We start from the raw sequence: 125,173 nt of genomic DNA, 5'->3' as shown, positions 1-125,173 counted from the left end.
CCCCTAATGACACTCACCTCCCAACCCACTTCCATCCTACATTTAGTTTCCCTCTACAGCTTTCCATGGTCCACACGCACTATAGGACATGCTTGCCCCTGGGCCATGTCCCTAAATAAATGGTATGATGATGATTACGCATCTCTATAGACAACTTAACCCCAAGGGTTGGGGCATATCATAAAGGGGGAGGCCTACAAAGAGATGAGACCACCGCAAGAGATGAGGATCCTCATTCACCATAAGATATGAGAATATGAGTAGATGCAATATCGGGATTCATGCACAATGATGCAAAACAGCAAGGCACAGATTATGAGAGCCATGATGACCCGCACCCATAGTTGGGACCCTAGGGATCTAGCACTCCTATGCAACAAGATTATATGGTGCACCATAGCCCTATTGATTCCACACCTTGAGAGTCTTCTTCTACCACTAATCATCCATGCCATAGCGCATCTATAGGATGGATGATTAGTGGATTACAACCATATATAGGGTGATCACTATATTATGCAATAATATCTGAGCCCCCTCCTTGCATTTATGTTAGGGTGTTTGCAAAGGGCTTCCCAAACAAATGGAGCATGCACACTATTGTACCTATCCATAAATTTGGAGATCCTCTAGGTTCACGCAATTATAGGACTATCATGGTTCGCCACACATTGCCCAAGATCCATGGAGCAATGATGGAGGTAGAGCTAAGCACGTGCATAGACAGGGATTACGAGCTAAAAAACAAGCTAAATTCAAATAGGGGTTCTCTACATCAAATCACATCTTCACCATGCAAGGTATGATCGAGCAACCAAAAGCTAACAACTAACCAGTGTTATTTTGTGAACTTCCACAACGCCTTTGATATAGTCACTTGCGATGGATTACTACAAAGGCTACAAAGACTTGGATTTCATATCAAACATGAATTAAGGCATCTATGCACTATATGAGTGAGTGATAGGTCATTATATGAATTAAGGCAAAGCAAGGTTGTCCTCTTCCTCCTACATTATTTGGACATCAATGAGATAGAGGACCACATCACACAAGGTGGCAATGAAGGGGTCAACATAGCAAGTACATTAGTCTCTATTATAATGTATGTTGATGATATATCATCTTGGTCTTAAAGTCACGAGAGGGTATATAACGACATCTCCATGCTCTACATGGTTTCTTCATACAAACAAGAGTGATCATGAATCTTGGGAAAAGCAAAATCTTGATCCTTCACATATTATCTCTAGTATAAATGAGGTCAATTTTCAATTTATGAGCAGCACAAGACAAGTGGAGATGATTAATTCATGCATCTACTTGGGAGTTGCATTTACCACATTTATTGGGAGATTCACCATGTCACAAGCAATCAATAAGTGATTAACTGTGTTGGAGAGATTATGCCAGTAGGCACATGAAGTTGCTTGTTTACACATTGGTTACAAATTCCATGATGTATGGAGTACCTATTTGGACCCTTGGTTTGGCTAAGCTTAAGGATGTGGATGCATAGACTTCTAAGCATGGAGATGGATGAACCACAAATTATCATGCTATCATGGATGACCTATAGTAGCAAACCACCGGTACCACGTTAGATCATCAAACAACTATTTGCAACACCCCCCCCCCCATGATGATGGCCTTTTTTTCAAACTATTAGGTTCATACACACATTGCATCGTATGCATCCAAAAACATTGCATGGGAGAGCTTTCGAGGCTTCTAGACAACTAGCCTAGGTTGGACATGAAAGCTCATGGTGCACATAAGTGTAGTGGATCGTGCAATACGAGATCAACATGGACCACCTTCTCTTCTAGCATGACCAAACACTCACTCCATACATCTCTCCCACACTAAGAGGAACTTAGTGATGAGATAATATATCAACCACACACAAAACCCACATGGATTATAGCTCATAACCCCTCTCAATGAAGATGTCATACTACAAGGACCACTTTCTCATGACCATAGTAGATAGTTTCATTTAGAGACTTTGGTCCCTAGGCATATACATGCCACATAAGATGAGAGTAGCTAGCTTTCAAGTTAAGGTCTCTTCTCACCAACTCATTATTGAGATAAGAATAGTAGTTCACATTTCAAAGGAGATGGAGAGTAAGGAGCATTGCATATGTAACTACAGGGCCTATTAAACAATTTGATTGAGATACCCCATACTATTCAAAGAAGGCATCTCCCTTGGTCTAGTCATGGAGTGACCAATTCATGGGCTAGTATCAACATGACATTCAAAGGCTCCACCTATCATCACTCCAATTGAGCACCATGCAAAGGGGGGATCAAGTCATAGCTAGCTCACCTCTTCTAAGCAAAATGATTACACACACTATCTCACACAAAGGGGTGATACTATAGAGAGGAGAGATCAAAGCTACAAGTTGGTCAAGGGTGTAGAAACATTATTATACAAAGAGCTACACACTAGCTCACTAAGGATGTATAATCTTCTATACCCACCAATCTTTGCCGAATGGAATTAGGTTCGCACGGACCACCTTACTTGGTGGCATCATTAACATGTAGTAGCATATCATCCAACCCTTCAATCTTTACATTGGTGTACATTGGTATTGATTTGTAAATTGGTTTGCACACACTGTCACATATCTCACTAGCAGGATAGACTTCGTCTATCGAAATCTAGTAAATATTGCCTATCACACATTGCACATGGCTCTACCCCATGGGCCATTTTTTATTGCAATAGGCATTCCTCTCTCTCTCTCTCTCTCTCTCTCTCTCTCTCTCTCTCTCTCTCTCTCTCTCTCTCTCTCTCTCTCTCTCTCTCTCTCTCTCTCTCTCTCTAACTTGTAGAATTTTGAACTCATTTTAGGGTCCTTGAAACGGCGTCTCCAACATGAAGAATTGAGCTACAACTAGGGAAATCAAAAAAGCAAGTATACTACAAAATAATAAATATTAGCAATTTTGCGACTGATTCGAGTATCATGCACTAAGGCTTTGGCTGTTTCCTTTTGTTGCTTTGCCTCTATAAGTGCTTCAAATGTTCTATGGCCATTGTTTTCCTTCGCTTAGGGTCTACATACTCTCCTTTGTAGAATATGTTCTGACTTTTTGTCTCCACACATTAGATTATCTATTACTATCAACTAGAAAGGACATTTTGCTAGTGCAAGGTTTTCGAAATTGCTTTCTCCAATGCAAAGCCATGTAATTTTTTTATTGTTTCAATCCCTTTTTTCACACCATCTATTTAGAACAATGTCTACTACTAGTACATAGCTCCTGTGCAGACCCAAGTGATAAAAATAAAAACCCCACAAAACAATACGTTCACCTTTTACAAATTCTAATTCTTTCTCCCTCGCTTCAAATCTAATTTCAAGTGATTCAAAAGTCATATTGGGACTTGCGTTACTCAACATGCATTCGTGTTGTACTCCAAATTAAGCACCAACTGTTTCTATGCTTCTAGATATACATTTAACATTATTAATAGTGTTCCTGTGCTTCTAGATTGCCTTTTAACATTACTAATAGTGTGCGCTTCTTACTAGAAGGACATTTGAGACATTATTAATAGTGTTTCTATGCTTCTAGATGTAGCTTTTAACATTCTTAATAGTGTGCACATCATACCATAAGAACATTTAAGTATTATGCCTTCCACTAGCGTAAACTCTGTATGCATACTCCAAATAACCAAAACAAACCCCACAAAAGTAAAACTGATGAAGAAAAATCAGCTACATATGCCTAAAATGTCATTTAAAGGCCAAAATATATGGAGCATGTTGACATGACAACATTTGATTTCCTCCATACAATTCACATGATGGACAAGTCTAGGCAACAGAATTTTCCCATCCAAGGGGCTAAACCCTCGCCCAAGTGTAATTAAGGATGAGTACGCTCATTCAAAAAGATAAACCGCATCTAACAAGTTTCGAACTATGTTCCAACGATCACATAGCTCAAAGCTCTTACCACATAAACAAGCCCTCTTTCTTGGTATTTTAGTCTACGCCTTAGTGTAAAGAACAAATAGTTGTGAGACCGAGCAATCTTGGCATTGGAAAAGAAGATTACATCCGATGTGACGTATCTAATTTGGCTAGTCGAAGAATGCCCAATAATTAAAAACGTTTTTTTTAACTTGTGTAACTTGGTTAGTGTTTTTAAATATTATGCAACCTACTAGAGAAAACCCTTGTACATAAACTCTATAAGCACTTTCGTGATACCCTAGGAGCTTATTTCATGCTTTGGTTGCAAATACTGTCCTTACTAGAATGTTAATGGATAGCTTGGGATTGGTGACCGTTGACAAGGATGAAATCGTTGATGAATGCACTTCTACATTTAGTATTCGACGAGGAAATGATACTACAATTATCTTAAACAAGAAAGCTATAAAAACTTGAAATTCTAAGCATCATAATAACGAATCAGTGACACAATAGTAAGTGAATAAAATCAACTTTCCTAGAATCCACACTTCAACGACAAGCTAGGCATCCATTCAATAAGAGATAAGCACCAAAAGCCTTACTATTACAATGTCCAATGTGATAGAACATGTATCCAGAATCATATTAGACAGTAGAATATAAGATCAAATAGCTAAAAGAGTATTCTTAAGTTGAAATGTGCAATAAACAAAGGGTGGACTATATGTAGTATAGCTAAATGAGCCCACAACTTTCAATCAAAAGCCAATATAACTAAAAGAAAACGCAATATCTTTCAACCCATGGTTATTAAATATGACAGTGCATAAACTTTGACCAACTGAATCGAGCAAGAGAACCTACACATTAAAACAAGCTTTGAAAGAAGCTGTCATATAAAAAGCTCTCAAGCCATCTTACATTTTCAGAGATGAACAAATGATCAATCAATTGTGAGGGCCATCTAGGTAGTTGAGCAACTGATTTGGAACTGTATCTAACCTTCAGAAGGCATTATCAAGAGAGTATTCTCAAGACCAACCAATCATTCAGAAGAGCCCCTATATAATAATTCATATGTAAAACTGTACACTTGAGAGCTCCTCCAATTCATTTACCAAAAAATGAAGTCATAGCAACAAGTAGATCAATATCACCACAATAGAACCTCCCAACCACAATAATTGCCAATTTACTGCGTCTGTTATAACTTTGATAGCAATTAATCATAGTGCCGACAGCAGTTAATCACAGTGTTGTCATCATTATGTCAAAAGTAGCTCACATACACCTGGATCAACTTTAACCTGATGGACAAAGAATTCATAAGCCTACCTGCAAGAGGTCTGAAAAAGTAACATAAATGGCCTTTTGCACCTTTAGCTGGATGCCTCATGTTGGACATAAATTTTCCAAGAATTCCTAACTTAAGCAAATCAATAAATCTCAGTTCCATGCAACCCATCCTTAACTGTGTAGAAAATATCTTACATTAGCTTTGAAATGTCAAAGAGACCCATATTTCAAATATTAAACTCAACATGTGACACAAAAAAAAACAAGAAACTCTAGAAGCTAGAAGGGACCAAGAAACCTAACTTATACTTATCAATTTTAAGATACGCTCACTGAACTCTAATAAACATTGGTAAAGAGAAGTAAAAATAGGGTGTACCAACAATTCCATTTCTTGCAAATCATTCCAAAATTTCATGGCAGGTTGGGCCTTCCATCGCTGTACACAACCACTGCAAATGATCTATCTGTAGACAAGACAAACACCAAAATGGTTAAAAGAGTACAAAAGGATTTTCATCTTCAAAAAACACAACCATCTGAAGAACAGCAACGTGCAAATTAATCAGCCTTTGTAATCATAAAAACAAACTCAAAATGCAGAATGCTTGTGTTATACATACTGTTCTCTTATTTCATAGTTTTCAAATCTCCAAGGACAATTGACATTGTTTCTAGACCCCTGCAAGACCCCAAAAGAGCCAACTAAGATATGGCTCACACATAATTCGTTCCCACTGTGTAGCATAATTCAAATGTGTATATTGTCTTAATCAAACCACACCTACTTACACTGCCTTTCAAATCCACATATACCTGAGCATTGCCGACTATCAAAATCATCCACACTAGGAACATCCATGACAGGACTCTCACAATATACTTACATTGCAATCTGACAACAATGCTAAGCTCCGTCAAAATGGGACACACAACCACCAACTAAAACTTGATTATTCTCTCTCAATAGAAAGTATTAACTCTCAAAGACAACCTAAAACTTAACTATACTCTCTCATTATACCCTGTGTTACGAGGACGTGAAAATTTGATGCTTTGCTTATGTTTAATTGACATTTGATTAAAGGATTAATGAAATGTGCAATTAAAAGATGCACATGTGAGGTGCAAGCTACTTTTTTTAATAGTTGAAGGCCCAAGGACCCTGTGAAAAAGATAGGTGTCAAAGGCAAAAGTTATAACAAGTTACACTTGTTAGATTCTAAGTGAATTTTGGTGTCAGTTTACCCCTAGAACCATTAATTGGCCATTAAGTGACAGTGGTGACACTAGGGACTAGGCATTATTTAATGGATTAATGCTTGTCCAAGGGTCAATTAATGCATCAGAATTTGGGTTACAAATGGCCTAGCCAATTAATTTTCAAATAGGTAAGGTCAATTTTCTGTGCATCGATTAAGGATTGAATTAATTCTGAAAATTCATTAAATGTCTGAAAATTACTGAAAATGGATTACGAAAGCTGCAACTTGACAAAACTTTCCCATGCAAGTGAGAAAAAGGCTAAATAGGACTGAAGGGAGATAAAAATCTCGTTTTTTCATTTTGGAGCTGTTGGAAAGAGATGTTGGATTGTTGCTGCCAACTTTTGGGACCATTTTCCAACCATTGGAGACATTTTGGTGATGGAAATTGCAAATTATTAATCTTGGGAAGTTGAAAATTGCTGTTTATCTACTTTCTCTTGAAGATCAGAGTCTCTGATGCTCCTATTGTTGTTGGTGCATCCGTTTGCGACTGGTACAGCAGGGCAGTAGCTGATTTGGATCAATTCTTCGCAACACCTGAAGATCAGAGTCTCCGATGCTCCTATTGTTGGTACATTTGGAGCTGGTAAAGCATGACAGCAACTGATTTTGATCAGTTTTTCGCGACAAATCTTAGAATCTTCTTTCTCTACAGCATTCTCTTATCTTCTTCAGCCTATGCTCAACCATTCTTAGCAATTCTCAGCCATTTTTGGTGGGATGATCTGTAATTTCTATAATAAACCCTAATTTGCATCAGAAATTAGGGTTTAGCAGCAACCTTGGGATCCGTGCCAGAGATTGAAAGCTCAAGGGACTAAAATCAACAATTGATAATTAAAGATTATCAAGGAAATTCAAGAGCCAGCCCATCCCAGATTGATTTAGAGCAACATTTGGCCAGCCAAGGGTCAAATTGGAGAAGAAGTCATGGGTGAATCAAGGGGCAAATGACCCAAAATGCTTGTTGGTCATTTATAACAGCAAGAGCAATTGGTTAGCAGGAGGAGATTGAAGAATCTCGAGTTATACTCCTTTCAATTGAATGAAAGCTAAAGAAATACCGCAAGGGGCGCCAATTTTGGGGCCAATAGGATGTCTACTCTCCTAGAATGTTAAGGTAAAGTGTGTATTTCATTTTATGTGCAATTATTTATTGTTGTAATTAACTCTTAAATTAGGTTATCACCACCCATTCCAAGAAGGAAGGCTAGTTTCATGGTTCCATTGTCGGGATACATCAAATCTCTCGATTTGGTGGGCCCGAGGCACCTGATTGCAAGCCAAAGTTTTGTGCTAGTGTTGATCTTTGTGCTGAGCTGAGAAATTACAACAAGATGTCTTCATACAATGGGATGGAATCAATCAATAATGATGCCTCTCATGATGACATTCATATGGGGAAGAAGGAAATGCAATGCATGATCTTGGACAAGGCACGAATCATGGACAACATGTTGAAAATGTGACTGAAGGCCAAGATGTTGAATCCTCAATACAAAAAGAGGATGATGATCAAGGGAAAATGGTATTCGATGATACATTCAAGAATCGAATGAGAGCAGCAATCAATATCTTTGCTGAATTAGCAAAAGATCCTCAGTTTACTCGATTTTTCAACACTCTTATGAAGGACAACAAGGGCAAGAAGAGAAAATCCTCTTCTAGAACTTCGAGACAACAAGATGCACCGAAGAACAAGCCAAAATCTTCTCAAGATGCTCCTAAAGATGCTCATGGTGAAAAGTAGTTGGTGCCAATTGGGCAAGAAATGCAAATGCAAGTTCACAATGTAAATTCTAATCCTATGATTTTTGAACAGCAAGATTTGCATAAGAATTTAGGGCAGCCGGCTTACTTTGGTGGTAGCACAATTTTTCATGATATGGTAGGTGAGCGACCGAATGTGGGAATATATGACACACCTCCAACTAATTTTCAGCAACCAATGCATGGCTTGCATAACCCAATGTACTCAAGTATGGCTCATGGAATGTATAATCCAATGTATGGCAGCATCGATATGATACCTGGTGTGCAAAATCATGCATATAGACAAGCATCGATACCCCGTCGTGCTTTTGTGGCTCAAGGAATAAGTATTGGGCATGCAAATACTCTATTTAATGCTGGCTATCATGGAAATTGCCTCTACACTAGTAGATACATTATGCCTTTCATGTGAGCTTGTTGAGATCTTTTTATGGTGATGTGCCTAAGGATATATCTGTTGAAATTCACTCCAATGTAGAGGAGCTCAATAAGATATTGATATCTAAGAAAATTTTGACACATAAAGAGAAAAGGTCAAAGGTAAAGCTTCCATAAGCTATTGGATGAAGTTTCACAACTGTTCACCAATGGATGCTAAATGGATGGAAAAGGATGACTTGACAGACCATCCTCAGTTGTTGCAGCTTACCTTGATGCCTTTCCGTTAGAGCCGACTTTGGATCGGAGGCTCTTTCAAGTTCAGCAAGACACAAGTCCACAGTACCACCTGATACTCAAGGGGGGAGACAATACTTCCACCCCTCCAGGAATGGACTGCTCTCGTGTATAGTGGATCTCGAATGTATTGAACATGCATCCAAAGTACTATGTTGGCAATATGCTTGCCATGAGATCACTATTCAGTTTACTAGTCACTGTGATATGTATGCAAATAGGTACAATTTTCACTACAGCTCTAAAACTGTACATTTGCAACAAATTATAATCATGAGAGACTGATTACTGGAGCCCCAAGCGAAACACCAAGGAAAATGAAATTCTCTTGCAAGACAATCTATCTTGTAAAATCAACAAACTTGTATTTCATTCTCTTGATCATCAAAACAAAGAAAACAGCAAATCTTCATGCAACATCATAGTAGATATATCCCACTTGATGTCGAAAAACTTCTCAATGAATGCCAAATCTTCCCTGCATGATCATTTTCTCTGTTTCTGCTCTTCAATTTGTTCCCAAACAATTTGCCACCAAGATACAAGTTTCTACTGCTTCAACAAGAAGAGAAAATAGTCCACCACATAGAGCACGTATCATGATGGTGGCATGTTTCCGCCATTGTGGGATAAACTTCTTGTGAAATGTAACTTTGATAATGAGAATCTTCAACTCTTCAGTGAAAGAATGAACTTTGCAAACATCCATTGGAATTTTCTCTTCTTGACAATGCAATTTCCTTCATTTTCAATCTTTTCTAGTGCTTGTTGATTGCAAGTTTCCCCAGCTGCGCACTAAAAATATAGAGCCCCAAGAGGAACACCAAGGAAAATGAAATTCTCTTAAAAAAAATCTATCTTGTAACATCAAGTTTTTATTTCTTTTTTTTTATCATCAAAACAAAAAAATAGCAATTCTCGATACATCATAGTAAATTTCTTTCATGGATTTAATAAAATCAATCATAATCTTCAATCTTCATATAATCCATCAATAGAACAAAAAAAAACAAAAGAATACATCATCTTTGAATGAAAATCAATCACATATTATTCATCTTAATCTCTCTCTTAATCTCTCATATACAGTTATATTGTTTTGATAGAATTCACTATCTTTGGCTCTCTCTTTCTCTCTCTCTCTCTCTCTCTCTCTCAATAGTACATCATCTCCTCACTACAATACTCTCATAATAACTCTCAATAATCTTTCTTAGGTCGTGGATGCACCTCCCAAGAGATATGTCTGATATGAAGAGTCACTCGAGCCATTACAATGTCTTTTCACAGCTTACTACTGTCATTGTCACTTAGTCTTCTCTTTAGTCTTCAGCAACTGCTTCTTTCACTTGCTTTAGCTCTTTTAAACTTAAATTCATCATTTCCAAATGTTAGAAAACTTTACCAAAGTCACACACATTCTACAAAACATTTACATACGGTCTACAAAACAGTTACAATACAGTATTACAACAGCTACAATACAGTTACAGTACAGAGATAGCAAAGATAGAGTTGAGACAGAGGCTCTACAGAAGGTCTACAAAGGGTTACAGAAAATCATCACAACCTCATAACTCATACTCAAACCATTCCAAACTAACAAAAACTATTCAATAAGCTTCCAAAAGATCTCAATCTTTATCAATCATCAATCCATGCTTCATACAAAAGACAATCAAAACAAATAAGAAGCTATACAAAAGATATACAGAACTAATCAGAACCTCAGCATAACATCATAGAGTTTTATACCTCCATTGAGAATCATCATGAACTTCCAAAACATAATCAATATCATCCAAAATACTCTAAAACACTTCCATTATCAACCATACAATACTCTAAATCCATAAAAAATCAATCATTCAGTTCTCAAAAACAACAAAAATCAATTAAAAATTCAATCTCTTTCAACTCACAATTACAAAGTGCTGCTTTTTAGTGTATGATCATTAGTTTTAGTAGTATTCAGCTGGTTCTATGGACAGCAACATGTGTATTGAATGCCATTAACAATTCAACCATGGTTTCGACTCGGTTTATAGTTTATTATGGTTATGTAGTCAACATTGTTTGCGATACATCCGATGAGTTTCTAGCAACAATTCTGGACTATTGTTGAGCTTTATGCTATTTTATGCTAGCTAAAAATTTTCAACAAATGATGGGCATAAGAGATAGTTAGCCAACAGTGACCAATGTTGTGTTAACTATGATGCCTTGTGGAAATTCCAGTACATTATTGTTTACTTTGACACATTACAGTGCAATCGAGGATGATTGCAAGGATTTTAAAAAAATGGTCTGTCACGAGGATATGAAAATTTGATGCTTTGTTTATGTTTAATTGACATTCGATTAAAGAATTAATCAAATGTGCAATTAAAGATGCACATGTGAAATGCAAGCTATTTTTTTTAGAGTTGAATGTCCAAGGACCCTATGATAAAGATGGATGTCAAAGGTAAAAGTTATAATAAGCTACACTTATTAAATTCTAAATGAATTTTTATGCTAGTTTGTCCCTAGGATCATTAATTGGTCCTTAAGTGTTACTGGTGTCACTAAGGACTAAGCATTAATTAATGGATTAATGCTTATCCAAGGATCAATTAATACATGACACCACTTTGGGTTGCAAATGGCCTAACAAATTCATTTTTGGATGGACAATGTCAATTTTATTAGCATGGATTAAGAGCTGAATTAATTTTAAAAATTAATTCAAAAAATTAGTTAAATTACTAAAAATAAATTTAAAAAGCTATAACATGGCAAAACTTTTCCATGCAAGTGAAGGAAATGCTAAATATATGACTAATGAGAGAAAAATCTCGTTTTTTCATTTTGGAGCTGTTGAAAAGAGGTGTTGGACTGTTGCTACCAACTTTTGGGACCATTTTCTATCCATTGGAGACATTTTAGTGATGGAGATTGCATATTCTTGACCTTGGAAAGCTGACAATTGCTGCTTGTACACTTTCTCCTGAAGATTAAAGTCTCTCATACTCCTATTGTTGGTGCATCCGTTTGGGATTGGTATAACAGGGTAGGAGCTGTTTTTGATCAATTCTTCGCAACACCTGAAAATCACAATCTCTGATGCTCCTATTGTTGGTGTATCCGTTTCGAGCTGGTACAGTAGGACAGCAGCTGATTTTGATCAGTTCTTTGCGACAAATCTCAAAATTTTCTCTGTGCAACATTTTCTCATCTCCTTCAGCCTATATACAATCATTCTCAGCAATTCTCAGCCATTTGGAGGAGATTTCAACCATTTTTGGTAGACTGATCTGTAAGTTCTGCAGTAAACTCTAATTTACAGCAGAAATTATGATTTAGCAACCATCTTGAGATCCATGCAAGAGACTGAAATCTCAACAGCTGATAATTGAAGATTATCAAGAGAATTTATGAGCCAACCAATCCCAGATTGATTTGTGCAGCATTTACCCAACCAAGGATTAAATTAGAAAAGAAGTCATGGGTGAATCAAGGGACAAATGACCCAAAAGGCTTGTTGGTCATTTATGACAACAAGAGCAATTGGTTAGTAGGAGGAGATTGAAGAATCTTGAGTTGTACTCCTTCCAATTGAATGAAAGCTTAAGAAATACCGCAACGGACCCCAATTTTGAGACCAACAGTATGTCTACTGTCCAAGAATGTTGTAGTAAAGCGTGTATTTCATTTTATATGCATTTATTGTTGTAACTAATTAAATCAAATTATCACCACCCATTCCAAGAATAAAGGCTAGTTTCACCCTCTGAATATACTTGAAACTAAATTCCTTACTCCGATTATCCCTCAACTTGAAATAGTCTCTTTCACAATATCTTACGAATGGATCAATGAGAATATAGTCAATCTGAGATGATAAAATCACTAGAAAAAATATAGACTCACTAAATCACTCAAGGTGAGTTTCAACTTAAATCTATGACACTATCAACACCCAATTCACAATGAATAGACCCATGAAGGCTGGGCAAATCCAAAACCCCCCTAGTACCACGTATTGACACTCTTAGTTTTTTCTAATGATAAGTACTGAGACTCATACAAATCTGCAAATATCATATTCTAGCATATTCCCAAATGAAAGACATGATCCTTCCAATCAAAAGCACGCATGGTTTAAGTTAGATTCATCGCAAACAAAGCAAAACCAATAAATATGAAGGCATTTAGAACAACTCTACTCATGAGAACAGATCTCAATCAACCTCAAAGTTGAGGTTGATTGAGAACAAGACCAGTAAATATGAAGGCATTTCGGATAACTCTACTTATAAGAACAAAATCTCAATCAACCTCGGACGATGATAACCCAACACTATAGCTTATTTGTCATCTCCACATATTCGAGCAGCTCAACTACTCCAGAGGATGACAAACTCCAATGGGTCTCACTTAATTGTTTATATCACACTAGAATATACCTAAAGTGATCTCAAAAATTTCACATTTCCTATACGTAATTAATGAAAGCATTTCAAGCCTCTGACATTACTAATATTTAACAAGTAAAGATCATACCAGAATTAATCAGAGCTAGGTTACTCAACAATAATCTGACAAATTAGTGTGTCTACTAACAAGAGATAGAGAGATAAAACAAACAAATTAATAAACTATATAAAACTATAATATCTCCGCTCACCAAAGCTCATGAGCACATAGCTTTGCTCACTACTTTTCAACTTACTATTTACACAACTTTATCTCGAACATTAACCTCATACCTAAGTAGCAGATGACTCCAAATTCAAACAATTAAATTCACTCAAGTAAAGATCACCATAAAAGTTGTATCATATAAATTGAGATCATTGTAATGTTGTCATATTGATAAAAAATGTGAGCAATATCATTTAAACTCTGATATTTCAAATCCATCAAAATTCTAGATTTACCCAGAAATTAGAAGAACTAGACAAAATTACCGAGACTTGAAATGTAAGCAAAATTGATAAAATGTGCAAGTGTTGCATCACAGTTTCCACTTGTTGCAACAGATGAAATTTAGACATACACTAACTCATGACAAACATACACTTTTCAAAATCTCTGGACTTTTTCATAAGGACAAAAGACTAATAATGATCTAATTGATATGAATACTTCAGTTAAGGAAACTAAAGAGTATAACTTTTCACATTAAATTAAATCTCTCCCCAATTCGTATAGACATACACAAGAATTTAGGTGATGTCTATCACCAATGTACTGATCTCTAACATCACATGACAAACCTCTTATAATACAGTTGCCAAGAATAGAAAACAAAATAATAGTAAATAACACATAAGAGCTTTAAGTCAAAAACCATAAACATAACGACAACACTGTTAAAATGCTAGTTAGAAAAAAATCTCATACCTTGAAATTTTGCGAATAAACCTTATAGTAGACACCATCACCTGCAGTACTTGGATACAAAAAATATGAGAATTTTGACATGAACTTCAAAGATAGTACTTGATTTTTCAGATATATAAATACATGACAGCAAATATAATAACATAGAGATGACCAACTCTTTTTTTAAAAAACAAGGCAAAAAATAAATACTTATATTACAGATCCAAGATCTAACAAAAAAGAGAAAAAAATTACTATAATAAAACGATATCGAAAAATTTCAAAAGAAATAAAAAGTCCAAACAAACACGAGAACGGCAACAATAACCATCATCACATCCAATACACTAGAGTCTAAAAAAAATAATGATTTCACAACTTTTAGCTACTCGTAGAATAATAAAACATAGACTTTTTTTTTTAACAAAGAATTAAGAAGAAACAGATCAAGGTAAAAATTAGAGCCAAAATACAACAGAATTAGACAAGGAAAACTTCAAAAAGTATGGTTAACAGTATTTGAGTAGCTTAAACAATATCACATCTTATCTTCAAGTGTCACATGACCACAAGCTCCTACTCAAAATGATGGAACACATGCATAACCACAAACTGCTCTTAGCCATCAAGATGTGTTTGGAGAGAAGACAAGATTACATCTTTCTGTCTCCAAGAAATATCACATGACCACAAGCAACTACTTGACAAGGCAAAAGCATGTATAACCACGAATTGCTATTAAACGTAAAGATTTTCCTTTAACATCAATGATATAAAAGCAAATTGGATAGATTCTTAAGAAACCGTGTGAATAGCCTTATATATGGAATGTTGAGACTTCAAGAGAATTTACGAGTAAAACATCAACAGAAAGATACAAAGAAAATGAATGTTCAAGTAAAAATAGGAATGAATGAAGATAATTAACCTCTATAAAAAACCCAATGTCGTAAGAATACAATGTATCACTACCTCTCTAGAATAACTTTGAAAAGCTTTCGGATTGGATTCAAAAAAAAAGACATGAGTCAATCTATACAACAAGACATGCTTTCAAAAAAACTCCATCTACCAGTGTACGAGACCCCTCCCGTACTGTAATGCATACCATTGATTACATACATCAATAAGATTCTCAATCTTGCAAGAAAATAGGTTCTCCAATTTCATGTCAATCAAAACGAGATGGTCAAACGCAAACAATGTAGAGATTGAGCTGCAATTGCCGCTCCAAATGCCTGGTATTGGCCTATTCAATGAATATGATTTTTGTCGCAAATAGTTACTTCTTAGGCTTCTTTAAGCAGTCACCCTAGGCATAACTGCTCAGTCACCCTAGGCATAACTGCTCTTCAAACTCAAGGAGAGCAATGAATAGTTATGTTAAAATTGAGAATACACACCATCTTCTCAATTTATTCATTGATCCCAAAAAGTCAAATGTAACTACAAGAAAGAAATAAGAGTCGAAGTAGACACACGATCAAATGAAAAAAATGTGCAAATGAATACTAGAACTTCTATGCTATTGACAATTTTCAATCTGTGAAAAGACTAATAACTTAGTTACGCATGCTAAAACTTGTATCATTTTTTAAAAAATCACTAGAGTAGAACCTAAAGATATGATAGCAGTAAAGGAAAAACTAAGGAGATGGCTGGCTAAAAAACTCCAAGGATAACTGATGGAGTTCATAACTCTTTTCCTATAGTCATTGTTCGTTAAGAAGGGTGGCCAAATTTTAAATACATAGCTGGCACAATCAACTCTTATTCTTCATGTAGCAAGATCTGCAACATCTGTCAACTCCTTAATGTGCTAAGAACACAATGCCATTTCATAGTAACTACGAACCAAGTAGTTCTAATGAACACACCAATATTTAGGCTACTTGACTGCATTTAGCATATGTTTCCTAGATCTAGCAGATGGCCAAAAAATATAAAACCTAAGCAAATGGCTGAGCAACCAGCACATAAAACTGAAGAAAGAAGGGCAAGAAAAGTAGGGAAACATAACTAAAATAAATATTCTACCTTATTAAGAGATATAAATACTTGGCTGTACTAAAATGAATATTCTACCTTCTCACAAGAGCTGGCCAAAATATAAAACTTGGCTGGCACAAGCAGCTTCTTCCTGTTGCAAGTCCTAACATCTGTCAACCCTCTAAATCCACTAGGAACATGCAACACCAGATCAAAGTAAAGCAAACCAAGCAGTCTTAATGAGCATGCTCATGCTTACATGCTTACACTATGTTGACTGCAATCAACCTCTTTTTACTAGATTTAACTATGGTGTAGAAAATCTATTTCTGTAAACCAACATATTTTTATAGTTCCACTCACACATTCAGTAAGTACTAGCTTGACCTTAAGACCTCACATAATGCCAATGAGAAGATACGTGGTTTCCTATTAATGAGTGGACTAGTGGCTATTTATATGCTGGCCAGACTGTTTTGAATGAAATCATTGCCTACAATTTCCTGGTTTGCACCGAAGTTTTTAGTTTTTGGTAGTCTATCCAAAAGTTGTTAGCTATCCAAAATTTAGAAGCTACCAACACTGGATTTGCAACTGAAAACCATGCAGCCAACAAAGTGAAGTGTAAGAGTAACCTGTAGTTCACCTGGTAACACAGCCATATCCACATTCAAAATCCATAATACTGAGAACCTACCAGTTAAATATATGACACAGTACACTATCTAAAAACATCATGATTTGACAATACACTTCCTACATGACAAGCAATCAGGTAGAATGAAAAATAGGCTTCATGGGATCCAAAGTAGCCTAAGATGGGACTGCAGAGAGGCTACAATATGCAACCTACATTCACTACAATTACATTAAAATTGTGAAGAAGACAGTTTCTGCTCCATTCTTCAGAGATTGGAAAATCTATTTTTGTCAATAGAACAGCAATCAAACTAAGCAACCATGACTACAAGAACCTAACACAGCCCACTTGATGTACAGGTCACTGTGATGTGTCCAAGCTACAGAAGTCTGAACCAAGAGATCTTAGCCAACAAGTGACAGATCCAATAAAGAATGTAGGTAAAATCAGGAGAATAACATCACCATTCAATCAACCCAATCTAGTTTGAGAGCACAACTTGGCAGAATCCTAATTTCTCTGATAAAGTGTTTGTATATGATTTACTCATCTCAAGCCATCTATGACCAACCCCGTCATCATTGTTGGCACTACCTCGAAGCCTTAACATGAATGCCACCTCTTTGGCCTAAAAACTAGATCCTCCCCCTACTAATCACCAAACACTTCGTCAAATTCTTGTCACCTCAAGCTTTAACAAGAGTGAGAGAGAGAGCTCTTGGCATACAATAATGTCAAAGAGGAGGAGGGACTATTATCATTAATCTAAGGCTATAAAAACCACTCCTACAGGCCCAGCCACCAACAACAAAGCAATCTCCAAATGAATCCATCAGGATACCCATGTGAGTATGAAACACTTACAACTACAAAATGCAAGTGATATTGAGACAGCTGAAATTCTTTTCAAGAAACTCAGTAGCATGAGAATGTGCAACACTCCCCATGTCTCACTCTTTTAAGTAGCAATAGCACGACTTTGAAGCCAGAAAATACGATGTACCCCACATTTGTCAAACATCCAGTGATAAGGACTTCGGAACTATAGGGAAACTACTACAAGAAATTAGCAGCCCAAGTGCTCAATGGAAACAATAGCAATCTCATTAGTATTATAGTGTAATTAATGGAAGGTGCAGTCATTGATGACATTATTGAGAAAGTATGCTTAATAGCATTTAGATAATGTTTTGAAAGCGCATTGACTATATTTTCTGGTAGCATGAGACAATTGGGATTTTGTACCAGATGTTTGTTACTCCAATAAATTCACCAGAAAACTCTCACAAGGAAAGGCCATATTTGAAGGAACCGAAGAGGGAAATAGCCAACAACCTGTTGCCATTCTGAGCTAAGCCTGTCAACCCCAGGGCTTTCAGTACTTGTACGTGTTACCAGTTTTCCATCTAACTGACAGATTGGCTTTAATGCGTCCAAATGTGTGCTAAAACACAACACCTTGGTAGTACTAGAAGATGTGTCATAGATGCTGGTGCAGACCACAGAAATTTAGAGCAGATTAACTAGATCTCAAAACAATTCAGGAATTAGAAATTGCCATAAATCACGTGTTCTTGGCGAATTAGGTATAAGCATGAGCAAGCCAGCTATCCATTCTAAGTAAGCATCAGCAGCAGCGTCCACAATGAACATTTGCATCCTTTGCGTTGCCAGAGACATGGACATACAAATGGACCTTTGATACTGAAAGTTTTCCACAGGCAACCCCCAAAATACAGAGCTAAAAGCGGCCTCAATGCAGGGTAGGGTGCCTTCAACATCTGTATCGTGCACCTACATTCTTATACATTCACATATGTATCTTTTATGGTCAACAAGAAATGCTAGGAAAACATAAGTGTAAGGACAGGTATCCTTTCAATCACAGGATTCAGCATCTGTATAACACAATGTTCATTCTTATATGTACACATAGTTGTTTTTTGTGGTCAACAAGAACTGCCGGGAGAAGAAGTGTAAGGGCAAGCATCCATTCAATCACAGGAATACAAATTAGATGAGTCGTGAACCAAGTGGGAGTAGTTTATTTATATGAATATTTAAGAATATATAGCTAAAATAGACCGCATTTGGCTGAACAAGAATCTGGTATCTTCAAAATGTAACTTTCACCTCCACTCTAGACATCAAACAATCACATTTATAGAGCAGCTAATGTTAAGAGTCTTAAATCAAAAGTTCTGCAACATGGGCTTCAGTTCCTACAAAATTGTACTAACAGGGCCAAGCTCTGCCCAAGTGCTAGTTTTAAGCATACTGATGGCAGCTAATGCAAAATGGACAGCACCTCATCGCATTTGTGTGTGTTAGTCAGCCATTAAATTCTTTTAAGATTTACACTGGCTGAACTGGAGCAAAGATTAGCACCACTTAGCATCATCCACAAAGGGCATAAAGACTTGATCATCAACCTACCAGGTCTATTGGCTCTAGTGAAACCACTGTGATGGATGCTATCCCTAAGACAGAAACTTGAACTGTGTACAGCTTCTTCACAAGAAATAGAGACACCTAATGAATTCAACCCGTTATGAACATCAGATAATTGCAGCATATTAAATTTCAATCCCATCTGAGATGAAACTTAAGTTCACTTAAGGCCATGAAGGTGCTTTTGAGATTCTTTTAGACACATTAAGCTTAAGTTGCCTGCCACACAAGGCTCAATTAGTGCTTCTAAATATCATAGCACTAGCAATTAACAAACTAAAGCATTTCACAAATGAATGTCTCACATTCCAGAAGCGCCTATGAGAATAGACTTGTGCCCGCATTCTGAAATTTCTTGATGAGAATCAACTATTGCCACATTGCCCAAAAGTGGAAATAAGCTCACTTAATAGGAAATGTAGCTCAAGCTCAAAGTGAATCAATTCTGAAAGTTGCTGTTCAATAAAAGTAAACATTCGACAAAAACCTAGAGATCTAACATCATGAAGCGACTCATCCCAATACATGGCTATCAATCGAGTGGGATCTAAAGCCTGCTAGCCAGCACAAGCCTAATTTAGTAAATTCATTGACTCTTTCTGGCATGTCCCACAATAGTGATTCAGCAACTTGCAAAAAAGGCTAATCACATCACCAAAAAATTAGGGCAGGCAGCTGAAGCTTCAATGATAATAATAAAGGAAGACGTCTTATTCACTTTTCTGGGACATCTCATTACAATCGGTAGTTATTCCTCATCATCAACATGCTATCAGCAGGCAAACAGGTTGAAGTAGAGCTCTTTGAAACACTTTTCGATACCCTAGAGCTTGCCTTGCAAGCAAGGACATCAGGTTTAAGAATGTTTTTGAAGCAGCTCCAGGAGTGAGATTTCTGCAACTATTCAGTAGCTATAAGATGGGGGGTAGTATCTCCCAGCCTCTGCAGTTTAGCTGCTTACCCTGTAATCGAGAGGGAAGATGAGAGCAAAATTTTTCATACAAACACTATTATTGACTCTGGCATCCTGTCTTTGTTACCTTTCTGGGACTCTGTCAGACCTGGGACATCTCATTACAATCGGTAGTTATTCCTCATCATCAACATGCTATCAGCAGGCAAACAGGTTGAAGTAGAGCTCTTTGAAACACTTTTCGATACCCTAGAGCTTGCCTTGCAAGCAAGGACATCAGGTTTAAGAATGTTTTTGAAGCAGCTCCAGGAGTGAGATTTCTGCAACTATTCAGTAGCTATAAGATGGGGGATAGTATCTCCCAGCCTCTGCAGTTTAGCTGCTTACCCTGTAATCGAGAGGGAAGATAAGAGCAAAATTTTTCATACAAACACTATTATTGACTCTGGCATCCTGTCTTTGTTACCTTTCTGGGACTCTCTGTCAGACCTGTCCATACTCTCCCTCTCCCTATAGTGATTATATACAACACACCCGGAAATGGTAAGGAAATTGTCAAGTCTTTCTTCTGTCTCATAATAAGGAGAGAAAACTAGATTAAAATTGCATCTTGCCTACTCTCTCCTCAGTATAATCATTTGAAGGAGAACCCTCGAATGTGAGAAAACCCAATGGCCACTCAGCAATACTCAAGAGTAACCCAATGGCTACTCAGCCCTTGCTAATAAGTAGCCATTCGTCATAGCCCCCAAAACAAAGCATCATGTTACTCCATACCCAGACGCATGCTTGAGCCAGAACTTGGATATTAGGAGAAGAAGATCACCTCAAGAACCCTTGAAGGCTACATATGCTTGAACCAGCGCTTAGATTAAATCAATCATTAGTAGAAAAAACTCACTCCAACAACCCCTAACCACTGTCTTTACTGCCCATTATTAAAGACAAAGGAACAGTGTGAACCTTGCTAGAGAGCAAGGAACAGAACAAACAGGGGGTTTAAAATAGCCCTTTAGCTGCATACCACTGGCAACTTCCAACAGCGAATATTTTATCATGAGACAGAATGAGAAGCTGGGTCTAGATGGTTGTGTTCTTCAAGAGCTGTTTTTCTTCACAAATTCAAGTCCCAAACACTTCAGCCTCCAGAGGGCACCCAAAGTACATCAACTAAATGATACCCTACACAAGCCACAAAGAAGCCAAAGAAGGATAGCAAGTGAAGCTATCAATAACACAAAACAAGACTGCACGAGGAGCCTAACAAACCATATACCCCATTGGAACAGCCATATAGCAGTTGAGTTCTTCCAAGGTCTTGTTTACTTCATATATCAAGGCCAATATAGCCTCGCCTCAAAAGACTTCCCCATATCAAACACCAGCACAAAGAGTCAACTGCTACTACCAAAGGCAACCACAACACAATCCAAGAGGTAAGACGAACATCATCCAACTACATTCTACCCATACAAAACTAGAAATGGAATGGTGCATTATTGAACACCATTTCACAGTTCAATTTCAGCATTATAGCCTCCACACTCGTAGAATACCTTCCAAATTATATGATGATTGGTAACCCTCAATCCAAACTAGAAATAATCATTCAAAGGAATGATGGTCCTGGAGCCCTTGAGACAGCCCTGACCAAGGTAGTGAATCTTACCCACCCCTAGTCTACAGCACACCCCTAGTCTAGAGACTACTGAATACACTGGTAGTAATGAGTCATAAGCACCCCTAGTCTGCAGACTAATGAAGCACCTCTGAAAAGCTTATTTACACATGAACATCTCTATATGGGGCAAAAAGAAACACAGGCATTAAACATACAACCCAAAAATATAGTAACGATGGAGCTTTCGTGTACAGTAGAAAGTTTAACAAAAAAAGGTTTTTTGCAACAAGTTACAAGATGCCATGTCGTAGCAAGCATTTGAGCATATAATTCCTAGCAGTAGTGATACTACCTACCTATTCCTACTAGGCTAAGAACTGCATCCCTTTGCATGTACCTACTACACCTGATCAACTTGTCAGACTGATAATATAGACAGTTAAGAAAGTTCAACACTGATCCTTTTCATTATGCCTTCAGCAAAGATAGAATTCCAGCTTCACTTCATTCTCTAAAGTTCAATGCAGAAGCAAACTTTCACATGGCTTCCTGCATATCTTCAGCCACAAGCTTTCTGCATAATCATTTTTTGAAGGAAGTATCAGAAATTTCAGCTAAAGCACTTACACAGAAGAGCACATAAACGAGGCTTCAGCAGTGGTCCACACCTTGGTCTAACCATTTAGCGGCGTGATAGACCCCCGCGTTGCATATCATAAGCCCCCCAAGATGGTACAGCTCCAGCTCCAAATGCAGCATTATCTGTGGCGGCACCAATCTGCCAAACAAAACAAATAGATCAGACCCATAGTATTAATTTATATGAGCAAATCAAATGGCAATCCTTCAAGCCAAGTATGTGTAGTCACCTGGCTTATGCCATATCCATCTCCGTATGCCCCAACAGCACCATAGGCAGAATCTGTCCCATAGGCTGCTCCAAATGCACCAGCTGTAACCATAACCAGAAAACACCAGCTTAAATTGCAGACTCTAAAACACTGATGAGAGTAACGGAAGATGTAAAAGCCAGCCTACCTCGAGCCTTCTTCTCAGCATTTGTGAGCTCTGCTCGCAGCTTCTCCACCTCTCGAGCCATAGAGACAAGATTCTTCTCCATCGCACCCCTCTGCTCCAACAATTCAGTATTTGCTTTCTTTTCAAACTCAAAAGCAGTCCTGTTTGAGAAACAGTGAAATGTTAGCTGAAAGCACATGCAAGCATGACATCCAACCAATCCTTCACCAAACAGATCACCATGGATTGGAGATTTCAGAAATGCCAAAAGGCCGTTACAATGTTCACCTTGCACGCTGAATTTCTTGCCGCAGACCATCAACTTCAGCTTTCAGTGTCGGAACCTGTTTAGTATCTGTGCGAACCCTCAATATTTCTTGATTTAACTGTTGTACTTGAGCTGCAAGCTCCTGGCGACTACCTAAGAGCTTCTGAGCTTCAGCTTGTGCCCTTTGCAAGTCAACTTTGAGGGGTTCAAGAGCACGAAGCTCAGCTTCCATCTTTGCAGATTTCTCAGCTAAAGCTCTAAACTGTTGCTCCTTTTCGGCTTGAATTCCACTCAGCAATTGCTGCAGCCTTTGAACTTCTTGCTGAGCTGCTGCTAGCTCTTGTCTAAGAGCAACATGAGTGGCAGCCAACCTTTGATTCTCAGTCAGAAGCCTCTGGATCTCTGCATGCTGTGTTGCAAGTTTCTCTTCCACAAGGGCTGCTGATGGAGGCAGGACATCTAAACCAGGACCAATTGGCCGTACTCCAGGACCAAATGCTCCAGGACCAGCTCGCAGACCACCAGGCCCAGCAATGGGCCCCCGAGCAGGGAGCATGGGAGGAGCAAGGCGGCCCCTGCCTGCCATGAGTTACCACCTGCAGAAGCAAAAGCCTTTTCACATAAGAAACTAGACCACTTAAATGACCGTACACAAAGAATTCAGAGTGCTCAGAATCTGGAAAACAACTCCAAGCAATCAGATATTATGTTCAGTTAAGCACTACACAACTGGTCATAACTTTCAAACAAAAGCAATTTCGAAAACCTTGCACTAGCAAAAGGCCCTTTCTAGTTGACAGTGGTAGATAGCCTAATGTGTGGAGACAAAAAGTCAGAACATATTCTACAAAGGAGAGTATGCAGACCCTAAGCAAAGGAAAACAATGGCCATAGAACATTTAAAGCACTTATAGAGACAAAACTGTAGGGAAAGGATCTTCTTAGCTTTTGGTTGCTCAATCATACCTTGCATGGTGAAGATAGTGAATGTAGGTTGCATATTGTAGCCTCTCTGCAGTCCCATTTAGGCTACTTTGGATCCCATCAAGCCTATTTTTCATTCTACCTGACTGCTTGTCATGTAGGAAGCCATGTTGATAGATGACGGAGAGTCAGAAAACTCAAAACGATGAAAAGCACGAGCCCTTCTCCTCCCAACCACGCCTAGATAAGTGCTGGCCCTCTGCCTGGATCCCTTTGCCAGCTGTCAACTTCCTGAAGTCCTACTATTCTTGGACTCCCTTACTCTCTAGGCTCCCCTTAACCCCGTTCGGGCGCCCAAGAGCCCGGACGGTCATTCTCGTGCATGTTCCCCTAGATTTACCTTAATGTGACATTAAATGTCACTTTTAATGTCACATTCCATATTTATGACCTTAATGTGACATTAAATATCACTTTTAATGTCACATTTCCTTCCCCTTAAGAATCGGTTTCGTCCTCGAAAACGATACTTGGAAGGTCTAGCTGTAAATCGGGAAACCTTTTCTTTAAAGTACTTACTCGCTCCCATGTTGAGCTTTCTTCTGAACAATCTTTCCACTTAACCAAACATTCTTGATAAATAGTATTCCTCGTTCGCCTGTTACGAACATTTAATATTTTTTCTGGTTCATGTGGATTAGATTGGTCATAGAATAACTCCTCAATATCATCATTTAAGATTAGATTATCCAAATCACCCAGCTTCTTCCTTAATTTGCTTACATGAAAAACTGGATGTATTTTACTACCAGCAGGTAGTTGGAGCTTGTAAGCCAATTCTCCCACCCTTTTAAGTATTATGAAAGGACCACAATACCTTGGTGAAAGATTTGGACAATATCCCTTTTTCATAGTTTTAGTTTGTTCAGGCACCTTAAGATAGACCAATTCTCCTTCTTCAAAGGAGATGTCTCTTCGGTGAGGATCTGCATATGCTCTAGCTCTATTTTGAGCTTTTTTTAATATTTTCTTGAGCAAATTTTAACATACTATTCATATCCTCCAAAAAATCTTTAGCTACCTGAACCTTTTCCTTATGCAGTCCTACTGCAAAAGGAGCTCTGGGCTGAAACCCATACATTAACATAAATGGACCATATCCAGTGGAAAAGTGCTTGGCACTGTTATATGCAAACTCTGCTATCGGTAAATACTCTTCCCAATTAGTTTGCCTTTTACTTACATATGCCCTAAGCATATCTTCAAGAATTTGGTTAACCCTTTCAGTTTGCCCATCTGTTTGCGGATGATCCGCCGTACTCATGCTAAGTTTAGTATCCAATTTCTTAAATACCGCACGCCAAAAATGGCTATCAAATTTTCTATCCCGATCAAAAACTATATTTGCCAGAAGGCCATACAATCGGTATATGTTCTCTACGAACAATCTAGCCAATTCTGATGTTTTAACATCAGTTGAAGTTGGAATAAACCTAGCCATTTTGGTTAACCTATCCACAATCACCCACACAGAGTCGTGCCCCCTCTGTGTTCTAGGTAAAGCAACAATAAAGTCCATGGAGATACTCTCCCATTTCCCGGAAGGAATTTCTAATGGATGGAGAAGTCCTCCCATTTTTAATTTTTCAACTTTATTAACCTGGCATTTATTACATTTGACCACATAGTCAAGGACGTCCTTATTCATTCCAGGCCAATAGAACTGCCTTTTAATAAGACTATAAGTCTTATTAACTCCTGGATGTCCCGCACTAGGGGTATCACGACACTCAAAGAGTATCTGGCACCTTATTTCTATATCTTTCGGGACACATACCCTACCCTTGTAGAGTAAATAACCATTATCAATGGTAAAATTCTTCCACTTGAATCCAGTTTGAGCAACCCTTGATGCTCCATTTCCTTGTTGAACATCCTCAGATATTCCTTCCTCAGTAGAAGCACTTTCAGTTGGATCCCCATTTTTTATTGCTTCCCATATGTTGGAATATGCCGGATCAACCTGGCATTTCCCTTTTAAAGATTCAAGCAAGTTGGAAGTGAACTGAGTAAAACTCGATTCATTAATGATGGGCATTCTGGTGAGTGCATCAGCTACTATATTATACTTTCCTTTTCTATATCTGATCTCATAGTCGAACTCTTGGAGAAGTTCGGCCCATCTGGCTTTACGCCCGTGTAAATCCAGTTGATCATTAAGCCACTTAATGCTTTCATGATCCGATAAAATTAAAAGTTTGGCACCATACAAATAATGCCTCCATTTCTTCATTGCATGTATCATTGCATACAGCTCCCTCTCATAAACAGAGTAGTTTTGTTTTGCACGATCTAATTTCTTGCTTTCAAAAGCAACTGGTCGACCTTCTTGTAATAAGACCGCGCCTATTGCCTTATCACTGGCATCAGCTTCAACCACAAAAGATTTATTGGGATCCACTATTAATAGTACTGGAGCTATAGCAATAGCTACCTTAAGTTTTTGAAAACTTTCATTTTGATCTGTTCCCCAATTAAAACTTTTCTCTTTTCCTTTAAGTTGGTCTGTCATTGGAACAGCTATTTTGGCATAATCTCGAATGAATCTACGATAAAATCCAGATAAACCTAGGAAGATCTGCAGCTCTTCCAGGTTCCTTGGAGATAGCCATTCAATAATTGCCCGTACTTTTTCTGGATCCATGTTGATTCCCTCTTTCGAGATAAGATGCCCTAGATATTTGACCTCTTGTGCAAAGAATTCACATTTAGTTTTCTTCGCATAAAGAGAATGTGTCCTTAACAGTTGGAATACTAATTGTAAGTGTTCCAAATGTTCTTCTCTTGATATGCTAAAGATCAAGATATCATCCAGGAAGACTACTACAAAATGTCCTAGATAGGGCCATAAAACACTATTCATCAGCTTCATAAAGATAGCTAGTGCATTAGTGAGGCCAAAAGGCATCACCAAAAAATCATAATGCCCGTATCTAGTACGAAATGCCGTCTTGGAAACATCTTGTGTCTTAATTCTTATTTGGTGATAGCCTGATCTTAAATCTATCTTTGTGAAGAATTTTGCCCCTTGCAATTGATCAAAAAGATCTTCCATTCTGGGCATAGGAAATTTATTCTTCACCGTTATTTTATTAAGTGCTCTATAGTCAATACAAAGTCGCATAGAACCATCTTTTTTCTTTACCAATAAAATTGGTGAAGCCCAAGGTGAATTACTAGGTTGAATAAATCCTTTATCTAGGAAATCCTTAATTTGTCTTTCAACTTCTTGATGCTGTGTTTCACTTAACCTATACGGTGGTTTCGAAATTGGGTGTGTATCCTTATTTATATCAATTGGGCGATTTATTTCACCCCTATCAGGTGGAAGGCCACTTGGTAAATCAGAAGGAAACACATCTTTAAAATCATCTAACAAACTGTTCAATTCATTATTAATATTCAATTCACAAACATAAGAAAATTGTTGCTTAATATTACAGAAAGTAAAAGTATTCTGTACAGGAAGAGACCATAGCATATATACCTCACAAACTTCCTTCTTTATCAGCTTCTGAACTTCAGTAGAACACAGCAAAGGATTATCAGATACTTCATGTTCACCTTGAATGACAAAAGTCTTACCATCCCTTTCAAATTCCAGTGTATTATGGTGATAGCTACGTTTTAAGGATGGTTCCAATCCCCATAGCCACTCCCTCCCTAGAGCAATATCAGCTCTTTCCATGTTCATTATTTGGAAATCAAGCTTATCTTTATATCCTTGAATCTCGATTTCCAAATTGAATACCATTGTATCCCATATTTTATTGTCTTGGCCTTGCATCATACGAACAACATATTAATGCTCACTATTTTGTTGGGGAAGTTTCAATTTTTTGACAAGTGCATAATTTATAAAATTATGTGTGGCAGAGTCATCAATCATGACTCTAACCCGTTTTCCAGCTATCAATCCATGTACTCTAAGTAAATCATGTGGCCCAAAAGTAGGCTGCCACATAGAAGTTGACATACAACACTTATGTTGTACATCCATGTGCAAGACCTCTAAAGATTTATACTTTTCATGGCCCTTTAATTCTAAGGTCTGCACTACATGGATTTGTTTTTCTTTTCCCTTGCCCTTGTCCTTATCTTTTTCTTTATCTTCCCCCTTTTTCTTTTGAGGGCAATTCCAAGCCGCATGGTTAGGGGATAGGCAATTAAAACACAATTTTTCTTTTTTGGCCTTATCAAAGTCATCAGGACTTAACTTTGGCCTCATATATGGTTTCTTTTCAAAAGGTTGTTTTCTACCCTTTAAAAATTGCATTTTTCTTTTAAATTTGCCCACAAATTTTGAGATTTCCAATTCCTTAGACTTGGGCTTCGTATCAGTGAGACTAGTGAGTGTACCTGGACGCGTACTATCTTCATAAACTAATGCAAATTTAATTGCCTCTTCAAGCGTCTTAGGTAAACTCCGTTTTACTTCCTTTTTACAGGCTTTATCCAGTCCCCTAATGAATCCTCTTGTTTTTTGGAATTCATCAATTACTTCAAGTTTGAGGACTATCTCACGATATTCCTCCAGATATGTCAGCAGGGGTCTTCCCTTTTGTCTGACATAATCCCAATCTTCCCAATTTCGTTTCATTTCATTTTCAGGAAGAAATTCTTTTAAAAAGACGGATTCAAATTGAGCCCAAGTTTCAGGTATTTTATTCGCCTCCTTTAAAGTTCGCCACCACTTATATGCTTTAGGCCCCAAAGTTAAACTAGCCTCCAGTGCTTGGAGATGTGGTGGGGTATTTTTCAATTTATGTAAATCTTCCCATTTTTGGAGGAAATTAAAGATTGTGTCTTTATTCCTATCTTTTTCCTCCCCGTAAAATTGAGGTGGTTTCATATCCTTTAGAACTGGATTATCCCTCAATTTATGGTAAGTTTGGGGTTCCTTAGAATCTCGCATAGTCACATCTAAATCTTTCGATGAAGATGGGACATCCGAGGTTTCTTTTTTATTTTTATCTCTTTCCAACAATAAAGTTAACTGAGATTTTATTTCAGTAAGTGTTTGAGTTAAAATTTCCATTTGAACCCCCTGAGTTTGCACACGAGCAGTAAGATCGTCGAATTGCTCTCGCGTGGCAAAAAATTCTTCCCATTGTTCTTCTTGTATGTCTGGTTCATGGGGATCTACCATAGGTTGATCCCCGGAACTAGAACTTTCCATTACCATTTCTTTCCCTTTTTCTGCCATTAATACACTGGAATTGGAAAGCAAAAATAAGAAATTTGCATACAAGTAAAGTACTTCCCTGATTTTTAATGGCAGGCTGTGGTTGCTGGTTTGGAAAGAAATCCGAAGAGTAAGAAACAGATTGTATCTTCCCGGATTAGAACAGTGAAGTAATCATGCTGGAAATTTAATTTCCTGACTTCAGACGTATTTGACATTCTTCTGTCCCTCTCACACCAGTCGCAGTCATATTCGTCTCAGGAGCAGTCGCATTAACCCGTCAGCAGTAATCGTGACAGAATCACGTTTTTTTTTTTTATGACCCACGTCTGATGCTGGCGGCTCAACACCTGATCTGGTCTTCGCGACCCACGTTTTTTCTTTTTCTTTTTCTGCCCGTAACGTTGGATGTCACATTAATGTGACGTGGCGCTGCGCTTCTCTTTTGTTTTCCTTCACGGCCCGTTCAGACGGCCCGTCCCGTCGCGTTTTCACTACACCAGGTACTCACGCGATGTGACGTGGCACTTCCCCTCGTTTTTCTTCACGGCCCGTCCCCTGGTGCTCACGCAACGTTACAAAGACCGACGGCCTGACGGATTTCTGATAATAGGCGAACGATTAACGATCTGAAACATAGGCTCTGATACCAATGATAGATGACGGAGAGTCAGAAAACTCAAAACGATGAAAAGCACGAGCCCTTCTCCTCTCAACCACGCCTAGATAAGTGCTGGCCCTCTGTCTGAATCCCTTTGCCAGCCGTAATCTTCCTGAAGTCCTACTATTCCTGGACTCCCTTACTCTCTAGGCTCCCCTTAACCCCGTTCGGGCGCACAAGAGCCCGGACGGTCATTCTCGTGCATGTTCCCCTAGATTTACCTTAATGTGACATTAAATGTCACTTTTAATGTCACATTCCATATTTATGACCTTAATGTGACATTAAATATCACTTTTAATGTCACATTAATGTCACACATGTATTATCAAATCATGATGTTTTTAGATAGTGTACTGTGTCATATATTTAACTGGTAGTACCAGTCTAAGATTAAGCTTCTCAGTATTATGGATTTTGAATGTGGATATGGCTCTGTTAGCAGGTGAACTACAGGTTACTCTTACGCTTCACTCTGCTGGCTGCAAGGTTTTCAATTGCAAATCCAGTGCTATAGCTTAAAATTTAGGATAAACTAACTAATAAATTTTGGATAGACTACCAAAAACTATATACTTTGGTATAAACCAGGAAATGGTAGGCAATGATTTCATTCAAAACAGTCTGGCCAGCATATGAATAGCCTCCAGTCCACTCATTAACAGGAACCCATGTATCTTCTCATTGGCATTATGAGAGGTCTTAAGGTCAAGCTATTACTTACTGAATGTGTGGGTGGAACTATAAAAATATGTTGGTTTACAGAAATAGATTTTCCATACCATAGTTAAATCTAGTAAAAATAGGCTGATTACAGTCAACATAGTGTAAGCATGGGCATGCTCATTAAGACTGTCTGGTTTGCTTTACTTTGATCTGGTGTTGTTTGTCCCTAGTGCATTTAAAGGGTTCACAGACGTTAGGACTTGCAACAGGACGAAGCTGCTTGTGCCAGCCAAGTTTTATATTTTGGCCAGCTTTCGTGAGAAGGTAGAAATCTTGCTACATGAAGAATGAGAGCTGATTGTGCCAGCTATGTATTTAAAATTCGGCCACCCTTCTTAATGAATAATGACTTTAGAAAAAGAGTTGTGAACTCCACCAGTTATCCTTGGAGTTTTCTTGTCACCCTATTGTGACAGTGTTGTATCCACTCTTGATTGGTCAATGCGAGTTATGTTGTCGGTGGATTGAGTGTTGCAAGCAACCATTGATGGTAATGGTTGCTTTGATTTTTTAGAGCACATGGATGCGTCTGAGGTTTCACCACTACTAGGAGAGATGGCAATGGGTTCATTCATGGGTGGACTCGATGCTTTATTCCTCAGCTCTTTGACACTCTTGGTCTCAATCTTCTTGGGGTCTACACCACTTGCAACTGTTGTTCTTGTTTTCATTCTTTTCTCTTCTTTTTCTTAGGCAATCGAGGTGTATCCCTTGAAGACTCGGGACCTTGAACTAGGCCAGTCGTTGATGTGCTTGGTTGGGCCTCATCATTCTCTTTCTCTAGTGTGTCCTCATGGGACATAGTTTTGGCCTGCTAACCAGCCTCGCTAGGTTGTGAGGGTACAACCGCCTCTCTTTTCGGAGAGCCTAGCTCTTCCGCTAATTCCCCTCCATTTGGCTCCTCATCTGATTGCATTGGCAGGTGCTTTTGGTTGGGCATTTGCTCTAGACCCTTGTCCCTACCCATTGGAATATGCCTCCATTGCTTCTTATTAGTGCAGGTATTGTGTTTAGAGCTGTTTTTCCCTTGCTCAGAGGTTTGGGTGACTCTAATGTAGAACAGAGAGATATTCTAGGATTTTTATCAGGTAAGCTTGGACAGCCATCTCCTTAGTTTTTCCTTTACTGCTATCATATCTTCAGGTTCTACTCCTATGATTTCTTTAAAAATGGTGCAAGTTTTAGCATGTGTAACTTAGTTATTAATCTTTTCACAGATTGAAAATTGTCAATAGCATAGAAGTTCCAGTATTCATTTGCACATTCTTTTCATTTGATTGTGTTTGTCTACTTGGACTCTTGCTTCTTTCCTGTAGCTACATTTGACTTTTTGGGATCAATGAATAAATTGAGAAGATGGTGTATATTCTTAATTTTAACACAACTATTCACTGCTCTCCTTGAGTCTGAAGGACAGTTATGCCTAGGGTGACTGCTTAAATTAGCCTAAGAAGTAACTATTTGCGACAAAAATCATATTCATTGAATAGGCCAATACCAAACATTTGGAGCGGCAATTGCAGCTCAATCTCCACATTGTTTGTGGTTTTGCCTTGTTTGTGTTTGACCATCTCGTTTTGATTGACATGAAATTGGAGAACCTATTTTTCTTGCAAGATTGGGAATCTTATTGATGTATGTAATCAATGGTATGCATTACAGTATGGGAGGGGTCTCCTGCACAGGCAGATGGAGTTCTTTTGAAAACATGTCCTGCTGCATAGACTGGCTCATGCCTTTTCTTTTGAATCCAATCCCCAAGCTTTTCAAAGTTATTCTACAGAGAGGTAGCGATACATTGTATTCTTACGACATTGGGTTTGCTATAGAGATTAATAATCTCCATTCATTCCCGTTTTTGCTTGAGCATTCATTTGCTCTCTATCTTTCGTTTGATGTTTCACTCATAAATCCTCTTGAAGTCTCAACATTTTATATACAAGGCTATCCACACAATTCCTTAAGAATCTATCCAATTTGCTTCTATATCATCGATGTTAAAAGGAAAATCTTTACGTCTTATAGCAGTCTGTGGTTATATATGCACTTGCCTTGTCAAGTAGTTGCTTGTGGTCATGTGACACTTCTTGGAGACGGAAAGATGTGATCTTGCCTTATCTATCAAAACGTGTCTTGACGGCTAAGAGCGATTTGTGGTTATGCATGTGTTCCACCATTTTGAGTAGGAGCTTGAGGTCATGTGACACTTCTTCAAGACAAGATGTGATACTGTTTAAGCTACTCAAATAATTTTAATCATACTTCTGAAAGTTGAGAAATCATTACTCTTTCTACACTCCAGTGTATTTGATGTGATGATGGTTACTGTGGTCGTTGTCGTGTCTGTCTGGACTTTTTACTTCTTCTGGGATTTTCCAAAATCGTTTTGTTATAACATTTTTTTTCCTCTTTCTTGTCAAGTCTTGGATCTGCAATATAAGTATCTATTTTCTACCTTGCTCCTCCTTTTTGAGTTGGTCATCCCCATGCCACTATATTTGTTGTCATGTATCCATATGTCTAGAAAATCAAGTACCATCTCTAAAGTACATGTTGCTAAAGTTCTTCTCTTTTTTGCATCCAAAAACTGCAGGTGATGGTGACCACTCTAAGGTTTAGCCAAAAATTTCAAGATATGAGTTTTTCTTCTAACTGGTATTTTAACAATGTTGTCGTTATGTCTGGAGATTTTGACTTGAAGCTCTTATGTGTTATTTACCATTATTTTGTTTCCTATTCTTGGCAACTGTATCATAAGAGGTTTGTCATGTAACGTTAGAGATTAGTACACTGGTGATAGGCACCACCTAAATTCTTGTGTCTATCTATACGAATTGGAAAGAGATCTAATTTAATGTGAAAAGTTATACACTCTCTTAGTTTCCTGAACTGAAGTATTCATGTCAATTGGATCATTGCCAACCTTTTGCCCCTATGAAGAAGTCCAGAGATTTTGATAAGTGTCTGTTTGTCATGAGTTACTGCATGTCTAAAGTTCATCTGATGCAACAAATGAAAATTGTGAATTTCATCAATTTCACCCACATTCCAAGTCTCGGTAATTGTCTAGTTGTTCTTCTAGTTTCTGGGTAAATCTAGAATTCTGATGGATTTAAAACATCAGAGTTCAAATGATATTGCTCGGATCTTTAACCAATATGGCAACATTACGGTGACGGTGATCTCAACTTATATGATACAACTATCATGGCAATCTTTACATGAGTGAAACCAATTGTTTGGATCTGGAGTCATCAGCTACCTAGGTCTCAAGTTAATGCTCTCCATGTCTCTCCTTGCAATACAAGCATGTCTTAACAGCCCTTTATCCAAGATAAAGTTGTGTAAACAATAAGCTGAAAAGTAGTAAGCAAAGCTATATGCTCATGAGCTTTGGTGAGCTGAGACATCATAGTCCTATATAATTCATTCATTTGTATGTTTTGACTCTCTCTATCTCTTGTCAGCAAACACACTCATTTGTCAGAGTATTGCTGAGTAACCTAGCCCCGATTAGTTATGGTATGATCTACAATGGTTCTATATCAATAATGCCAGAGACTTGAAATACTTTTATTAATTACGGATGTGAAATGTGAAATTCTCAAGATTACTTTAGGTCTATTGTAGTGTGATGCAAACAGTCCAGTAAGGTCTATCGGAGGTTGTCATTCTCTAAAGTAATTGAGCTGCTCGATTATAATGTGGAGATGACAAAGAAGTTATAGTGTTGGGTTATTATCGTCTGACTCGGCTCTGAGACTGATTGAGATCTTATTCTCATGAGCAGAGTTGCCCTAAATGCCTTGATATTTACTGGTTTTGCTTTGTTAGCCATATATGTAACTTAGACCATGCGTGTTTTTTATTGGAACGATCAAGTCTTTTATTTGGGGATAGGCTAGAATATGGTATTTGCAAATTTGTCTGAGTCTCAGTATTTATCATTAGAGAAAACTGAGAGTGTCAAGTGGTACCAAGGAGGGTTTTGGATTTGCCTAACCTTCATGGGTCTATCCATTGTCAATTGGGTGTGTCTTTACTATTGCTTTAGGAGACTAGTGGAGCATGTGGTAATAGTGTCATAGATGTAAGTTGAAACTCACCTTGAATGATTTAATGGATCTACCTTTTTTCTAGTGATTTTATCATCTCAAGCTGACTATCATCCTCAAGGATCCATTGGTAAGATATTGTTAAATAATCACTTTCAAGCTGAGGGATAATCTGACTGAGCAATTTGGCTTTAAGTATATTAAGAAGATATAATGAGAGAGTATAGTCAAGTTTTAGGTTGTCTTTGAGAGTTAATACTTTCTATTGAGAGAGAATAGTCAAGTTTTAGTTAGTGGTTGGGTGCCCCAATTCGACGAAGCTTAGCATTATTGTCATATTGCCATGTCAATATACTGTGAGAGTCATGTCATGGATGCTACTAGTGTGGATGATTTTGATAGTTGGCAATGTCCATATATATGTGAATTTGAAAGGCAATCTAAGTATGTGTGGTTTGATCAAGACAATACAATCGTCTAAATTATGCTACATAATGAGAACGAATTATGTGTGAAGTCATATCTCAATTGGCTCTTTTGGGGCTTGGAAGGGTCCAGAAGCAATGTCAATTGTTCTTAGAGATTTAAAAACTGCGAAATAAAAGACCAGAATGCATGACACAAGCATTGTGCCTTTTAAGTTTGTTTTTTATGATTACGAAGGCTAATTAATTTGCACGTTGCTGATCTTCAGATGATTGTGTTTTTTTAAGATGAAAATCTTCTTGGACTCTTCCAACTATTTTGGTGCTTGTCTACAGATGAATCATTTGCAGTGGTTGTGTACAGAGATGAAAGGCCCAACTTGCCATGAAATTTTGAAATGATCTGCAACAAATGGAATTGTTGGTACACCCTACTTTTACTTCTCTTTACCAATGTTTATTATAGTTCAATGGGCGTATCTTCAAATTAATAAGTATGATTTAGGTTTCCTGGTCTCTTCTAGCTTCTAGAGTTTCTTGGTTCTTTTTGTGTCACATGTTAAGGATGGGCTGCATGAAACTGAGATTTATTGAATGGATTGCATGGAACTGAGATTTATTGACTTGCTATAGTTAGGAATTCTTGAAAAATTTATGTCTAACACGAGGCATCCAACTAAAGGTGCAAAAGGCCATTCATGTTACCTTTTCACGCCTCTTGTAAGTTGGCTTCTGAATACTTTGTCCATCAGGTTAAAATTGATCCAGATGCATGTGACCTACTTCAAACATAATGATGACAACACTGTGATTTAATTGCTCTCGGCACTGTGATTAACTATTGTCAAAGTTATAACAACCATAGTAAATTGGCAACTATTGTGGTTGGAAGGTGCTGTTGGTGACATTGATCAGCTTGTTGCTATGACTTCATTTTGTGGTAAATGAATTAGAGGAGCTATCAAGTGTACAGCTTTACATATAAATTATTACATAGGGGCTTTTCTGAATGATTGGTTGGTCTTGAGAATACTCTCTTGATATTGTCTTATTGGTAAATGAATTAGAGGAGCTATCAAGTGTACAGCTTTACATATAAATTATTACATAGAGGCTTTTCTGAATGATTGGTTGGTCTTGAGAATACTCTCTTGATATTGTCTTATTTGCGTTTAGAGGAAGCATGAAGGTTAGATACAATCCAAAATCAGTTGCTCAACGACCTAAATGCCCCTCACAATTGAGGGATCACTTATTCACCTCCGGAAATGTAATATGCCTTAAGAGCTTTTTATATCATAACTTCTTTCAAAGTTTGTTCTAATGTGTAGGTTCTCTTGCTCGATCCAGTTGGTCAAAGTTTATACATTGTCATATTCAATAACCATGGATTGAAAGATATTGCATTTTCTTTCAGTTACATTGCCTTTCATTGAAAGTCGTGGGCTTACTTAGCTGTACTACATACAGTCCACGTTTGTTCATTGCACTTTCCAACTTGAGAATACTCTTTTAGCTGTTTGATCTTGTAGTCTACCGTCTAATATGATTTTGGATACATGTTCTATCACATTGGACACTGTAGTAGTAAGGCTTTTGGTGCTCATCTCTTGTTGAATGGATGTCTAGCTTGTCGTTGGAATTTGGATTCTAGGAAAGTTGATTTTATTCCCTTACTATTGTGTCACTGACTAGTTATTGTGATGCTTAGAATTTCAAGTTTTTGCAAGTTTCTCGTTTAAGATAATTGTAGTATCATTCCCTTATTAAATACTAAATGTAGAAGTACATTCATTAACAATTTCATCCTTGTCAATGGTCAGCAATCCCAAGCTATCCATTAACATTCTAGTAAAGACAATACTTGCAACCAAAGCATGAAATAAGCTCCTAGCGTAGGATAAATGTGCTTGTAGAGTTTATGCACAAGGGTTTTCTCTAGTAGACTGCATAATATTTAAGAACACTAACCAAGTTACACAAGTTGAAAAAAAAGGGCTTTAATTGTTGGACATTCTTCGACTAGCCAAATTAGACACATCGCACCGAAAGTAATCCCTTGCACAATGTCAAGATTACTCGGCCTTAAAACTGTCTGCTATGTTCTTTAGACTAAGACGTAGACTAAAATATCAAGAATGAGGACTTGTCTGTATGGTAAGAGCTTTGAGCTATGCGATCATTGACACATAGTTCAAAACCTGTTGGATGCGGTTTACCTTTTTGAATGAGTGTGCTCATCCTTAATCACACTTGGGCGAGGGTTTATCCCATTAGATCACATCTTCACCATGCAAGATATGATCAAGTAACCAAAAGCTAAGAAGTGACCAGTAGTATTTTGTGAACTTTCATAAGGCCTTTGATATAGTCTCTTGAGACGAATTACTATAAAGGCTACAAAGACTTGGATTTCATATCAAACACGAATTCGGGTATCTATGCACTATATGAGAGAGTGATAGGTCATTATATGAATTAAGGCAAAGCAAGGTTGTTCTCTTTCTCCTACATTATTTGGACATCAATGAGATAAAGAACCACATCACACAAGGTAGCAATGAAGGGGTCAACATAGCAAGTACATTAGTCTCTATTATAATGTATGTTGATGATCATCTTGATCTTAGAGTCACGAGAGGGTCTATAACGACATCTCCATGCTCTACATGGTTTCTTTATACAAACAAGAGTATTTATGAATGTTGGGAAAACCAAGATCCTGATCCTTCACATATTATCCCTAGTACGAAGGATCATTTTCAATTTATCAACAAGACAAGACAAGTGGACATGATTGATTCATGCATCTACTTGGGAGTTGCATTTAGCACATTTGTTGGGAGATTCATCATGTCACAAGCAACCAAAGAGTGATTAACTATGTTGGAGAGACGATGCCATTAGGCACATGGAGTTGGTTGTTTGCACAGTGGTTACAAATTCGATGATGTATGGAGCACCTATTTGGACCCTTGGTCTGACTACGCTTAAGGATGTAGATGCATAGACTGCTAAGGATGGAGATGGATGAACCGCAAATTATCATGCTGTCATGGATGACCTATAGTAGCAAACCACCAGTACCACCTTAGATCATCAAACAACTATTTGCAACACCCCCCCATGATGATGGCCTTTTTTTCAAACCATTGATTTATACACACATTGTATGGTATACATCCAAAAACATTCCTTGGGAGAGCTTTCGAGGCTTCTAGACAACTCTAGACAACTAGCCTAGGTTAGACATGAGAGCTCATGGTACACATAAGTGTAGTGGATCATGAAATACGAGATCAACATGAACCACCTTCTCTTCCAAAATGAGAGCTCATGGTGCACATAAGTGTAGTGGATCATGAAATACGAGATCAACATGACCCACCTTCTCTTCCAACATGACTAAACACTCACTCCATACATCTCTCTCACACTAAGAGTAACTTAGTGATAAGATAAGATATCAACCACACATACAACCCACATGGATTATAGCTCATAACCCCTCTCAATGAAGATGTCATACTACAAGGACCACTTTCTCATAACCACAATAGATGGTTTCATTTAGAAACTTCCGTCCCTAGGAATATACATGCCACATAAGATGAGAGTAGCTTCCATCTCCAACAATCATGGAAAATTTGAGCTACAACTAGAAAAATCGAAAAAGCAACTATACTACAAAATAAGAAATGTTAGCATTTTTACGACATGATGATTGGAGTATCGTGCGCTAAGACTTTGGCTGTTTTTTTTTGTTGCTTTCTCTCTATAAGTGCTTCAAATGTTCTATGGCCATTGTTTTCCTTCGCTTAGGGTCTACATACTCTCCTTTGTAGAGTATGTTCTGACTTTTTGTCTCCACATATTAGGCTATCTACCACCATCAACTGAAAGGGCCTTTAGCTAATGCAAGGTTTTCGAAATTGCTTTCTCCAATGCAAAGCCATATAATTTTTGGATTCTTTAAAACTCTTTTTCCCAACCATCTATTTAAAACGATGTCTACTACTAGTGCATAGCTCGTGTGCAAACCCAAGTGATAAAAATAGAAACCCCACAAAACAATACGTCCATCTTTTACAAATTCTAGTTCTTTCTCCCTCACTTCAAATCTAATTTCAAGTGATTCAAAAGTCATATTGAGACTTGAGGTACTCGACATGCATTCGTGATGTACTCCAAATTAAGCACCAAGTGTTCTCGTGCTTCTAGATATACCTTTATCATTATTAATAGTGTTCCTGTGCTTCTAGATTGCCTTTTAACATTACTAATAGTGTGCACTTCTTACCAGAAGGACATTTGAGACATTATTAATAGTGTTCCTGTGCTTCTAGATGTGGCTTTTAACATTCTTAATAGTGTGCACTTCATACCATAAGAACATTTGAGTATTTTGCCTTCCACTAGCCTAAACTCTGTATGCATACTCCAAATAACCAAAACAAACCCCACAAAAGAAAAACTGATGAAGAAAAATCGGCTACACATGCCTGAAATGTCATTTAAAGGCCAAAATATATGGGGCATGCTGACATGGCAGCATTTGATTTCCTCCGTGCAATTCACATGATGGACAAGTCTAGGCGACAATTTTCCACCATCAAGGGGCTAAACCCTCGCCCAAGTGTGATTAAGGATGAGCACACTCATTCAAAAAGATAAACCGCATCTAATAGGTTTCGAACTATGTTCCAACGATCGCATAGCTCAAAACTCTTACCACAGAAACAAGCCCTCTTTCTTGGTATTTTAGTCTACGCCTTAGTGTGAAGAACATAGCAGACAGTTTTGAGACCGAGCAATCTTGACATTGGAAAAGAAGATTACGCCCAATGTGATGTATCTAATTTGGCTAGTCGAAGAATGCCCAATAATTAAAAACGTTTTTTTTCAACTTGTGTAACTTAGTTAGTGTTCTTAAATATTATGCAACCTGCTAGAGAAAACCCTTGTGCATAAACTCTACAAGCACATTCATGATACCCTAGCAGCTTATTTCATGCTTTGGTTGCAGATATTGTCCTTACTAGAATGTTAATGGATAGCTTGGAATTTGTGACCATTGACAAGGATGAAATTGTTAATGAATACACTTCTACATTTAGTATTTAAGGAGGGCACATACACCTGAATCAATTTTAACTTGATGGACAAAGCATTCAGAAGCCAATCTGCAAGAGGCATAGAAAAGTAACATGAATGGCCTTTTGCACCTTTAGCTAGATGCCTCGTGTTTGACATAAATTTTTCAAAAATTCTTAACTATAGCAAGTCAATAAATCTTAGTTCCATGCAACCCATCCAATAAATCTCAATTCCATGCAACCCATCCTTAACTGTGTAGAAAAGATCTTTCATCAGCTTTGAAATGCCAAAGAGACCCATATTTCAAATATTAAACTCAACATGTGACACAAAAAGAACCAAGAAACTCTGAAGCTAGAAGGGACCAAGGAACCTAACTCATACTTATCAATTTTAAGATACGCCCAGTGAACTCTAATAAACATTGGTAAAGAGAAGTAAAAATAGGGTATACTAGCAATTCCATTTGTTACAAATCATTCCAAATTTTCATGGCAATATGACAACAATGCTAAGCTCCGTCAAAGAAGACACAACCACCAACTAAAACTTGCCATTCTCTCTCAATAGAAAGTATTAACTCTCAAAGACAACCTAAAACTTGACTATACTCTCTCATTATACCCTCTCAATATACCTGAAACCAAGTTGCTCACTCAAATTATTCCTCAGCTTGAACTCAAACCACTAGAAAAAAGATAGACTCATTAAATCATTCAAGGTGAGTTTCAACTAATCTATGACACTATCAGTACCTACTCCAGGAGTCCCCCAAAGCACTAGTAAAGACACACCCAATTGACAATGAATAAACCCATGAAGACTAAGCAAATCGAAAACCCTCCATGGTATCACTTGGCACTCTCAGTTTTTTCTAATGATAAGTACTAAGACTCGAACAAATCTGCAAATATCATATTCCAATCTGTCTCAAAAAAGAAATACCTGATTCTTCCAACCAAAAACACGCATGGTCTAAGTTACATTCATGGCTAACAAAGCAAAACCAGTAAATACCAAGGCATTTAGGCAACTCTGCTCATGAGAACAAGAATATCTCAATCAGTCTCAGATCTGAGTCAGTCGATAATAACCCAACACTATAGCTTCTTTGTCATCTCCACATTATATTCGAGCAACTCAACTACTCTAGAGAATAATAACCTCCGATGGGCCTCACCGGACTGTTTGCATCACACTATAATAGACCTAAAGTAATCTCGAGAATTTCACATTTCACATACGTAACTAATGAAAGTATTTCAAGTCTCTGGCGTTACTGATATAAAACCATTGCAGATCATACCATAATTAGAGACTAGGTTACTCAACAATACTCTGACAAATGAGTGTGTCTTGCTGACAAGAGATAGAGAAAGACGAAACAAACAAATGAATGAACTACATAGGACTATGATGTCTTTGTTCACCAAAGCTCATGAGCACATAGCTTTGCTCACTACTTTTCAGCTTACTGTTTACATAAATTTATCTGAAATAAAGAGTTGTTAAGACATCCCTAAACTACAAGGAGAGACATGGAGAGCATTAACCTGATACCTAGGTAGCTGGTCACTCCAGATCCAAACAATTGATTTCACTCATGTAAAGATCGCCATGATAGTTGTATCATATAAGTTGAGATCACGATAATGTTGCCATATTAGTTAAAGATCTAAGCAATATCATTTAAACTCCCGTGTTTCAAATCCATCAAAATTCTAAATTTACCCAAAAATTAGAAAAACAACTAGACAATTACTGAGACTTAGAATGTGGGCGAAATTGATGAAATTTACAGGTGCTGCATCACAGTTTCCATTTGTTACAACAGATGAATTTTAGACATGCAATAACTCATAACAAACAGACATCTTTCAAAATCTTTGGACTTTTTCATAGGGACAAAAGGCTGGTAATGATCCAATTGATGTGAATACTTCAGTTCAAGAAACTAAGAGTATATAACTTTTCACATTAAATTAGATCTCTCATGAATTCGTATAGACAGACACAAGAATGTAGATGATACTTATCACAAATGTATTGATATCTAACGTCACATGACAAACCTTTTTCGACTAAACCTTAGAGTAGACACCATCACTTGCAATTCTTGGATGCAAAAAAGAGAACTTTAGCAGCATGTACTTCAGAGATAGTACTTGATTATCCAGACATATGGATACAAGACAGCAAATGTAGTGGCATAGGGATAACCAACTCAAAAAGAAAGAGCAAGGCGAAAAATAGATATTTATATTGCAGATCCAAGATCTGACAAAAAAGAGAAAAAAAAATGCTATAACAAAATGATATTAAAAAATCCTAGAAAAAGTAAAAAGTACAAGCAGACATGACGACGGCAACAGTAACCATTATCACATCAAATACAATGGAGTGTAAAAAACGTAATGATTTCATAACGTTTAGCTACTTACAGAATCATTAAGCGTAGATTTTTTTTTTTAATAGAAAATCCCAAAAAAAAAAAGATTAAGGTGAAAACTGGAGCTGAAAATACAACAAAATTAGACAAGGGGAGCTTGGAGAAGTATGATTAACAGTATTTGAGTAGCTTAAACAATATCACATCTTGTCTTGAAGTGTCACATGACCATAAGCTCCTACTCAAAATGATGGAACGCATACATAACCGCAAACCGCTCTTAGCCATCAAGATGCGTTTTGATAGATAAGACAGGATCACATCTTTTTATCTCCAAGAAGTGTCACATGACCACAAGCAACTACTTGACAAGACGAGAGCATGTATAAGCACAAACTGCTATTAAACATAAAGATTTCCCTTTAACATCAATGATATAGAAGCAAATTGAATAGATTCTCAAGAAACCGTGTGGATAACCTTGTATATAGAATGTTGAGACTTCAAGAGGGTTTATGAGTGAAACATCAAATGAAATATACAGAGCAACTGAATGCTCAAGTAAAAACACGAATGAATTGAGATTATTAATCTCTATAGCAAACCCAATGTCGTAAGAATACAATGTATCGCTACCTCTCTGTAAAATAACTTTAAAAAGCTTTCGCATTGGATTCAAGAGAAAATGCATGAGTCAATCTATGCAGCAAGACATGCTTTCAACAGAACTCCGTCTACCTGTACACGAGACCCCTCCCATATTATAATGCATACCATTGATTACATGCATCAATAAGATTCCCAATCTTGCAAGAAAAATAGGTTCTCCGATTTCATGTCAGTCAAAACGAGATGGTCAAACACAAACAAGGCAAAACCACAAACAATATGAAGATTAAGCTGCAATTGCCGCTCCAAATGTCTAGTATTGGCCTATTCAATGAATATGATTTCTGTCGCAAATAGTTCTTTCATAGGCTTCTTTAAGCAGTCACCCTAGGCATAACTGTCCTTCAAACTCAAGGAGAGCAGTGAATAGTTGTGTTAAAATTAAGAATACGCATCATCTTCTCAATTTATTCATTGATTCCAAAAAGTCAAACGTAGCTACAAAAAAGAAACAAGAGTCTAAGTAGACACACACAATCAAATGAAAAGAATGTGCAGATAAATACTAGAACTTATATGCTATTTACAATTTTCAATCTGTGAAAAGACTAATAACTTAGTTACACATACTAAAACTTGTACCATTTTTAAAAAAATCACTCGAGTAGAACCTGAAGATATGATATCAGTTAAGGAAAAACTAAGGAGATGGCTGGTAAAAACTCTTTATCTATTTTGAGAATTTGTGTCACATAGCATACATGTAATAATTTTCTCGTTTAAACTGCCGATCTAAAATTCTCCATGATCGGTGTAAAACTTGACCTCGGCACAAGCCTGAGAATTAATCCTCGAACAAAAACGAAGATAATAAGGCAAATAAATTCTAGAATCTAAAAATAGTAACTCCTTAAATTTTAGGAATGGTAACCCTTGCATTTCTCAAGTTGTTTTAAGCAACTTTTATCATTGTAACCACATCAAAAAGTGTTATGTGGCTCAGTTACAGTGACTTTTATTCCGTGAGTATTCTTACATGTGCATCTTCTGTCTTGGCCAAGCTCATTGTCTTACATCATCTCCAGTGGCTAAGCACACAACCCCAAACCACTGACATTCTATTCTTCAATGCCCATTCAATATGGAACCAATCCTGAGGCTCAAACAAACCATTAGTCCAATTTGTCCCAATGGATGCCTCTTCTAACCATGCAAAGATCTTGGCTTATTCCAAGATAACTCTAGGGATAAAAAACAACAGCAACTAAAGAAAAGAAAAACAAAATATTTATATAAGTCAATAAGGAAAGCAATTGCAAAAAGTATCACCACCTGGTGATATACCTTCCTCTTGATAAAAGCAAGCGACCTCGATTGCATGCCTTACATGTAACGGATGACACGAGGATAACAAGATTCTCCATGTTATTAGTATCATTGCATATATCACTTACTAACAAATGACATGGGGCGATGGTAGGAGTTTTCCACTACCATTTGTGTCATTGCAAGTTCAAGTCTCACATAGGAGGAGACTCACATCCTGTATCCAACTATGATTACTAGGAGTCTTTCTAATATACATGTTTTCGAATACAACACATGGCGATAGCACATATCCCTGAACTATTAGTGTCACAACATGTATAATCATTCAACTGAAGTGTAACAAATACAACTTCAAAGCACTGAGATTTCATTCCATGATACACATGTTAATGCTAAGTGTAAACCATACATTATGCATTATTCAATGAGATGCAGTATTCAACTGTACAATAGAGAATGTATATTCCTTCAAAAAGCATTCTAAGTCACTGCAAATTCCAATAAGAAAGCTTCTCGGTAAAGTTGTAATAACTAAGACAAATCTGCCAATTCAGTATCTTGCATCCATTTGATATCCATAGGTGAATAGTTCTTGAACTTCACCAAAAATCTTCTTATAACTCTACCTTTCACTTTCCTATCCTTATGTGCCAGGATCTGCTCAAGAACTAGAATCTCATCTAATTCCTCTACTTCAGGCTGTTCCTCTTGAACCATATCTTCTGACACTTCACAAATAAAAGACCTCAATAGACTCACACGGAATGCATTAAGAATTGTTCAATTCTTTGGCAATTTCAACCTATATGCCACGTCATTGATCTTTTCTGAGACTTGAAAAAGACCATAATAATGCATACTCGACTTTGAAAACAAACATTTCTTACAATTATGTTTTCTCAAAAGTGCCTTTTCAAAACGCAATAAGACCCAATCATCCTTTTTGAACAACGGTTTTCGACGATGACTATCAGCATGTTTTTTTTTTTTAGCTTGTGACTTTTCTAAAGCATACTTGACCTTTTTATATGCTTCTTTCCAATCTTTTACATAACGAACTACTTCAAAAATGTTATGTTTTGTCTGTAAAACGAAAGGCAATTTCTTCCCACCTTTCACAATCTCAAAAGATGCTTTGTCAGTAGATAAGTGCACCGTATTATCATATGCATACTCAACCAATGGCAAGTAGTGTTCCCAAGAAGTCTTATGGTCTGAAACATAACACTTCAGTAGATCTAAAACAGTAAAATTTGCTTCTTCAAACTGTCCATCAATTTGTGGATGGAAAAAAGATGAAAATTTCAACATAGTGCCTGTGTTTTTAAACAATGTTTTCCAAAACAAGCTAGTCATTCTTGGGTCTCTATCGCTGACAATTGACCATGGCATTCCATTGTACTTGAAGATATTATGCATAAATATCTTTACCATGTGTTTTGACTTAACCTTTTTCCTTACAGGAATGAAATGTACATGTTTGCTGAATCTGCAAATGATAGTCTAGATTCCATCATTCCCTGAAAAAGTTCTTTGAAGATCAAAAATGAAATCCATGGCAATACTTTCCCATAGCATTTCTGGAATAGGCAATGGTTGCAATAACTCTGGTGCCTTCTGTCTATCAAATTTGACATTTTGGTATACAAGGTAAGATCCAATATATGCATCAACATAAGATCTCAAGGTTGGCCAATAAAAGAAAGTCTCTACCACTTTGATTGTAGCATCAATACCACGATGTCTTGCATACGGTGGAGCAAGACTTACTAATAAAACTTTTAGCCTTAGCTATTTTGTAATGCATAGTCTTCCATGTATCATAATAAAGCCTTCTTTGAACACATAATGATCATGATGTTGGCCATTGATCAATTATTCATAGATTTCAGAGAAATCTTCGTCGTCAGCATACTGTTCTTTCATATCATCCAATTTATGGTGATAAGAAATTAAAACAGCTGACACATGTGGTTTGTGAGATAAAGCATTTGTGAGTATATTCTTCTTGCCTTCCAAATGAAACATAGATAGAAAATTTACCCAATCCATGATTTTCTCTGACAATTTAGCCTGTGTGAGAAAGTATCTAAGCGTTTGATGATCCGTTTGCACTACAAAATCAGCACCAAGCAAATAGTGCTTCCAACTAGAAAGTGCATGGATCATAGCCAATAACTCTTTCTCATAAATTTGAGAAGTCACTTCAACGACAGAAAATACTCTACTCTCGTATGCCACAAGTCGGCTATTTTGCATTAATACAACACCAATGCTATTTCCACATGCATCACTACACTACGAATGGCTTAGACAGATCTAACAAAATAAATATTGGATCTGTAGTTTTTTTTTCCTTTAAACATCTGAATATTGATTTCTCTTTGTATGTCCATTGTCATTTGACATCCTTCTTTTCAAGCGCATAAAAAGAAGAAGCAATTTCTCCAAAGTGTCTTACAAATATTCTGTAGTAAGAGCCAAGGAAACTGTGGACATCATAAACGGTTTTCAAGTCTGGCCAAGAGACAATTGCTTCTATCTTTGCAAGATCCATCTTCACATCATCTTTAGAAACTATGTGCCCAAGGAAGTGAATCTCTTCCAAAAGAATTCGCTATCCTCTTCATTCTTTGAAAAGATAATCATATCATCAAAGAATGTGCCAATAAAACTTCGATAAGGGCAGAAAATTCTATCCATCATCCTGTTAAACATAGCAAGAGCATTGATCAATCCAAACAACATGACTAAAAATTTAGAGACCAAATGTCATTCTAAAAGGAGTCTTATGTATATCCTCTAGCCTGATTCTGATCTGATGGTACCCACTTTTCAAATCTATTATGCTATACATTCCAGCTTTCTGTAATCGATCAAGAATGTCATCTATCCTTGAAATCGGAAACCTATTCTTAATCATGTTCTTATTCAAGACTCTGTAGTCAATACACATTCGCCAAGAGCCGTCCTTTTTCTGAACTAGTAACACAGGTGAACAAAACGGAAAACTACTGGGCACTTGCAAATAGAAAAATAGGGTTAGGAACACTTGGCCCATTTCGTAGATGGTTAAAGAGAGCCCCTTTTCTAAAAGCTCATTGCCCTATGTCATAATCTCTTTCTGTTGTGCTACACTGACCCTGTACAGTGGCCTATTGGGCGGACTAGTCGCTGGAATAAGATCTATGGTATAATCTTCAAGCCTCTCAGGGGATAACTCTCCTGGTAACGAATCTAAGAAACAGTCATCACTCAATTTATCTAAGAAAGCTTTTCTACTTTCATCTAGTACAGACACATTACTCTCAACTTCATTAACATGCTTTGCAAAAACCAAGTACACAGAAATATGATTTTTCATTACAAAAGTAATTGCAAAAGCAGAAACAACTGGGATAGGCTTTCCTTTAAGCTTCACATCTAACACATGAGTCTTGCCCTTTTGTACAAGAGTAATCATTCTACTGTAAGTATCCAAGATAGCATGCTTCCTGTGGCACCATGGAATACCCAAGAGGACATCACAGCTCTCTAAAGGCATAATATGAAACTCCTCTATGTCCACAGCTCTGAATATGCATACGAAGTTTGCCAAGAATGGCGGTGACAAGTTCAGTATGTCCTGGGCATACCAAATCAACTTGTCTAACTGGTCCCATTTTCTCGGGACGTATACTCAGCTTAGCTGCCGATGCCAGTGAGATAAGGTTTGCACGAGCTCCAAGATCAAAGAAAATAAGCACTGTGGTGGCATTATCAACTGATTGATCTCCCGTCATATCAAGCACTAAGCCAATGATGGCCTTCTTTTTACTTGGTGCATATGTATCCTCCACATCTTTAGAAGATTGTTGTGGGCACTTAGAAGCAATATGACATTTTTGTTCACATATAAAGCATTTCCCAACCATCATTAAAACCTTTCTTCCGTCTAATGATTTGTCAAAAAGTGATCTCTTATATCCTTTACCCTGTTTAAATAAGTCTAGGGTTCCTACTGAAATCTTTTCTTCCATAAAAGACTTCTTTGTAAAGCTGGTCTTTTTTGAAAATTACTTCTTTTTCTTGCCAGGATCTTGCTTAAACTGAGAATCCTTCTTTTCAGTGCCTTTAAAGCTGTCAGCTTTTCCTTTCAACAATGCATTTGCCACACCAACATTTTCAATTGACCGTACGATATTTATAACCCTAGCCTTGGTGTAATAATCCCTGATGGCTTCGGACAAACGCAACAGTACTTTTTAATTTGTTCTGACGGACACTATCCTGTAAGAACTTGCAGATGAAAGTACTTTTCAAAATTTCTTATTGTACTCGTCTAAATCCGCACAATTTATTGCGTCCAATTTATGCCATGCAATCATGACATCTAATAAACGTGTTAGTTAACCATGAGACTGCAAACAACTGTTTAAAATGGACCCAAGTGGCAAGTGCATATCCTTGCATCAACAATATGTTCCACCGCTACAAAGTATTACCTTTCAAAAAAGTTGCAGTATTCCGCACCTAGAAGTCTCAGTAAAATTCCCTCCCGTATAAGCTGCATCAAACTATTATGTAAATGTCAAAGCTTTCAGCTTATCTTGCATACCTTTGAAGGTTTCAAACTTTATTACCTGACCACCCTCTTTATAGTCTTTAGGCTTTGCACTTTTTGGTGTCACGTTGTCATAGACAGATGGCTCTAAAAAGGAGAGTCCCTTAATCACATTATCAACATTCATTTCACCCATCTTAGTTGCCATATGCCCACTAGGCTGAAAAAAACCAATCATTGCATTTTGTACTCCAAGCATCAAACAAGGACTCTCCAAAGTCTGATAACTAGGCCGTAGACCAATATTAGCATAAAGTGGGTTCACTGCCTCAATAAGCATCATTCTTGGTGGCCCTCTGAGCAATTATCCTCGATAACTAGTGGATAATCCAACCATTGCTTGAAAAACTGACCCACCACCAAAGTAACCAAGAAAATAAGTAAACTAAGAAGGAATAGTCTATTGTGTCACTTGTGCATAACTGCCTTGGCCATTCACTCCATGGTCCTATGCTTATGCTTATTGCACTGGACCTGTCTCCATATTTAGCGTCTTTTCCACATGCACATGCACCATGGTATGATGTGATGATTCAACCCGAGAATCCTTATTAGAGGAGTTGTGCCATAAACAAGTCCTCGTGTTCTTACTCCTCATCTTGTGGTTCAATGTCGATTCTAGAAGGTAGTGATACATGTGCATCAATACTCTCTTCGATGTCTATGAGCAAAAGAAGATTTCTCCTTCATGAGGGAGTTTTCCTTTGCCTTTGTCCATGTCTGTCATCTCTCTAGTCTTATAATCTTTGTAAAATCTGTGTATGGCCTTTTTCACCCAAAACTGACCAAGCTTAAATTCTTACAAAAAAGAATTCAAATCCCGAGGATGAAACCATGAAACCGGTCTATGACTCACATAAAGCGGTAGTTCCTTCAATCAACACCTAGTCTTTTTACACACACAAAAAAACAGAAACCTCACTCTCTTGCTGAAGACCAGATTCACCCCGAAGACCAATGCCCCTCTCGATATTTCTTTATCAATTAAAAGATGAAAAGTTATAAAAATGAAATGTTCCAAAATACATAACCTATAAATAGTTGATTTTCATCTTTTCTAAGTAAATTCCAGCTACATAAGAACAGTGCAGCATGACCAAATCAACATTCCTTTTAAAAAAACATTTTTTGTGACCAAAACTCAATGATTCATATGCAAAATTACAGTCTACAAATCTCTGAATTCACTGTTCTTATTGTCCAACATGTCTGTGACCAGAACAATACTAAATCAAAGTAGAAAAACCATATTCTTGTGTGGCATGGTCATTACTTCCTTTAGTTCCTTCATTGAAGAAGTCAACAGCTGCTCCTGAACCTAAACAATGAGGCTCTTGCCTCAGTAAAAATGCAAAGAAAATATAAAATTGTATCTTCGATGGAATCAGTCCATCATGCAAAGCATTTCCTATGAGGATAGAAAGAGTTGATCAAAGAGAGCAAGCTCTACCTCCGTACATGAGTCAAGGACGAAGTACTCTCCATAACTGATGAAACTACAGCAATCAACTCTCGGCTTCTCAAAACTTCATTCTCAAATCTACCCCTTATATCTATTACGTTTTTTTTAATGCTCTCTCTATCTCTTTTGAAAATTTACCTCACATGGCATACATGTAATAATTTTTCCGTTTAAACCTTCCAATCTAAAATTCTCCATGATCGGTGCAAAATTTGACCTCGGCACAAACCTGAGAATTAATCCTCATACAAAAATGAAGATAATGACGCAAACAAATTCTAAGGTCTAAAAATAGTAACTCCCTAAATTTTAAGAATGGTGACTCCTACATTTCTCAAGTTGTTTTGAGCAACTTTTATCATTGCAACCATATCAAAAAGAGTAATGTGACTCAGTTACAGTGACCTTTATTCCGTGGGCATTCTTATATGTGCATCTTCTATCTTGGCCAAGCTCATTGTCTTACATCATCTCCAATGGCTAAGCACACAACCCCAATCCACTAGCATTCTATTCTTCAATGTCCATTCAATATGGAACCAATCCTAAGGCTCAGACAAACCATTAGTCCAATTTCTCCCAATGGATGTCGCTTCTGGCCATGCAAAGAGTCCGACTTATTCCAAGAGAACTTTGGGAATAAAAAGCAACAACTCAAATAAAAATAAATAAAATGTTTATATAAGTAAATAAGAAAAGCAACTACAAAAAGTATCACCACCTGGTGACAAAAATAGTAACAATGGAGCTTTCGTGTACAGTAGAAAGTTTAATAATAATAATAATTGCAACAAGTTACAAGATACTATATCATAGCAAGCATTTGAGCATATCTAATTCCTAGCAGTAGTCATACTACCTAACTAATCCTACTAGGCTAAAAATTGTATCCCTTTGTATGAACCTACTACACCTTCTGATCAGCTAGTCAAACTGATAATATAGACAATTAAGAAAGTTCGACACTGATTCTTTTCATTATGCCTTCAGCAAAGATAAAATTTCAACTTCACTTCATTCTTTAAAATTCAATGCAGAAGCAAGCTTTCACATAGCTTCATACATATCTTCAGCCACAAGTTTTCTAGATAATCATTTTCTGAAGGAAGTATCAAAAATTTTAACTAAAGCAATTGCACAGAATAGCACATAAACGAGCCTTTGACACTAGTTCACACCTTGATCTAACCATTTAGCGGCGTGATAGACCCCCGTGTTGTATATCATAAACCCCCCAAGCTGGTACAGCTTCAACTCCAAATGCAGCATTATCTGTGGCAGCATCAATCTGCCAAACAAAACAAATAGATCATACCCATAAAATTAATTTATATGAGCAAATCAAATGGCAATCCTTCAAGCCAAGTATGTGTAGTCACCTGGCTTACGCCATATCCATCTCCGAATGTCTCAACAGCACAATAGGTAAAATTTGTCCCATAGACTGCTTTAAATGCACCAGGTACAACCATACCCAAAAAAACACCAGTTTAAATTTCAAACTCTAAAACACTAATGAGAGGAATTGAAGATCTAAAAGTCAGCCTACCTTGAGCCTCTTTCTCAACATTTGTGAACTTTACTCGCAACTTCTCTACCTCTCGAGCCATAGAGATAAGATACTTCTCCGTAGCACCCCTTTGCTCCAACAATTCAGTACTTGCTTTATTTTCAAACTCAAAAGCAGTCCTGTTTGAGAAACAATGAAATGTTAGTTGAACGAACATGCAAGCATGACATCCAACCAATCCTTCACCAAACAGACCACCATGGATTGGAGATTTCAAAAATGCCAAAAGGCCGTTACATTGAATTTCTTGTCGCAGACCATCAACTTTAGCTTTCAGTATCAGAACCTATTTAGCATCTATACGAACCCTTAATATTTATTGATTTAATTGTTGTACTTACGCAAGCTCCTAGCGACTACCTAAGAGCTTCTAAGCCTTGGCTTGTATCCTTTGCAAGTCAACTTTAAGGGGTTCGAGAGCACGAAGCTCAGCTTTCATCTTTGGAAATTTCTCAGCTAGAACTCTAAGATGTTACTCCTTATCAGCTTCAATTCCACTCGACAATTGCTACAACCTTTAAACTTCTTGCAGAGTTGTAGCTAGCTCTTGTCTAAGAGTAACATGGGTAACAACCAACCTTTGATTCTCAGTTAGAAGCCTCTGGATCACATAATAAACTAGACCAATTAAATGTCCGTACACAAAGAATTCAGAGTGCTCAAAATCTGAAAAACAACTCCAAGCAATCAAATATTATGTTCACTTAAGCACTACACAACTGGTCATAACTTTCAAACAAAAGCATGCATGAGAGGTAGTTAGCACCAGCCATACAAAATTAGCCATACTAAGAAAGTTGTTTCGAATGTTCTACAGCCTCGTGAATGGCAAAAGGTAATTCGCTAGAGATATCATCTTCTCAGGCTTGTGAGTTTTCTACCACTGCATTGAGACCATTCCCTATACAGCTCTGAGTTCAAATATCTCCTTACTACCAACGTTGCAAGAAACTGACGACATGATACTGAATCAAACCGAAGACTATCCTTCTACACCTCAAGCTTGGAAGTTTTCTGCTTCTGTATGAGAAGAAATCTAAGTGCTCATTATTTGACCCACGAGGAAGTAAATGGGCAGCTGCTCATTACTCTTAAAACAAAGCCTCAGTCAAAGACGCCACTTGTGCAAAGACAGACCTGGAGATTAGCAGGTATCAGGGACTACTGGTAAATGATCAGCTGCGTGAACTTTGAAATCTATGTGGACTGGACTAACTTGCGGAGAGCCTGTCAAAGTTAGGGTTTCGATTCTAGCTGATTGTAGTGCATCGTTCTTTAATCCGTGGTTAGGGTTTCGGCTCTAGGGCGATTCTTATGCATCGTTCTTTAATCCGACACAGAAATGCTTACAAAGAAAGCTCATCAGAGAGTACGTTAACAGAGGCACCAGATCCAGGCCACCGGGACCTCCAAAGCTTCCTCAGAGAGGCGTTCGAGCTATATAGCAAGAACTCTACACCCAGCGAGCAAAGACTCTTCAAAGAAGAACGGATGCGAATGAAGATAATCAAAAGTGTTAACGTACCGGGGGAGAAGGACGATGCCGGTGGCGATGGAGATGGAGATGCCGGACGAAAACACGAAGGCAAGCAGAAAAATGCGATGATCCAGGAAAGAAACGAAGAGCAGAGCAAAGATCTTATTTTCATAACCCTACTTTCGGGCGGGCGACCCGTCTGACATGGAGGGCGTCCACCACGATCTGTGGACATCTATCTTAGGCTTCATAAGCTCGAGGCAAAGAGCAAGAACAAGGTGATGTAATCACAAAGAAAGCCTCTCCAAGGAACTCTTTCCACTCGAAACTATACTTCTTTTCTTTAGTTAGTCAATTCTTGAAACAATTGTGATTGGGCTTCATCCCAATCCACTCACTCATAAAGATAGGGCCTCACTAAGCTGCTCAATCGCACAAGAGGGAGAGAGAGAGCTCAAGTACAAGAAGAAGATCTTGCTTAATGATTTGTTCGCAAGTACAACTAGTACACTCTCCTCAACGTTGAGAGTGACCTCTAGGTTGTTTAAATAGCCTCTAGATGGCTAGGGCTAGGGTTTCTCCCTACCCTCTAGCTCATTCACACTGAGCTACCCTTATCCACCCTTGCATACATGGGGTTCACATGCCTATCTCTCAATAGGATGTTGCCATAATGGGAACATAGAAAAATGTTCATTTCTTCAAAAGCAAGATGGAATCTACCATGGGAAAGCATGATAATGCTATGCATGTTATGTCTACTATGCATGAGAGCAAATATTCAACATTAGGTGGTTGCAACAATGCTTCAAAAGTTTAGGAAATATCCATTTATGTTTGTGTGTGGTGGTCTATTTAATTAAATATTGCAATGGACATTGTAGGGGAAGATCTCAAAACTAGTTAACACAACCTCTACTACACTCGAGATCAATTTAGTGTTGGGAAATGTGTATTAAGAGCAATCGTGTTAAGTGAAACCATGTTTATTAAAGTTACGCTTGTCTTTGGTAGGGTCTTAAAGAAGATCCATCTTGCCTTGTCATGGAGTCTGTTGATTTTGTCCATCCAAGTTCAAGAAATGAATTTGAAAGTAAGTTAGACCACCCCTTACAAAATACTAGAAATATCTATAATAGTAACAAAAGAAAACGAGCACTTGATGAAATAGATACTATAGAAATCAAATGCAATAGTTTGTAAAAGGAAATACATGCAAGTATATGGAACGTAACAAAAAATATGGCACAAAGAAGCCACAATAAGACAATATGCCATAGTTTGAGATGTGAATACATTATAAGACATGCAACATTACTATGTTAATGAAAATCTAGAAAACTACATAAATGTTAAGAAGGGCTCATACAAAACATGTGGAAGATAGATCATGTTCTAACACTAGAAGTGACAAATTTGGATGGAGCTAGTCATCTCATTGCAAGAAGTACCTCCCAAATAGAACTTTCTTTTCATTTGATTGGAGGAAGTAGTCATTCCACCCAACAAAACTAGGGGGCTTTGACATGTGGCAAATACACAAGGGTCTACTATTGCAGTCTCATCACCTAAGGGAGTTCAAATTTAGGGGGGCTTTGACATGTGGCAAATATGCAAGGGTCTTCTATTGCAATCTCATCGCCCAAGGGAGTTCCAAACATGGCCTTGCTCTTTTTCGCAACTATCTACTCACCACAACCAAGGTGTTGCCATGCTACATAGGGATACACAAGTGTCATTTTATAGACAACACACTACCAACTCCTTAACCATTACCATGACAAGCTCCACCAAACTCTATGACGATAACATTTTGAAGACTTCTTGAGAAAACATGTTGTCAGCCACTTAACTACCTCAACTATGAACTCCATTGGGCAAGCAACCCTCAATAGGAATCTTATTTGTTTGTGCCATGGACCATGTCCATTGATTAAATCTTTGAAGGTTTAGATGACCAAAAATAAGGCAATGTTGGGAGTTCATGTGCTCTCTATGCAATAACTAACACACAACTAGTTCACCTTATTTAATTCTGGGGAATTGGCCATGAAGGTCCTCAGTGAGGGCAATGGGGACAGTGAGAAGCATCTCTCTCTCTCTCTCTCTCTCTCTCTCTCTCTCTCTCTCTCTCTCTCTCTCTCTCTCTCTCTCTCTCTCTCTCTCTCTCTCTCTCTCTCTCTCTCTCTCTCTCTCTCTCTCTCTCTCTCTCTCTCTCTCTCTCTCTCTGTGCGTGCGCGCGCGCGCGCGTGTGTGTGTGTGTGTGTGTGTGTGTGTGTGTGTGTGTGTGTACCTTTATCCATACTTGAATTTGAAAACTTCCCCTCTAGCTAGAATTCTAGCCAACTTGGTGAACCCTCGCTAGCATCCTAGTGTCTTAGTCAAGGTAGACACAGCAAAAGAACCACCTAAATTTTGTGACATCATTGACAAAGTTGGAGAACACATCTTGGACCATCTAGTGGTTTACAAGAACCTCCCCAAGTCATGCTTTAAATGCCACAAACATGGCCATTTCACAAAGGACTGCCTTGATTAATGCCCTTGAACCTAAAAAAGCCCCCCCAAGATGAACAAGCAAATAATTTTCAATTGGTTAACAATAGGAAAGCTAAACAAAATAAGCTCTAAACCAATAAGATAAATAAACCTAAAAGCCAAAATAATTTCACTCCTCTCTAGAATTGGATGATCAAGAGAATTATGGTTCATACTCCTTCCCCTTGGGAAACAAAGAGAAAACATTTTAATTGAGGAATTCCTCTAGCTTAGAGGCCAAGTAGACATCTCCTTGAATGACAAAGATGGAGATTTCATTTTCAACTCCCAAACTGCTATGAATCCCAAATCTAATTCAAAAAAAGAACTTGATTAATATGACTTTAACCACCACCCCCCCAAAAAAAGAGAAGTTGTGTTGTCTCAAGCTAAGGAGCACACACACACACACACACACACACACTCTCTCTCTCTCTCTCTCTCTCTCTCTCTCTCTCTCTCTCTCTCTCTCTCTCTCTCTCTCTCTCTCTCTCTCTCTCTCTCTCTTCCTTCATGGCCCCAAATTTATTTAATTTTAAAAACCCAATAAACAAGGCTCCCCCAATTTAAGCAATAATAACTATAACCTCTAAAAGAAGCTACTCCAAAGTTAGAGGCAATCTCCCCCACTTCACAAAATGAATGATCAGCCCCCCTTCAAGGGGAAAATTAACAATGAACAATAAAGATGAAGTCATTACAACTCATTTCATACAACACTAAGGATCAGTTGGAGCCAATAAGAGCCAAGACTACTAGAAATTGGTTGGTTCAAAATAGTTAGTCTCTCAATTGTATCGACTTATGAGAAGTTAAAGTCGTTAGATTTCTCTATATAGGAACTTGAAGAGCATGTACCCTAACCACACATGGCAACACACAAACAATGTAAGAAGAAGTGGAGGGATAGTCATATGAGATTGTTAAGTTTGTACATTAGGTATTTAAAGACCCTCAAAACCAATGGGTGGTTATTATTTTTATGGATGATGAAGAATTGCAGTGGTTTCATTGTATGCTAACTACATGCACTCTGTAAAGGGTATAGGAATTATTTACAAGTTTTAATTGTCCCGTTATTTTATAGTTGATTTATAGCATGGTATAATGCATTTAACATTATTTTCTTAGAAAGGTCAGGTAGTCTCAAGGAGAGAAAGAGGCTTGGTTTAAGATGAAAGCTACCCATAGCATCATAGAGACACACAATGAAAGGTCATACATGTGGTCCAACAAATAGAGGGTAGATGCCTTAAAAAGGCCTAGACTTTTGGACAAGCTTCCAAATTAACTTGGTTCAAATCAATAGTCATGAAATGCTATTGTCAAAGTCCCCCTAAGGTTGATCTTAAAGAAATTGAGACCATATGAAAAGGCCTCTCATGGGATCCTAATGACAACAAAAGAAAGATCCCTAAAGTAGCATGGAGCACTTGTATTCTCCTCGATAATAAGGGTGCACTAGGGCTACTTGATTTCTCCCTAATTTAGAACACTTAATTGAATTAATTTGCCTCCAAATGGATTGTAAGAAGGATCATATAGGCTTACAAGGACTAGCCGATTCTATTGCACAAAAGTGTAGGCAACCTTTTTGCCAAAGACTACCCCAAATGGAATAAACTCTCTAAACTCAATGCTCTCTTTTTAAAAATTTAGGTCACAATAAGTAATTCCTCTCCTCTTGTTGAAAATATGTAGTCCTCTTGGTTCAAATACAAAGATAAACTTTGCTTAAGTGAAATAATGAACTTCACCCTCCCTTGGGTCTCTCTTTGAGAATTATTAGCTAGAGAATCTTTAAGAAAGGCATCCAAAGGTGGGAAGACATTTTGAATTTGTAAAATAACCAATGGTTCAACCTACTCTCCATTGTAACTAAATTCAACCTCGGGAGAAGGGCACTTAAACATGTACAAGACAAAATAAGTAGTTTGAACTCAAGCCTCTCAAAAACTATTCAAATCAAAGGATAATGTAAGTTGTGATATTTTATACCAAGAAGAAAGACTCACACATCGAAAATGACATGAGCACTAGCTTTCATTCACTTCCATGATGGTTGGTGTAATCTAAATATGTATGCATAAATTAGGAAAGACTAGCCAAGAGCCAAATAGGAGAGGTGATCGCCCAACTTAAGCGGAAGCCCAACTCAAAGCCTATGTATCAAAAGTGAAAAGTGAATAGATAAGCTCATTATCGTGGTTGAGAGCATGTTTCTCCTTCTTTCTTCCAGTCTATCTACTCTTGAGAGGTGAAGCTTCTTCCTTACATGTGCTCTTCTCTTCTCCCCCTTCTTGGATGAGAGGCAAAATGGAGGAGAGGTTGGGTTGCTTCTTTTCTTCTTTGCATTTCCCCTCTCAAATCAAGTGGTTATAGATCGGATCAAGAGCTATGGAGTAGAGGAGTCTAATCACATACCAGCACATGAATTGTGGAGCCACCATTGAGCTTTTGCTTGCAAGGTCAAGGAGAATGTAAGGCTATGAGTTTACTACACCCTTGTTGATTCACTCGCTCTTGCTTTCCAACGGTTTGGGAGAAGGATAGATGGATCGAGTGTGCAAGAGATGCATAAGCTATGTGAGAAAGAGTCATTGTCAAATCTATTTTGTATGCACCTATAAGCACAAGGACTTTGCGTGTGCACATGCACAATAGATCCGCTCTATTACAAGACTATAAAGCTACTTAGAATAGGGTGTGTTTTATTTATTTGCACAAAAGCAAGCCATGCGAGGAAAGGAAAAGCAAGAACTCAAAAAGGATGCTTTCAATGTATTTTGAGCATAAAAGCTTAATTGAATATTGTAAATACATGCATGGGGGAGGTGCTTGCCCATGCATGGGGTGATTTGCACCCAATCTCGTGTCATGCATGCTTTCTCTATTTCTCTTCTCTCTTGTTTCTATTTTCTTTCTTATTCAAATTGTATTTCTTTACATTTTGATTTAATAATTTATTGTTATTTAATAGGGGTTCGATAGCCACACATCTCACATGACCTTGTAGGGAATCCTAGTTTGGTATATACATAGGAGTTTGTGGGCCCGTGCAATCATACGATGCATGTTCCACTAGACACATGATAGCCACAATGTGCACTTACTTTTAGTTCTTGCACAATAGGTACATAACCTTATGGAACATTCTAAGGTTATCCCATATGAATATGGAGGGTGAACATCTAAGTGCACTTACACACAAACCAAAGTTTGAGACATGAAGCTATACCTAAAGACAATATGTTTGGAACCCTAATAAGGGCAAGGAATAGCAACATAATTATAAGAAACCTTCAACCACACTTGTTCAACAAAGCCATTAATTCAACGTATTGCCCTTAAGTACATCAAACTACTTCAATCTTGCCTAAACATCTCAATTGAGAGACTGAGCACTCCACTAGCTGAGTTGCAAACAACTCTCTGATGTCAAGAATGGACAAACAATTGTGACTATTCAAGGAAAATTATCAAACCCAATTTCCATACTCAGACTCTTGATGGCTAGCCCTAATTTCATTTTCAAAAACTTATCAAACTACCTAACACCATTAAGTGTTTGGGGTAAAGGTACCTATGCATATGCCACCTTGTGTTTACTATACGTGGTGCGTAGATCGGATGGTGTACGCGTGCGTAGTGAATGCTGAAAGGTCACCAAGAACAAAGAACTCTACAAACCTTCATAATTTCAAGTACAAAGCAAAAGCAGATTTGCATGACATGAGACAAAAGGGACAAATTGGGTGCAATCTCCCGCCATGTCTTGTGCGAGCACTCCACAAGGCATGTATTTATAGATTTATTTATCTTCAAGCCCAAAAATAGCCCACTTTACAAATAACATGCATTTGCATTTACATTTGTGTTTGCCCAAATATAAAGCAAGGTGTTTGGGCGTCCAAAAGTTGGTATGTGTCCAAATACAAATATCAAATAATGAAATATTTAATCGAGTGCCTATGCGCATACAAGATAATAAATGTTTTGTCAAGTGCTTTAATAAATAAGCTTGCTTAAATAAATATTGGCGCTACGTCTTTAGTGATAAGGTGCGCACCCATAAAAAATAATAACTCTTCTAGGCATTTGGATTCACACCATCGCCTGGTGCTACCCAACGCCATTGTCGAATGCTCTACACATCAATTGGAGCATTCACAATTATTAGAAATATAATTAAATAAAACCCAACAAAAGTGAATACCTAGCAGTCTTCAACTACAAAATAATTAAATAGGTTTGAACTCTATCCTAACCTTAATTTAATTCGAGTGAGCACTCTAAACTTGTAAACGTCCATTAATTTAATTTATATTTTACAAAATCACCCACGTGCACATTAAATTAATATGACGCCCGAAAAGGACATGTGCCCCTGTCAACTTCTTACACAAGGAATCCACCTTGTGTACGAGTCCTAGCAATAAATAGTTTTATGGAATCCATCATGGTCATGAAATCCATCGTGAAATATGCCTCATGGCATCATATCCCCGGGGTGGGATAGCAATTGTCCTCAATTGCTATTAGCTCAATGTGGAGCCAACAGTGAGGGGTAAGCACTTAGGTCATGGGCATGTATCCATTGGGCCTCTTCAATAGGATGGCTTTTAAACTTAACCAAATATCTAAAATATCTATGGCCAGTTTTAGTGGTCATAAAGTCGGTGTCTAGAATAGTTTCAGGTTCAAGGATTTCAGTTTCTTCTTCTAACAAATGAGGGTTTGCATAGACAAGGTGGACAGGTAATTGGCCTCTAAAAGGTCGTAACAAGCTGACATGAAAAGTATTATGGATCTTCCAATGTTTGGGTAGTTCTAATTTAAATGCATTGTCATTGATATTGTGAATTATTTTGAAAGGTTCATAAAACCCAGGTGCTAATTGAATAACAGGGTGTTTCTCTCAACACTTTTCAATATTCTCTTTTCAATGCGTAACCAAACATAACCTAATGTAATCACCAACATTGAAACTCATGGCTTGTCTTTTCTTGTCCGCTTGGTTAGTGTATGATTGTTGGGATTTTGCAATCATATCTTTAACTTGACAAAAAATTGTAGCACACAGATTGGTAATATTATTAGTAGCTTTAACTTTATTCGACAATGATGTGACAGGTGTAGGCAATCTATATCCATAAATGATTTCAAAACGTGCTTTATGAGTAGCTATGTGTGGCGTATTATTGTATGAAAATTGAAGTAGATGCAATTGTATGTCCCATGTTTGTGGTTTTGAAATTATGTATGCACGCAAAAGATCTAGAGTTGTACTATTAGTAGCTTTTGTTTGCCCATTGGTTTCAGGATGGAATGCATATGAGAAATTAATCTTAGTACCCAAATTAGCAAACAGAGTAGTCCAAAAATTATTACAAAATCTAGAATCATGATCAGAAATACTAACTTTTGGCAAACCAGGATGAGTGAAAATAGTCTTAAAAAACAAACGTGCAGCTTGAGATGCAATTAATGTTTTCTTGCATGGTAGAAAATATGCTTGTTTACTAAATCGATCTACTGTATTCCAAATCATATTATGATTAGCTTGTGTATTAGGCAACAAACCAATTATAAAATCCATTGAAATATGTTCCCATGGACGGTTAGGAATTGGTAAATGCATTAACAAACCATATAGCTTACCATGGTGTCGCTTGACTCTTTGGCAAATTAAACACTTAGAAACAAAGTTAGAAACATTTGATTCCATTTGCGGCCTGTAAAAATCTTCAACCAATGTTTTGAAAGTGGAAATAATACCTCTATGACCTTGATATGGAGGACAATGAATTTCATGCAACACAAATTATCTAAATTGAACAGTAACACACAATCTTTTCTCATAAAACATAAATCCATCAGAATAAGACAAAGAATCAATTGGAATCTAGTTATTATCAACTAATTTGTTCAAATCAGCTTGAAAACTGGGGTCATGGTCATAGGTATCATTCATAGGAGTAAGGGAATCAAAGGATAGAATGGAAATACTATGGATACTTGGTCTTCTACTCAATGCATTGGCAACAACATTTTCTCTTACTGGCTAATATTGGATAAGTGGATGAAAACTTTGAATGAAAGCAGCCCATTTAATATGGCGGTCAGAAATTTGTGGCTAACTAAGGAGATGTTTGCTACTTTGCTGGTCAGCTTTAATCATAAATTCGGATCCCATCAGATAGTATTTTCATTTATGTAAGGCTTGAACTACAACTAACAATTCTTTATCATAGGTGGAATACTTCAACTTAGAAGGTTTAAGTTTGCAACTAAAATAGGCTATGGGATGTGAATCTTGCATGAGGATAGCTCCTATTCCTGATCTGCTAGCATCAGTGACTACTGGGAAGAATGGTTGACTAAAATCAAGTAATTGCAAAACAGGTGCATGTGTGCATGTTTCAAAAAATCAAAAGACTTTTGTTGGTTGTTAGACCAATGATACACAACACCTTTCTTTAACAAATTCGTCAAAGGCAATGCAAGCAATGAAAAATTTATCATAAATTTTCTATAAAAGCTGGCAAGGCCTAAGAAAGAGCGTAACTCATGCACATTTTTCGGGATTAGCCAATTCAAACTTGCCTCTATCTTTGTAGGATCAACACGAATACCATCAGAAGAAACAATGTGACCTAACTATTCAATCTGGGTTTGAAAAAATTAACTCTTGTCAGGGTTAGCATATAATTGATTATCTTTCAACAATTTGAAAACTAAAGATAGATGTTCACAATGCTCATTCTCATTATTATTGAAAACCAGAATATTATCAAAGAAAATAATCACACAATTATGATACTTAAAAAATATACGATTCATCATACGACTGAATATAGCCAGTACATTAGTCAAACTGAAAGATTCATAATGACCAAACTGAGTTCTAAATGTAGTCTTAAAAATGTTAGATGCATCCAAGCATACTTGATATCCAGACTTGAGATCTATCTTGCTAAAAACAGTGGCCCCTTGTAGTTTATCCATGAGGTCATCTACCCTGGGGATCGGATGTCTATTCTTAACAGTGATTTTGTTTCGGGCACGATAGTCAATGCACATCTTATATGTATTATTTGTTTTATTAACTAATAGGATAGGTGCACCAAAAGGAGAACTACCGGGCCTAATGAGTCCTCGGTTCTCGATAATTCCTCAACTTGTATTTGGATTTCTTTTTGTTCAATCTGATTGTGTCTATAAGGTGCTTTACATGGTGGTTGAGAACCTAGGATTAAATCTATTTTATGGTCTTTAGGATGTGTAGGTGGTAAACCAGGTGGTAAGTCAACATCAAAACAATCTTTAAACTGTGAAAGTAATTGTGCATGCCTAAGATGCATATTATTTTCCTTAGCTTCAATTTCATTCACCCATACTAAATATGATTTACTACATTTTTTCAATGCACGTTTAGCTTGTGTGTGACTAAACAGTGGGAAATTATCAAAGGTATGCAATCCATATAATATGATTTGGGTTTCGTTTAAATAAAATTTCATGGAATGTGTGGAATAATCTATGTCAGGGTTATGCTTGTGACACCAAGGAATTCCTAAAATAATATCACTAGCATGCAAAGGCACAACCAATACATTTCTGCGCTCAACATAATCACAGATTTTAATCTCTAAACTATGCACTTCTTATGTACCGTTGTATCTAGTGGCTAAGAATGTAGTCTTTATGCGATAATGAGTTGAAACAATAGATAATTTCAATTATTTTACCAACTTTGCAGAAATAAAATCATGCGTGCTTTCATCATCATGCAAAACAATCTTGTCTTTACCATGCACAAAACATTTCATTGTTAATAACGAATGAGGATTTGGTATACCTGGTAAATTTTTTGAAGCATTGTTGATATCGTCATCATCTTCAGTGAAGTATGGCATATCTTCATGGTTCTCATCATCAGTTGCTCCCACGTGATTGATTTGAATAGCTTGCTTATTGAACTGACATTTTGATGTTAAGTGTCCAGACTGATGAAACTTGTAGCAAACCATAAGCTTTGCTTTAGAGACATTGTTGGTAAGGGCTAGAAGTTTGGGTATATTGGTATTTGGATGGAGGGAAGGCTTAGGGTTTAAACTAGTAGTTGATGGTAAAGCAAGAGGTTGAGTCTAGGGTTTACGGAAAGAATAAGGAGCAAAGCGATTCTAATTGAATTTTCAGAAGTTAGAATTGAATTGCTTTGTACCAAAGTTACCACTAAGTGAAAATTGTTGTAGTCACTTTTCTTGTCCATGAATTTTATCATCCGCATCATGTGCTAAGGAAATTGCATCCTCCAAAGTCTTTGGCTTAAACATATCCACTTCCGCATAGAAGTGATCAAGCAAACCGGACATATACTTGCACTTGTGGGTCGCCTTAGGAACATGTTTAAGCATTCGAAGTTGAAGTAAGGCACTCAAAAAATTCTTAGTGTATTGCGGATGGATTCACGATCTCTTTGTTATAGGAGATCCCGTTGTTTGATGGCTTTCTCATGGAATCGAGACGGAAGGAATTTCTGCAAAAATTTATTTTGAAAGGCTTCCCAGTAAAGGGACAATCAACACTCTTGCGGACAACAGTCCACCATAATGATGCTTTGTCTGCTAGATGGTTAGTGACACATTTAAGTTTATATTTTAAAGCATATTGCTCTTCATGAAAATAGTCGTCAAACTGATTAATGAAAGCCATAACAAATTTTCCATCATGTTGCCTATTAAAAGTGCGAAATTTAAAATTTCTTTTACTTAACTTTGTCTCTTTCCTAAGAGCTGGTGCATTAAGCATCGCATCAATAGTACGTCATATGACATCTTCAAGTTGCGCTCTGTCTTGCTCGATAGTGGATTGTTGAAGTGCAGCCAATTATACTTGCAAGTTTTACAATTTTCTTCGCTCTTCTTGAAGTTACATCATGATTAGATCCAATTTCTGTTCCATAGTCGGCTCTTGCAAATCGCTTTGCCCATAAAATTATCCATGTTATGATCTGACATCCTGGTTTTGATTGAAGATCCGTCGCTCATCCTCTAGTAACATGTGAATACGATCACCACAAATTGGCTTTGTTTATTAGTATGCTTTTGCTTTTACGATTTTGCTTTTCTCGAGTATGACAATTGAAAATGGTATTCTTCCAAGCAAAATAGTCTTCCGCATAGACTGCGTGTGACAGCCTACTTGCTGTAAATTTGTTCATCCAAGTTGCATGTGGGAATAAGGGCTTACTGAAGTTTCAGAACCGATTCGAGAGTACCACAATATGAACGCCTACTATGTAATATATTGAAAGTTAAGCCTTAAGATTAAGTTAAGCTTAATAGCTTAAAGCTTTTAAAAAGCTTAAATGATTTGGAATGATCTGCATAGGACGATGACATGTCTTTGATCGAATCGACGCCAGTGACTACATACTCCCACCACGATTTGTCAAGTTGGAGAGACTTGTGCCTCTTTTAAGCTTGTCAAGCTCATATTAACTCAAACTTTATTAACTCTTTTTTTTCCTACTTCTCTCTGTGAGAAAAACGACTTGTAAAGGGACTTCTTGAGTGGTCCTCCGCCTCTGCTGTGAGAGGTCCTTCACTATCAAAGGGTACAGTAGGGGGTTCTTTACTGCCAGAAACACACCTGTGTTGTTAGTTCATCACGAGACAATCTGTAGAGCCCGTTCATTCTAGGAGCTTCACCTTCGCGCGAGATGGCAATAGAAAGGGAATAGGAAAAGAGAACCTAGGCTAAAATAGTCGGTCACATAAAAAAGGATGGGTGCCCAAAGGGGATTAGGCTTGTTTAAAAGGCAAAAAGTAAACGAAGAAGATTATTCTTGTTTGTGGCCAACATTAGCTCTCCTCTTCTTTTTCTTCTCCTTCTTGTTCTTGCTTGCTCATGCTTGTGTGTGAGTGAGGGAGTGAGTGTGTGAGGGTGAGGGACTATGGTGAAAAAGCTCTCCATCTTCTCCTCTCTTCTTCTTCTCTTCTCTTCTCTTCTCTTATCTTGTAGGTGTAGCAATGGAGCATGAAGCTTGGAGCTTAAGGATCGAGTTTGCTTGAGCTTGCACCTTCGATTGTGGAGCTATCGGAGTGCTTGAGGGAGGAGGCAACTCGATCGAGCATGAGGGTAAGCTCACTACACTTGTAGGTGTGAGAGTACGCATGGCTATGTGAGAGGTTGCCATTGCACTTGGCTTGAAACGCTTAAAACAATAAGTAGTCCGTAGGCCTTGGTGGTCGAATGTGAGCTCCCACATTTTGGTTTCGTTGTCAAGACAAACGGATTCAAGCTTTGAGTGCTTGTATGCTCCAAATCAAAGTATTGAAGTAGGGTTTGCCCTGAATTGATGCTTGAGATAGATAAGAAGTGAAGGACTTGAAGAGGTATTCAATCTTCTTTACAAGTAAATTTTTTGGTTTTTTGGATTTAGGTAGGTAGATTGGATTAGTGTAAGTGATTACTTATGATTTGGATGCATTTACCTAAGGAAAAAACAGGAAAAATAGAGAAACACACAATAGGGTTTTTGTTATAATTGGAGAAACCTTGTCATAATAACATGGAAAAAAAGGGAAAAGAGAACTTCAAGGCATTATTAAGACAACAAAGAGAGAGAAGGGGGCCTCAAAAGACTGACATTGACCTCAGACTGCCAAATTCAAACTCCCAAAATAGTCTACTCGGATGTGTAAACATTCAACCTTGAACAGTTGAGCGCCCATTCACTCGGACCGTTCGATTTGGATGGTCTGAGTCAGACACTTGAACACTATAACTCGGACAAATTGTGAAAAATCTAGACTCTTTCAAATTGGACCCACAAGCAAAGCCTAAGCCCAAGCTAGATGTCATCTGCATAGGCCTCCAGACCCATAGAATGACTCACATAGCCACCAGACTCATTAATTGTAACCTAACAGTCTAGAAAATGATTGTGGATCACTAACCTTAGCTGCGTGTCATGATAGAGACCCGAACTAACTGACCGAATCTACCATCCCTTGAACCACACATGTAGAATTTCGTAGAGACCACCAACTAGAGTGGCTGTCACTTGCATGAAAGAACCGAGAAAAGTATGTGCTGCACTGTATTGTTTTCATTGAATTTGCACACTACATCAATTAAATATTTGACATGCATCAGAAAAGCTGAAAGCCCAATTTTGCACAACGGACTTTGAGGAGCATCCCACCAGCATCTAAGTGCTTGTAACATTGAGACAAGATAAGCTGAGTGAATCCACTAGTAGGAGGAGACCCTTAGTCATTCAAGAGTGGCCAAGGACACAAATCACCAAATACTGGGAGACTTGAATCGTTGAGCCACTTAGGGAGCAATAGTGACAGGCACAATTAGGGACATAGCTCTACCTATCTTGAACAATTTGATTGACACCATAGGTGCTTAAGAAATTGATAAGATGTTAAGAGCCAGCACCAACTCGAAGAGCTTGACTTGGAATAATTCCTAGTTAGCATCTAGCAAATGATAATTTGGTATGACTTGCAAATCAAAATGAATCATTATGATAGATTAGACAAGGACATCATAGCCAATCTTGAGGAAGAGCAGAAGTTGGCAAGGAAAGTGTTGCAGGGCATAGCTACTTACAACCAAGAGCAGCAAGCTCAAAAGTTGAGGCAAGACATAGAAATTCATGAACGCGTCTTAGCACTCGCCAATCAAAATAGGACAGGACCAAATGTTGAGAGGGATAGAGCACTAGAGGCCGATCTTACACTAAAGCGAGCTTCTAATGAAGTGACTCTTAAACAACATGATTGTTGCACAATAGAGAGGAGCAGCCCTGGCAACTTCATTGCTTGTAGGACTAGAAATCACTCCGAATTCTAAGAAATCAAGATACCTATGGTTGCTAAGCAACTCGACAAGCATCAGCTTGATAACGACCCATATAGCTTTGTGGAACAGTTCGAGAAAGTATTGAAGGCAAATGGCCTCACGGACCTTACTCAAAGTACATAAGCTTTTGGACTTTGCTTGGGAGACAAAGGATGGACACGGTATACTAGTTTAGAACTTAATAGTTTTAATAACCTTAGGAGTCTCTTTGTCAAGAGATACTCTGAGGCAGGATACTTTGATAACCCCATTGTTAGGCTGATGAATGTCAGTCAAAAGGATAAGGAGGATATTCGAGACTGCTTCACCCATATGCAAAGTGTCTTTAAGATAATCACAGCCGTAGAGCGACCTAGCGAATGAGTAGTTTCCACTGTGCTCTCATATGCGGAGTTCGAAGCAAAGAGCTTTACAAGGCTTTGGTGAGCAACTCAAACCTGCAAAGGAACATGCTATTAGCTAGGGTCTCCAAAGAAGCAATATGAGTGGATGATTTGCTCAAGGAGAGAAGCTCAAGACCCACAAACTGAGACAACACTGCCTCTAGAACCTCAGAAAGAGCTACGACTGTTAGTGAAAGATTTAGCAAGAGTGTCCAAGATAAGGGAAAGAGTGTCGTTGACCATAGCCAGGAATTGTCATATGTGAAGCTAGAGATGGCTAGGCTTCAAGAGACCATGATAAGGTCCACATGACCTCATGTGCAATGTGTGCATTGCAGAGGAAACCACTTTTTGGTTGAGTGCGTGGATCCTAGATCTAGACCCTGTACCAAAACTACGGTAGGTTTGGCCATGATGTAGTGCATTGTTGATTGTTGAGGCAATTGCCATACTCATAGCCATACAATTAGCCTTACTACTTAGGGAATAGATAGCCACATTTCGAAAGGGGAGCTCCACTTTCTCTCCCAGCACCACCCAATGATTCAAAGCCAACTATCCCTAGGATGGATATCAACCCCACACAGGGATACCTAGACCTCTTGGACCCATTGTGACCCATCCACCGAGCGAAGCCCCGAATTATGTAGAGGATCCAAATGGGGACGAAGCATACCTGAACCTTACATCTTGTATGACAAAGAGGGTAATCCCATCTTGATGGATTTCAAACCAATGTCTATGATGGCATTGGTTAGGGGAAGAGATAGAGGTCTAGGAGGACAAAACCAAGAATCCATTATATGCTGGACTTGCAGTTACCTAGGGTATATCTCATCTTAATGCCCCAAAAGGGAGCAAGCTAATTGAGACAAGGTTGACCTGAGATGCCCTGAGTGTGGGATCACACAATTGTATGCCGAGTACCCCAGGTAAAAACCTTCCATTGGCTTGGCTATTGTGCCATCTGTACCATTGGGGTTGTTTGGAGTTGAGACCCTTGATGGCAATGTTAAGATTGTGGGAGAGAAGGAAGGAGTCTCACTTGTAGCTTTCTTGCTTGCACAATGGGGGAATACACACAAAGGTGGAGGCTGAAAACAGTTTTCCTCTTCTTAGTTGTATAAGCCAAAAGAACTCTCGTACATAGAAATAGAAGAACCCTATATACGGGTCTCAAACCAAATTCAACTAACTAAGGTGGCATACTAACTGAGCCACGAACTAGAGTAGATAAGGGTAGCTGTCATCTAGCTATTATTCATGGGCGGTGTACCAACCGCATCTACAACTGACAAGTCGGTGACATAAATGCACAACGGTCACCCTGGCATATCATGAGTGGAGCTCGATATCTCAACACTCCCCCTCGAGCTCAATCCCAATTCCTGTACACTAAGCAAGTCTCTGAACTTGCATAGCTTCTCTGCACCCAATGCCTTCGTAAATATGTCAGCTACCTGATCCTTTGTGCTGACATAAACTAGATCAATAAGACCTAGTAAAACTCTCTCCCGCACATAGTGATAATGCACCTCAATGTGCTTTGTTCTAGCATGATAGACTGGGTTATTTGCCAAGTGTATACTACTCATGTTGTCACAATAAATGACAACTGGCCCATCTGTAGGCTGATGCATATCATAAAGTAGCTTATGCAACCAAGCTACCTCACATGTAGCCATTGCTGTATCCCTGTACTCAGCCTCTGTGCTCGACAAGGCAATTGTAGGCTGTTTCTTGCTGCTCCAAGTGACTGCAGCACTCCCAAAAGAGAACATATATCCACTGGTAGATCATCTATCGGAAATACTACCAGCCTAATCAGCATCAGTGTATCCATGCAACTATATCTGAACCCAGTCTCATAAAATAGTCCATACTGCAATGTGGACTTCACATATTTGATTATGCGTCTAGCCGCATCCAAATGTGGTTTCCTTGGAGCTTGCATAAACTGACTTACCAATCCAACATCATAGCTAAAATCTGGCCTGGTAATAGTCATATAAATCAAACTTCCTACTATGCGTTTGTACATAGTAGGGTCTTCGAGAAGCTCACCTGCATCTGCGCTCAACTTCACATTCTGCTCCAAAGGAACTGAAATAGGCTTACAGCCTGTCATTCCATATTTGGACAGCATGTCCAATCCATACTGCCTCTGCAAGAGCTGTATCCCACTTGGTGATCTAATCACCTCAATGCCCAAGAAATAACGTAGCTCTCCCAAATCCTTCATCTCAAACTTCTACTTCAAGAGCATTTTCACATGAAGGATATCTTCATTACTGTCACCCTGTCATAATCAAATCATCAACATAAATGACAAGTAGCATAATACCTTTCTCTGTTTTTCTCACATAAAGTGAGAAATCTGCCTTGGAAATCTGAAAGCCAATAGTGACAAGATACTGTCCTATCTTGTCAGACCATGCTCTAGGTGCTTGCTTCAAGCCATACAAGGCTTTCTTCAATCTGCAAACAAACTCAGGATGAACAGCATGCACATAACCTGGTGGCTGCTCCATATAGACCTCTTCTTGCAAATCACCATGCAAGAAGGCATTCTTTACATCCATCTGATGTAAAGACCATTCCTTTGATGCAGCCATAGCAATGACTGCTCTTACGGTTGCCATCCTTGCAGCCGGACTGAATGTTTCTTCATAATCAATGCCATATGTTTGTGCATACCCCTTGACTAACAATCTTGCCTTGTATCTATTCACAGAACCATCTGCATTGTGCTTCACCTTATAAACCTACTTACAGCCAATTACATTCTTACCTTTAGGCAAAGGTACCAATTCCCATGTAGCATTTGCTTCCAAGGCATCCATTTCTTCATCCATGGCTTTCTCCCATTTTTCTTTTCCCATGGCTTGCTCAAAAGAAGTGGGTTCTGGTTCCTGTATCACTTTGACCATATATGCATAGTGAATGGCTATAAATCCATCATATTTCAGCCTATCCACAAGATACCTAGCTCTGGTAGACCTGCGCAAAGTAGGTTCACTCCCAGGTGCTCTCAAAACATCCCTGGTCTTCCTTACTCCATGTGTAACAATAGAAGGAACACCCAACTCATCATCAATGCTCTGTTTTGAGTCACTGGATTCACCATCCACATAAGAATGACCTGCATTCACATCAAACATGGGCTGATCTACCTTCTCTTTTCCTTTTCGTGATACCTGAATACCACTATCTGTATTGCTTTGAGAAGATTCTCATGATCTCAATTTGCCTGTCCATGGCGAAGAATGTGAACCACTGCTAGAGGACGCTCCAAGTCCACTAATATCTTATGACTGCTGCTGTGAATTCTGTGCAGCATTACCATTTTGTGCATCTACATTATCAATCACATTTACTGGTTTATACCAGCTACTCATCTCATCAAAAACAACATCTCTGCTCACTGTAAACTTACGAGTAGAGGGGTTATAGCATCTATACCATTTCTGCTTCTGCAGAGAGTAACCAATAAAGATGCACTTCTCAGCTTTTGGATCTAACTTGGATCTCAACTCATCTGGCACATGAATATCGGCAATGCAACCAAAAATCTTCAAATGAGAAATATCTGGTTTCCTACCAGTATACCTCTCCTTTGGAGTCATCCCATGTATTGCTGCAGTGGGAGTCCTGTTCATTATGTAGACTGCTGTAGCAACTGCTTCAGCCCAGTAAAAATCTGGCAAGTCTTTTTCATTGAGCATGGCACGAGATACCTCTCCAATATGCCTGTTTTTCCTTTCTGCAATTCCATTTTGTTGTGGGGTATGACTGCATGAATATTGCTGCTTTATGCCATGCTCCTGCAGGAACCTTGCAAACTCATTTGAGAGGTACTCTCCCCCTCTATCTGACCTTAGGCATTTTATTTGCAGGCTTGTTCTTTTTCAACCATAGCTTTAAGAGTTTTGAAATGCCCAAAAACTTCACTTTTCTTTTTCATAAAATACACCCAAACTTTTCTGCTATAGTCATCAATAAAAGTAACAAAATAATGACAGCCTCCAAGAGATGCAACTTTAGTAGTCCACACATCAGAGTGGATTAATTCCAATGGCTTCTTACTCTCTTGAACATGTCTAGGAAATGGTTTCCTTGCCTGTTTTTCAAATTGACAGGCTTCACATACCTTATGCATTTCTGCAACCTTGAATTTAGGCAATCCTACAACAATATTTTGGGCCTGCATTGATTTAAGTCTCTGTACATTAACATGACCAATGCGTTTATGCCAGATATCAATATCTGCAACTACACCGGTCCCATGTGCAAACATTGCTGCACTCAATTCAGGCATGTCTACATCCAACGTAAACATTCTGCCCTTCTTATTTCCTTTTGCTATCAAGCGATCTTTATTTTTCATATCCTCAACAAAGCATCCATGAGGATTAAATCTGACCTGCAAGCCCTGCTCAACCATTTGACCAATAGAAACCAGATTCTTGGTGATATTCGGGACATGAAATACATCGGACATGTATTTCTTTTTTCCATCCTGCATAGACAAAGGAATTTTTCCAATCTGCACAATAGGATGTGCAGTATCATCACCAGTCTCCCACAAATCCTGGTTTTTCCATTTTCCTTGCATCCTCCATCCATTCTGCATGACGTGTCATGTGGTTTGATGCACCTGAGTTAACATACCATACATCGTTGCTTTCTTCTGCACTTGTCACAGAATTGTTCATGTGTTACATCATAAACAAATGCTCATTTCTGTCATCACCCTGTCTACTAGAAGATGCATAATTCCCTTGTTGCAATTTTCCATTCATGATGTCATTCTGCTTTTTATAGCAGTCTTTAGCCATATGACCCATTTTACCACAATAGTAGCATTCAACATTGTTGTTTGCATTTTGGCCTCTTTGCCATCCACCACGACCTCTTTGGCTCCCCCTGTCTCTAGAGTTACCACGTCCTCCTTTATAGGACTGGTTTTCTTGAGTCTACTACATACTCTGATTTCTACCACGGCCTCCAGATCGGCCTCCTCTACCTCTACATGTACCTCTTCCAGCATTTGAGTAGTTGACAGCTTCCTTTGACGTTCCTCCTGAAGAAGATGCACCATCATTTCTCTGCTCCTCAGAAATTAGAAGAGCAATCAACTCCTCAAAATCAGGAAATCTTTCACGAAGTGAAATTGATGTCCGAAACTGTGCATAATCCTTTCCTAGACCATTCAAGGTCACAGAAACTAAATCCTCATCTTCCACTAGAGACCCAATGGAAGCAAGTGCATCTGCAATCTTCTTCACCTTCATGTGGTATTCATTGATGCTCATATTTTCTCTTTGCACATTATGCAACTTTTGCTTGAGCTGCATTTTCTTGGCTTGCGTATTTGTGCTATACATTTTTGACAAAGTATCCCATGCCTCCTTTGGCGTACTTGCATCTTGAATATGCACAATCATAGAGTCTGAAATGCTGATAGACAGCCAATACATAACTTTCCTGGCTCTCTCATGCCATGCTTTAAATGCCTGCATTTGCTGTTGATTGGGAACATCAAGAAGAACTGGTTCTTCTTCATTTCCTACAATAAATTCCCAATATCCTTTTTCCATAAGGAAATTCGTCATTCTAAACTTCCATGCTTGGAAGTTGTTCTTGTTAAGCTTTTCAGTTACAATCTGTGAAAGAGAATCAAACGCCATTACAGAACACTGCAAAAAATTATGTCACTGCAAAAAAACACAACTTCACCCTCAATGGCAAATCTGCAAAACTGGCGAAAGTGGTATTTGACCACACAGTCACTTCCTAGTGACGATTTCTGTGGTAACTTTTCACTGACCTGTAGAACAGTGGTCGCACAGCATAAAACAAGGCTTTTTCCTGAGTGCATGCAGAAAACTTCCGCCTCCAAAACAGGCCCCGAAATGGCCTCAAATAAAAAAAACAGGGTCAACCTTGCTTCACCGCGAAGGGCGTCTCAACCTGAGACAATGCACTCTTGCAATTTCCGGTTGTGCTACCTGCAGAGATCTGCTCCCAAAACAGAAAATGAAAGCAACACTGCTCCTCTTACCAGAACACCGCGAGCTTGGCTTGCTTTCTTGAGCTCCTTACCACGAATAAGGCTCTGATACCATGTCAAGATTGTGGGAGAGAAGGAAGGAGTCTCACTTGTAGCTTTCTTGCTTGCACAATGGGGGAATACACACAAAGGTGGAGGCTGAAAATAGTTTTCCTCTTCTTAATTGTATAAACCAAAAGAACTCTCGTACATGGAAATAGAAGAACCCTATATACGGGTCTCAAACCAAACTCAACTAACTAAGGTGGCATACTAACCGAGCCATGAACTAGAGTAGATAAGGGTAGCTGTCATCTAGCTATTATTCATGGGCGGTGTACCAACCGCATCTACAACTGACAAGTCGGTGACATAAATGCACAACGGTCACCCTGGCATATCATGAGTGGAGCTCGATATCTCAACAGGCAAAGCCACGCCAATTCCGTTGAATGTCATGACCCAAGTGCAAGCAAAGCAGGCCCGTATTACATTACCTAGACCTAGCAACCTTGATGTAACTTTAATAGGGAAGAAAAATCATAGAAGAATGAGAAAAAGGGATGATACAAAAATCATGCTTAAGACAGATTGCGCCATCATGTTACTAAAGGGAAAGCAAGTCACATACACAAAATCAGAGACATCTACTCCTAAGACAACACAAAAGGGAAATGCAAAGATTGGAGAATAAGGAGTGGGTGAGAGAAGCCCAAGCACACCTAAAGGATGGAGAACTCGAAGACGAGATTGATGAACTCTATAGCATGAGCATACCAATCTCCCCTGCTTGATTAAGATCAAGAGATGCATTTGCACCCCACATAGCATTGCATAGACAGAGCCTAGATGCCACAGGTAGAGGCAAACTGCCTAAGATAATTGGAAAAAGAGCATAGATCCTAACAAAAAGTAGGTGGTTGACAACTTGCTTACAATGTTAATATTGGCCCTTATGACTCTGCCTTTGGGAGAACTACTTAGGAAAAATCCAACCTTATGGCAAGTGCTGAAGTAGTGGGTAGAAAGACTAAATGAGCTTGGAATGACTGACTTAATCGACCACGATGTAGCCATGCAGATATCTAGCTTGACCCTAAACTTAGTGCCTAAGTCCTTACATGTAAATGCTTTTTGAGAAGTCACAGAAATGCACGCAGCCCTACCTGTCATAGCATTAGGGGATGCCACAAGAAAGGGGATCGTAGACACAAGAGTGGAAGTTAGTGTACTCAGCCATACAATCCTACATGCTTGTGGTAACCCAGTTGTGGAGACCACAAGGTTTAATGTCATGCTGACCAACGAAATGAAAGTTAGGCCATTTGGGGTACTAAAAGACTAACCCTTGAAGATATCGGGTGTCCAGTTATTAGTTAACTTTATAGTCATGAAGGAAGTGGACTACGACATCCTGCTAGGCCAACCCTGGATGTGGAACACATGAGTGATAAAAGATTAGGGTAATTGTCTCATATTCTTAGGCGCAATAGTGGAGACTATAAGAGTCGAGATGGATACCTAGAAGACCACACCGGTTGACCTAAATGTCATCTTCACTATCTTGAAAGGAGACTCACATGTTAGGAATTCTGATGGGTCACTAATGAAGTGTGTCCCTTGCCCCAAGGATGAGCGGGATTGGATGCATGTGCTAGCCACCATCAACCTACCATTCTCAGATGACAAAGAGGATTATAAGTAGGTTGCAAGGACATCCAATGTGTCCCATCAAACCACGACATCTTAGTTGCCGAAGGATAAGACCCCGCTACCATCCGTACCACTTTGCATGATGGCCAGGAGCTCTGGTAGATGACCACAACATGTGTCCCTTTCCACATTCCATCTAACAAACTCGAGCTCTAGGGGATCCTTGAATACTTAACAAGAGGGCTAGTAGGTAACCCAGCTGTCAATCTCAAACCCCACAAGGATCTCATGGATGAGCCGAAGTGGTAGTGGACCAAAGTGCACGACTTAAACCTAATAAACAATTGGGCACTAATCATGGATGAGAAGAGGGCTAACAATATAAATCTAGGAGATGATGAGTAGTCAAAAGGTGATGATTCGGATGACGAGTATGAAGACTGCTACTCTCAAAATGAGGAAAGTGAAGAAGAGATTGAGACAATAAAGTATGGCACAAACGACCAAGTGATTGAATAGAAAGAAGTATACTCGAAGCCAAAGAAAGCCAATGTCTTTAGGATTGAAAGAGGAGTCTTCAGAATGGAATGCGATCGTACTTGGTTGCCGTACTTGGTTGGACCACCTAGGAGTGATAGACTATAAGCAAGCTGGATTAGTTCACCAAGTATCGCACCACTCCTTAGAATAGAATTGGCCTCAGAGTTGCAACCACCAAGGGAAACTCCTTCTTCTAGCGAAGGTTGTGAGTTTAACTCCGAGTTGGAAGTGAGCTCTAAGAGTGATCAAGAAATACCTTGATCACCTAAGATCAAACACACCAAAGGGGACTTGCCAATCCACCTAAAGCGTAGGCGATTGAAGGATGAAAAGAGAAAGCAATTAAAGGGATTGGAAGACGAAGAAAAATGGAAGCCCCAAGACCTATCTAAGCACTTTACGAAGTTTAAAAAGGGAGACATGAGTGATCTTATTAGGAGCTAAGAGGCAAGGACAAGAAAATTAACCAATAGAAGGGCCTTCTAAGGTGAAGGAAGTCAACTTTTCAAGGCGAGGGGAAAAGCCTTGACCTATGCTCGTGGCTGATGACCTGATTGAGTAAGAGAAGGCCGATCTTGTCACTCTCATGGGAGAGTACATAGATGTATTCACTTGGTCCTTAGATGAACTCAAAGGAGTCGATTCGAGGGTCGTGACCCATAACATTCTGATGACTCCTGATGCAACACCAGTTAAACAATGGCAATATCTAATGAATCCAAAGTACGTACACGCCGTTAAGGAGGAGATAGATAAGTTGTTGAAGATTGGATTTATCTACGAAATCGAGCACATGGACTAGGTATTCCCCATAGTGATTATTTTAAAGAAGAATGAAAAAAATTTGAGTGTGCATAAATTATAAAAAAGTCAATGTTGCGACGATAAAGAGAGATAATTATCCACTACTCTACACGGAGCACATGCTCCAGAGAGTAGCAGGAAAAGAGACCTACGGTTTCTTGGATGGCTTCTCAGGTTATAACCAAGTAGGTACATCTCGATAATATTCATAAGACATCGTTTGTGATGGAATGGGGTGTGTTTACCTACATAGTCATGCCATTTGGGTTGAGAATGCTCCAGCTACCTTTTAGCATCACATGTGTGTCATCTTCAAAGACATAGGCAATAATCGAAGGTGTTTGTTGATGATCTATATATTCAATTCAGTTGGAGGGAATACCTAGATAAACTTCATGTAGTCTTTGAGCGATATAGATTGTATAATCTCTCCTCAAACCCCTTGAAGTGCCAGTTATTGGGAAAACACAGACGTATCCTAGGGCATGTGGTATCTAAGAAGAATGGCATTGCCACTGACTTCTCCAAAGTTAGAGTCATCGTCGATTCACGACCACCCATAAACTATAAGGGAGTTCAGTGCTTCTTGGGACACATAGGATATGTAGAGGCGTGCTCGTGCTCAACCGCCAAGACCCACGAACTGCTTGTTGCTCAAGCATTTCAAGAGAACACCTATGGCTATCTCTCACCTAGCCGATGCCCCTTTGATCCTACCAGGGTGTAGTGAGCTTATCTCTATGCTCGAATGAGTTGCCTCCTCCCTCAAGCACATTGGTAGCTCCATGATTCGAGATGTGAGCTTAAGCATCCTCAAGTCTCCACCTTTAAGCTCCATCCTCCATAGCCATGGACAAGAGAAGAGAAAAGAAGAGAAGAAGAGAGGAGATGATGGAGAGCTTCACCTCCAAGATCCCTCACCCTCACACACTCACTCCCTCACACTCTCACACTCCCTCTCTATCAAGCCAACCCATAGACAAGAGTGTTGGAGCTGCACACACTTTGTTTTCTCCCTCACTTTGATTTCCATCACTCGAAGCATGCTAGAAAAGAGCTAAAAGCCTGATTTCTCACAGTGCATGGAAAAGAACACGCACACGCACACACTCACAAATTGAGGGTAAGTTGAGGACTGGTTGTAATTAACAAGGAACTCACCCAGACTTAAGAAATTGAAGGAACCCACCAATAAGAGAAGACACAAAGACATAGAAGGGTGACCAAATCCCCAAAGGTAGTCCCAAGCGAGGACCACAACCAAAAAGCGAGACGCAGCAAGGATAGGCATAATCATGGAAGTGGATCTACCCGATCTTATCAACGTGATCGACAAATTGGTAGAGCAGGAAGCTTTGGACATGAAAGAGGGCAACTCAAGCCGTAAAAGGAACGAAGAGCTAGACCTAGGTGATTTTTTGGAGGCCTTAGCGCACAAGTATAATGTTCAAACCTAGCTAGAACACCGTGGTAGACCTATAAAGGACATCATAGAAGACCTCGAGGAAGAGAGATAGCTGGCTCATAGGGCTGTGCAAGGCCTAGTTGTGTACAACTAGGACCATCAAACTAGGAACTTGTGCTAGAGTTTGGAAATGCAAGAGATCTAGAGAGTGCTTGCCCTAGCAAATAGAAATCGATCGCGGAGAGTGAGAGAGCGCTAGAGGGAGACCTCACACCGAGTGAGCATCTAACGAAGAGATAGCTAGATAACATGACAGACAGTAGAGCAAAGTGCTGCAGACTAGCAACATCATTGCTAGCTAGGTTAGGGGTTAACCAAGGCTCTAAGAGCCAATCGAAAATCTTTGTGGTGGCGAACCAGCTAGGATAAATACCAAGCAAACGATGATCCGTACAACTTTGTGGAATAGTTCGAGTAGGTCTGTGAGGTCAACAGCCTTATTGATCTTGCTCAATGCTCCCAAGATTTTGGATTGTGCTTAGGTGACAAGCGCAGGACTTAGTACACGAGTTTGGATGCTGCAGAGTATGCCGATTTCAATGGCTTGAAAAATCTCTTCATCAAGAGATTTTTCGAACCTGGGTACTCCAACAACCTGCTAGTGCGACTCCTAAACGTCAAGCATAGAGAGAAAGAGGATATTTGAGATTACGTGACCCAAGTGAGGAGCCTCTTCAAGAGAATCCCAACGGGTGAGAGACCAATCGAAAGAGCAGTATCCATGTGTTGAATGGTGAAATGACTAGATTTTTTGGTTGATTTTTGTTGTTTTTTAGGCTTGAATGGTTGATTTTAATGGATTTTGAGTGATGTTTGGTTGTTTTGGAAGTGTTTGAAAGTGTTTTGGATGATATTGATTATGTTTTGAAAGCCCATGACGATTCTCAGTAGAAATATGAAGCTTTCTGACGTTCTGGTAGGTTCTGATTGGTTCTGATACCTTCTATTTAGCTTCTGTTTTGTTATGATTTTCTTCTGTATGAAGCATGGCTTAATAATTGATGAAGATTGAAAACTTTTAAAAGCTTTTTGAATAGTTTTAGTATGAGTTATGAGGATCTGCTGTCTTTTGTTGACCTTCTGTAACCCTCTGAAAAGCTTCTGTAGAGCCTCTGTCTCTGCTTTGTTCCTATTATGTTTTGTTCTGTAGATCTTTTGTAAGTGTTTCGTGGAACGAGGGTGTGACTTTGGAAAAGTTTTCTAACTTTTGAAAAGGATGAATCTAAGTTCAAAAGAGCTAAAACAAATGGAAAAGTAGCTGTTGAAGACCGAAGAGCAGACTGAAGTGACATAGATAGAAGTGAGCTATGAAGAGACACTGTAGTGGCTCTGGTGCCCTTTAATACCTCCTATACCTCTTGGGAGGTGCATCCACGACCTAAGAAGGATTATTATGAGTGATTATTGAGTATTGTAGCAAGGGAGATGATGTACTGTTGATTGATTGATTGATTGAGAGAGAGAGAGAGAGAGAGAGAGAGAGAGAGAGAGAGAGAGAGAGAGAGAGAGAGAGAGAGAGAGAGAGAGAGAGAGAGAGAGAGAGAATCAGATATAGCTAATTCTATAAAAACAATGTATCATTCTATGAGAGATTGAGAGAGATAACTATGAAGACAATGAAGATGAATCATATGTGATTATTTTCATTCAAAAATGGTGCATTATTTTGTGTTTCTTGTTCTATTGATGGATTCTGTGAAGCTGTTGAAGTTTATGGTTGATTCTATCAAATCCTGGGAGAAATCTACTACGATGTTGCATGAAGATTTGTTCTTTTCCTTGTTTTGCTTCTCTAAAGACTGAAATAAAAACTTCTTGTTGTTAGAAGATAGATTTTCTTGCAGTAGAAACCTCTTTTCTTTGGTGTCTTTCTTGGGGCTCCATGTTTTTGGTGCGCAGCCAGGGAATTTTGCTATGAACAAGCATCAAAAGAAGCTAAAAATGAAGGAAATGGCTTTGCCAAGAAGAGAAGAATTCAATGGATGTTTGCAAAGTTCCTTCTTCCACTAAAGAGTTGGAGATTCTCATTACCAAAGCCACTTTCCACAAGAAGTTCATCCCACAATGGCGAAAAGATATTACCATCATGATGCAAGCGCTGTGTAGTGGATTATTTCCTCTTCCTGTTGAAGCAACAGAGACATGCATCGTGGTAGCAAATTGTTTGGAAATAAACTGAAGAGCAGAAACAAAGAGAATAACCATCCATGGAAGATTTGGTATTCATTGAGAAGTTTCCAAATATCATCAAGTGGGAGATCGTGAAGAAGCTTCAAGAGTCGTGGTCTGTGGAGATTTACAAAAATAAGAAAGAAAAGAGTTGGAATTTGTTCGTGGATGCTCAACAGCAAGATACATGGGATGCTTGGTGTTCTGACAATCTTTTGTTTGTTCAATTAGCAACCCACTGAAAGTTGGTAGACATAGTGTTCTTTACAATATACACTATTGAAACCATCAGAAGCTAGCATTATTATAATGATTGCACAACAACGATCCTAAGAAGAATGAGCTTTGATACTTTCAGAACAGAATATCTCCCCCTTTATAGTGATTTGAAAACTGAATTCAAAAATGTTGAAAGGAAGGAAGTAGAAGAGATGTTGGCAAGAGAATCCTCCAAAGACTCAAGCCTCTCTCTAATTCTATTCTGTTGAGTACAAACCAACTGTTTGGAGCCAACCCCTTGATGAATGACCCAATCAAGAGGCAAGTGCTAGAACGAGTGCAGAGGTACATGAGAAGAGAGTAGGCAAGAATAAAGCCTGAGAATGAGCTTGCAACAGAAGCCTCCTTTGACGCCCTAAAAGCACTCTTTACAGAAGTCCCCATGGTGACTCAAGGTCTCCTTCCTAGTCAGATTCGTCCTGGAAATATTATAGTTCCATTGCCAATTTTTAAGGGAGAGCACAATGAAGACCCAGATCTTCATGTAGTAAAATTTATGGAAGCATGTGTGGCTAACAATGCCAGAACTCCTAAGCATTGGTTAGTGATATTCCCTGCCACTTTCAAGGGCGCGACATTTCAATGGTATGAGAGACAAGCAGCATGAACTTTTGGCACATGGGATGACCTGAAGTTGGCCTTTCTCATTAAATTCAGGCGTGAAGGTTTTGAAGAGCGGATGCGAGAGGAGTTCATGAACCTAAGTCAGTCCTTTAGAGAAAGAGTAGAAGCTTATGTCTTGCGAATGGAATCCATCGTGAAGAGATGGACCAATCATCATTTGGATGAAGGTATCCAAAAAGGAGTGTTCCTCAGAGGCCTATAACCAAAAGTTTGCAAGTTCGTGGAATTATGAAGACCAGTCAATCTGTAAGCTACAATGGAAGGTGCAAGATTGTATGACGAAGTTGAATCAAGGTTGTTAATGACCTTAGGAAGAGGAGTCTTATCTCCTTCCATGCCCGGAATGGTATACCCACCAAATGCAGTTCTAGGGACAGTTCCATACCCCTACCCCTAGATGCAAACTGTGCCACCGTACAATGCACTTAATCCACAATGGCCACAAATGACAATGCCTAAAATGGTGGTTCAACCACAACAGCAATGGTCTCAAATAGTTCCTCCAATGGCGACTCAACAATAGTGGAACCCTACCAACTGGAATCAATAAGCCCAAGACTCAACAGGAGCTCAGAATCAAAATCAGAATAGAGGACCTCTTAGATCAACCCAACCAGTGTATGATTAATAATAGAAGCTTCTCAAAACCCTACTACAAATGCTCAAGGAGGTGAAAATCTAAAAGATTACTTATCCAACTCAGTCACGCAAGTATCAAGAAAGAGCTTATGGATGTGATTACAGAGCAGCTACAAATGCTAAAGGTGAATACCGCCAATATATCCACTCCTGCGGGAGGTGGGAGAGATGTGATGCTTTCTAATACATGGTGCCAAAAGTGCCATCAAGCGGGACATTTAGCCACTGAATGTGCTTGAAAACCAACCATTCCTGGAGCCTTCTGTTCATACTATTTGAGGAAGAATCATATAGAGGATATTTGCTCTCTGAAAGAGATGCACGAACGAAGAAAGAAAGATGAAGACGTAATATTCAATTTTCTGGAATCCAAAATGACAACGCATGACATTGAACCAAAGCCTAGGGAGTTTGGTCCTAATTTTGGTCCAAGGAGGTTTCCCTCTCAAAGTTACAGAGGAGGACAGTCTACTAGCGGTGGTCAGAGATCAAAGGTGGAATGTTACAGATGTGGAGAAAAGGGTCATATCTCACCAAATTGTCCAAACCCTAGAAGATCCATGGATTACAAGCCCTTATGTAATCGATGCAAAGGAGAAGGCCACATTGCAAAAGATTGTCCAAGTCCAGACCCTGTCAAATCTACTTTTGATACCCAACAGAAGATCCAAGAACCTCCATCCAATTTGGTGGAATTGAAAGTGGCCGCAATAACGTGAGCAAAGAAAGGAGAATCCATAGTTCCAAAAGAGAACGTTCGTTCTACCAAGATTGTGAAGTTCAACCTCCCTCGGAAAAAACAGAACAATGCAATCCAAAATAAGGAACTACAAAGCACCACAAAGCCACAGAGAGCTATAAAGACAATTGCAAAGATAGGACCCAAGGTCCATGAAAAAGAGGATACAGAAGTACCTCCTCATGAAGAAGAAGCGCATATGCTTCCACCCCTAGAAGAACAAGGGAAGATAAAAGTGGGAGTGGCCCCATGTTCCAGTTGATTGGAAAAGCCTGTGGATCCTATCAAAGAGTATGATTTGGTCAAAAACCTAGACTTCTTTAAACCAAACCTAACATTTCGATAGTTATTGATGTTACTCCTAGTTGCCGAAAGAGATTCAAAAGCATCTCGATAAGAAGAGGCGACCTAAGGATTGCTCCCCCAACAACAACAAAGTCCAATAGGGCCTCAGAACCTGTGAAGGAAGTAGATGTGGCTAACGCCTTCCTAGATCCTAGAACTCTAGAGATTAGTGTATGGATAGAAGGATGCTTTATTTTATGTTTATTGATTTATAGAGGCTCATCAGTAAACATAATGATGGATGTGACAATGAAGGATCTAGGTTTGCAAGGAATTAAACCTGCATAGTGACCTATCAGATTGACAGACCAAAGCAAAATCAAACTGTTGGGCATCCTCCCATACGTTAAAAAGAAAACCATGGCAAGAAGAGACTATTGGCTGATATATTTGGTGGTCAAACCAAATTCTTATGGGATCTCGTACCCTCTACTACTGGGAAGACCTTGGCTTTTCAAAGCAAGAGCTAGGACAGACTAGTTTAAAGGAACCCTAACCCTAGGCAGAGGACCCAATAAAGTGGTGTTGAAATTGTATGGATCGCAAAAAGGCAATGGATCCACATCCATTGAAGTCATAACAGACTCCTCCAATGAAGTAACAGATGGTACATCAAGAGACGAAGAGGCTGTTAAACAGATCTTTCCAAAGAAAATAGAGGCACAGTCCCTAACAGTGAACATTGTAAGCCAACTACCGAAGGAAGCAAAACAGAGGCTGTTAAATAGATCTTTCCAAAGAAAACAGAGACACAGTCTCTAAGTGGGCATTGTAAGCCAACTACCGAAGGAAGCAAAGTCTTTGTCCATGGGAGAATACCTCTTGCCTCAATTTGAATTGACTTGTGAAATCACCTCTGTTAGCGAGATAGAAGCATGGATGTATTTTTCTCCTTGTTACATGGCAGTCGTAGAGACAGAAGCAGAGATAGAAGCAAAGATAGAGCTAGAGATAGAGACAGAAGCAAAAGCAGACACAGAGGCGGAGGACCTGCTCTTCTCCTACAGAGCCTCTACAGAAGCAGAGACAGAGCCTCTAGAGGAAGAGGATGAAAATGATGGTGAAGAAAAAGAAGCAGGTTATGAAAGTGTAGATGAAGAAGTTCCTCTGATAGCAAATGATCTTGTTGATATCCCTACAGAGACCTCAGAGGCTGAAGATATCGGGATGTTGGATGGAATGACCATGGTTCCATTTGGGTTGACCAATGGACCACATAGTATGCAGAATCTGCATAAGCAATGGATCAAAGGTATAAAAATTAAGTTCACTAGTAGCTCCCATCGCCCTGACCATTCATTCTGGAGAAAAGATGATGATGATGCCCCTTATCAATAGAAGCCAGAGCCATCAGAGCCATGGCTTATAGAAGGTCTGTGCTATGTGACATTCCTACGCGCATCCTCTAAAGATGATTCCCTAAGTCCAAAAGAAATCACCACTCACACAGAAACAAACATGATACCCTTCCGGCAATCTCGACAAACAAATGAGTTATCTGTTCAGAAGGAGGACACTAGTTCTAGTGGAATATCAGATGATGACACTACTCCCTTGAAGGAGTCAGACCTCTATCCAGAAGCAATCCGTGGGACATTTATATGTGAAGTGGAAGGTGAAAGGCAAGTGACGTTCCTGGATATTGACGGTACTGAACGTCACCTAAAAGTGGGTCTCAATCTTCCAGAAGAAAAACTAGTGTTCTTGCAAGACCTATTAAAGGAGAATTTAGATATGTTTTCTTGGTTGTATAAAGATCTAAAGGGGATTGATCCCACAGTATGCCAACATCACATCGATCTAGAGCCTGATGCCAAACCTGTGAGGCAAAGATAGAGGCGCATGAATCCTAATTATTCTACTCTGGTGACGGTCGAATTATTGAAGCTCCTTGAAGCAAAGTTCATTTATCTCTTCGTGGCTAACAATGAATGGGTTTCGCCCATTGTAGTTGTACCCAAGAAGAACGGGAAACTTCGAATATGTGTGGATTTTTAAAAGCTAAACTTGAAGACAAAGAAGGATCACTTCCCCATCCCGTCCAACTGTTGGACATAGTGGCAGGCCATGAGCTCTATTCCCTCTAGGATGGATTTAGTGGATATAACCAAGTCCAAATTGCAGAAGAGGACCAATCCAAAATAACCTTCACAATAGAATGGGGAACCTATGCTTATAGAATGATGCCGTTTGGGCTCTGTAATGCTCCTACCACCTTCCAACAAGTAATGATGACTACCTTCCAAAACCATCTGCATGATTTCATTAAGGTGTATCTCGATGACTTCTGTGTCTATAGCTTAATCCGTGAGCATTGGGGACACCTAGATCAATGTTTTGACAGATGCTGAGAGTATGGGATCTCTCTCAACCCCAACAAATGTGTCTTTGGTGTCTCATTAGGAGTTCTTTTGGTCCATATTGTCTTTGCACAAGGGATAGCCATAGACCCGGTGAAGATTGAGAAGATTACTGCCTTGACATCACCAACAAACCTCAAGCAATTGAGAGGATTTCTTGGCCATGTGGGCTATTACAGAAGATTTATTGCACATTTTGCAACCAAGGCAGCCCCTCTACACAAGCTCCTAAGGAAAGATGCGGATTTCCTTTGTATTGATGATTGCGAAGAAGCCTTTAATTTCCTAAAATAGTGCCTTATTAGAGCACCTATCCTGCAGCCTCCTGATTGGACAAAGGAGTTCCATGTGCACACAGATGCATCAGTTGAAGGGCTAGGTGATGTCTTATGTCAAAAGGCCCCCTCTAAATTAGATCAACCAATCTATTATGCAAGTTGGAAAGTAATCGACCGCAAGCGAAACTACATAGTGACAGTCCTTGAGTGCTTAGCAATGGTGTTTGCACTGGAGAAGTTTCGACATTATCTACTATCAATGCATTTCAAGTTCTACGTGGATCATGAAGGCCTGTCCTTCTTGATGAAGAAAGCATATGTTAAAGGACGACTGATGAGATGGTTGCTCCTATTCCAGGAGTTCAATTTTGAAGTGGTCACTAAGCTAGGCCGTTCCCATGTCCAGCTAATCATCTGTCATGGATCCCTCAAACAACAGAAGAGGAACATGATGATCCAAACCTTCCTGATGCTTCCTTGTCTCTAATCGAAATAGTTACTCCCTGGTATGTAGACATAGCCAATCTCTTGGCAACTCAATAGTATCCTCTTGGCATCTCAAGCCGTGAAAAGAAGAAGCTTCTGTTGGAATCATCCCCCTACACCTTGCTAGGCAGTGCACTGTACAAGAAAGGTAAAGATGAAGTGTTGCGAAGATGTGTTGCATGAGATGAAATCGGCATAGTATTGAAAGCATGCCATGATGAACCATGTGGTGGTGGACACTTTGTAGGAGAAGCGACAGTCAAAAAGACTCTGCTCGTAAGATACTGGTGGGGCTAACCCTCCACAAGGATGCATATGACTACTGCAAGAGATGCGATGCTTGTCAGAGAATGGGAAAACCCACCAAAACAAGTGCCATGCCACTACAACCTATTCTTCCCCTAAAGCCATTCGAGAAGTGGGGGATTGATTTCGTGGGTCCCATTGATCCACCTACTAGATGGAAGTAGAAGATATACATCCTGGTATATACGGATTATGTCACAAAGTGGTGTGAAGCTAAAGCTCTAAAGCGGGACGATGGTAACAGCATAGCCCTGTTCATGTACGAGAATATTACCACCCATTTTGGCAGTCCCCTCGAGCTGGTAAGTAATAGAGGTACTCATTTCCTTAACAAGATCATGGAAGAGTTGACGGAATTGTATAAGATTTGCCATCGCAAGTCCACCCCCTATTATCCCAGAGCCAGTGGCCAAGTCGAAGTCACCAATTGCATCCTTTGCTTGATCCTGATAAGGACGATTTTCCCATATCACCGTGATTGGGATGATCGACTTATAGAGGCCCTCTGGGCATACATAACCTCTTACAAGGCTGCTATAGGACAAACTCCTTTCCAATTGGTGTATAGCACATAAGCTATCTTTCCTGTTCAGATGGAGTTCCCCTCTTTGCGAGTGGCAGTTAAAGAACGCCTCGGAGATGATGAGTCCCTCCAGTGCCACCTACTACATTTGGAATGTTTGGATGAGATTTGGCGGATGGCCCTATAGTGCATGGAAACCACTCAAGCTCGATGCAAAGTCGATCATGGCAGCTGCATCAAGCACAAGGAGTTCAAAGAAGGTGATCTTGTCCTGACCTATGATTTGCGATTTGGGAAGTTTTGTGGTAAGCTTCAACAATGTTGGATGGGTCCCTATAAGGTACTTGTTGTCAATCCTAATGGCTCTATCCAAGTGTAGGCCATTGATGCCTCTGATGATCCCATTCTGATCAATGGCTATCGCCTGAAGAAGCACTTCCCTTCCTGGGAATCCTAACAATCATAGTCAATGCACCCTTTCCCTTGTGGATGTTACACTGTCCTTCTCCTTGTGCTTCTAATAGCCCTTATGATCTTCCTCATAAGGTGGTCTTGTTCTGCTAGCCCCTCCCAGACACTTCCCATCCTTACTATGTTCTCGTATTGTTTGATCTAGCAGTGGTAATATGGATGGTCCGCCACATGGTATTTCTACCATACTCTTTATTAAAATACAAAAAAGAAAAATAAAAAAAATAAGAAAGAAAAAAATAAGAAAATTGTTATGGGAGAAAAGGAAGCAATTCCTTGTCATAGTAGGCCTCATTCCAGCAAACCCTTGGGCAGGAAGTTGGCTGTGAAAAAGATGGTAACATCCAATAGTCTAGAAATTTGATCCATCAGTTGACATCTCTAGGACCCAGTTCCAAAGCCGCCTCCCTTGGTACACTGTGTCCTGTGCCTCTTTGCCGAGCATTGGTCTTGTAGGAGATGACATGTTCTATATCCGATACACAGTTTCGATCTATTGGCTACCTCCTTGCTGAGTATGCCTCTTCATCAACGGACGAAGTGATATTCATAGACAACCCACTGATTGATGTGAGTTTTTATCCTAACTAGACGGGGATGTGAGTATAGTCAGCCCTCTATATCTATCAGTGAGCATGAGACAAAGGGTGGGGTGAGTGACTGGTCCTTTTCCTTCAATTCAAATGAGAGGTGCGATGTGTGAATGGAGTGTTGCATGCATGGGATGGGCCTCTTAATGCACAAAGCACGATCTATTTCTGTGAATTGCACTATTAGGCTCTTTAGCCTTCCTTCTCGCACTATATGCCGGCACAGGGTGGGATGCACAGTTACACCATCAAATGTGCACAAGGCATACAACAATTGTGCACAAGTGAATGTGAGGATTACATCAATGTGTGTAAGGAATGGGCTGCCCCTCTGTATCTTTCCACAAAGTGTGAGACAGAGGGTGGTGGGCTGAGTGTGACTGGTGTTTCTTCTCAATCAATTCCGAGAGGTGAGATTGAGGGATGTTACGACAATTGGAGTCAGGTACATTTTTGTTTTCCTTTGCATGCACATGGGATGGGTCTCTGCCACCATCACAAGCCATGCCACCCTATTTTGTACACTGCATGATAAGGCTCCCTGGACTTCTTGCTTGCACCTATGCCAGATAGGTGGAACGCACGAATGCACCATCAATTGTGCACACTGGCATACTCTCTCCCAATCACTTTCCCCTTGTTCAGTTCTACACCAGCCGTAAGTTATGGAATTTCATGCTTATTCATTGAGCGATGTGCATCATGGGGTGAGCGACTGTTCTATCATTCTCTTGAGTGCCCATGAGTTGAGAGTTCTATTTTTCGTCATTGACACTTGAATCGATGGACTTTATCGACAAAGCTACCTCACTGGGTGCTATTGCATGGTCCCTGCCATGCTGGACGTGTTTTGTGGCATGCCATGGTCCCTCTTGTCGCCCAACGACGGCTTCAATATTCTTGAATCAACAATGACGGCTCCCTTTAACCATATACGAAATGGGCCAAGTGTTCCTAACCCTACCTTTCTGTTTGCAAGTGCATGTTAAGTCTTAAGTGTGGGGACGCCAATGTCTAGTTGGTTAACAAGTCCGCAGCTGTGTCGATCAATCTACCCTAAGCAGTAAGGTCTTAAGTGTGGGGATGCGTCCCTATGCGTCTGTTGTGCATACCCTCTGCATATATCACTACCCAATCATGCGTGTCTACCACGTACTAGTTCTACCTTGATGGGGTCCCTTCCTCACCCACCCACCCTTGTACCCCCTGTTGTCGAGGCCGTTTCCCTTGTGGTTGCTTTTATTGTGTAAATCTTCCCTTTTCTATATGAACATACCCTACGTTCACCAACCTCCTGATCCAACCTTATAGCCCTATTCGTCCCTTCGAAAGACACACTTTTCCTTTTTAATCCCCCTGTTTTGGCTTACCGTTTTTGCATTATTCATTTTTGAATCTTTTCTTGTACAATTGGATGTATTTCCATGAGAACACGCCCTTATCATTTCGAAATAGTGATCTGAGGTACCGACCCTCTCCTACGCCTTCCCTGGACATTTTTCCTTTTACTCGTCTGTCATTTTGAAGTACGGTTTGTCCATAATTAATTTTTGTGTGGTTTCGTGCATTTTTTATGTATGTTTTTGACATTTTTCATGTGAACATGCCCTATTCTCCTCAAAATTCAATTCTGACTAGATACCCTTGTCCGGCCAACCTTCTTGCACAATTCTCCTTTTTTCTTTGCCCTATTTTTTCCTCTGGATTTTTTGTTATTAATTTTTATTGGTGTTTTCACGCTCAATTTTCTGTTTTTTTCTATGTGAACATCTCTTAATCCCATGCAAACTGAGATTTGATATGACCACCTTGAAGATTATATATGTCCTGACATTCTTTCTTTTTATTGCCCTTCATTCCGGTGCACAGATCATTCGCTATTAATTTTCGAATCCCATTTTGGATACTATTTTTGGGTTTTTCCATGCGAATAGGGTTTCTCTTGTTCAACACTATGTTTTGATGTGATAGGATTGTTGGACACAATTTTTTACACATTTTTCCTTCTTTTCTCACTTCGTTTCGGCTAATGGATTTTTTGATATTAATTCTCCTATGCGTTTTTGGGATCAATTTTCACATTTTTTGCATGAGAACCCCTCCTTATTCCCTTAGATATGTGTTTTATTGTGCTCGCCCTATGATTTCCCTTTTCGCAAACATTTTTTCTTTTTATTGCCCTTCGTTCCAGTGCATGGATCTATTTATGTTAATTTTCACGTCTCGTTTCGGGGGTCTTTTTGTGGTTTTTTCCAGGTGATCAGGTCTTATCTCTATCGGAATGGTGTTTTGACATGAGAGGCAAATCTGATTTGACTTTTCTCACAACTTTTCTTTTTCCCGCGTTTCAATTCTGCAAACAGATTTTTCGATATTAATTGTCGTATGCGTTATCGTGCCTGATTTTTATATTTTTTCCATGTGAACACCCTGACTTGATCCTGAACACCCCGTTGTACTTTTTCGCAGTCTCATCCTCACCTTCTGGCATAGTTTTCCTTTTTACCACATTGCCTTTTGGCTCACGATTTGCTTGTTATTAATTTTTCTTTGTTGTGTCGTGTCTCCGCACGACTCGCCTCGCGTGAATGCGCTTGTTTTTGCTTTTACATGCCTCGCGACACCCCCGTGGTATCCACACCTTCCCCTTCGCCATCCCGACTCTCGTTGCTTCCCGCCATTGCAAATTTTTTTACCTCACCCTGCGCCTAAGCACAGAGCACGGGACGAGGGGGTTCTTTTAATTATTTTTCTCTTTAGTTATTTATTTATTTTTCATTAAAAATAATTAAAACAATCAATATTAAAACTACCCCCCTGACGGTGCCCCCCCTTCCCTTCTCCTCTCTTTCTCCTTTTCTTTCTCTCTCTCTCTTCTTCTTCTCTCTCCCCTCTCTCCCTGCTTCTTCTTCTTCTTCTTCTCTTACCATCTTCTCCCTCCCTTCTCTCTCTTCCTCTTCCTCCTCTTCCTTCTCCCTCTTCTTCTTCTTCTTCTTCTTCTTCTTCTTCCTCCTCCTCCTCCTCCACCTCCTCTTCCTTCTTCTCCCTCCCCCTCCTTCCTCTCCTTCGCCACCTCCTCCAAGCGATGGCCACCCTCCCCTCCTCCTTTGCAACCTCCCCCAGGTGGCAACCCTCCCGCCCTTCACCATCCCTTAGCGACGACCACCCTCCTCCTTCTTCTCCTTCGCCACCTCCCCCCTCCTTCTCCTTTGCTAGCACCCCATCATCCTTCATCCCTTCCCTCCCATTGAATCCATCCACCGTCCGCCGTCGTATGTGAGGTGCTCGCTCATACGGCTTTCCAGGCACTCTTTTAGCGGTCTATCGAGAAACGAATCTAAGCGTCGCTTCTCGGCACTCCCAGGGAATGTTTCGAGTTTTGTCACCTAGGGTTTCCCAAATCCACTTCGCAAACAACGGAACGTTCACGACCGAACCCACTAAGATCGGCCTGAAATTCGAGTTCCTAGTTGTCAAGGTCTCCTGTTAGCATTCTAGCGTCGGGTTTTGGACATCCTACTTTACGCAGAGATACCCAATCCGAAGCAGATCCATGCCGCACTTGGTTCAAAGAGAATGGGAAACGAGAGGGATGCGTTGCTCAACCTCTCTACCCATAGGGCATAGTCCCATTCCGGTCCCCTAAAATGGCATGAATCGGGTTCTAACCTAACAATACCTAAAGGTCGAATGACGATAAAAACTTATGAGAAGCCTCCCAGTTCTCTGGGACCACCCTGCCATAGGACGGACCCGTCGAGGGTTTCGTCCACCCGCTTCCCTTAATAGCCTTAGTTTTCTAATTAGGTCATACCACATTTATGTGTTACACTTAAAATCAGCTTCATTAATTAAGCCTTTTAGGGAACAGGGTTCGTTAGCATAACTTATAGCACAGACACGAAAATAGAGCAAAGCAGTCTATTGACAAACAAGTTCCTTAACTTATCTTCAAGTTAATCTTTGTCTCCCGCCCATACAGGAGAAATTATGTATCGTTTCTGTCCAACAGAAGTATCCCTTCTTCCCTGCAGAAGTAACTGGTCCAATTCACATGGCACCACAAACGCAATCCTTTATCTAGAATAGGATCTCCCAACATGCCCAGATGTTGGGGGCTACGGAGGTCTTCAACTCCATTCTAGACCTAGCAAGGGGTGTCCAGAGCTCCAACTGACCCGCAAGCTGTCTAGGAGCAAAACATCATTCCCGTGGTTGGCCTTTTCACCACTCGACCTTCGGCCCATGAATCGAGCAGTGCCCTCTTGGGTTAATACGCGGTGCAACCATGGAGGTGATTCACCCGTACAATATATCCTTCCTTAATTAAATCCTTTAAGAATCAAGCACAAAGAAGGCATTCAGCCTAATATCATTTTCCAAGAAAACATTCCTTTATTCCCATGGCGACTTGTCATCACAAACCCTTGCCATGCGTTTACCATAAATCACAAGCACTTGGAATAATCATCCAAGCAACAACTAACAACCAGTTGAATATAAAAGTATTTAGGATGTTGTTCGATCAATCAACAAAACCAATTGCATTCTTTCCAACCAATGCAAAAATAGAGGATATAACATTTTCATCGTATATTTGCTCTCCCCCTTGGGATCTAAGAGCAATATTATGCAAAAATGTTTATTAACACTTCCTTCCTTCGGCTAGGGCATATGTTAAGGGTTCAAACACTATTCATGATGTAAGCTCTATAGGTCACTTACCTTGATTGATAACCCAACCCTGAATTTGGATTGGCAAAAGTCATCGTTATCCAACGGATCTCAAGACATCCTAGTTTTAACCCCTATGATCAATTTCTTGTACTAGCTCTTAGTTAAGTCATGGGGCAACTAGAAAATTATCCTGATATATCAAACATGTTATAGGCATAACATGTAAATACTTGATAAGATAAGTGCGAGATGATCTCAAGTAATTAGACTCCAACAGGCCTTGCATTGAGCTAGAATCTAGTTTTTCTTAATATTTGGGCTCTTAGGCTAAGTACTTTTGAAGTATCTAAACTTTAAACTAGTACTTTCTATTCATAAATCTCAATATCATCTTCTTTTAGTAATTATGCCATTTGTAACCCTTGAGTATACTTAATCTAGCACTTGTATGCACAATCCTTTAATGTGGTTCTTTTGATGACTATGCCATTCATAACGCTTGACTAATTCTTCCTTGTAATTGCTCTACTAGCAAATAATTCATATGTAACTAGGTGCAATTATCTTCCCTTGATATACGCACTTCACAAACTCCATCTTCCGAGTAGGCGAGATGAAATTTATCCTTTCCCATGACCTATTATCGTGCAATAGTATGGGGCCTAATGTATCTCATACAAGAATCAAAGCAAGCATCTATCAATTTGAAAATACATTACTTACGACCGGAACCACAGTTGGATTGACGGTGATGCCTTTGCCCAAAGCCTTGTTGTTGGTTGCAGGATTGTCATCCGCACGCGATATTCTTTGCTTGGAGGCCATCATCCGCAAATAGACTCAAGAGATTAAGGAGGTGGAATAGATTCAAGATGGGGGAGAGTAAGAGAAGATGGTTAAGTTGAGGATTGAGATAGAGGGAATTGAGCTAATTCTCTTTCTTGCAGCCTCTCGGGGTGACTCTTCTCTCTCTCTCTCTCTCTCAAGCTCTCTTTCAAGCTCTTCCTCACAATCTCTTGGAGGAGTATCCTCCTCTCTACCTCTCTCTCGCAGCCTCTCGGTGTCTCCTTATGCTTCTATATGCCTCTCCCATGCCTCATATTTATAGTGAATTAGAGAAGAGGGCTTGTGGTTGAGAAGTGGAACTCTTTGTGGAGGGGGATCTTGGAAAGATCAGTGATCTGATGCTCAGATCATAAATCTGATGGTTCCATTGGCTCCGAAAGGGGGGTAAAACCCCAAGACACTTCAAGACACTTGGTTAGAAAGCTCTTAGTTCACTCCTTCTTCTTTTCTTTGTTCAAAGTGCTGTCCACCACTGCCTGTGAACTGCGATCGCGGCGCGCGCGATTTCGCAAATCCTCTCTTTATTTTTTTCTTTTTATAAAATCTCCAAACTAACTAAAATATATTGTCTTTTCTTTTAAATGACATCCAGTTTCTAAAAATCTCCATATCTTTTTTTTAGGATAATATCTAAAATATACTAGCTTTGCCCAAAATCTAATATTTTTAGACCATCCAAACTATACACATTATCCTAGTGATTAATATAACTCATAAGTTTCGTTCACGTTGTAATTTACGTGAAGGGTGGCTACGGTCCTTGCCAATCCAAGAAAAATATCAAATTTATGACTCTTGATTTTTCTAAATAAAATATTTTAAATAAAAATTATTAATAATTAATGTTAGTTAGTTTTTACCTTAGTTAGTCTTTAGTTAGTAATATTACTAACTTATTAATTGACTAACTAACTTTTAAACAAACCAAGTAACTTTTATTATGCGGAGATATTACATCGTACTTCTTTCTCCCCCCCTCGTACGCTGTCCTTCTGCACCTCCCGCCCGCCATCGTGTAACCTCCCCTCCATTTGGCCCCCCCCAATTTTTAGGCCCCCCTACCCCTCGCACGCTGTCCTTCTGCACCTCCCGCCCGCCATCGTGTAGGCCCCCCTCCATTTGGCCCCCCCTTCATTTGGGCCCCCCCCAATCCCATCAACCTCCCCGCCCGCCCGTGCGCTCCCCTTTTTCTAACCTAGCTGCCCACACCCCCCATTGTTCATCCACCCACCCACCACCAAAGGTGAATGAAAAAAAAAAAAAACACCAAAAACACTCCCTTGGCCCCCGTTCCATCGCTGCGGCCTTCAAGCCCGCTTTGCCCTTGTTATTCTGTGGCTCTATGCCACCCTGTCGACACCCCTACCTCATCCTCCCACCTTGCTTCGTAGGTGTTTGCGCCACTGCGTGTTCATGTTTGTGTTCGTGTTCTTCATGTTCACATTTGTGTGCTGCTTTGCGAGTGTTCATACGCAAGGACGTGCGTCTCAACTTATTCGTGCGATGGTGCGTGCTGTCTGAGCACATGCTGCTGTTCACACGCAGCCCGGGTATCTTCTTTTATTTTTCAAAAACCCATTAACACCTGAAAAGAAAAAAACACCTAAAACCCTTTAAAAATCATTAAAAAAATCATAAAAATTCAAGTAAAAAACAAAAAAATCTACAATATTCTTTACTAAATTGGAAAAATTTCTAGTTTATCTTGTTGGTTATAATACCGAGAATTAATTGTGAAAAATTTAAATCCTTCAAAATTCATTGAAAATTAAGAAAAAGTAATAAAAAATCCATAAAAATCAAAATTAAATAAAAAAAAGAGAAGATTCCATCAATACATTTGACTACTTTTGAAATATTTTTATAAGCTGAAAAAACCTTGACACATGATCATCTTATTATTTTTAGGCCAAAGTTAGTCACGCTTGTGTGTGCTTATTCTGATCGATTTCTTTTTTATGGATATTCTGTTGTTTTGCAGGCATTCCTTATGATTGTTTGTGTGTGTGGTGTATGTGTAATCTATCTGAATGGCACCTCAAGCTCCTCCTTCAGTCCAGTACGTTTTATTGATCTCTCACGATTATTATTTATTGATGGAGTCTGAACTTATTGGCAAAGCAGGCTTAAGAAAGTTCATCACACTCTCATTATCACTCATCCTAGAGGATACTGATACTTGTGATCAGTTTCTAGCCTTTTACAATAAGAGGTTTGGTCTTATCAGAGGAACAATTGTCCAATTGACACCTAAAAGTTTGGGCAAGGCTCTATCGTTACCCTATCGAGGAGACTCTTTCATTACTGCTAGACAATTTCTCAAATGAGGATATCCTTAAATTGTTACAGAAGCAGACACAGGATGTGTTGGATCCCAAGAAAGTTCTTACCACTTTTAACATCAGTGTCTCCATGATCTCCAATCTTGTGTGGAAGCAGCTATGCCAGTTCCTTCAGGACAGGTTTATGCCTGCAAAGACACCCTCTAATTACCTTTCAAAGGAGTTGTTTACAGCTTCTAGAATTGTGTTAAAAGGCATAACTATTGACTGGAGTTCCTACCTTTTGTCCAAAATGGATCAACACTTTGTCAGAGCTACCAGGGGTAATGTAACTAATGTTACATTTGGATCCTATCTTTTTGTCTTTTTGGCATATGCTGCCCCTTCGAAGGAAATTCCTACCTTGATACTTGATCCACCAGATGCTCCTCCCCCTGGCTGAACACTTTGATATCATCATTGAGGATCTTGATCCTATCCCTCCTGTGGTAGTTCAGAGGAAACACTTAAAACGAGTGGCTGAATCAACTCCAGCTCCTCCTCCAGTCTCTGTTCATGATCAATCTAGCAGTCACCTACCAGTTTTCCTCACAATGTCGAATCTTTTCAGAGCGCATCATGAGGGTACTCTAGAGATTTCCATCCCTTCAGTGCGATGCTTGGTAACTGGAGATGCAATTCCCTTCCTATGTTAAGATGCTCAGCGTTCTATTGAGCTCTCAGTGACTGCATGTATTCAACAGCTCTATTCCTCTTGTTATGATGAAGTACAACAGACCAAATAGGAGCTGACAAAGGCAAATGCAGAGCTCGCTTCTACTCATGAATGTTTTTCTGATCTTTGTACCCAAATGGAGCAATAGACTAAGATCATTGATGCTCAGAAAATGGACATTTCTAGTTTGCACACTCAGTTAACTGATATTAACACTCAAGTGGTTAATGTAATTGAGGAATGAGATAGATTGTTGAAAGAATCTCATGAGCCTCACGCTTTGCTGGCTGTCCAGACAGAGGAGCTTAAAATAGCAAATACAAACTTAGACCAGAGCAGAAACCAAATTCAGCACCTTAATGAGCAACTGGTCTAGTCACGTTATTCTTCATAGAGCCCTATTGTATATCCAGTTCATTCTTTGACCCCTGCGGACTTGGCAGTACTCTAGAGACATGCCACATTATGTCCATTGTTTCAAGCTAAAGTTGAAAGATTGCAATCTAGGATGGATTTATTATGGTCTACATTTGAGCAATTTCAGGAGTATGTTCCTCCCGACCATTCCTTTTTCGTCCACTATTAGCTACAGAAGTTGGCATTCTATATTAACTTGGTCTTCTGATTTGCTGACAAAAGTTGTCCGTATGGTCTTTGAAGATTCTATGACGTTGGATACAATGCTACTGTCTTATATGTATCTACGAGGCGATATGTTAATTCCAGATAATGTAGATCTAGCTTGGTATGTAGGGGATGTGGTCTTACAAGTTGCCTTATATATGTTAACAATTTGGAGTTGAGGATAGATGAAATGTTCCAATGCTATTCTTCTAAAGTGGATGCTTGCCCTGAAATTTTATGGTATTCAATGATTGATCCTATAGTCTTGAACCAACGAGAGAATACAACCTCTACTCATGTGTAGAACACTAACCAATTGAGGGTGGATCTTTTAACTTATCTTTCCAAGAACGATCCATTTGATTCATCCTTCTTTGATGCCTACCATCGATGATATATTTTAGGTCCCTCTGCTCCTAGATTATTTTATTATCAACAAATGGCCCATTGCTATGATGCTTATTTTTCCCTTTATCAATCCAACTCAGTAGCCATCTTACCTCTCCTTTTCCAACCTTGAGGTGCTCCTCAAATTCCAATCTTTACCTATTGTTCTTTCAAAGATCGAGTCTTTTCCTCTTCTCCGCCTTGTCCTTCCCCATCTATCCAAGCACCTTCTACTTTTCCTGCTTATCAATTAACACATTTCTTAACTGATTCGCCTAAATTTTAAGTTAATCCTTCTTTAGTTTATTCCTCATTTTTATGATTTTGCCTACCTATCTCTTCATCCTCTTTTACTCATTCCTCTTCCATCTCCTACCACTTCAATTTCTCAACCCCCTCAGTTGGTTAGTGGGTATGAAGGATTTGATAAGTAGATTCCAAGAAGAAGAGGATGGAGCTCAACTGATTCTTTTACGGGACCATTAATTAATTGGCCATTAATTCCAGGGGACTGGACAACTACTAGTCAAGTGTACCAAAAATATCTCCATTTTGCCCAACAATATTCACAATCTCTAGATCCTTCAGTGAGATTGACAGCCCATTTTGCTTGGTACCTAGCATATATGCATAGGCATTCCCATAACAATCAAAAGGCTATTCCTAAGCTTTGTATGAATATCAATGTGAACATTGATTCCCAACAACTGGATGTCCTATATTTTCATGCCCTTTGTTTACCTAGCAAATACCTCGTTTTGCCAGAACGGATGTGATGCTCTCAATTCTTTCACAATCCTCCAAAATCTTTTGTAGATGAATCCTTATCCATGGATTGTTTTTGTAATCATCAAGCTTTAAAGAGGGATCATCTTCACTGATATCCATGGATGTATCTTTTATGTTTCTTAATGCTATATCTCTATTTTGGAGGTGCCATTCAGATAGTTATTTTGTGTGTATTGTATTAATTTTTATAAGATGAGTTCGTGCTGGTTGAAAAATGGATTTGTTTGAGAGCTCTCTTTTCGACTATTGACATTGATGGTGATGGTGGATGGAAAGCCTATGATGCAAAGCTGAAGAACCTCTTATATCCTTTCCAAATTCGTCATGACTTTCTATTATTTATAAGATGTGTTAATGTATAATGGTGTTTTTCTTTAGTGGCATTCTTTCTTAGATATAGGTGACAAAGTTGGGGTCATGGTGGGGTGATTATTGAAGGCAAAAGACCGAATTGAGATCTTTATTGGACTTATATTCTTCTTTTTCTTAGGTCCAAGGACGCTTTCTTTCTAAGTGTGGGGATATGTTGAATGCTGAAATGACTAGATTTTTTGGTTGATTTTTGTTGTTTTTGAGGCCTGAATGGTTGATTTTGATGGATTTTGAGTGATGGTTGGTCGTTTTGGAAGTGTTTGAAAGTGTTTTGGATGATATTGATCATGTTTTGGAAGCTCATGATGATTCTTAGTAGAAATATGAAGCTTTCTGATGTTCTGGTAGGTTTTGTTGAGGTTCTGATTGGTTCTGATACATTCTGTTTAGCTTATGTTTTGTTTTGATTTTCTTCTATATGAAGCATGGATTGATGATTGATGAAGGTTGAAAACTTTTAAAAGCTTATTGAATAGTTTTTGATAGTTTGGAATGGTTTTAGTATGAGTTATGAGGATGTGCTATTTTCTATAGACTTTCTGTAACCCTCTAATGAGCTTCTGTCTCTGCTATGTTCCTATTCTGTTCTGTGCTGTAGATATTCTATAAGTGTTTTGTGGAATGAGGGTGTGACTTTGGGAAAATTTTCTAACTTTTGGAAAGGATGAATATAAGTTCAAAAGAGCTAAAAAAAATGGAAGAAGTAGCTGTTGAAGACGGAAGAGTAGACAGAAGTGATAGAGACAGAAGTGAGCTATGAAGAGACACTGTAGTGGCTCTAGTGCCCTTTCATACCTCCCATACCTCTTGGGAGTTGCATCCACAACTTAAGAAGGATTATTATGAGTGATTATTGAGTATTGTAGTAAGGGAGATGATGTACTATTGATTGATTGAGAGAGAGAGAGAGAGAGAGAGAGAGAGAGAGAGAGAGAGAGAGAGAGAGAGAGAGAGAGAGAGAGAGAGAGAGAGAGAGAGAGAGAGAGAGAGAGAGAGAGAGAGAGAGAGAGAGAGAGAGAGCTAATTCTATAAAAACAATGTATCCTTCCATGAGAGATTGAGAGAGAGAACTATGAAGACAATGGAGATGAATCATATGTGATTATTTCCATTCAAAAGTAGTGCATTATTTTGTGTTTCTTGTTCTATTGATGGATTCTGTGAAGATGTTGAAGATTATGGTTGATTCTATCAAATCGGTGGGAGAAATCTACTACGATGCTGCGTGAAGATTTGTTCTTTTCGTTGTTCTTGTTCTCTAAAGGATAAAATAAAATCTTGTTGATGTTATAAGATAGATTTTCTTGCACTAGAAACCTCTTTTCCTTGATGTCTTTCTTGGGGATCCACCACGGTATTCATTAGCGAAATACAAAGTGAAGAGCTCTACAAAGCCTTGGCCGACAACTCGAGCTTGCAGCGAGACACACTGGCAAGGGTCTTTGAGGAAGCTATCAGAGTGGATGACTAGCTCAAGGAAAGAATCTCCAAGTTCTCAAATTGAGAAGAGTCCAGTACCAAGAGTTCCAAGAGGGCCTCAACGTCGAGTGAGAGAGCACGCCTAAGTGTGTAGGACAAAGGGAAGGGCATTGACTCGAGATAAGAGCTAGCATAGATTAGGATGGATATAACTAAACTACAGAAGATGATGAGACGACCAATGCGTCCACATATCCAATGTGTGCATTGTGGCGGGAAAACCACTTGCCAACAGAGTGCCGAGACCCTAGGTCATGACCTTGCGCTAATTGTGGTAGGTTCGGCCATGACACCATGTGTTGTAGACTACCTTGGAGACTCTCGTACCCACAACCTTACGATCAACCCTACCTTAAGAGCAGGCCACCAAACTTCCTTGGAAGGGGAGCCCCATTGATTCTCCCGACACCTAATGATGCTATGCCACCCATTCCTAGGATGGAAATAAATCCTACAGGTATCCCTAGACCACCTGGACCCTACATGAGCCACCCACCGAGTGATACTCTAGTCCACTATGTGGATGATCATAGCAGCGACGAGCCTTACGTAAACCCATATGTGTCGTGTGATGAGGAAGGCAACGCAATCCTTATGGACTATCGACTAGTATTGGTGATGGCATTAGGTAGGGGGAGAGACACAAGTTTAGGGGCACAGACCCAAGAGCCAATCGTGTGTTGGACTCGCGGTCATCCATGACACATCTCTTCGCGCTGCTTCGAGAGGAAGCAAGCAAATAGAGATAAGGCGGATCTGAGATGCACCGAGTGTGGAATCACTCATCTCTTTGTCTATTTCCCTAGGAGGGAGGAGGCCATCCTCTAGTTTGGCAAATGAGCCATTGGTTCCATTGGGGTTGTTCGGTGTCGAGACACTCGATGGGGAGGCCACACCTATCCTATTGCATGTCATGACCTGCGTGGAGACGAAGTAGTTTGGCATATCATTGCGAGGGCCCAGTAGCCTTGATGCAACCTCAATTGAAAAGAAGAGCTAGAGACAAAGGAAGAAAAGACCAGAGGCTAAGGTCACCCTCAAGACCGAAAGTACCACAACACTATCAGTTGGAGGAAAAGTCATTGACACATAGGAAGAAACATTGGCCCCAAGGACGACTGAAAAGGAAAGTGCTAAGGTCTGGGAGTACCCCACCAACCCGAAGCGCCAACTAGAAGCCATCAAGAAGATGAAAGAGTGGGTGAAGGAGGCCCAAGAGCACCTAAAGGATGCTGAGTCTATACTAGAAGACAAGATTGATGATGTCTCAAGCGTGAGCATGCCAATCTCTCTCCCATGACCAAGATCAAGGGAGGCGATGGCACCACAAGCTGGGCTGCCTAGACAAAGCCTAGATGCTCCGGGCCAGCAAAACAGTCAAGGCCATTGGCCAAGAACCGTAGACTTAGGAGAGAGACAAGTGACTAGCAACCTCCTCAATACATTGGTGACCACCCTTGTAACTCTAAACTCGGGTGACCTGCTTAGCATCCAACGCTATGGCTAGAGCTGAAACAATGGGTCGAAGAACCAAATGAGCCAATCACCACGGACTTGCCTGAGCACAACATAGAAACTCAAATACTAAGTCTGATGCTCCACTCCATGCCTAAATCCTTGCATGTCAATGGTTTTTGGGAAGGCACAGAAATGCATGCAGTCCTGCCAATCCTAGCTCTAAGGGATGTCACAAGAAAGAGAATTGTAGACATAGGGCCAAGAGTGAGTGTGCTAAGCCATGTAGTACTCCAAACTTGCCGTAACCCACAGATCGAGATTGCTAGGTTCAGGCTAACAAAATGAAGGTGAAACCATGTGGAGTGTTGAAAAATTGGCTAGTGATGATTGCAGGAATTCAATTCTCGGTTGACTTTATAGTCATGAAGGGAGTGGACTACGACATCCTACTAGGCCAACCTTGGATGCACAACGCGAGAGTCATAGAAGATTGAGGCAACGGTCTTATCTTCTTGGGCAATCAAACGGAGGCTGTAAGAGTAGAGATGGATACTTGGAAGACTATGCCAGTCGACCTAGATGCCATCTTCACAATGTGGAAGGGTGACAAATAGATTAGGGGATCTTATGGGGCCCTTACCAAGTATATCCTATGCCTTGAGGATGAGCGTGACTAGATGCATGTTCTTGCTACCATTGACCTACCGTTCTTAGACACTAAAGAGTACAAACAAGTCATCAAGGCAATTGGCAAGCTCAAGGACACACCTTCAGTGCTAGTTTTCATGATAACTAAAAGCCTATGTGGAAAGGAAGATCTTGTACTTTTTGGGTGGGGGACACCACAAAAAGTAGGGTAGAGTTAGGAATGCACAATGCCCAAGGGATAAAAAGGCATGCAATCATGACCATGAAAAAGGTATTAATCGACATTTGAGATTTCCTATCAATTCCTTACAAGGCCCTTTTTGAGTCCATATTGTTAAGAAATATAACATAGGTTAATTAATATCCTATGCCTATATGAAATAAAGAGAGGCGAGAATGAAAGAGAGAGAAGAAATAAAAAAAGGATGGATTGAGCATCCATATGTTGTGTTGTCTCCCTTTCATTGTTGCACATCTAAATCAATTCCTTTCATTTGGCATGAGAGTGGGAGTGTGAGAGAGGAGAATCGAATTGAGGAGCATGTCAAATCAAGGTCTACATCAGACTCAAAACTTACTATTCGCCATTAAAATCAAGTCAAATCTTCAACCAATTCACTCAAAATAGGTGCATAGATTGTTAGTGCTATTATAGCTCAGAGATTTTGGGGCATTATTATAGGATTTGGATGTATTCAAGAAGCATTGAAGGCTCAAAACAATGTATTATAGCATGGTTTCAATTTGATTTTGGATGGAAATTGGTTTACGATTGATGGGGCTAGAAGCTGAGGGGCTACTTAAGCTCACATCCTACTTGACCACAAGAGGTATGCTTACTAAAAAAGATCATAAAGGTAGCTTGATTTAAAGCATAGGGCTTGCTTAGAAAGAATAATTAAGGGATTTAATGGCTCTGAATTCAATGTTTCTTGTGTATAACATATGGGCATGATGTATGGATGTATTTGAGCTCTGATTTCAATGTTTCTTGTTGGACAACTGATGTATGACATATGGATATGTGTATGGATGTGTTTGACATCAATTGGACACATGTATGATATCTACATCATTGGAATCATTTTACATGTTCTTTTCTGAGCATTTAAACGATTTTTGGTCTTGAAAATGGGAAAGTTGATGCTAATGTCCTAACATTGCCTTTGCTGTGGGAGTGGTTGGAAAATACATGGCAAACCTGGTAAAAACCATTGGGAAGTAGTGAAAGGTATTATGAGATACCTCAAAGGCACAAAGGATTTGTGCATCTACTTTGGAAAGCAGAAGGCATCTATCATCGGCTTTATGGATGCAGACCATGCTAGTCGTGCGGACTGCAGAAAGTCCATTTTTGGGTATGTGTTTACTTTCACAGGAGGAGAAATCTCTTGGATCTCCAGGCTACAAAAGTGTCTTGCATGTCTCCTATAGAGGCAAAGTATGTGGCTTCCACTGAGGGATGCAAGGAGGCTTTATGGCTTTCACGTCTGGTGGGACATTGTTGGTTGAAATGACCTGACCTATCTACCATATCGTCGGAGGGTGGGAGTAGATTTTGACCCTGATATCCACATCCGATACGACTTCCCAAAGATCTACAACATCAATGCCACAAAACCAGAGGAAGCACTCACTTTCTTGAAACAAGATCTATGGGACTCCATGGCCCATTTCCTGATGGAATTCTCCTCTTGCCCAGACCTCACCTTTGTAACAACATGTAATTATATTAGGTTACCTAGGACTCTTCTCAGGCAACCCCCTGCACCAGTAGAGTACTATCTCCCACCTCTCTTTTTTGACATTAACATGGAAATAGATGGATGTGCCATGACTCGGCTAATGCTGCATGCTACTTTACTCCCATCATTTTGCATGGCCCTTCTTGAGGACATGAACGATATCCAATTCACCAATTGTAGCCATCCATTTTGGTCCACCACCCCTCTCCATGTTAGACTAGGCCAAGAAGGGTACATCTAAGTAGGCACTTCCTTAGTAAATCATTAAAGTCCTCTATCTCCCCATCCCATGCTCAAGAACTCGAAGAATAAATCCTCTATCTTGTGCTACCCCACCAAAGTCAAGAAACTGTTTATTCCAAAAAAAAAGAGAGAGAAAGAAAAGGGCACATCAAAAGAAGTGGGAAGACCCACCACACAAAAACCACTAATTGCACATAGCTCCTGGTCACTACACTTAGGGGTTCTCAAGTTAGGTGCGTCCAGTGGCTTCAGTCGGTCGGCTCCGCCCCTAACCCCCTAGCCTCATTTTGATTCCCCACTTCATGCTTAGGGCACATCAAGGGCAGGACACACCTAGGGAGGTAACACTCATAGACCTCTCACCCTAAACTACACTCACCGCACCTTCCTTATGCACAAACTAAGTCCTCAAGTGAGGTACAACGCCCAGGCTTGCTCCCAGTCCCATTAGCAAGAGTACAATGCACCACACGACAATGGAGCACACCCCCAAGTAGTGCACCTTCTTTTCTTTTCAGGTACAAACAAAGGCCCCAACCAGGAGCTTTAGAGACCCCATCATCCATGCAATGCACTCCCCATATTATGCAACGATGTCACCATGCAAGCAAAACAAAGCAGGGGCACACTGAGGTAGCCCCAATCAAAAAGTGAATGAAGAAGATCATTTGGAACAACGCAAGAGAAGGCAATTGCGGAGGGCCAGGAGATGGATCCATCTAACACCATATTCAAATTTAAAGATGGATTTGCCCATTAGCCTCTCTCCACACCAGGATCCATCCAACGCCAAATTCAATTTTAAAGATGGATCTGCCTGTGAACCTCTCTCCATGCAAGGGATTTGTCCAACTTTATCTTCAATTTCAAAGGCATAAATCCCTCCAGCACACCTTCCACTAGGGCTCGTATAAGGGCCTTTCAAGTCCATAAATCCCTCCAACACCAAGGTTCATTCCAAACTCAAGGACCTTTCAGTTCTATAAACCCCTCCAACACCAGGGATCATATCCAATGATAGGAGCTTTTAGTTCCATAAATCCCTCCAATAGGTCCATAAGTCCCTTCAACACCAGGGATTATATGCAATGTAAGGGCCTTCTAAATGCATAAATCCCTCCAACATTAGGGCTGATATCCACCTCAAGGGCCTTCGAGCTCCATAAATCCCTCGAACACACCTTCCAAACTAGGCTTGTATACAAACTCAAAAAGCCACCTCACCACCTCGCTACCTCACAACACCATCCGACTCACCACCCAGCAGTGCCATGGGACTGGCACTCAACTAAGATGGGGGTAATGTTTATTGCAAAGAGAAGGAAGCAGAAACAAGGCATCAAGAGGAAAAGCACGAGGTGGAAAAAAGGAAAAGGCACCCCTACAAGAGAGTGGGCCCACAAGGAGCACAAGACACAACAATGGAAGCCGCAAGAAGCCAAAAGTAAGAAGGCACACCTTTAAATATAAAGGTGCAGCCAAAACCTCTATAAAAGAGCGCCAAGCTCCCTCTTGTGCAATTTGTAACAATGAACGGGCGGTAGGACTAAGCTAGAAAGGAAGGAGGACAATGGGATGGACGGAACCCCCAACGGGAAAAAGGATGGAGCTTGGAGGAAGAGACTTGAGGATGCTTGAGCTTGCATCACGAATTGTGGAGCTATCAGAGTGCTTGAGAGAGGAAGCAACTTAATCGAGCATTAAGGTAAGCTCACTACACTCGGAGAAAGTAATAGTGTATTGGCTATGTGAGAGGTAGCCATTAGTGCTCGCTTGAAATGCTTGAACAATAAGCGATCCGTGGGTCTTGGCGGTTGAGCTTGAGCTCACCTCTACAACCTAACTTGAGGACCCCTAGGTGCAGTGACTATGATTGATGTGCAACTTGCGGTGTCTACATGTGATATCTTTTTTTTTTCCCAAGTTACATAGTTGTGATAGAAGTTAATCTTCGTCATCGGAGTGAGGTGGAGAAGTGTAACATGCCTGTCTATCGGCTGTCCAAGCACATTTTTAGTGGTCCATCAAGAGACAAATCTAAGGGATGCCACCCCGCCCTCCCATAGAATATTACAGGGCTTGTCGCCGCCTAGGGTTTCTCAAGTTTGCCCCACAATGGAACGTTCACGCACCCACTAGGATTGTCTTGAAATCTGGGTTCCTAGTGGTCAAGATTTCCTGATAGCATTTTAGCGTCGGGTCTTGGACATCCTACTTTACGCTGAGATACCCAAGCTGAAGCAGACCTATGTCGCACTTGGTTCAAAGAGAATGGAAAACGAGAGGGATGCGCCGCTCAACCTCTCTGCCCGTAGGGCATAGTCCCATTCTGGTCTCCTAAAACAACATGATTCGTGTTCTAACCTAACATTACCTAAAGGCTGTACGATTGTAGAACCTTGTGAGAAGCCTCCCAGTCCTATGGGATTACCCTTCCGTAGGACGGACCCGTCGGGGGTTCCGCCCACCTGCTTCCCTCAATAGGCATTCTTTAGTTATCTAATTAGGTCCTATCACATTTATGTGTGACATTTAAAATCAGCTTCCTTAATTAGGCCTTTTAGGAAACGGGGTTCGTTCATGTAATTTATGGCACAGACATGAATACAGAGCAAGCAGTCATTTTGACAAACAAGTTCCTTAACTTATCTTCAAGTTAATCTTTGTCTCCTATCCATACAGGAGAAATTATATATTCCCTTCTGTCTAACAGAAGTACTCGGTCCAAATCACATGGCACCATAATTTCCATCCATTATCTAGAATAGGATATTCCAACGCCCTAGATGTTGCGCTCACGACAGTCTACAACTCTGTTCTGGGCTAGGCAAGGGATGTCCAAAGCTCCATTGACCCCAAGCGGCCTAGGAGTGAGACACAAATTCCGTGGTTGGCCATTTCACCACTCGACCTCGGCCCGTGAATTGAGCAGTGCCCTCTTGCATTGAAATGCGGTGTGACCTTGCAGATAATCCACCCATGCAAAATATCATTCCTTAATTAATCCAATTAAGAATCAAGCACAATCAAGACAATCAACCTAATATCATCTTCCAAGAAAGCATTCCTTTATTCCCCATGGCAATTTGTCATCACAAATCCTCGCCATGAATTTACCATCAATTACACGCACTTGGAGAAATCATCCAAACCACAATCCAATAATTAGTTGAATGTATAAGCATTTAGGGAGTTTTTCAATCAACCAACAAAAACCAATTGTATTTTTTCCCAAACAACACAAGAATAGATGCGATAACAATTTCATCACATATTCACTCTCCCCCTTGGGATCAAAGAGCAGTTCTATGCAAAATTTACTTAATACTTCAATGCACAAATTTTAATGTCATTCTTTTTATGATTATGCCATGCATAACCCTTGACCTGTTCTTCCTTGTAATTGCTCTATCAATGAATAAGCCATATGCAACTAGGTGCAATTAACTTCCCTTAATACATGCACTTTGCAAGCTCCATCTTTCGGATATGTGAGATGATGAAATTTATCATTTTCAATGATCTATACTCATGCATTATAGTATGGGCCTAACATATCTCATACGAGAATCAAAGCAAGCATCTACGCCCGGCATCGCAGTTGGATTGACAATGATGCCTTCGCCCGAAGCTTTGCTGGTTGTAGGATTGCTATTCACATGTGACATTCTTCGCTTGGGGGCCATTGTTCGCAAATAGATTTGAGAGATAAGGAGGAATGAATTTTGAGATGGAAGAGCGTAAGAGAATATGTCTTAGTCAAAGACCGAGATAGGGGAAATTGAGCTAACTCTTTCCCTTATAACCTCTCGGGATAACTCCTCTCTTGCTCTCTCTCTCGCAGCCTCTCCGGGTCTCCTTGTGCTTCATTGTGCATCCCCATGCCTCATATTTATAGTGAATTAGAGAAGAGGGGCTATGGTTGAGAAAAAGAGCTTTTGACGGAGGGGATCTTGGAAAAATCAGCGATCTGATGCTCAAATCACAAATCTGATGGTTCCATTGACTTCGAAAGGGGGGTAAAACACTAAGACACTCGGTTAGAAATCTTTCAGATCACTCCTTTTTCTCCCTGTTCGAACTGTTGTTTATTGCTTGTAAACTGAGATCGTGGTGTGCGCAATTTCGCCAGTCTCTCTCTTTTTAAAAAAAATCTCCAAAACTAGCTAAAACATCACTTGTTTAAAAAAAATGACATCCAGTTTTAGAAATCTCCATATCTTTTTAAGATAATATCTAAAATATCCAAAATATGCTAGTTTTGCCCAAAATCTAATATTTTTGGACCATCCATACTATACACGTTCACGTTGTAACTTTCGTGAAGGGTGGCTACGGTCCTTGTCAATCCGAGAAAAATGTCGGGTTACGAATCTTTGTTGAAAAAAATAATATTTTTAATTAAATAAAAATCGTTAGTTATTAACATTAGTTAGTTTTTACTTTAGTTAGTAATCTTACTGACCTATTAATTGACTAACTAACTTTTAAACTAACCAACTGACTTTTAATTGTGTGAAAATATTACAAGAAGGCGGCTTAATAGATTTATTAAGAAATTGATGGCTTTGGAGATACCCCTTGAGGTTTAGGTGGACTTGAAGGGTGGTAGTGGAGAGGAATGGATGATTATAGCGGGTGAAGTGGCTATCATTCATGTCCTCTAGAAGGGCTAAGCAAAATGAAGGTAATAGGATAGCCCGCATCATTAGTTGAGCCATTGCGCAACTATCTATAGCGTTAGGATCAAAATGGAGTATTGGAAGGTCGTGCTCCTGCGGGGTGGGGTCTTGCCTAAGGAGCATCCTAAGTAGTCTAAGGTAATTACGAGTAGTAATAAGGGGGCAGGGGGGGGGGGAGAGGTTAGGGCATGAAGAGAATTCATTAGTGAATTGGATTAGGGTGTCATACAAGCCCTCTAATGTGAAGACGAGGGCTTTTTCGTATATAGTACACTGAGGATTATAGATTACAGGGAAGTTGTAGCAGCCGTGGACACTTGGTTGTGGACACTGGAGTCAAAAGCCACTCCCACCCTTCGAGGATAAGGCATAAAAGTCGGGTCATTCCACTTGAAGGGTTGAGTGTTACAAAAGGCCATCCAAGTGTCCAAGTTGGAGTCACAGACCCTTCTCCATTTATGTTGACATTTGTAACTAGCCATCAACCTTGGCACTTCAAAAACCTTATTCTACCAAAATTCAGGATCTTTAGTGGTCCATAAGGTGGGATTCTGCTCTCTCTCCTCCAGCCACTTTTGTCCGGAGCTTCCAATGTTAATCACTTCCTCCACCACCTTGATGGGAAAAGCCCTACGCAAGGTGGTGGGGAACTAGAAGTTAAAGTTGAAGGGGCTCATGGACATTTCTTGCCTCTCCCAGATTACAAAGTTGGCATGGAAGCTCACAGGGGCAAGGGTGTCCCTAAATATGTTCTTCCATGGGTCGATCACAAATGGTCATTAATACCCTATAAGAGGTTGGAGCAACATAAGTTGGGTCATGCTCTTATGTTTTGATTGCACGCCATTGCTCAGCATTTGACATGACCTAACATCCCTCAATCTCCCATTGGAGGCGAAAAGTGTACCATTTTTTCAAGAAAGGGGAGTCATTAGTTGTAAGATGTTTCAAGTCTTCTATTTCTTGATTGTTGGCACAAGCTATGCGCTTGTCATATGTAGTGATGAGGTGTTGTCGTTGTGCTTGTTTGCAGGAAACCTTGGTGGCAATCAACTCCGCAACTACTTCAAAATCTTTGACAAACACGAATTCCGATTCTTCCCAAGAACAAGGGAGTGTTCGTACTTTCATTGCTATAGATTCCTCCAAGAGGCCTAAGTCTAGTCGATCATAGCTTTTAGCCAATGTCATGAAAGTAGCATCCAAGCATCGGAGGCAAGCAACCAAGTCGTCCCTAGTATTTTCAACTAAATTCGCAGCCAAGGTTAGAATTGATCACCACTCATAAGAGGGTCTAAGCTCGGCAAGTGGTTGAGGTTTGATAGAACTAGAGAGTTCAACGGCCCCTACTGGTCATCGCAGCTTGGTTTGCTCCTTAGGTTGTAGCTAGGCCTCAAGCTTGATGAGTCAGGTTGTAGTTGTGAGTCGTGCTAGTAGATGCGTTGGATGTTACTAGGTCAAATTAATTTTTTCCCATAAAATAATTTTTTGAATTTCTCATAGAAAAAAATGGCTATTTTATCTCAGAAGAGCCCAAATACATTTCATAGTAAAAGACATTTTTCAATGCTCTATTCTACATTAGATTGCCTCCAAACAAATGTATCCTTCCAACTCCATACATGTGATGCTTGCCTCCCATGAGAGGTAGTTACATATTACAACTTAATGCTCAACTACTTCTCCCATGTGTCACATCAATAGAGCACATTGATTTTGGCTCCAAAAATTGACTTTCCCGCCCCCCCTTCCCACAAAATAGGTTTCTTAATCTTTGAAGATGCCTAATAACATTATATGTTCAACTAAGCATTTGTCATGCTCTCTTAGTAAATACAAAGCAATATTGCACTTATAAAATCAATAACAATTTTCTCTCAATAACATAAACCACAGGGGTTCAAGAAAAGAATCAAGATAGATGGAAGACAAAAAGATTTCAATAAACTTTGTGTATTACTCTTGAATGAATTTTTACAACTATAGCTACACCCTTGGTGTTAACCTCAACACAAGAAAAAATGGAAAAGCGTAAGTCGAGAGCTGAAAGAGGTGTCCCAGAAGGAAATCGAACACAACGGAAGAAGCAGGAAAGGGAAACGATCGAAAGTGCAAGGGCGGCCTCAATAGCTAAGTCAAAGGAAAAAGCAGATTTTTAAATGCAAGGCGCCCCTAAAACTTTTGTAAAAGAGCGCTAGGCTCCCTCCTGTGTAAATTGTAAGGGTAGATGGGTAGTAGGAAGGAAGTTAGGAAGATAGGAGGACAATAGGAAAGAGGGCCTGACCATGTAAAAAAGGGGATGACCACCCAAAAGGGAATTAGGGTTTTGTATATAAACTCAAAAAGCGAATGAGAAGCTCATTCTTTGTTGTGTGGAAAACATGATCTCCTCCTCTTCTCTTCTTCTCTTCTTCTTGCTTGCTTATATGTGCTTGAGAGAGGGAGTGTGAGAGTGTGAGGGTAAGGGATCGAGGAGAAGAAGCTCTCCATTGTCTTCTCTCTTTTTCTTCTCTCTTATCTTCTCTTGTCTCATGCACGGCTATGGAGGATGGAGCTTGATGGTGGAGGCTTGAGGTTGCTTGAGCTTGCATCTAGAATCGTGGAGCTATTGGGTTGCTTGAGGGAGGAGGCTACTCGTTCAGGCATCAAGGTAAGCTTACTACACCCTCAAAGGATCGAAGGCGCATCGGTCCATTTGTGCTTGCTTGAAACGCTTGAAAGAATGAGTGGTCCGTGGGGTCTTGGCGGTTGAGCGTGAGCTCCCATTACATTTTGGTTTCATTGCTGGGACAAATGGATTCAAGCTTGAGCACTTGCATGCCTCAAATCGAGCAATGAAGTAAGGGTTTTATCCCCGGACTGGAGCTTGAGATAGGTAGGAGATTTGGGATTTTAATCTTCACAACAAGTAGTATTTCAGTTTTTTGATGATTAGATAAGTAGGAGGATTCATTTCAATATTTGGGTTTTGTTTTTTGTTGCATTTAGAGTAGGATAGGAGCAAGAAATTGAAGGGAAAAAATTTAGGGTTTTTGCTGTAAAATAGGCCAAAATAGGGAAACATCAAGGAAAAAATGGGCTTACAATCCGTTGACAAGGCATGAGCATTAACATGGCAACACTTGGGCATTAGGCCTAAGACCCAAGGAAGGCGGTTGGAAGGCTCATTTTTAGTTATGTAGTACAAAGAGAGAGTGAGAGCTTAAGAGTGAGAGTAAGACTTTGAGTTTTCGGCAAATCAATAGGCTTTCCTAGGAGTTTTTCTCTTGGATCAGGTATGCAAAAACCTTCATGTGTATCTATCCTTGGATTTTGGAGATCCTTGCTTGTGGGCATGGCCAAAATTGTTGCCATGAATTAATTTTTTGTTGTCACTATTTGCGTGCCAACGAAATTGAATATGGTCCATAGGGGTCCAATTCCTAGAATCTAGCAAAGACAGAGAGTTAAACTCTGAGTTAGAAAAAGTAAGCTCAGACAGTGATCCTGAGATACCCAACATACCAAGGGGGACCTACTAGTCCACCTAAGGCGCCATATGTTGAATGAGGAGCAAAGGGGACATTTGAAGAAACCGCAAGCTGAGGAGAAAAGAATGCCGCAAGACGTGCCGAAATGATTCACAAAGTTTAAGAAGGATGATAGGGTAGTGATCTTGCTAGGAGTCAAATGACATGGGCGGACGAGTGAACCAATAGAAGGAGGTTAATCTAGCTAAGGAAGAGGAGACGCCTTGACTTGACCAAGGAGAAGGAAGCTAGTCTCATTGCTCTCTTATGGGAGTACATAGATGTCTTTGTTTGGTCTCTTGATGGGCTAAAAGGGGTAGATCCAAGTGTAGTGACTCACAATATACCCATGACCCCTGATGCAACGCCAGTCAAAGCACAACGACCATATCCGATGAATCCCAAGCACACTGAGGCAGTCAAAGAAGAAATCGATAAATTGTTGAGAGTAGGATTCATTTACGAGATTGAGCACACAGATTGGGTCTCAGCCATAGTGATCATATTGAAGAAAAATAGAAAGGCCAAAGTGTGCATTATCGTGCCACTACGCAAACACAGCGTGAAAAAATTTGGTGTGCATCATCATCCAAATTTCTTATTAATCAAGAGAGTCAATGACATCTGAGTCATTAGTGCTAGTGTGAGTGGCATGGATGGTCCAAAAATACTAGATTTTTGGATAATTTTAGTCTAATTTTAATATCATTTATTGTAAATATCCAAAAATCTAGGAAAACATCTAGATTAGAGTGATATGCAAAAAGTAAGTGGCTTTTTTTAGCAAGTGTTGGATTTTTTATAAAAAAGAAAGATTGGCAAAATTGTACGCATCACTATCGCAGTTGACAGGCTGAAAACTGTACTTTGAACTGGAAGAAGAAGAATGACCGAATTGGGAGATCCTGGAGCAAGTATCCTAAAGTTTTACCCCCCTTTCGAAACCAACGGAGCCATCAGATTTGGGTTTCGAGTAGCAGAGAGGAGTCTGTTATTTTGATTCACGTTTTTGGTCTATGAGGGAGCTCCAAGAGATCTAATACCTAGAGATTGCTTCTAAGTAGCGCGAGACAAAGGATTCCAGGTTCTGTCAATACATATTGATTCAATTCATTGTGCTTTGTATTTATCGTGTTTACCTTCTATCTATTCTTTTTATTCTCTTCCATCTGTTGGGGGTAAAGGCGCCTCCGCCTAGCCGCCCCTGCCAGTGTATTACTATACTGACAGTACCCACCACCACTGCATACTGCAGGTGACGGGTGCCCATCACAGTCACTTATTCTTTATTCTTTTAGTGACAGTTTGAATAAAGGAAGGCCCGGCCACACATTGTGGTTGTTGGAGTTCCCATTTCTTGTCTCTCTTTTTCTTGCTCTTGCTCTCCTGCCATAGCTCTCGCATGCAAGCTTCGATCCTTCTCACCTTTCAACTGGTATTAGAGCCACCCCTTTGTGAGCTCTTCCTGGCATCTACACGAGGTATGAGAGCTTGCTTCTCACTCAGTTCTCAGCCATTCTTTGACATGAACATTAGGGTTTCATGAAGAGGCAGCCATAGCTTCCATCATTGAAGCTTGTTCTCTTCACCTCTTGCTTGGACTTATCCTAGGCTTGTGTAGGCCTATTGTAGGCCTTCATTGGGCTCTTGCTTATCCCCTACCCACCCTGATTTGGCCCCTCAAGTACAGCAGCATGCTCACGTTTTATCTGCGTCTGTTTGCAAAAATGGCTCAAAAATCACTCTTTTTGTCATATCTCGAGCATTCGAAACCCGATTCAGGGAAGGTAAGAGTCTAAATTGGGGTTTTGGTACCCTTCGAGCGCAATGGTGATGTAGGATTTGCCAAATTATGATGTCAAAATATTTTACAAGAGATTTCAGGTCTGAGACATCATGTATTTGTATGCCTATGGCTTATGTGATGCTTCTACTGATGTCTATTAATACCAGATCACTTGTGGATGTTATACCTCTTATGTGAGATGCATTGGGAGATGATTTATCTCAGCCATTGACTATTTTGAACAGTCCCAAATCTGTCCAAAATAAGGCAGCCACCTATTACTTCAATTTTATGCTTATAGGTCTTGATATTTGATGCCTGGTTGGTCCTGGTTGATGCCTATTGATTCGGGGATGCATGCCTATTGATTTGCCACCATTTTGGAGCTGATTTTGATGCTGAAATATTCAGTTTTGCACAATGAATCTCTGATATACACACTTGGGCTGAAGCTATTGAACTCATGCTTGGTTATGCCTATGCTATTCGAGCTATGTTTCGGGCATACATAGTGATGTATTTACATTTGGGGACCGACTTTGAGCTTGGCTTACACTCTAGATCATTGATTGAGCTTGAGCTTGAATTTAGAAAGCATTTGGATGCTCTGTCTTTGATTCACTTATAGCATTCTTTGGTCAATGCTGGACCGCCTTGACCGCCATTACAGGTTATGTCACCTATGCATGCTAGTTTCATTGTTTGGAGCTGCTTGCTACTGGAGCTTTGTCTTGGCTTAACTTTGGACTCCTGGAGCTTACTTGGGCTATTTATTGGCTTGCCAGAGTTTATTTTGGAATGTACTTGATGTCTATGGATGCTATATATGGATGCTTTACTGCCTACATGTTCGGGATGTATCATTGATGCTTGATCTTGGACACTTGTCACTGGTGCTTGTACATGCTTTGTTTGAGCTTTGTTCCTTGATATTTACAGCTTTTGTGCCAGTGGGAGAGTCTTTGGAGGCTTGATAGATATAGAGCAGGTGGATCTTATGCTATTTGAGCTTTTCAGGTTATTTGGGATTTCTTACCCTTTGGGATGATGCATGGTTCATATGTCTTGGTTCCTTTTGATGCTTATGAGCTGAATTGGGTCCCTTTCCTTGTGAGCTAACACATACTTGTGTCAAGTCTTGGTAGTGGTAGGCACACTTTGCTCCGTTGACTGGGGGTGTGCTTACTCCACTGGCAGATATTTCATGACATGTTTGGGTATTGGATTCATGCTTATTGAATGTCATATGCCTATGTTATGCCCACATGATGTTGGTTATGGTCTTGGCAGTATATGATTGACTTGGGATCCACTTCTGGCACAATTAGCTCTCATTTATTAAAATCTGTCATTTATTACAGCAAGCTGAAATCTGTAGATTTGAGTACTTCTATGAGGGTAATGCTTACTATTTGATGTTATCTTGGTCATATTTGGTGGACAGGTGCTTCTCATAGTAAAATCCATTCTTTCAGCCAGTGTTAGCAGTGGTTTTAGTGCATTTTCTGCTAATTACAGTAACCTACAATTTTTTCATTTTGCATTGATTTAGGAGAGTATGGCTAGTCATTTGAAAGACACAGCTCTCTTTAACATTGCCAAGTTGGATGATACCAACTATGGATATTGGAAGTCCCAAATATGGTAGGTTTTGGTGCAAAAGTTGCAGGTTAAACCCTTGTGTTTCAAGGGTGTCAAACCTGAGGACATGGATGATGATGTTTGGATGGAAGTTGATGAGCTATGCAAGTCTACTATTATTTTGTCACTCTCAGAAGAGGTCCATCATAATGTTATTGAAGATGAGAATCAGAGTGCATGGGACTTACGGGAGAAATCAGGAGCTTTATGCATAGCAGAGTCCTGCGTCACAGATGTATTGGCTGAAGTAGTTAATGGACCTTCGTATGAAGGAGGGGTCATCCCTATCATCTTGTTTCAGTTAGTTTCATGCTATCATGAAGAATCTATTGTCACAAGGTATTGAGTTCAATGATAACTTGCACCCGTTATTTCTGCTTGGCACCCTTCTTAAATCATGGGATGTATTCCGTACTGCCATATGCAGGAACAAGCTTGATGGGCTAAAAATCAAAGATGTTGAGAGTGCTTTATTGACTGAGGAAATCAATAGGAGAAACAATGATGCTTCCTGCTCTTCACATGCATTGACAGTTAGAGGTGGTAGACATGGCAGGCATGATAATGATCATAAGGGCAGGGACTCTCAGAAGTCCAGATCCAAGTCACATGGTCGCAGTAAGTCCCATGGACAGAAGTTCAATCTTGTCATTATTGTGGGAAAGCAGGACATATTAGGCCACAGTGCCATAAAATGCGCGATGACAAGCATAAGGAAAAAGGAAAAGATAAAGTGCAGAAAAATTCATCTGAGCGCTGCATAGTATCCGCCAAGTCTAGTGTGAAGATAGAAGAGGTTAATGTCACGCAAGCCATTGATTCAGATGACGATTACATACTTGTAGCTTCATCATGCGATGCCTTATAGACTTCTGAGATACACTCTATGTATGTGCAGTGCTGGCTTTTGGATTCGGGTACGCCATTTCATGTGACACCCTATAGAGATTGGTTTCATACCTATCATACCATGTCTGGTTCTGTGCATCTTGGTGATGACATGTCTCTTGACATTGTTGGCATTGGAGATGTTAGGCTGTAGTTTCCTTCTGGCAGCTCTTTTGTTTTGCATGATGCACGCCATGTACATGCATTGATACACAGCCTTATTTCAGTTGGACAGCTTGATGATGTAGGGTATTTCGTGTCTTTTGGAGACTTTGCATGGAAGATTACTCATGGTAGGCTTGTACTTTCAAGAGGTGCCAAGTTTGGCAGCCTCTATCCCTTACTTGTATCTGGAGCTACATTGGATCATGTTTTGTCTGTGGGTTCTATTCCCCATGTATCCCTTTGGCATGCTCATTTGGGGCATATGTCTCTTAAAGGAATGAAAGTGCTCTGTGCTTTGCAGTATCTTCCACCTTTTGACTCTTCGCATATTGATTCTTGTGATCATTGTTTATATGGTAGGTAGACTAGAAATACACATAAAAAGTTTGGTACGAAATGCATGGGTGAGCCCTTGGCTCTTGTGCACTCAGATGTATGTGGGCCCATGCCCTATCAATCACTTGGTGGGGCAAAGTACTTTGTTACTTTCATAGATGATTACTCATGTAAGGTTTGGGCTTATCCCATAAAGAGGAAATCTGATGTCTTAGACATATTTTAGTGTTGTCTTGCATTGGCAGAGAACCATTTTGGGAAAAGGCTCAAATGCCTATGGTCAGATAATGGGGGTGAGTATGTATCACGTGCCTTTGAACAATTTTGTGATGAGCAGGGTATTAAGCGTTAGCTGACTGCCCCTTACATCCGTCCTCAGAATGGTCTGGCTGAACGCATGAATAGGATTGTTTAGGAAAGGGTCTGTAGCATGCTTAGCCAGGCTAGCTTATTGCAACACTTTTGGGTTGAGGCACTTTTCACTACAGTGCATCTCGTTAACAGGTCACCTAGCAGTGGCATTGACTTTTAGGTTACAGAGGAGGTATGGGTAGGCAAGCCCCCTTCTTATGATCATTTGCGTGTCTTTGGTTGTGAGGCATTTTGCCATGTGCCCAAGGACAAACACAATAAGCTGGATCCTAAAAGGGTCAAATGCATTTTCATTGGCTATGGAGATGCAGGAGAGATGGGTTATCATCTATGGGATCCGTAGGCGCGGAAAGTGATACGCAGCCATGATGTTATCTTTTATGAGTATAAAATGCATATGCAGCCTGAGAAAGTGGTTGAGGTACACAGAGTTATCTTTTAGGAGGAGCCACCTACTTCCATTAAGCTCGCTCCACGGCTAGCTAGACAGCATGTAGCATCACCTAATGCTCATGGCCTAGATGTTGGACATGCTGGTGTTAAACAGGATGTCGGTCAGGCAACATAGCTTGGATTGAGGCGTTCCACTAGAGATAGACAACCTCCAGACTGTTTTGCACCCTCTATGGATTATGCATTGGTTATAGATATAGGAGAGCCTCTCACTTATGATAAGGCTATGCGCAGGGGTGATCGTCACTCTTGGGAGAGGGCTATGCAGTATGATCTTGACTCATTGCATAAGAATAAGACTTGGGATTTGGTTTCCTTGTCTTAGGGTAAGAAGGCTTTACCATGAAAGTGGGTGTACAAGCTGAAAAGTATCCCTGGACACCCAAGCTTGCATACAAAGCTCGATTGGTTGTTAAGGGTTTTAAGTAGGAGCATGGTGTTGACTTTGATGGAGTCGTTTCTCCTGTGGTCAAGATGACCACCCTCCGCTTAGTCCTGGCCTTGGTTGCATAGCTTGACCCGAACTTGTATTCGATGGATGTCAAGCTGACTTTTCTACATGGGGACTTGCATGATGAGATTTACATGGAGCAGCCTAAGGGCTTTGCAGACCCTGGCAGGGAACACCTAGTGTGCAAACTAAAGAAGAGTCTATATGGCTTGAAGTGGGCACCTAGGGAATGGTACCATAAGTTTGATGCGTTCATGCAGTCACAGGGCTACAGCCGCAATGCTATGGATCTGTGCTTGTACACAAAGAAAGCCCGTGACAGTTCTTTACTGATTTTGGTACTCTATCTGGATGACATGCTTTATCCAGGGACAGCTCATGAGGAGCTAGATGCTCTTAAGGCTCAACTCAAAAAAAGCTTTGAGATGAAAGATTTGGAACATGCCTCTCATATACTTGGTATGCACATTATGCGTGATCGATCTTAGGGACTACTCTATATGTCACCACAGAGGGAGTATATTCATAAAGTCCTTGAGCACTTCCGCATGTAGGATGTTAAGCCTATTGGCTGTCCATTACCTTCTCATGTGAAGGTTTCACAGGCCGATTATTCACAAATAGATGAGGAGAGGGACGAGAGATGGCCAAGATTCCCTATGCATCAGTCATGGGCAGTCTTATGTATGCCATGATAGCCAGCCATCCTCCAGATATTGCTTTGGCAGTTGGGATTGTGGTATGTTGTATGGCTACACCTGGCAAGAAACATTGGGATGCTGTGAAAGGTATCATGAGGTACTTGAAGGGCACAATAGATATGTGTCTTTGTTATGGCAGCCAAGATACATGAGTCATGGGGTACACTTACTCTGATTATGCAGGACATGTAGATAGTAGGAAGTCCACTTCTGGCTATGTGTTCACTTATGTTGGAGGGGCTATCTCTTGGATGTCCGGGGCGTAGAAGTGTACGGATCTTTCTACTATAGAGACTGAGTATATTGCAGCCACAAAGGCTTGCAAGGATGCTATCTGGTTAGGCCGTTTGATTGCAGGCCTTGGTATGACAGATGCTATGGCTACACTGCATTCAGATTCTATGAGTGCCATTCAGTGGTCTTCCATGCAAAGACGAAACATATTGAGGTGGGGTATCATTTCATTCGCGAGGTTGTTGAGGATAGGTCTATTGACCTTGTCAAGATTTTGACAGAGCAAAATCCTGCAGACTTGCTCATGAAAAGCCTCACTACCAAGCGCTTTGCCTTCCTCAAGAGATTGATTTGGGCATTGGATGAGCTGACATCTTTTTCCTCATCCTGTTGTACATGTGTACATGTTGTACTGTCTTTTCTTTTTTCTCTCTCATTGGGGCATATTCGCGTTTAAATGGGAGGTTGTTGGGGGTAAAGGCACCTCCGCCTAGCCGCTCGTGCATTACTACACTGACAATACCCGCCACTGCACACTGCAGGTGGTGGGCGCCTGTCACAGTCACTTATTCTTTATTCTTTTAGTGACAATTTGAATAAAGGAAGGCCCGGCCATACATTGTGATTGTTGGAGTTCCCATTTCTTGTCTCTCTTTTTCTTGCTCTTGCTCTCTCGCCATAGCTCTTGTGTGTAAGCTTCGATCCTTCTCACCTTTCACCATCTCCTATCTCTACTTCCTTCTATCTCTGATCCTCACTCGGTGGATACGACCTTTTGACAAAAGCCCCTTTGCCATTGGTGAACCCAACGTGAAAGCTCATCAGAAGGAAAGACAAGACGGGAGAACCTTTGAGCACAATTCCCAGTGATGTTTTGTAATAGTTGGTGCAAAATATGAATATGCTTATGCAAGTACAACAACAACATGTGATGTAGACTTCTGCTCAAACAAAAAGTGTTGTGATGAATGCTTTGCAAGGAGTGAGCATGAGATGAAGTTATTCAATGGCAAGAATGTGTTTGCATATGTATATACCTATGCTCAAAAGATGGAATCCTTTGGAGTGGCTCAACTTGCATGGAGTCCGTATTTTTTACGTGTTACTATACATGAATTGAAAGTGCAAATTACTGAATTATACATGCAGGATGTTGACTAGGTAGCTTTCAAGAAGACACTCAGGGAAGAATTTTACATTGAAGATACCAATTTGATTACATGGAAGACTTTTTAGGAGTGGGTTTTACAACCCAATAAGGGTATTGTGGTTACAGAATTATTAAGAGAATTTGAAAAACAATTTGAGCAGTTGGATCTTGCAGAATAGCAAGCTCTTGCAAGTCAAAAAATTTGAATTATTTCTACAGGCAGCTGATCTTGAGCTTCAAGAGAAGCTTGATGATTTGCTGGAGGATTAGACTATAGAGACACGTCTTAAAACAGATTGGAGGCATGTCAAGGAAGCTGTTGCTACACTTGTAAAAAAGCATAGAAGAAGAGAAAGATTGCGTGTCTCTAGCTTACCCACTGTTACAGGCAAAACAATTGATGTATCTGGTAAGCCACCCACTTCTGTGGCTAAACCTATGGCTATACCTATAGTTCCAGTTGTTAAGGAAGATGTATTAGATGAATTGGTCAAAGGCATGTGTGATCTTCAATTGAAGGTTGCAAAATTGTACGAAAAAGGACAAGATGAAAGGGGACAGGCAGCAACCCCTAAGCTAAGAAAAAGATGTATGTGGTATAATAGTTTGCAGCATGAGAGAAAGGATTGTGCTGCCTAACAGGACTCCTTGGCATGACAGCTCATCATTTGGAAAGATGGCAGGATCCATGAACAAGAAATGGGATTGCCTCTTGCTTTGAATTTTGAAAAGGGAGGTATGCAGAAGTTGTTGGAAGACTTGGCTGTTCGAAATGCTTATGCGGTGGTATATGCTTCTACTTTCTATCTAGAGTTGGATAGAATGCATGGCCAAGTCCAAAGTCTGAAATATGGACACATGCTTTACATGCACCTGAAAAGAGAAAAGTTACTGATAGTGAAAGGTCTCATGTAGGGCAAGACATTCGTGACATAACTGGTTGGGAATCACCGGTAGATGCATATTCAGTGTATGCATATTTAGCAAAGGTACAAAACACGGATGTACTTGTGGAAGAGAAACAAAAGAGATATGAAGATAATGTAGAAACATCCAAAAGAGTGACAAGAAGAAGTGTGGATTAGCCCTAAAGCTACAAATCAACCACCTCTTGAGCATGTTACGAAAGAGGTTAGTCAGGAGCAAAAACATGATAACAAACAAGAGGGCAAAAAGAAGGGCAAGCAGCCAGGATATAAGTTGCAGTCTGACATTGAGATAGCCATAGATCTTAAGAAGGTTCTTGAAGAACACATCTTAAACAGTCAGGTGGAATTCACCTTGGGAGAGGTGCTTGGCATCACCAAGTGAGAATTTCATGATGAAATCATTGACATAATTAAGAGGAAGCATCAGTTTCTTGGTGATACCACATGCATTGCTACAATTTGAAGAGGAAACCGGTTTGTTGGGCATTCAGGCTGAATATGAGCATGAAGTAAGTACTAGATTATCTATACAAGATGCTACTAATCAATGGACCATACTGTCCCAAATCAATGCAAAAAGGCAAAATTGCAGGTTGTTGTAATTCATAGAATGAACTAAAACCACTACTAAAATTGGCTGAAAGAGTGGATTTTACCAAGAGAAGCATCTGTCCACCAAGTATGACCAAGATAACATCAAATAGTAAGTATTACCCTCATAGAAGTGCTCAAAATCTGTAGATTTTAGCTTGTTGTAATAAATGGCAGTAGTATGTAAAACTATCCCAAAATGAAGCAATCACTAATACATATGTCATTGCAATTGCAAGGTAGCAAGATACATCCAATAGTGAGTGTCCAGGGGCAAGAAGGTACCAAGAAGTGTCAAACTAATCACCTGTCAAGCAAGAGACATCTCATAGGTCTAGAAAAGAGAAAAGACCAAGCACAAGCACAACTGATAGAGCAAGAAGCTCAATACATAACCATCTAAGATGCATACAAAGCTGACAAACCTGTGACAGAGATAGGTGCATGCCCCAATAGGCATATCAAATCAGCCCACTACAGACTAACTGCAGACATAAAGCTCTCGAGAGAGTAAATGCATGTAACTGTCCCACAAGCTCAAGCTCAAGTATAAATAAGATTCTGTGTACATCCAAATATACCAATAGGCTCCCACTGGAAGTAAAGTCAGATGCAAAGAGAGCAAGCAACGCTCTAATACATCGAATAGATAGAATCAGACATGCCAAATCCCAGTAGGGTACATCTGAAGCATAAATGCCAAGCTATCTCAGACCCGTAAAGCATAAGCCTGAAAGCATTCAAAGAGCATGTAACTGACAACCAAATGTAATGCTCAGTAGATTCAAAATGCTCAAATACATTGGAAGATGAAGCTCCAAGTAATTGTCAAGCATGGGAAAACCAAGCGGCATCCATATCTGACCAAAGCATAAATGCAAGAAGCCTAAATGTCAAGCAGTGACAATAGGCATAAACCGGTCCAAAGCATGCCGGCTGAAGCCAAATGCCAGTGAATAATGACCAAGTTGGATCCTATTCCAATCTCAAAAGCATTCCAAAACCAAGAAGAAGCATTCGACAACCTCTAAATACATCGGTATGATCATTCAAACCTTCAATAAACACCTCGTATCCAAGAACCAATGCATACACCAAGTAAATGAGCTTCAACCCGCTGTATTATAGCAAGCAATTTATTGTTAAATGAAGCTCAAATGGTGCTCAAATTTGCTCCAAATTAGTCCCAAAGCATAGATATAGCATCCCATAACATCCGGGCATCACCGAGCATCAATAGGCATCAAACGAGCAATGCCAAGAACCATTAAAAAGTAAATGTCAACTGCTGCCCTATTTTGATAGTCTTGGGACTGGGTACACAACAAAGGGCTGAAGGGGGAAGCACTCGAATCTATCACCGGGAGCCAAGTACTAATGTCAAGGAGTCAAGCAATGCTCAGGAAGGTTGCCAAGAGTACCGAGAAGCCGAGGAGAAGCAGGAAAATGCCAAGAGCAGGTCAGCCCAGCCCCTTAAAAATGAGCCAAAAATTGTCGTGGCTATTCCTGGGGGCTGGGGGGTCTTCAAAAGGACTTGAGGGCACTTGGCAATGTCAAGGGGGCTCCAATGCAGCCCCGGAAGAAGCTGATGAAGGTCCGAAAGCTCGGGGAGGAGGTGGGAGATCAAAACATACCTGCAAATGAAGGTACCATGGTTGCCATTGAAGCTTCGGTTGAAGCTCTTCAAATTTGGGCTGAAGAGAATTCCAGGCAAGCTCCAATGCCTTTGCTCTAAAACCAATTGAAAGAGAAGTGGAACCCAGGAGGAAGAAGCTTGGCAGTGAGAGCTATGGCGGATGGAGAGCAAGAGCCAAGAGAGAGAGAAACTCAAAAGTGGGAACTCCAAAAACCACAATGTGTGGCCGAGCCTTCATTTATTCAAACTGTCACTAAAAGAATAAAGAATAAGTGACTGTGATGGGGCGCGCCACCTGCAGTGTGTAGTGGTGGATACTGTCAGTGTAGTAATACTTGGGCGGCTAGGCAGAGGCGCCTTTATCCCCAACAAGAGAGAGAGAGAGAGAGAGAGAGAGAGAGAGAGAGAGAGAGAGAGAGAGAGAGAGAGAGAGAGAGAGAGAGAGAGAGAGAGA

The 125,173-nt window shown here is 39.6% G+C and overlaps 1 protein-coding gene across 4 annotated transcripts; it reads right to left on the bottom strand.

Moving 5' to 3' along the window:
• Positions 1–18,036: 18,036 nt before the first annotated feature.
• On the bottom strand, positions 18,037–54,032 carry LOC148022757 (protein FLX-like 3). 4 transcript variants are annotated; one of them, XM_087695673.1, is made up of 9 exons: positions 53,849–54,031; positions 52,352–52,442; positions 52,133–52,197; positions 51,932–52,041; positions 23,249–23,824; positions 22,982–23,121; positions 22,813–22,895; positions 22,612–22,721; positions 22,169–22,517 (listed from the first exon to the last, which is right to left on the bottom strand). In XM_087695673.1, exons 5-8 carry the CDS (start codon positions 23,812–23,814, stop codon positions 22,626–22,628), a joined length of 885 nt encoding a protein of 294 aa, XP_087551799.1. In that variant the 5' UTR covers positions 23,815–23,824; positions 51,932–52,041; positions 52,133–52,197; positions 52,352–52,442; positions 53,849–54,031; the 3' UTR covers positions 22,169–22,517; positions 22,612–22,625. The 4 variants fall into 4 exon arrangements, 3 of the variants coding, with proteins under 3 accessions (XP_087551799.1, XP_087551798.1, XP_087551797.1); XM_087695672.1 differs by lacking the exons at positions 52,133–52,197; positions 52,352–52,442; XR_015693536.1 differs by lacking the exons at positions 22,169–22,517; positions 51,932–52,041; positions 52,133–52,197; positions 52,352–52,442 and adding an exon at positions 18,037–18,447 and having other exon boundaries at positions 22,571–22,721; positions 53,849–54,032.
• Between the last annotated feature and the right edge of the window lie 71,141 nt (positions 54,033–125,173).

Source organism: Lygodium microphyllum, chromosome 16, assembly GCF_053477565.2.
Source record: "Lygodium microphyllum isolate KBCC chromosome 16, Lygodium_microphyllum_v1.1.10, whole genome shotgun sequence".
NCBI classification, from domain to species: Eukaryota; Viridiplantae; Streptophyta; class Polypodiopsida; order Schizaeales; family Lygodiaceae; genus Lygodium; species Lygodium microphyllum.
The sequence above is the reverse complement of the archived record's forward strand: the minus strand, read 5'-3'. Positions and strand labels throughout refer to the sequence as shown.

Bases quoted from the DNA above. Each gene is read 5' to 3' on its own strand.
- LOC148022757 (XM_087695673.1), bottom strand. From the start codon at position 23,814: ATGGCAGGCAGGGGCCGCCTTGCTCCTCCCATGCTCCCTGCTCGGGGG. The intron at 23,122-23,248 runs GTGAACATTGTA...TTTCTCAAACAG, and splicing joins CAAGAAATTCAGCGTGCAAG to GACTGCTTTTGAGTTTGAAA. The intron at 22,722-22,812 runs GTGACTACACAT...TTTGTTTGGCAG, and splicing joins ATGGATATGGCATAAGCCAG to ATTGGTGCCGCCACAGATAA.